This window comes from Vigna unguiculata, chromosome 4, assembly GCF_004118075.2.
Source record: "Vigna unguiculata cultivar IT97K-499-35 chromosome 4, ASM411807v1, whole genome shotgun sequence".
Classification (NCBI taxonomy): domain Eukaryota; kingdom Viridiplantae; phylum Streptophyta; class Magnoliopsida; order Fabales; family Fabaceae; genus Vigna; species Vigna unguiculata.
The window spans coordinates 36635902-36780080 of record NC_040282.1 but is presented as its reverse complement, the minus strand read 5'-3'; the positions used below and the strand labels follow the sequence as shown (position 1 = coordinate 36780080).

The 144179-nt window shown below is 29.2% G+C and overlaps 8 protein-coding genes, 1 long non-coding RNA gene and 1 pseudogene across 11 annotated transcripts in view; all 10 read right to left on the bottom strand.

Annotated features, from left to right (window-relative positions):
• The window catches only part of LOC114181266 (silicon efflux transporter LSI2-like), an 11165-nt gene extending 5617 nt beyond the window's left edge, over window positions 1-5548 (bottom strand). The window contains exons 1-2 of the mRNA XM_028067672.1: window positions 5363-5548; window positions 3218-3306 (exon numbers count right to left, since the gene is read on the bottom strand). The gene's annotated coding sequence lies outside the window, so the exon portion shown is untranslated. The remainder of the gene's footprint in view (window positions 1-3217; window positions 3307-5362) is intronic.
• LOC114180856 lies at window positions 3314-4920 on the bottom strand (annotated as a pseudogene).
• Window positions 5549-30397: 24849 nt separating the features above from the next.
• LOC114181942 lies at window positions 30398-35114 on the bottom strand. Of its 2 annotated transcripts, XM_028068627.1 has the most exons (3): window positions 34765-35114; window positions 34456-34648; window positions 30398-32209 (listed from the first exon to the last, which is right to left on the bottom strand). In XM_028068627.1, exon 3 carries the CDS (start codon window positions 32033-32035, stop codon window positions 30800-30802), a length of 1236 nt encoding a protein of 411 aa, XP_027924428.1. In that variant the 5' UTR covers window positions 32036-32209; window positions 34456-34648; window positions 34765-35114; the 3' UTR covers window positions 30398-30799. The 2 variants fall into 2 exon arrangements, with proteins under 2 accessions (XP_027924428.1, XP_027924427.1); XM_028068626.1 differs by lacking the exon at window positions 34456-34648.
• Window positions 35115-56829: 21715 nt separating this feature from the next.
• LOC114180415 (BAHD acyltransferase DCR) lies at window positions 56830-60125 on the bottom strand. The gene is made up of 2 exons (XM_028066734.1): window positions 59510-60125; window positions 56830-58047 (listed from the first exon to the last, which is right to left on the bottom strand). Exons 1-2 carry the CDS (start codon window positions 59957-59959, stop codon window positions 57160-57162), a joined length of 1338 nt encoding a protein of 445 aa, XP_027922535.1. The 5' UTR covers window positions 59960-60125; the 3' UTR covers window positions 56830-57159.
• An 8425-nt stretch (window positions 60126-68550) lies between these two features.
• LOC114181340 lies at window positions 68551-70280 on the bottom strand. The gene is made up of 3 exons (XR_003603796.1): window positions 70202-70280; window positions 70021-70088; window positions 68551-68794 (listed from the first exon to the last, which is right to left on the bottom strand). It is a non-coding gene; the product is annotated as an uncharacterized LOC114181340 (long non-coding RNA).
• A 13526-nt stretch (window positions 70281-83806) lies between these two features.
• LOC114180855 (uncharacterized protein K02A2.6-like) lies at window positions 83807-86682 on the bottom strand. The gene is made up of 7 exons (XM_028067148.1): window positions 86493-86682; window positions 86372-86400; window positions 86044-86280; window positions 85167-85851; window positions 85013-85048; window positions 84566-84894; window positions 83807-84466 (listed from the first exon to the last, which is right to left on the bottom strand). The coding sequence occupies exons 1-7, from the start codon at window positions 86680-86682 to the stop codon at window positions 83807-83809; spliced, it is 2166 nt and encodes a 721-aa protein (XP_027922949.1).
• Window positions 86683-91188: 4506 nt separating this feature from the next.
• Window positions 91189-92284, bottom strand: LOC114180324 (protein SRC2-like). Its single transcript, XM_028066619.1, has one exon. The coding sequence runs from the start codon at window positions 92238-92240 to the stop codon at window positions 91335-91337; it is 906 nt and encodes a 301-aa protein (XP_027922420.1). The 5' UTR covers window positions 92241-92284; the 3' UTR covers window positions 91189-91334.
• A 4817-nt stretch (window positions 92285-97101) lies between these two features.
• Window positions 97102-98167, bottom strand: LOC114181317. Its single transcript, XM_028067738.1, has one exon. The coding sequence runs from the start codon at window positions 98109-98111 to the stop codon at window positions 97341-97343; it is 771 nt and encodes a 256-aa protein (XP_027923539.1). The 5' UTR covers window positions 98112-98167; the 3' UTR covers window positions 97102-97340.
• A 25060-nt stretch (window positions 98168-123227) lies between these two features.
• LOC114181458 (protein DETOXIFICATION 34-like) lies at window positions 123228-126670 on the bottom strand. The gene is made up of 7 exons (XM_028067922.1): window positions 126221-126670; window positions 125436-126058; window positions 125259-125315; window positions 124431-124669; window positions 124199-124317; window positions 124038-124124; window positions 123228-123497 (listed from the first exon to the last, which is right to left on the bottom strand). Exons 1-7 carry the CDS (start codon window positions 126479-126481, stop codon window positions 123420-123422), a joined length of 1464 nt encoding a protein of 487 aa, XP_027923723.1. The 5' UTR covers window positions 126482-126670; the 3' UTR covers window positions 123228-123419.
• A 1895-nt stretch (window positions 126671-128565) lies between these two features.
• On the bottom strand, window positions 128566-132240 carry LOC114181463 (protein DETOXIFICATION 34-like). 2 transcript variants are annotated; one of them, XM_028067927.1, is made up of 7 exons: window positions 131933-132240; window positions 130799-131424; window positions 130437-130493; window positions 129992-130230; window positions 129178-129296; window positions 128965-129051; window positions 128566-128763 (listed from the first exon to the last, which is right to left on the bottom strand). In XM_028067927.1, exons 1-7 carry the CDS (start codon window positions 132191-132193, stop codon window positions 128695-128697), a joined length of 1458 nt encoding a protein of 485 aa, XP_027923728.1. In that variant the 5' UTR covers window positions 132194-132240; the 3' UTR covers window positions 128566-128694. The 2 variants fall into 2 exon arrangements, with proteins under 2 accessions (XP_027923728.1, XP_027923729.1); XM_028067928.1 differs by having other exon boundaries at window positions 128573-128763; window positions 132001-132131.
• Between the last annotated feature and the right edge of the window lie 11939 nt (window positions 132241-144179).

The window sequence follows — 144179 nt, the reverse complement described above, 5'->3', positions numbered from 1 at the left end:
TAAAAAACTACATCTAGCTTTGTAAATTAGATTTTATTTTATGATGGTTTTCAGTTTTAAATTTATAAAAAATTAATTTTAATTTGAAGGTATATGGATAGACTAACCTACATAATAATAATTTTGATATTATACTAACAAGATAGTGAGAATTTGACAAAATACAATAATAAAAGTAGTATATTATGACATTTGATTTGTAACGATGATGGAGATAAAAGAGGAAGTCATGGTAAAAAATAGTAAAAGTGTTTTAAAACTCAAAATCAAATTCATAATTTTTTGTGAATGTAAAAATTTATTTTAAATGAGTTAAAAACTATTTCAGATTCGTTATTACCAGATTTATTTTTGTTTAAGAAAAATAATTCACCACCATTTTGGAATGCATCTTATATATTTTAAGAAAGCTTTATAATATGACAATGCAATATGGGGGAACGCACAAATCGTTTAAATTTAGTGATGATAACTATATTTGAACTATGGGACGAAATGAGACGAAAATCAAAGCATCGTTATTTCTACGTAGCTTTCAAAATGACGTGGAAATTACAACCAGATAAAAGGTGCAATTTCGAGATCTTACAATTTATGAACGACATTTTTCAACTTTTGTTCGAAACAATTATATTCTCCACTTCAACAAAATTTGTTTTTAGAAACTAAATTATTGCTCTCTCAAATAATAAAATTACTCAGTGGCTCAATTAAAGGGTAATTTAAAATCTAATCTTAATAAATATAATTAAAACTTTGATAATTCATGCTACTAAAAAATTCAGATTTTGATATAAAAACTAATTTATTTATCATTATATAAATTTAATCTAGTGACCAACTATATCAAAATTAATTTTATTACTATATTATATAAGAATTAGTTCCGTAATCATGTTATATAAAAAGCAATGGTCATACTTTGTAAGAACTAATACATCTACCATAACATATAAAAATTATATATATATATATATATATATATATATATATATATATATAAAATAAAACTAATTCCCTAAATCATATCCCATAGAAACTCATGACCATATTGATCAGAATAGTAAATATTTATTATTCAATTTGATCTACTTTCTTATATGTTTATTTGATCTTTGAAATCTTTATCTCAATTTCTAAATAAAACATACTCGAAAATGTCAAACAAGATAATTTGACTTACTCGAAAAGAAAAGGGACATAAGGAAAACACAAGAAAACAGAACATGGGAGGCACAAGAAACCAACAACATCTTATGACATAAGGTGTTGTCAAAAAGTGACAGGGTTTTCCTCTGCCTCTTACTTATTCTTGGATCTGGTTAAGGTAACTGAGATAAACATAATAGAAACATTAGTGTAGCTGGATAAAAAACCATGAATTTTTTTATGAAGTCAGAAAGAATGTAATGTATTTTAAGTGAGCCTTGTGCTAGAGGACTTGAGGCTGTTATAGTCAAAGTAACATAAATAGGAAGAAAGCCTCACATCTGACGCAGAAGGGGGAGTAAGGGAAAATGTAGCAACTAAAAATGGTTCTAAGAACTAAACAAGATCGTATATGAAGGAGTTCGTATTCTAGGAGATGGTTTTAGGAGTAACAAGCGTTCAGGGTGCAGAATTGAATTCTGATCTGAGAAGGTAGAAATAGTGGGTTATTCTTGGCAAGTTTTGACCCAATGGTTTAGGAGGGGATAAAGAATTTATAAGCCATACAGAGATTTCAATATTCTTAAAGAGACCTATGTTAAATAGAAGCTCTATGGTCTGTATTTGAAGGAGTTGCTCAAATTATAACTAGAGTGTAAATGGCCCTCTAAGTGGTCTGTATTAAGGCACAATCGCTAAGTGGAACCTATAAGCTATGGTAAACAGTGTGACTGTTTAAGAGACAGCTATGTTTTTATCTGTTTACTACAAGCACTACAACTCTCTTCTTTTTTTTTGTTATCCCTGAAGTTCTCAAGCATGCCCTTTGACTGGCTGCCGGTGAAACTATGCAAAACAATATTCAGACTCTCTGGAGTCTAGAAAATGCTCTGTTGATGCTTGCAGATCAGACATGGCTTGGAAATGATACAGAAAAGCTTCTGCCTAGTGGTGGTATCAGAAGTTTTCAGTGGAGGCACTCTAAGATAGAGATAAGAATAACAAGATTGATAAAAGTTTGGGCGAGACTGGTTAACCAGAAAACTACCATACAAAGAGTCAGGACCACTTCCAATACTCTGCATGGAATTGCAGGAAGCAGTCAGGCAGTGTGCCAAAAGAAATAGTTGCAAGGGATTTAAACACATCTCTATGCTGACAATGATGCTACAAGACCTTGTTGGAGAAGTGATGGAATACCACTTGGGGATGGATTGTAAATGTTGTGAAAATAAGCAAATGTGAAAGGAAACGAACAGTTTGGGAGCTACAATCAAATGATTATCAACAAGACTGTGAATAAAATAATACAATCAATGGAACATGATGTGGGAACCTGTGATCTTTAAGCATGCTGTAGGAGAAAGGGTGGACCTTAATTCTTTTGTTTTGTGATTGATATGTGGGTTTGAAAGCCTAAGGTGTGCTTCAATAGTTTTAATGTACTAATAGGTATTTTGGATGGTTAATAATTATTTATACTTTTAATAATATAAATATATATATATATATATATATATATATATATATATATATATATATTAACCTTCTTTTACACATTTTTTTACAGATTTGATTGCTTTATATATGGATTCGAGCACACCTAGTATTCTTTATATATATATATATATATATATATATATATATATATATATATATATATATATATATATAGTTTTGTTGTCAGTAAAATAGAAAAGATCAAGCAACATTATATAAATTCTACTGCCACATTCTCACGCCTCACATCTCTCATACAGGATTATGCAGAAAAAGCAAAAGTGCAATAACAATAATAAAATTAGAAAAGTTGTTTAAGTTATATAAAACATTATTAAAGTATGTGACATTATTCAACCACTGAATAAGCTCACAAGAGTAGTTATTATTACATTGTATTTTTTTTAATAGACTACCAAGGACAATAGAGCACAATACTGCAAGTCCATATAATAAAATACCAATCACATAATTTTTCCAAGTCCATAAAACATGCACATAATACTTCAAACTCAAGTAACTGTAGTAACCACCACAGTAGAAAATAGACCAAGGAAAGCAACCTTACTTCCCTATTATGATTCCTCTCAAAACACCTCCAGTATTTGCTTCAAAACATTGCTTATTTGCATGATGAAGGGTGTGTTGCAGGATATGCTACACAAAGAAGATAGTAAAATTAATAAAATTGCTGCAGGGGGGTATAGTATGTATTTTAGACAGTAGATACATGGAAACACAATAGGATGACTTACAATAATTTTACACTGATCAAGGAGTCATCCCCCAGGAAATGTAAAAGAAGCCAGAAAGCAAACATAATTTTAATAAAACAAAGGAGGAATTATAATTGAAATGTTTGCTAATATTGGAAAGACTACCGTGTATATGCTTTTAAAATCAAATTTGGTTTGAACACAACTTTATATAAGCTTTTTTTTTTTAATAACTACATTATTAGTATTAACAGTTTTTAATTTAGAATTTTCACAACAATTATAGAACATAATAGGCTGGCATTGTGTTTTAATGTGCCTAAAGTTTATACGTACTTCTCTACTAGCTAAACCTGCATCAGTGCATTGCATTGTACTAGGTCTGCTAAGGATCTTTGCTATTCAAGGGTACAATAATAAAGGAGTGGAACCTATATAGCCTAATTTCTATACAAGTGGTAACAGATATTGTGTAGTTCAACGGCAACATCATCTCCGGTGCACGCACTCTTCAAAATCGGAAGTGATTCTTCTGTTAGAAAAAAATTTAAGGGAAACACTATGCCCTGTTCAATTTAATGAAATTTTCTGAATTTAAAGCACACTTGCCAATGACTAACATTTGCCTCACACGGATACAAGTATGGACAAGGACAAAAGATAATGGTCTTCCTGGACATTCCTTCTCATGGAAAGTTGTTTAAGGAATTCATAAATAGTGATCATGCTTGTCAAAAACATTGACATTGAAGCCCGCCTAGGTCCCAACCCTCTATAACATGCCATCCAAGCACCCTCCCTAACCAAATTCATCATTGTCTGCACAACATTAGGTCCATGGCGGCCATTCTCATCTCCATCCAACACTTGCATCCTTGTCTTCATGGTGTCCAGTGGCATAGTATTCAAAGCAGACATGCGCTAGCCACTGCTGCACTTACTCCCTGAACTGCCATCATTGTCTTAGAATCTGGCCCCAATTCACTCTCATTACCACCTTTCTCGCCTCAATTCACAGCATTGGAAGATGCATTTGTCAAAGTTGATATCCCAAAACTCCTATACAACTCCTACCACCATAATTCTTGATCATTTTGTGGACGGCATCAATCCCACATACATTTCGAGGTGATGAAATAACTTAAACACACCTTGAACCATCAAGCGCTGACTCACAACACCAACTGGGGTCCAAGCAAGTTGAGCTGCCAAGAATGCACTTAACTTAGCAGCAGCATTGGCAATAGTAGCAGCGGTAGGTTCAGCCACCCCAAACTTAAGGGCTGCAGTGCCAACCTATTGCACAATCAGAGAACCTAGAAACTAATTTGGGTTTTGTTTATAATATTTAGGAGTCTGAAGCTAGTTAAGTAGGAGATACTTAACTCATTCGTTGATATTCTATTTAAATTCAATTTCTCTTAAAGAATCTTGTTAAGAAGCCGTGGATTTGTGCTGTATTAAGATAATTTCATTAGCTACTTTCAGACAAATAAATAACCTACTCATTACTCATTAAATCACTCCAACGCAAAATTACGGTAGAAATACTCATTACTCATTTTCAAGAATCACTTCAACTCGATGAGCCTAACATTCTTATATTTCTTCATTCATCTATATTCTCAACTTCCCTACCAACTCAAGAAAGGTATCAGAAATGGATACTACTACGTCTAGACAAACAATGTTTCGGGCAAAAAATCGAAACAAGCATATTCGTAACAACCAAATCAGAATATATGTGCGTGTATGTGCGTGTAAACGCCAAACCAATGACGAAACCCGAAATGCAAAGCACAATCACTGTTCACAATCAAAATAATCAAATTGATTAAAACTGTAATATATGCTACTCACCGTAAAGATTAAAATCAAGAAATAGGAAGAGAAGTGGAAAATAAATTTTAACAAATATCTCAGTACAATTTCAAATCTCAGACATATATGAGAGGAAAAAAGGGAAGTAAACGATGGATATAAAGTGAGGAGAGAACCTTAGGGAGGACAGAACGACACCGTTAGGAGAGATTGCTCGGCAGAAATGACTGTGACTGGCCGGCGACTTCGCCGGAAAACGGTGCTAGAAGAGAAAAAAGAGAACGGAAAAATGAGCTGAACAATGAACCGTGGCCTCGCCGGGAAACAAGAAGAGAGAAAGAGAATCACGAAGAAGAGATGAAGAGAATGGCCTCTAAATATTAGAAGTAGTGGCTATATATAAAGAAGACATGTGTACTTCAATTGATCAATGAGTCATGCATAGTTACTAATGTTCAATTAAAACTTATGACGTGGTTAAAAATTGTTTAATACAATAAAATTTCTGTTTTATACCAATGATATTAAGTACACAACATATAACAACAATTTACATTATTTAATAGTAAATATCAGTATACGCAAATAATTTTATGAACATTTTTTTCATATGGTATATAAGTTTATTTTATTATCGAATCACTAAATAATTTATTTTTTAATATGATATTAAAATTTATATTAATTCTTTATTGTTATACTTTTGTTACAGTGTTACATTAAATATTCGTTTAAGTTCATATTTTAATTTTGAAAATTTGATACGAAACGTGGACTTATGAAATTTTAAAAATCATATTACAATATAAAATATTAAAAATCATATAATTACAGTATAAAATAATATGATTTTTCAGAATTATTAAAGATGTGTATGAAAAATATAAGATATATGATATATGATATAATAAAAGTAACATAATAGAAAGTCAAATAACTTTATATGTTTTTTTGTGAAAATAAAGTTATAAAATTATTGATCTGAGAATTTTCTCTTTCCAACTTAAATGAGTACAAATTTAAACAATTGTATATTTTATATGGATTCTTATTTTGTAGACAGCGGTGTTAACATGGGACTAAGATACAAGAATCAATGCAAACAATTCTAAATCATATTCTTTTAATAAGAATATTAATTTATACTGGAATACTTGCCTTGTATAGAAAACAATAAAGTATATAATATGAGTTCATGTCCCATAAAAATAGCAAATGAGTATATTATTCTGATCTGTTGGTTGGAATACGTCACTCCCATTCTTGAAAGGAACAAATTCTACATTTGTTGAGTATGATTGAAACAATTTTACTTTTTCATAATAAAAAACTCAATGATTCTGTTTCATTAAAATAAAAACTAAAAACTATGATCTTAAACATGGATATTTAGATAATATACGATGTTTGTGATAAAATAACATAAAAAAGTTGTGGATATGTTTATTTTTACAGAAAACAAATATACATAACAGTTGAAAATTTCATTGTCGTGATTTTGTTTCTGAGAAGTGAAGTGGATAGCTTAAAATAAACAAAGGTTTTGTTAGAAGAGTTTGTAAAACTTTAGAAACTTTTTTCTTCCAAAGAAATTGACTTCTTCCAACATTTTGTTCAGAAATATAATTGCTGTAAACAAAAGAAAATTTGAAAAAAAAGAAGAAGAAACTTTCAAAGTTCAAAGAGTAATTAATTAATTGGGTCTGAATGCTTCTTAGTTTAAAAGGTACAAGAAATCGCAATTGTTTTGCCATTAAAGTTCCTGTCATTAATATTAGTTGTAACGTACAAGGATTATTAATTCTAAAATATTTACTCTGAGATAAATTTGTATATATTTTTTAAAATTTTGGATAAAGAATTTAAAAAAAATATTGGAAATTTATAATTTCATAAAAGTAATTAAACTTATTAAAAATATTAAATTTTGAGTTTTAATTCAAAGAATAAGAATTTGAACTTGTCCGTAATTTTAATTTTATGTGTTTTCTCTTCATATTATCTCTATATGGTTGGAATGAATAATTTTATTGATGATTTTATTAATGATGATAAGAGTTATTTTTTTTTATTTAAATTGTTGTTCTTGGCTTTCTTCATCAATTTCAAGTAGACCACTTTTTTCCTTTTTTACTAATGTGAACTAAATTTTTAATTAAAATATATCTTGATTTTGTGTTGTTGTTGTTGTTTGTAATGATTTTTTTTTTGTCATTCATATTAATACTATTCTACGTCAATAAATTCTTAATGTTAACTAGAGAAATGATAAGTCATTGGTTAAGATTTTTTTTTTACCAAAGTCAATTCAAAAGCTTTTTAATTGAATTGATTGAAAAGTTGACAAAACAACATCGTAAAATTGATCATAATTGATGATAGTCTACTTAACAAGAACAACTTAAAAAGACAATCAATATAAATATTTTTGAATTATCACTAATTATTTGATATTAAACTAATTTATTTACATTTAGTGATAATTTAAATTTTTTATCCAAATAAAAAAATTAAAATTTTTAATAGATATAACATCCAATCAAAATATATAAAAAATTACACAATTCAAAATGAAATTAAATCAAATTTAAAATATTTAAAATTCTTATATATTATAAAATAAATTCACAATAATTAATGTCATGTTAAGCATCACGGTGAACTTTGACATTTCAACTATGACTTCAAAGTTCATTAATAATTTGTCATCACATAAAAATTTATTGAAAATAAAAAATAAATTAAAATAATACAAAGCATGAGAACTATACCAAACTCATGATAAAAGTTATATTTCATGAAGACAAACTATACCTATTATAAAATAAATCTAAATAAATACATGTAGATAAAACATTCAACCACTTGTATTGTTCTCTATTAATAAAACCTAAATTAACTAACTTATCAACATAATATTTCCTTCACGAAAAACATGAGAAACTTTGAAGTGAATATGGGTACACAAATGCAAACACCAACATCATCTCCCTTTAAGACAAGACTCTAAGAAATCACTCGCTGATCCAAAATATCGCGACAAACTAAAGAAGAGTCACTTTCTAACCAAAGCCTATAAGAGTCCTCATTTCAAGCATGCTCCAAAGCATAAATGACTTCATAAACTCAATATAAATAAGAATTTGTACTCCTAAAAAAGTTAAAAATTGTTCACATATATATATTCCGATATCCTCTAAAAATATTAACGCAAATCAGAACAATCTCTAACTGCACTATAAGTATTCATCTTAAGTCAGTTACCATATGAAACTTACTGTATTACGGTTTTTTTAATTAAAGGCTTCCAAAATCTTGGAAATTTATGCATTTATGCTTTATGATGAGATTCTATTAAGGGGAAAAAAATAGAAGTAAATCACTTTCACTAATAGCTTAGAAAGAACGTAGGTATAAGGTGGAGAAATTAAAACACAAACCAAAAATTAAATTTGATATCTTGTATTCCAAGTTTTTCCAACCCATTTGGCAAGGTTTTGTTGACAAAAACTTGAGTCTCTATACAACGTCAACCTATCTCAATCACAATTACATATAATGGTTGTCACATTATAGTTGGTTAAATCTATGTAATAGATTCGAAAGAAAACGTCAAATTCAGAAGCCAGTGAAAAAACTTATTAGTTTCTTTTAACCTCTTGTATTAATATCAACAAAATCTTAGAAATGTGACATCAACTTTGACCCTTCAATGTAAGAAAATAGTAAAAAAAAAAATTACGAAATTTAATATCTACTTTCGTGATGATACCATTTTTATTAGCATAGCCCAGTTAATTCTAGACTAAGTTGTCGTGCAGATTAAATATTTTCTCTTTATAGTAAAGTATGGTTGTATATAATGTGTTGTTAATTAATTAATTAATTACTAAAAGTGAGACATGAGATTTAGCTTTTAAGTATGTATCATAATTATGTTTTGTTTAGACTCTATTAATATCTTTTCAATAAATTATCCAATATTGAAATAGAAATATTTTGTTGATAAATTGTGCCTTAATTAAGTTTTAAGTTTCTAATAAACCGGATCTTTCATTAAGTCTTTATTAAACTTTTTTATATATTGAATATTTAAAAATTTTATATTTCATTTAATTTTTTTTATCAAACATGCAAAGTGATGTTATATTCAAATTTATACTCAAATTATTCAACATACTCAAATTCAAATTTATGAAGCAGTTGAAACTTAAAGTCATGGATGATTATCAATTATCATTTTTATTTATTTATTTTTAACTTTGGAAGATTAACTTAAATTAGCATTGATAGGGTGGCTCGTTGATCATTCCATAAGTTTTTTATATTTTACTTTGATAAGTTTCTTTCTTTGACAACAAAAGTATAAAGATTACACAGTGATGGGTGACATTTTGTCCCTACTATAATTTATTTAATAAAGAATTTAATATTAGTTTAAAAGAATTCTAATCCAGGTATACTTTACTTGTGAAAGTTATTGACAGAAAAAATATTATAAAAGATATATGTTAACTAGTAAAGTTAAGTGAAGAAAAACAAGTTAACCAATATTGGGTGAAGAAAACCGAGTTAAACAATAAGAAATTTGAGCACATGAATAACACCTTCAAATAAAATAAAGTGAGAAAGTTATACTAATTTTCCATTGAAAGGACAAACAAAAATGGGGAATAATAATTTTTTTACAGAAATTTATATTTCACTTTGCAATTTTCTTTACTTTACTTTGCTAATTTCTTGTCATTTAATTTTCTTACCATCTATCTTTTCGTCATTTATTTTCTTTACCCCTTAATTTTCTTGGTCCCTTAGCCCTTTATTTTACCCTACATCTTAATTGCAATTTCTTATTTAGAAAATCTTTCAAAAACTATTATTATAATCATATCTAAAATACTAGTTAAACTTATACAAGACCAAATTCATCTAACATCTTAAAGTGTTGTTGTGCATTGTTAACATTCTTAATTTAAAAATATAATAAATTTAAAGATGATAAAAATGAGTTCAGCACAAGTCCTATTAAAAATTCAACTCATCGACTTATCCTGACCTAACACACTTAACTTGTTAACCCATCAAATATAAAAAATATTTTTCTTGAAGGTTAAGGTTTAGGATTCTCACTATGTACTTATTTAAGTTTTTAGTATATTTTTCTTTTTAAGTTTAAATACATTGTTGTTATTGTTTTCATATAAATTATGTTTATGAAATAATATTAGACATATTTGTACTATTTTTTTTAACATATTATTTGTTAGGTGTATAAATTAAATTTGTCAATTTTTGCTTGATTTATAAAATAGGAAATTTGATCTTTTTATTTCTGGTTAAATACATGTTAGTTGGAAAAAATAAAGTGAGATCAAAGAAAATAAACTGAGTATTTCTTAATTACTACTTTCGGATATTTGCCACCAAGATCCTTATAAGTTTATTAAAACATTTTTGTCAATTGATGAAGGAGAATGATTAAATAACAAAATTAGAAAACTTTTTTTCAGAAGTGTTATACTTAATGGTACTAATAAATGCATTCTTCATTACTTTTAATAATTTTTTATTGATCGGTTTCTTAACTATTAAGAAAACTCCAGTTTTCTAACTGTGAATGTAGACTGATATGCACAGGTATTAAATATTAAATGTGTAAGTTGTGAAAATAATTAAGCATTAAACAAATTATGTTAATGACATAATAACTATTTTATTTTCTGGTAGGAAAATTCTGCAAATATTTTCCTCTTCCCAACTTGTGTCCATATAAAAATAGAAAAGTCCTTATTGTAATTTAATTACGTAATATTCCTAACAATTGAAACTTTAACATTATTTATATTTTAATGAAAGTTTAAGATTTCTCATGTATTTTATATCATACTTGTTAAAAAATAACACTACAAGAAAATTCTCAAACAATGACCAATTTTATAACACAAAAATATGTTTAGAAACTAAATTTTTTTAATAGTCAAAACTTAGGTACCTATTGTTAGTATTGAAAGTCTCACAACGAATAGAGATAACACTAATTCACAATATATAAGCGAGGTGCAAACTTCACCTTACAAGTGTCAATTATAATTTTTTTATCACTAAAATAAATCATTAATCAAGGATTTTCTTATAGATTCAAGATCAAGTTTATAAGCCTTTTTATTTATATGTTGTTCTACTTATTTATTTTTCACTAATATTGTGTAGAATTTTCAACAAATTCTTACATTTTACTTATAAAGAAAATTGAAGAGGAAAATTATTTCAAAGAACATTAATTTTTAGGTTGTACCTTTGTCTGCATTTGTATGAAAGTAATAGATGCATCCAAATTTTGACCACACACAATAAGTTCACACTTTGGTGAGAAGAAAAATTGTTTAAAAAGTGATGTCAAAGTTTGATAGTATAAATTTCAACTGCATACATTTTGAGCTTCCTACAGTATTCAATGAAATGGAACCCTAGTCAATTCAATTATGAGGTAGTCTTTGTCTAATTTTATGGAATTTTAATTATTGGTATTTGATTTATATATTTGTTTTGCTTGGTAAACTACAATTCCAATCAATCAACATCCTCATAAAAATGGAAAGAAAAATATGGAGACTTATTTAAAAAATTATGGAGAAGAAAAAAGGTTCAAATCTTAAATGAGAAACGGTAGATGTGTTTTTGGTACGTGAATTTTAAGTGTTGTTCAGAATAGTAAACATCAGAGAATATTATGTGTATTATTTTTTTAATTTTCGGTGCAGAATTTTGTTTATTGATAATTATAGTTTTTAGAATATCATAAATTAAATATGTATCATACATTTAAAAGTGTTTTCGAAATAAGAAACATAAATATTACAAAAACTTAGGTTCCCGATTCACTTTCATAAGAATTAATAAATACATTAATTAGTGAAAAGTAATAGAAAAGGTTACATTCCTAAAATTGATTTTTAAAACGTTCATTTCAAATACAAGAATTATGAATTTAAGCTTCCGATATTTATTTCATTACATTATTTTTTTTTTATATCTTGAAACTTTATTTTCTGTGTTAGTTTACATATAAATAGTTGTTACCTTCTAACAAAATTGCTAAACAAATTCTTTATATCAACTCTCGGTTAAATTTGTCAATTTGGTAAATTGTGGAATTAATTGTGTTTTTGTTATTCGTTATATATATAAAATTTAAACTTAAAATTTGCTTTTTAATATGTTAGAGTTTAATTCAAGGAAGTTTTTTTTTTCTCTCTTTATTCTTTACTCATCATCGTCGATTAATATTAGTTTCACGCTCGAGATTCTTTGAGGTAAGATAAATGTGTCGAAAATTCAACATAAAAAAAATAAAACCAATTTATTATATATAAATAAATATAAACCTTATAAAGTTTGCAAATTTGTTATGTAATTAAAATTAAATTTCATTTTTTAACAAGTGTATATATATTAACCCTTAATTTTATTTTTTTTATATACTTAAAACCAAATACTAGACGTAATACCAACAACATAATTAAAAACACAGTGCCAATACTTGAATTGGCATGGCGTCACACCATATCAATTATTACTTAAAATCAAATTATTCCATGATAAGAAAATGTCAGAAATCACGCGTTAAAAGGAAGACCATTGGTTCTATTTAAATTAGGTTTTAATTAATATCTTTAATATCTTATGTAGCTTATCGAAGCTCAAAAAATGATAATGAAATGCTAAGTGATAACTATGTTTGAACTGTATGACATAATGAGCAAGAGTGGGTTACGTGAATCCAAGACTTATGTACATTGGCTCGTGAAAAAGAGTGATTATAAAGAAGACATGCCCACTAAATGCAATTGTTAACTAAAATGGAGAATTACAAGGGGAGACTAATGAGTTTTTTTCCATCACAAATAGATGAAAATTACATAATATCAATCACCATTTATATAGAGGAGATGATGAGTCTTTTCAAGTCTTCTACACTTCATATTCTTATTCATATTGCCATGTCTACTAAAGAATGTTAATTAAATGGTTTTTATTTTAAGAGAAAAAGAAAAGTCACACAAGACAATAGAATGAAAATTGACATTAAAATTTTATCAATTACTAATTTCAAAAAATAAATTGAGGTTTAGTAATTAAATTTAAAATCTTATAAGTATAAGAATACGAGTGAATGTTCATCTCTATTCCTTCTTCCTTTCTTTTATGGTGCGTTTAAATGAGATAATTTAGAAGAATAATTTATTTATTTGAACTTTGAAAATTTTTCAAGAAAAATGACATGGTTGGATGAAGGAATTAAAAGGAAAATGAAATTGAAGAACTTTAAGAAGGTATCAAAGAATTCAAATAGTAAAATTTGAAATTCATTAAAGAAAGAATGAAATTTAAATTCTCTAAAGTTGTGGAATTGTTCATTAGTTAGAAAAAAAAGAGTCTACAGGTCTAAAAAGTCAAGTCATGTTGGGCCAAAGGTCAAGTCAAGCTGAGCCAGACCAAAGGTCAAGCTGGGAGGGCTGAAGGTCAAGCTGGACTGGACAGGACTGAAGGTAGTGCTAGGTCAGGAAGAAGGTCAAGCTAGACTAGGTCGGATCGAAAGTCGAGTTAGGTCGGTTCAGGTCAGGCCAAAGGTCGAGTGGACCGAGTCGAAGGTTGAATAGGGCCGAAGATTGAGTTGAGTCAAGCTGGGTCGAGCTGAGTCAAAGGCTGAACTAGGCCGAAGGTCAACTTGAACCAAAAGTCAAGATAGGTCGTATCGAATTGAAGATCGAGCTAAGTTAGTTAGACTCAAAAATAGAGTTGAGTTTGCCGTAAAATATAAATTAAATTGCTTTATCAAACACAAAATTGAAATTTAAAATATTTTAATTATTTTATTCAAACTAATAATTTAAGAAATGAAAAGAATTCAATTACAAGTAATTCAATTACTAATTATTTTAATTTTTTTTGAATCGTTGAAACACAAGGTTATTTTTCTTTCATCAAAAGTATTGTATGTATGCATGCTTTTCTTTAGAGTTTCTTTTCATGAATTTCTCCTTTCAATTTCTAAGTGTCTTTTTTTACAATCAAATCACATTATTTAGACAATGAAAGAATAGAGTGTATTTTTATTCTATTAGATTTTGATATAAAATAAGTTCATTTTTTTTTTATAATTTGACACTGCCCGTAATGAATTTAACTTTTGTTGGTTCTCTTAATATAGAATTTTTATTCTCTCAACCGATTTTCATTTTAATTTGTGTATTGATGTAGTTTTTTTTCATATAGAACTCATTGAGATCTAAACTATTATGAAGTTTTCCGCTAGTTTTTGGATATTGTTTAAACTCCAAGTAAATTTAAAATAAGGAAAATTATTTTAAAACATTGTTGAAATGACAAATCTGTTATGATTATGGATTATGTTAATGGAAGTATATTTTTGTACAGTTGAAATAAATGTTTAGATTTTTTTTTTAATCTTAATATTGATAAGTTCAATTATCAAAATGAGTATTGGGTGTTGAAATTTGATTTGAGTTTATATATATTCAAGTTAGTTTTGAAAGAAAATTTAAGGTGAGCTTAAAATTTTGGTAGAAGGTTTAAAAGGGGTTGCTTTTAAGAATTTGTGAGATTGATTTTGAACTATTAAGTTTACTATAGATTTAGATTTTGAATGTGCAAATTGAAAATTATCGTCATATGAAATTGTAAAAAAATTAATAAACAATGTAACTGAACTGTATTAATTATGAATTATATAAATATTTTATTAATTTTCTTAGAGAATATTAAAAAGGTTAAAATACCTTTTTGGTCCCAATTTTCGTCAAATTTTTTCAAATAAGTCTTAATTTTGGTTTTGTGTTCAAATAGGTCACAATTTTCGTCAATTTTGTTCAATTGGGTCCTTTTTTGCTAACACCGTTTAAATCATTAACGGCCATGAACAGTGACTGCCACGTGTCACTTCGTGGTTTTTTTGAATTTTTTTATTTTTATTTTTATTTTTTTTTTAATTTCTTTTTATTTTTTTTAAAAAAAATTGTTAATTTTTTTTAAATGTACACGTGTCAACCTAGGAGTGTTCCACGTGTCACTTTGTGGTTTTTTTGAATTTTTAAAAAAAAAAATTTTAATTTTTTTTAAATGTCCATGTGTCAACCCAGTAGCGTGTCACGTGTCAAAGTCAATGTTCTAAATTCAATTTGGTCCCTATATTTGTTATTTTTGTTCAATTAGGTCCCCATTTTTGTTAACATTAACCAATTTGGTCCCTCTCCAAATTAAAACCAAATTTAATTTTTATATTAAAATTCATATTTTTTATTAAATATCTTTATATAATATATTAAAATTCACATCATTATAACTTTGATATAAAAATTAAATTTGGTCACATCTTCTATAGGGACCAAATTGGTTAATCTTAACAAAAATTAGGACCTAATTGAACAAAAATAACAAATATAGGAACCAAATTGAATATAGAATATTGACTTTCACACGTGGCACACTACTAGATTGACACGTGGACATTTAAAAAATAATTCAAAAAAAATTCAAAAAAATAAAATAAAAAATTCAAAAAAAACACAAAGTGACACGTGGCACACTCCTGGGTTGACACATGTACATTTAAAAAAATTTAAAAATTTTAAAAAATAATTAAAAATTAAAAATAAAAATAAAAAAAATTTAAAAAAATCACGAAATGACACGTGGCAGTCACTGTTCATGGCCGTTAATGATTTAAACGGTGTTAGAAAGAAGGACCCAATTGAACATAATTGACGAAAATTGGAACCTATTTGAACACAAAACCAAAATTAGGACTTATTTGAAAAAACTTGACGAAAATTGAGACCAAAAAGGTATTTTAACCTATTAAAAAAAACTCCTATTTTCTGATGTGTTTATGTAAAACATGTGGGCGACAGTACACTAGAAAAATCCTAAATAACTTTAACTTAATTATGTAATTTTCTCAAGTTGAAACTTGAAATTATTCCACGATCATTGATGTTATTTTGATATATTTAATAAATCTTACATTGTTTAAGAGTTAAAACTAACTATAGTTTAAATACTCATTATTTCATCTAAGACGTCTATAAAATTATGATGGAGATTCGCGTTCTAAAACGGAGAACACTTTAAAAATACAGTCATTATTCTTAACGATACTATTGGACAAAATTAAATCGAGTTGGAAGATATGCATAGTTTAGTGATAAAGAAAGCTGAAGAGGAAAATTGTTGCAAAGAACATTAATTTTAGGTTGTACGTTGATGATGTTGTTGTTGTTGTGCATGTGTAAGAAAATGTAAAATAGATGCATCAAAATTTGACCATATTACAACAAGTTCACACTTTAGTGGGAAGAAAACTTGTTTAGAAAGTGATGCTAAAGTAAACGTTGTAGTATAAATTTCAACTGCGTACATTTTCAGCTTCCTACAGAGTATCCAATCAAATACTTCCCTCGTCAATTCAATTACGAAGGAGTCTTTGTCTAATTTTATGGAATTTTAATTATTGCTATTTCATTTATTTGTTTGTTTGGTAAACTACTTCTAAAATTCATCAACATCGTCAAAGAAAAAATGGAAAGAAAAAAAGGTTCAAATCTTAAATGAGGGATTGTTCGAATGTTTCAGTTGAAATTTTTGTTATGTGGATTTTAAATATTATAAGAAAATAAAAAATATAGTTTTTTCTTAAGAAAATTATATAAAGGCCCATGTTAACAAAGATTTTATTCTCAACCCCATTATGCTCTTTATTATAATTATTTTAAAGAATATTGCTAAAGAAACTAATAAGCATGTTTTTGGATACTTATTTCTTGAAACACAATTTCTAAAAAGTGTAATATATCATAATAGAACAGTCCTGAAATTCTTACAAAATGTGTGTGCGAAATTGCAAGCCATGGTCGAAAATAAAAGGGGGAGAATATTGATAATATATAGTCATTGAGAATTTCTAATAATAAAAATTATACATGTCAAGTTTTGAGCATTTGGCCACCATTCACCATCACACGTACCTTGATGATGGTAGTTCTTGGAAGTTGGAATAATTCAAAAACTTCTTCCGATATTAATATATTTTATCGCTAAAAAAAATCAATATTTTCTATTAATTTTATTTTGAATTTTTTATAGAAAATATATATAAATTTTATTATAAAAAATAATTTATATAAAAGTATTGTCAATTTTTTTCAATAATATTTTATATAAAACGCTTTTCACGATAAATTTTGTAGAAAATACTTATAAATTTTATAATTTTATAAAAAATAATTATTTATAAAAAAATTATTTTTAATTAATTATTTTCATAAAAATAGCAGAATTTTTTTTAGATCTTTTTAACAAATTTATAAAAAAAAATTCATGTAATATAAAAATTTTTAATAATATTTTATATATATATATATATATAATTCTATGATTTTTTTAAAACAGTTTTCATTAAAACATGTTTGCATAATATAAAATTTAGATAATGTTTAAATTATTTAAATTATCTTTTTTTTAATCTAGGATAAAATAAGGTTTGCATGTTATAAAATCGAAATGCTCTCAGTTTATAAACCGACGCTATCTAGGTTTCTTAATCAACAATAAATTAAGTAATACTAATGAAAACGTAACGTATACATTTTCTTTATGATAAAAAATAATGAAATTATTATTACTATATCATTATAAAAGTAGATGTAAATAATTTTTATAATTTGATTGTAGGTAGCTATTTTATTTTAAAAATGCTTAAATTTTAAAAATAGAAATTGTAACATCCCTTAAAACTAATAAAAACAGGGAGTTTCATCATAGTTCTAAAACAGATAATCCAGTACACACAATATATTAATATGGTCTTACAAAAGATATGACTATAAAAATATATCACTTATACACTTAAACTAAACTAATAAACTCTATACTTAAACTGACCACTGCTAAAGCTCGCACTGGAAACCTCCTCCTCAACACTAAAACGATGGCTCTTCATCCTCCAGAAGCGCCTTTGACACTACAACCACACCTGCTCCCATCGAATAGGTGATCATCACAAAAGAAAAACATACAACACGAGACAAATACACAGAAAGCAAGGGTAAGCTAATCTGATAAGAAATTCATGCAATTCAATTATAAACAAACCATGCAATCTTTCTCATTTCTACCAAAATCACATAGGCCACCACAAACACAATACATATATATTACTCTAGACTCGATATCCAGATTATGTAAGCGATATCGAATCCCTTGGTGGCTTGCACCTGTGAAGGTTCCTAAACTCTGCAGAGTTTGGACACAAGGGGTTATCACCCAACCACTCCCAGGGTAAGTCCCCTTCGCGTCTGAGACTTGATCAAGTCAAAAGACTAGGACCTCCTGCTAGTCCTCACGACATAATCCAGTCTGCTCTATCTGAGCGTGAATGATTATTGGAGTTTCAGAATACCAACCAATACGGAGTCCTTATGTCCTTACATACACTAAAACATTTCCTGTAGAATTTCCCTTGAAATCCTAGTTCAATCACTTCTTCTCATATTCCAACTTCATGCAATTTCACCACACATATTACCAGTCATAACAATTCATGCATATCATGACTAAGTTCACATTTTTAACATTTAAACATAGCTTCATCCATTAGAAACAGAGAAATAACACTCAACTGCAAAGGTTCTCGCCCAAACTAGAAGGTCTCGTCCAGGCGAAAGGGTTGTCTCGCTTAAGCGAGTCATTCTCGCCTGAGCGAGGCTCAAAATAGAGAACTACCCAAACTCTGGGTGAATTCTCACTTAGGCTAAGCTGTCTCGCCTATTCATAACACTTTGGGGATAAAAAGGTAAAGTTTTGTCATTAATATAAAATGATATTGCAGTTAATATAACACAACAAGTGGTTATAACACAACAAGTGATTAATGAAAACATGTTGGATGACAAGAATCATTCCATTAATGGTGATGATTGTGATAGTGTAACATCCAAAGATAAAATTTTATATATATATATATATATATATATATATATTATTTAAAAAATATATATTATTATTATTATAAATAACAATATATCTATAATAATAATTGATAAGTATATAAATAAGGCAATTATAAATATAGAAGATTAATTAACTAATAATATATATATTACACATTTGGTTATAATAGGCATCAATTATTTTAATTATAAAAGTAATTTAAAGGCTAACATCTTCAAAGTTTCCACTATTATAAAAGAATTCAGTAGCCTAAACTATAACATTGTATATATACTATAAATTTAATTTTAACATAATTATTAGTTTATACAATTAATAAAAAAAAAATGATAAGGTTGCACATGGTAAGTGCAATCCTTATCTATTCTGATGAGCATTAATGTAAATGAAAAAATATCAATAACCAAATGTTAAAAGCCAACCTAAGGGAATAGTGTTTACAGAATATAGTTAAAATTAAACTACATGTAATGATTACATTAATACATATAAATAGGGGTGAGAGATGAATGAGTGAAAGTGTGAAATTGGTAGAACGTGACAGAGGAAGAAAAAAAAAACAGAGAGAGTTTGGTGAGGTGAATCAAGTTCATTCAGAAATAGGTGGTGTGAGTGCAATAAAGAAAAAAAAAGGCTTAATTATCATTTTGGTCCCCTAATTTGTTGGTTTGGTTCATTTTGGTCCCCTTATTTTTTGTTGGTTCAATTTGGTCCTCTAATTCCTTAAAATGGTTCAATTTGGTCTCTGCCGTTAAGTTGACGTTAACACCGTTTTCGTACATGCACGTGTCATTTTGTGGAATTTTGTAATTTTTTAAATTTTTTTTTTAAAATTTTTTAAAATTTTTTAAAATTTTTTAAAATTTTTTAAAATTTTTTTAATTTTTTTTTAAATATTAAACTGCCATGTGTCACTTTATGGTTGTGACGCGTGTCAAATTGAGATTTTTTTATTTAAAAAATAATAATGCCACGTGGCAAGTCACGATTGTGCCACGTTTCAAGCTAACATTGATTGTTTTCAATTTAGTCCCTCTATTTGAATTTTTGATTCAATTTAGTTCCACAATTTTTTTAAATGATTCAATTTTGTCTTCTTCAATTTGATACCAAATTAATAATTAAGCTTAATTACAATTTATACATTCATATTAAAATAATTCTTTTATCATTTATATATCAAATCTCTCCCTATATACTCATTTTTTTTATATTTTTTACATTTTTTACTTGTAATTTTTCACACTTAAAAATTTGTACACATGTAAAAAAAAATAATTTGAATAGTTAGAAGGAGTAATTTGATCTATAAATATAATAAAAATTATTTTAACATGTATATATAAGTTGTAATTAAGCTTAATTACTAATTTGGTCTCAAATTAGAGAGGACAAAATTGAATCATTTTAAAAAATTGGAGGACTAAATTAAATCAAAATTGTAAATAAAGGGACTAAATTGAAAACAACCAATGATAGTTTGACACGTGGCACAATCGTGATGTGCCACATGGCATTTGTTTTTTTTTTTTAAATTAAAAAATTTAAATTAATAAAAAATTATCAAGTTGACACGTGTCACAATCATAAAGTGACACGTGGCAGTTTAATATTTTTTTAAAAAAAATTTAAAAAAATTTAAAAATAAAAATTTAAAAAAATTACAAAATTTCATAAAATGACACATGGCATGTACGAAAACAGGGTTAACGTGACCTTAACGGCAGGGACCAAATTGAACCATTTTAAAGAATTAGAGGACCAAATTGAACAATTTTAAAGAATTAGAGGACCAAATTGAACCAACAAAAAATAAGGGGACCAAAATGAACCAAACCAACAAATTAGGAGACCAAAATGATAATTAAGCCAAAAAAAATATATCATCAAAGTCCCGGTACAACCTTGGTATAATTTCCACAATAACTAAGGTAAGGGGAGGAGACATCTATCATTTATTTTTTTTTTTTACTTTGATTATTTTTATCTATTCATATCAAAGTCCCAGTACAACATTGGTATAATTTCCACAATAACTAAGGTAAGGGGAGGAGACATCTATCATTTATTTATTTTTTTTACTTTGATTATTTTTATCTCTATAAGTGAGGTGTCCCTAACCTCATTCTAATTTATATTTAGTTCTCGTTCCTATTTATTTATTTATATTTATCTCAACTGGTCCTATTTACTCAATTTATATTTACTCTCGTTTACTTATTTATATTTATCTCCAGTTACGTACTGGTCCTTTTTATTTATTTTAATTATTCATTGATCCTATCTATTTATTTATTTATATAATTATATGGTTTAATATTGAAATAAAATTTATGATAAATAAAGATTTGATTATTGTAGTTGGAGGTATGACCTTGGGGATTTAAATGAGTTAGTATTAATCAAGATGAGATGTTCTTGAGTTACTTTGTTGGCCATGAGTTCATTTATCCTGACTAGTCACTACAAAATTAATTAATATCTTTATAAAGTATAATAAAATCCAGTTTTATGGATTTGGGAGAATTTTCATTTCATTTTATCCTATTATGATATGTTGTATTTTTTTATGTGATATTTGTCTCACTTCCCTATTTTATGATTGTGTATGAAAAATAAAATTTTATAACCTTATTATAGATGACCACTCCAAACATGCATGATCCCTTCTTCGTTGACATTGTGACTGTTTTTCCGGGGAATGCATGGCTATAAGATGTATACAGTATTATATGTATATATATATATATATATATATATATGAATATTTTAAGTATAATTAGATATCATTGTATAATTTTGCCTCTAAATTTTATAAGTGTATTGTAAAAAATAATAAAAATAAATAAATAAATGGAATTTTTTTTTTTGTCGTCACAGATAGTCATTTGGTCGATGTAGGTGATGATATAAAAATTATTGAGAACTATGATGACTTGGTTATCCAACACTTTTTTAATGAGCATAATAAAGGTCATTTTTCATTTTAAATTATGATTTTTACATTAACTACAAAAATTTCACATTGATTAACATGTGGATTCAAGTAACAAGATGATAAAAAAAAAAGAAGATAATAGTCACATATTAAAGGTAACATAAACGGAAGACTCAATTAGAAAATGTAAAATTTTTTAATACTTGATAGACCTAAAAAAATTAATTGAGACTCAATTGAAAATATTCGGTTTATCAAGAATTAAAACTCGATTAAGTCTATATTAAATTAGGTTTAACAAAATATTTAATCCAAATAAAATTAGCATTGTGCGAGTTAACTGAGTTCATATAATTTGTTTTATAATTATCAAACTGGTTATTTATAACTAGTAGACCTTCTGGACATCTGTGAAGTAATACTAACTTTATAATTAAAAACAGAGTGAGAATACTTGAATTGGCATAGTGTCACACCATATTAATTTCTATTTAAATAGTTTTTAAGATGAAATTATTGCATACAAGAAGCTGTCTACAATTACGCATTAAAAATAAGACAAATCATTTATTTAAATTAGGTTTTAATTAATATCTTTCATTGCTTATTAGCTTATCAAAACTTTAAAATATGATAATGCAATACTTAGTGATAACAATGTTTTAACTATCTGACATGCCCATTAAATGCAATTGTTAATTAAAAGTAGGATTAAAATGGGAAGACTAATGATTTTTTTTTTATTACAAACACATGAAAATTTCAGAATATCAATCACCATTTATAATATAGAGAATCATGTTATATTCCTCAATCCATATGAGAACTCGACTTGTGTTAAATGCATATTATTCATTTTCAGTTCATGTGAAAATTTTGTTTTCGCTGATGGCTTCTTTTTTTTTCAACACTATTGAGTAACTTTTGATACAATTACAAAAATAAATAGATTCAAAAATGCACATAATTTAGATAAATTGTGTTTTAGAACACATTTTTTTAACAAAATTGTGTTTACAATATTTTATATATAAAAAAGTAGCTGAAGTGGTGTTTTAAAATCCAACTTTTAGTTCTTTTTCAAAGTTAAAACATGACTTATTTACGCATGTAATTTTAAAAGTGTTTTTTGTGAGGCTTGAAATATTAAGTTTTTTAATATATATATATATATATATATATATATATATATATATATATATATATAAATTGTTTACTTGAAGGACAATGATACTTTAACCTGCTTTATTTTACCACTTTTAATCCACTATTTCAATCATCATTAGATCATCACATCACATCACATCATTTGAAAGAATCAAAATAAATGATTTAATGGTGATTGAAGGAGTGAATTAAAAGTGGGTCAAAAAAGTGGATTAAACTATCTTTGTCCTTACTTGAAAGTACTTCGTTGTCCAAAAAAAAACAATTTCAATAACTGAGAAACAACTCCAACACATAAGGTTTTTCTAACTCAAGCATATAAATCTTGAAGTACTTCGAAACAATTTTCAAAACTTCAACCTATAAAATAAACACCTCCACTTATTTAAATTACTAAAATATTTATATTTATTAATAAATTCAGATATACAAAATATAAAACTCTTGCATATGATTATTATTTTATCTCAAGAATGGTGGACAAACTTAAGGGAAATCGAGAGAATTTCTGTGTTTAAGAGAAATAAAATGTACAAATTTATTATTTTAAACATATTTACAATTTTTTCAAAAAAAAAAAAAACATCTTCATTCTTCACTAATTTAAACTCTATTATCTAAACTTAAATAAATTAAGTCATTTTTTCTACTCAAAATTTAATGTTTTAAACGATTAACAACATGGCACTATAAGAAAAACATTAAATAAACTAATTTTAGAAAAAAAAAATTAAATACTATAATGACTGGTCTGGATATTAATTTATAAATTAAAATTTGTTGATATTTAAAATAGTCTTTATTATTAAGAAAAATTATAATTAATTTGTGAATTAAAGTTTAAATTAGTTTCTACCATTAACTACTAAGAAATTAATATCTAAACTTGTCTCTAATTTTAAGTAATTAGTCAATATAGAGATTAAATTAGATACTAATACACTGATAGTTAAAACCTAAATAAGTAAAGTTAAAGAGTTTCACAAATCAATTGTAATTTTGTATTTATAATATAGAAACTAGTTTAAATATTAATTTTTAATTTATAAATTGATATCTAAATTAGCAGTGATTAATTATTTTTTGTCTTTTAATTCTTATTTAATAATTTTTGTATAGTGGAACTTTAAAATTATTTTGTTTTTTACATAAAAACGCATTTTGTTTTCTAATTAAAATTTTCAAGGAGCATTTGTTGCAATATCTAAGACTTGAAATTTCCATGGTCATTAATGTTTTTTACTTATAAAGAAAATTGAAGAGGAAAATTGGTCCAAGGAACATTGATTTTAGGTTTGCACGTTGGTACTGCACGTGTATGAAACTGGTTAATGCATGCATCCAAATTTGACCATTCTATAAAAAGTGGTGTTATAGTAAACAATGATAGTATAAATTTCAAATTGCGTATACACTTTGTGCTTCTATAAAACACTTTGTGTTTGACCATTCGACATTTGTCTAATTTCATGAAATTTCAATTTCAAATGTTTGATTTATTTGTGTGTTTGGTAACCTACTACTCCAATTAATCAACATCCACAAAAAATTAAAAAAAAGAGGTGTGTTTACGTAACCGAGATAATTCAAAAACAATTATTTAAAAAACATGGATTTTAAAATAAATTATGAAAATGAATGCTTAAATACAAATCGTGAAGCTCGATTTGATGATTAATTTATTTTGTTATCGAAAAAGAAAATCGTGTTTTTAAACACAATGTTTATCATTTTTTGGTGTTGCTTTATAATTAAAGAAATTGTCTTTTTAAAGGAAAAAATTATGTTTATCAATACAGTTTACGTTTCGATTTTCATTTGTGTTAAAACACCACTTCCATAAAAGGGTATTAAAATTATGTTTTAACTCATGGTTTTAATTTAATGTCATGAATTGCAATTACTTCAGGAAAAATTAAAAATTAAATTGTAATTTAAAATAAAATTCTTATAGTTAAGCTTTTATATATATTAAGTTTATATAATATAAAATAAGTTATTTTAATTCTGGTTCTTATTAAAAAGGTAATTTAATCTTATAAAATTAAAAGTATTTGTAAAAAGAAATAAAATATACAATAAGATATGACCCAATTATGTGTTTAATTTTATTTTTTTTGTAACGATGAGAACAGACAGACGAAGTTTTGACTTGAAAGGTGTACTCTTTAGATGTTTACATAAATCTACGCAAGATAAAGTTAGATAAAGTCAGTTAGATGATGAAGTTTTGGCATGACATCAAACTCTCTCAGTATATTTTGTAAACCTTAGTTTAGAAAACTCCTCTTCTTTTGGTTAGTTGTAATTTAATAATGTCATTTTAAAGAGTTGAGAAGAATTTTTTTTTTCATATTAGTTCATTATAAACTTACATTAAATTCTTGATCACACAATCAAGTTTTACTAAACAAATTATTGCTGCAAAACATAGGTAAGTATCTTTTGGACTTTGATCGCTTTTGACTAAAACAAAATATTATTCGAAATGCACTTGGTTCTGACTAAGATTTGATATTATTTAAAGCACTCACTTCTAGTTAAATTAAGTATTATTTGAAACACACACTAGTGAAAAAAGAGGAATCTATGATGACTTATTATGACAGGTATAAACCACCTATCATAATAAGTTGACTGGTGGCATTTTTGTAATAAAAGTAACAATTATTATGACTGGTAAAAAGGGATCTGTCATAATAAGTGAAAAGGGAAAATTTATTATGACAGAGGTCGAGGACCTATTATAATAGATGGGCACGATGAAAAAATTGAAATTATGTTAAAAATATATTATGACAGGTTTAGAGAAACCTGTCATACTATCTTTAAAATCCTAATTTTTTTCTTTCCCTATTTTCTCTTTCTCGTCTCCGTTCTTTTTTCAAAATTATACTTTCTCGTCTCCATTTTCTTTCTTTAAAATCCTAACTTTGTTTCGCTTTGTCGTCATCGCTCGATTCACCACTTCGTTCGTCGCTCGATTCGCCATTTCGTTCGTCGCGCCATTCGCCGCACCGATTGTCACGTCGTTCGCGCACCATTCGTGCACTGTTCGCGCGCCGTTCACGCACCATTCATGCACGTAAACCCTAACTTTGTTTCAAGAAGAGTGTGATGTAAATGATTACAAGTTTACTAATTAAAAGAAGCTAATGTCCAAAGGTGATTGATATCCAAAAAACTATATATTTTAACTTGTTAAAGAACATAAACATTGTTTTTCTCACAACTAGGACTTGAGCTAGAGCATACATTCGTATGTTGGTTATTGTCAGTCCTTTATTCTTAAATAAATCTTTTATATATAGAAGTTAAGAAGAAAGAGACGTCATAAATCCCTTTTAGTCGTTGAGATCTTCAAATAAGGCTTTCTTCTACATGTAGCGTCTATCCACATTAGATATACATCGAATATTTTTCATGAAACATTAACTGCATATTTCTCATCCAAATGACATTTGTTGGAAATTCCACATCGACTAGAGATAAGGTCAATTCATAATATATAAGTGGGGTACAAACCTCGCCTTACAAGTCGGTTTTGTGGGATTGAGTTAGGCTTAAACTTCACTTCTAACATGATATCAGAGTTAGATTAGAGTCTATCTTCTTGGATATTCTATTCCACCCGCTATCGGGTCGCTAACGGACCATCCACTATTTTCTAATTCTACGCACGAGATAAATATACCTCAATTGTGCAAATTTCATCTTACAAGCCGATTTTGATTCATAGATTAATTGGTGAATGAAATATTTTAATGTAAACTAATGTAAAGTAAACAATTATTATAAATATACCATAAAATATTCAAAACTATTATCTTTATCGTCTATCTAGGTCTTAATATCATACAAGATACGTATACTTTTAATATTATATTATATCATTTTTTAGTAAATATTTTATGGCATAGTATGTGGATTATTTGTATGCTTTTAATATCATTAGTTGGAACCACCACTTTAATAACTAAGATTATAGAAGCTTGGAGTGGGAAGTTACAACAACATGTCTTCAATTGAAAATTTAGGGTTGTAGGAACTGCCATGTGAATGGGTAAACTGATAACGGTATGTCATTGTCGGAAAGAAGAAAAAGAGCTTCAACTCTTTATGTCATTCACAAAGGGAAAGCAAATATAATGGGAACAAGTCAAGCTTGGTAATGCCACAAATAATGATTCTAATTTTAGTTACAAATTTTATGTTTCTCACTAAATTTATATTTATTGGAAATGTTATATTATCCATGGATATTCAATAATATTTTCCATCCTTTATTATTACTATTTTAATGATATAAATAATTATATCTTTAATATTTTCTGTTAACAATCCTTTATTATTTGACTATAAATTTTTTGTGAATTAAATATTCTTTGTAAATTTCTTCTCTTATATTTTTTTTTAGAAATTGTGAGATTATAAATGTAAATATAACTTTTTATTAATATTTTTAAACCTATTAATGAAATTTAAATCATTTTAAAAGTTTATATAAAATTTTGTGCATATAAAATTATAACGAAAATTTTGTCCTCCTAACCTAACGATTTGATTCTATTTTTGCATTGTAGTTACACTTAAAAAAGTTATTAAAACTTTTAAAATAAATGTTAGTTATGTATCTTAAAATAAATATTAGAGAATAAAAGTAGTGATTCGAAATTTTGGAGGGATAAAATTTATAAAAGAACATTCAGACTAAAATCAAAATTAACGCAAATAAATAACAATGATTTCAAATTTTATAAAGATGAAAATTAATGAGAATTAAAAAATTAAAACTAGTTAATTTACATAAACTAAAAATATACTTAATTATTGAATTTAATATTGTGTTTGGAAACTTGTCTTTCTTTTTCAATTACGTGTTTTATATAAACGACTTATTTATTCATTCTATATTTTAAAATCTATCAATTTCGTAATATTTTTTTAAAATGTCCTCTTTACGTAAATTTCTCAAGAAAAGACAATAAGTAGGAATTATAAAATATCATTCATCCCCATTAGGGTTGGCTATTGTGCTACATGAGTGCTATACTTTGGTAGAAGAACAAAGTTATATTCTTAATGAGTAATTGTTGGTAATGTTTCATTACAATTTTTCTTACGTGAATTTCATTTTCTCAAACTTTTGATGCTTATAGTTCCTAAATCTCATTAAATTATTATTATATATTTCAAAAACTAGTTGTTAGAATGTTAAAAAACAGCAGAGTGTGAAAAAATGGTATAGAATTATAATTATTTTACTAATTTCATATACCCTGACCTGTTATTTTACCTGTTCTAAATGGACTGGCCCAATTCACAATCCTATCTTCGTTTTGCACTCCCATGGTCTTCTTCTGCACCCCATAGGGTATGTGAAAGACAAAAGTACCCCTACTGTCACCCCTTACTCACCGCCACTCTGTTGATGTGTTGTGTTGTGCACTCATGAAAGAATGTCCCAGGATTCTACATCATAAAAAAGTTTCTAACTTGTGAAATCTACGAAATCTTACAAAAAAAGGTAAGAATATGAAATCAGAAACTAATATGTACAGTCATTTTTCCATAAAAAAAATAGGATCATACTATTTAGAAATCTTTTTTTTATATATCTAAAAAGATAATTTTCAGATTGTATAATCCAAAAGATTCTTAAATTACACAGTCTAAAAGTTAAAATTGAATTTCGAATTATACAACTTAAAAATTAAAATTAACTTTTAAATTATTGTTCTGGATTACGTAATCTATTATATGTTTTAGGTTTAGATTGTGCAATATCAGAAATTTTCAAATTCACATTTCAAGAAAAAAAAAAAAGCTTTAAACCGAAAGGTAAAAATGAAGATTTTAATACTTATGGAGGCTGCAGAAGAAAAGTATGAGCTAAAAAGTTCCCTTCAAAAGAATTGTGATGTGAAGGATTGAAAATTTTAACGTAACAACAAATAGAGAAGGAAAGTATAGAAGAATGAGATAAAATAATGACAAGTCAATTAATAATTGTAATTCCAGATTCATGATCAATAATCGTGTTATACCCCATCGAAGAACAAGTCAAATCACAATTATAATTGTCAGTTGTAACACATAATATGTGAGATTGTTAAGAGTGAATTACAGTGCAAAAATCCATTACTTAAAAAATAATGTAAAATTGTTTCAGAAATTCCTTAACTCAAACAAAAAGTAATATAAGTGATAAAATGCATTACAAATTCAGAAAAACTTAGTTGTAGATAGAAGTGAATATAAGATTATTTTATATAGACAGTGATTCAGAAAGGTACAGACTTTGCAAGATATCAAATGGTACTATAACCTAGGTAAGGTTAAAAATAGGAAGGCAACACAGTTTTTCAGTTGAGCATAGTGCATTTGATCGTGCAAGTTTTTAACTAGCAGTGGAGGTTAACCAATGGTTGTGAATTGCAAGCTTTTCCCTTTTCAGACAAGGTCAAGAGAAAAGTTTGATCCCTACCTATGATTGAAGGGTTGGACCCGAAAGCGAAACATTTGTGGACTTGGCAAGACAAGAAGAAACAACTAAGACAAACAACACAACACAGTGCAATGCACCCTATAAGGGTCCCCGGATGACAAACATACACCCCTGCCATCTGATATTAAAATCACTTTCTAAAAATTTTCCATTTTTATAATTTTTTTTTCTTTGGATTGAAAAGTTGAAATGACGAATCAAAGTGAACCAACCAGCAAATGATGAGCCAGAAGGACTTGATTGCAGCCTTTGAACTGCACATTCATGGAAGGGGACCATGCCTCAGTTTGTGGCAGATGGGTACCAAGTTGTGTTTTTGCTAGGTGTGTGTAGCTCCCCCATTGCTGCACTGCATTAATTAAAAGGCACAAATACAGGTAAACATGTAGAAACAGAGAGCTGTATAGGGAACCCACCTATGAGCACCACATGTATTGGAAAACTACCCCACCTTTGAAACAATTGCAGAGGCATGTAAACGTATGACCCCATCAAAATATGCAGGTTTTCTATGAATCCAATTGCTCCCCCCTTTTTGTTAAAAAAGAATAGTGATAATTATGAAAAGGATAATATAATATTTTTTTTTTATTATTGGATAGGAAATAATACAATAATCCACAACACGGAATACATATACTTGGCTATTTCTGTATATTTGAAACGATGAAATGCAAGAAGCAATGTTTCACATAATTATATAAATATAACCCACTATCGGTACCCTACCTACTACCACTATGCTTCCCTTGCATTCTACCTTGGGTCCTAAAGGAATATAACAACTGTTGTTTCAACTGACTCTTGCTCAATCATTCTTTTACTGCAAATTCTTCTAAAGGCATATGATGAACAGAATTCAAGACAATTTCTTCAAATATACATTCAGTATACTAGAGGTTCTGCAGAGAAATGGAAAATCCTTTTTGCTTTATACCATACAGGTTAAGTCATTTTGTAGTAAACTAAACCTCAGTTCATTTCTGACTGTAACATTGGGAAGAAAGCCCAGCTGTTGGCTGATCTACCTTCCCTCCCGGCAACCCTCCTGTTAGTCCACCATTCAGAGCCACTGCCACCAGTACCAGAAACCACTCCTTTACTGCTGTCAAAATTGAATTCTTTAGAAGAATTTACAGAATTCTGCTTATGGAAGCATTGCTCTCCTTCTCCTGTACGATTGTATGGCTTGTCATCTGTTTTCTCTGTACACACATTACAGCTAGTATCGGTGTCTCTTTGCACCCTTTCTCTGTCAACAGGGTCTTTGGCCAGTATACCTTGTGAGGACCCTGACATATTTCTAAGCAATACCCCAGTTTTATTTGCAAGACACCGAGCAACATCTTCCCCAGTTAATTCAAATGAAACTCTGTGATCAACCAATGTTGCATTACTTGGATGTCCACTGTCCGAGTTAGCAAGAGTTGCTTCCCTAGAAATCTGGTTTTCCACAGAGATGTTTTGATTGGTGGGCCCAGCACCATCAGGTGTCAAGCAGCCAGAACCTATTCTGGATTCCTGCCCCAGACCATCAGGTGTCACACACCCAGAACCTATCCGCGAAGCAAGCCCAACACCGTCAGGAGTCACGGATCCTGAGCCAAGTCTTGAACCTTGCCCAGCACCATCTGGTGTCAATGATCCAGATCCTAGTCTTGAACTCCATCTTTGGGTGGAGAAGTGTTCAACACCCAAGATCTTTGGTGTTTCCCCTTTGCGGAATTCGAGAGTAGGGGGTCTATCAGGAAACGGGGTAGAAGTGCCAGAAGTTGAAAATGCTGATCCAGGTGATATCAGTTGGCCACCTGGGCTTCCAGGATATTGTTGGTAAGGCTGAAAATCATAATTGTATAATGCAAACTTTTGATTCCCATTACTTTTCCGAGCCCTGTCCAGTGAAGATGCCAACAATTGAGCAAATGGAACGTCAGGGGATGAAGGCGTTGTTTGATGCACAGATTCGGGTGGGGGAGTAAAAGGAGCAGTGGATGGTTCAGTTGTGAAGTTGGAAAATACGGGCGGAGAAACTAGTTGAGTCTCATAGGCATATGGACCAATGGTGAACATGGATGCTGGACCACCAGAAGAGTAAGCATTGGCCGCAAGAGAAGAGAGTGAAAGTAATCCAGGCGGTGATTGAATAGCAGATGGTGGATCAGATTGGATTAAAGATGCAGGAGAAGATGGAGGGGCAATGAATGGCATTACAATGGCAGTTGAAGGATTTGGTGGTGCAGTAGCAGCAGCAGCAGCAGCTGGACCAGTTGGTGCAACAGGTTCAGGAACAAGGACAGCATGGCCAATTCGTTTGCTGCTTTTACTGCTTTTACAAGATCCAAAGCACCAATATTGGCTCCAGCAGCCTCCCCAACGTTTTTTCTGCAGTTAGCGAAGAAAAAATTATACATCCAAAGTTGAACAGAATTAAAACATTACTCACACTCACCAACAATATCAAAGCATTTGCAGAGAAAGAAAAATTTTAGGATATACGGAAATAATACTGGATTTCTAAATTCAAATATGATCTATAACTATTATCATTTTTGCAATTTTGTTACACATTATCCAATTCACAAGTTTAAGTTACACATGGTTCAATATTGCAAGAGAGAGCTTTGGCCAAAATTTTGATGTTACACAGATTTGGACTATCCATTAATATTTTAGTTTCCATAGTAAGCACTTCTAATTTTCTGATACCTAATCAATATACAAACACATTTGAATTACTTCAAAATTCATTCACAGCCTTCTAATGCATAGATATGATTTGAATAACGATACTGGATGCAACTAATACATAGATTCATCAATCAGCAATGTGGCTTGCTGCAATTCATGTCATAATGTCTTCTTTATGGTGCATGGTTAATCGAGAAATAATCTCTTGGGAGAAAATTGAGTTAACTTGACATGGTGATGATTCCATAAACTTTCTTTCCTTGCCAATGATGAAATTTTTTTCAATTGAGAGCATTGTGCTCTGATATGTTGTTCTAATTCAAATGTGAATTAAAACTGGTGATTATATAGTCATGAGAGACTGACTTCAATGATTTCACCATGAAAACAACAATGCCACAAACTGCTACTTTTTATGTTGCAGACCTTTGATTGTGCTTTTCATAAGCCCTCCAGGTTTAATGTTTCAAAAACATTAAATTCATAAGCCTGGAAGTATTTGTCAAAGTCTGAAACTGACGGCACTAAAAAACAAACTTGTCTTGCAGAGTAGCAACAACAGAATTTACTTATTGAACACCATTTGTGAATAGGATAAGTTTGAAAATAGATAGTGGTGGCCATAAATACATGTCAACCAATGTCTGTTCATGTAATTCTTCCGTGTTCTAAAAAATAGCTATGCACACATTTGAATTTAAATGCATGTTGATTTGATTACTAGGTGTAGTTAGCTAATATATCAAACATTTGACAGACCTAGAAAACTTAGGTTTGTCTTCTTTACTTTACAATGGATAGGTTGATGAATCTATGCATTACTAACACCCTGTCCTCACTTTCAAACCACCAAAATCAGAATCACATTGACAAAATAATTATTGTCAATGGGGATCAGTGATAAGTAAATTTCACTGTCACTGCTTAGAAGAACAGCTTTGTTTCCTGGCGCTGCCAATTTCAGACTTTTAACCAAGTTCTATTCATTTGAATTGATATGGTTTTAAAACGTAAGTTTGAGAGACCAGCCAAAAGTACCTAGCCATAATAAAACTTGAAGTGCTTATTAAAAGCACTACCAAAAGTGTACAACATGAAAAATTAGTAATTTGTCGGATAGCAGACACATGTAACTAAAGTCAGTTACCCGTGATTATACAACACCAGTTTTAATTCACATAAGAAATAGAACCATATAACAAGTCAACTCAGAAAACAGTGCTCTCAATTTAATCCAAAATGTTCACAATTGACGAGGAAAGAAAGTTTATGGAATCATCTTGTCAAGTTGTTGACTCAAATTTTCCACCGAAAGATTGTTTCTCAATTAACCGAGCACAAAGTGAACATTATAACTTGAATTGAATAACGTCAAGCAGTAGATTAAAAACCTCGAGAGTCAAACTAACACGAATACTTTGAACTAACAATAAATATGAAACCTCTGATAGATAGGTATATCAATCAAAGCTACACAGAAGACAACAAAATTTATAAATATGGAAATTCAAGGCTGTACTGGTTCTTTACTTGCAAATCCCTGTCTCTGCTTAATTATTCAACACAAATTCACAAATAAAAAAGCTCAAGAGTTTACATTAACACAAATCCCATGAACCAACAATAAAAAAGAAACCTCCGAAAGATAGGTATATGAATCAAAGCACACACGGAAGGCAGAAAACACGACAATTTATAAAATCGAAAATGAAAATTCAAGGTTGCCTCTGTTTCTTCACTTGCAAATCCCTGTCTCAGATTAACTATTCAACACAAAATTCACAAACTAAAAAAAAAAAAAAAAGAAGAGGGATACACCCCAGGATTCACACTCCAAAGTTCTCTTCTTTTTACACCTTTTAAAGCCACAAACGAAACAGTTTCAGATGTTGAAAACGAAACGAAAAGAGAAAAAGAAAAAGTGATTCAATATTTCAAACCTTTCGACGCCACCACCATCCAGTCAAACAAGACTAGACCAGACCTTCACCATGAAAATAAAATAAAAAATAAAAAATAAAATACAGAAAACAGAGAAACATTAGACACAAAACTCGAAACAGCAAACACAGAACACGAGATCCCCATTTTCCCCCGTCCTTGGCACGTTGTTTTCTCGGTACACAACAAGGCCTCCAATTTCGAAAATCGAAAAAAGAAAAAAAAAAAAAAGCGAAAAATCAGGCGCACGTACATATACAAGCAAAACGAACATTCACAGAGAGAGAGGTGAGGAGAGAGAAACTCACCGGCGCGGCGGTCGGTTGAACTCTGGATTCGGCGGTGACGATGGCTGTGGCCGCAGCGCTCACCGTCTCCAGGGTGGTGTTGTTGCGGCTTCCCATAGCGGGACTCGAGCTGAACATAGAATCGGTTTCCGGTCACCGGAGATCGGGAGTCGTCGGCGGCGGCGCAAGCAGTTCGACGCCAGATGCAATCATGGATTTGGGAAACGGAGAATTGAAAAAACGAAAGAAAAAGAATAATAATAAAAAAAAACTCAGATAATGAAATAGAAAGTGTGTGTGAGAGAGAGAGAGAATGGAAAGTGCGTGAATGATTGATCACTCAACGGAACAGAGAACAGAAGTGAAGTGAAGATGGAAATGGAATTGACAATGAATAGAGAATTATTAAATTATTATCATTATATTATTATTATATTATTATGTAATATTATATTATTATATTATATGGTTGATAGTTATGTTATGTAGAAGAATAGAAACATTATTATCGTTGATTCTCTCTCTAACTTTGTGTCTTCGTTCACTTCCCCTGCAGTCTATATCCTCCAGTTACCTCCATTTTTGCGCCAAACTATTGCCACGTCACCTAAAACAATTTGGGCCCACTCTATTTATTATATTAATAATAATAATTTTACCTTCCTCCTATATTATTTACTTGTGAAATCAATTTTATTTACATTACATTTTTCCAACACTTATTAAATATTCAATAATATGTGGAGCCAAATATATCAATACTTTATGAGATTATTCTGGTTGCATTTAATATTTTTATTTCTTTAATTTTTATAGAAGTAAGGTAATACTTTCAAATGTTACTATAGTTGTAAAAGGTATGAATTCATAATTATTAAAACAATTAAATAAATTTCTATAATAGAAAAGATATTGGAAAAATTGAATGTTTGAATGTGAAAATTTATAATGACTCTTTTCCTTAAAAAAATAATAATTTAATAATTAATCCATTTCACTAAATACTTCTCATAACTTATTTATGAGTATTGTCTTTATTACTATATTATTTTCTTAAATATTTTTGTCGTTTTAGTAATTTCAATATCTTTTATTCCATGGTTTACATAATGCATGAAAACTTTTTACTAACGAGAGTTCCACGTGAGACAAATATCACTTTTATTTATTAAAGTAAAAAAAAACTGTAATATATATATATATATATATATATATATATAAAACTCAAGTTTTTTTTTATTTTTTGTAGGGAGCTTCTGAAAGATTGAGTGAAATATACCATCTTTTATCATTAAATTTAGTGATCTTGGAATAGAAGTATCGATGGTTTTAGAAAACATGATTAATATTATTTTTCTTCTCTTTTTATAGTTGCATCAATAGTCAATTTTTCACTTTTTTCTGCTTTTTTTTCTAAGGATGTAAAATACACATGGCTAGATATCATTTTCATGCACAAACTAAACTATAGGATGAATATAGCATTGTTAAGATGTTCATTGGTATGCATGACTAGTTATCATCTTGTCCTATGTTGGAAAAGATAGCATTAATTAAAAGCAATTACATAAAGGTAGATAACCATATATAGATAGAGGCTATTATTTATGTCTCAATAGAAAACAAATACACCAAAAATGACATCGTTATTCAAAAATTAGATTACAAAATATGAATAATATTATCAAAACTCATATCATAAATTTGAATATTTAAATATTTCAATTTATATATCTGTAAATTGGAATGGGTTGATAACTCAAACTTCAAAAAGAAAAGAAAATAAAAACTTTGTTTAAGGTGAAGCCACACTTGTAGTTGTACATCTTCACGTGGCTATAATAATATACTAATTAGATCTTAGTTAGCATGGAATAAAAAAGATTGGTCTAAATTGCTAGTGGAAGTTGAAAAGAGGTTTAAGAAAAAGCTAGGTTGTACTATATATTAATAATATTAATATTATTAATATTGACAACTAACTATATCACATAGTTTAGTTTCATGCAATGCAACTAAGATTTCTTAATAATTAAGATCTAGTAGTACAGAGTTAGGGATAAAATAGTAATAATGACAGCTCACAATGTGGGTGTGAAATTACGAAATTGCCCTTGTGTTTGACTTGAAATTACTGTTTTTTCACTGGGTGAAAAAAAGCGTGATATTAAGGGTGATGTGAGATACTCGTGATTCACTGCATCAGTTGTTCTTGTTGTTTTGCTGTTGCTTTTTTCTGAGCATTCACGTGACACTTGTGACTGCTACTCTGCTGTCAGGACCACGTGTGTTTCTCCTGAACTTCTCTCATCGGGCCAATCAGCAACGTTCGTTTTGAATACTTCATGATCTGATTAGCGGTTGACTGCATCACGTTCGTCATCAAATAACTGTCAAGGTTGAGATAAAGCGTTGCAAAATCCAGCCATTTTGCGAAGCATAGTTTTCTCATCTGATTTTTAACCTACCCATGTTTCATGTTATTTACTTTGTTATAATTAAACCTTAAATTAACGTGTTTATTTAAGGTATTATGAAAAATAATTAATCAATTTCTTCTGTAAGGATTAATCATAGTAAAAACTTTATCATACTTGTCATATAAGTAGTTAAAAATAATTGACATGCAATCACCCCAAAAATGTTCTATTTACGAAAAGTTTAGTTTAATAATTACAGATCAATGTTTACATTCCTATGTCTCTCTTATTCAATTTTTTTTATTATTTTATCCATAGGCACTGTGTATATTGTTATTATTGAAGACAAATGAAACAATCTAATATTAGAATTTATAGAAGATTTCTTTGTCTGAGTGTTTGTGAAAAGAAAACCTTCCAACACTTACATGTTTCATGTTTGTGAAATGACAATATATTTTTGTTTAACTTAAAATTGCCAAATTACTGTTTATGCAAGACATTCAAAGTCCTTTTAATTTGTCTAAATTTGTTGACCTATAACCTTATATGTTACTACTATGTCATGTGAACTTGTAAGCTTATTTATTAATAGACACATTTTAACATTGTCAACAAAAGACATGGTATTTATGTCTTCTTGCTAATAAGTGACAATTTACAAACAAAGGCACACAAATAAAGATTTCCAGAATAAAATAAAAAAGTAAATTATTTGCTGTGTCAACCTCAAAACAAACCATAAAAAAAGGAAAAAAAAACATATATATTACTTCATGCTTTTATATATATATATATATATATATATATACATATATATATATATATATATATATATATATATTTGACTTACAAATAAAAAATAATGTTTGAAATATAGAGAATTAAAAAGCTCTAACACTGTAGGTTGGTATGGAGGCTTTACGCACTCTATTTTTTCAATATTTAGCATGTGTGAGATAATTTATAAGTGAAATATAATTTGGCTCTAACGTTATAACAGAAAACGTTAATTAACGTTTATTGTGCCTGTAAGACGTAAGTTAACATCAGTAGCATTTATAACGGGTTAATTTATGTATGTTGTAGAGAAAATAGACGTTAATTTGTAGTTTTTTGTTTTTCAATTTTTTCGTCAAAATTTACTTTCACTAAAATCATTAGATATAATATACAATACAAGAATATTTCACAAAATTTCGAAAATTTTTTAAGTAGTCTTATTATCTCAATTAAAACTGTAAAGTATGAAAAAATGCGTGAAAAATAAAAAATAAAAATATGGTCGATTTTTTGAAATTTAGAGAGCATTTAGAGTTTAATTTACAATTAATTTAAGTTTTAATAAATAAAAGAGTATAATTTGTATTATCGATGTTTACTATTTTTATACACAAACATTCGATTGGAACAACTTCACCATTTCATTAGTATATTATTTTTATTATTGATAAAATAAAAGAAATTCAAACACACTTACAAATATAAATATATATATATATATATATATATATATATATATATATATATTTACCGAATATCACAATTTAGATCACAAACAAATCAGAATGGAAGCCAACAAAGAAAATTTCATCCTATATTTAGGATTTAAGAAAAGTAAAAAATAATGATTTACTATATATTAATTATAACTAAATTAGAAAATAGGCAACATAAAATTATTTGTTTTTATTTCTTTATCTTTCAATGAAAGTAGTTCATTAGGGAGAAATTATATAAATGTGACATGAGTCCAAAGCACATAAGAAATTTGCATTGCTTTTAAATAAAAACCTGAAGACATTCAATTTGGTCAAGTCCTTTCTCATATGGTATATTTATCCTCAATTGTACGATGACCTTTACTTATACTTCTTTTGTTGCGGTTATGGTGTTGTTGTTGTAGTCACAACGGTCTTAGTCGGTCACCAAGACAAATCATTGGCTCTGATATTACTAATGAGTTTTTCGAGTGAGATTATATAAATGCAGCCCAAGTCTAACGCACATAAAAAATTAACATCACTTTTAACCAAAAACCTCAAGGCATTGAATTTATGAATCTTTTTTCTTATGGTGTTTAACTTTATCATTTTTATCTAATGTGAGACTTAGACTCGCACTTAGATTATTCCTAACAGAAAAGAGATAAAATTAGAAAATAAAATAAAATTTAAAATTCTACTTTATATATATATATATGGTGACACTGATGTCTAACATGAGCTCATGGGGAAGCTATATATATTATTTGAGATAAGTTCGTATAGCTAAAATATTGAATTTGAAATGTTTAGTAAGTTGTGTAACATTTAAATATTTAAAATGCATAACATCTAAAAATTTAATATCATCATATGTTTTAATATCTTCACCCATGACTTTTCCTTTTACACCTCATTCTCTATCCACGCCATCTTGTTTTTTTTTTTTTCTATTGCATTAACAACCCAAGTTTATTTTAACAATCACACTTCTCTATATGTCTATTAACACTTCTACTTATCCCACTAATATTTTTTATTTTTTTCTACCCACTTTTTTCATTATCATTTTTAATTAATTTTCTTCATCCACTTCATCCATCTAATGTCTCCACCCATCATTTTTAATCATTATTTCCACTCACTTTCTCCGTCTAAAATGCATAACATCTAAAAATTTAATATCATCATATGTTTTAATTTCTTTATTCATCATTTTTAATTATTTTCTCCATCTAATTTCTCCATCCATCATTTTTAATTATTTTTTTTCACTCACTTTCTTCATATAATTTCTCCATCCATCATTTTAAATTATTTTTTCCAATCCACATTTTTCACTCATTATTTTTTATTATTTTTTTCCAGCTACCTTCTTTATCCATCATTCTATAAATATCCACATATCTTTCTCTTCAACGCATTATCATTGTATTCCAACACATACACACATCTTTTGCCTTACACTCACCATTCTATTATCCTCTAAACTCCACCACCTTCATCAAATTTTCACTACTCCATCTTTTATATCCAAACCCCTTCATCACAGGATCCAATTTTTGTTTTCATATTCATCTCTCCATCATCCATTTATTACATCTTCTATAATTTCTGAGGTAAGAAAAAATAGTAAAATTGCTTTATACATGTTTATGTTTGGTTAGTATGATCAATTGTGTTAGAGATTTCTAAATTGATATATTTTCATCTCTCTTCCTCTTACTAATATTGTGCGGACTACCGTCGTGTAAAGTTTGCCTTCTTTATATGTTTTTGATTTCATTTACTTACATTGCTCAAGTATTATTATAAATATGATTAAATGGTAATGAATTTTGAATGGTATAAAGATGTAGAACAACTTATATATGATCATTTCTAAGAAGGAATGACATATTAAATAGGGTATGTTTGCATTGAGTTTGAATCTAGAGAGTAAAGTTATCCTAACTCTATTTAACACACAAATTCATATAAGGATGGAATGTAGGAGTGAGAGTTGAAGGAGGTTCCTTGTCTGGGGACCGGTATGAAATAGTATTGTCGCCTAGATGATTGATAGGAGTTAACCCAGTCATGGTAAGTTAGGCTTAAGTAGAGTTTGTGTTGTGTTTTGCTGCAATTTACTAAATTAAGTGGAACTACGATCGTGTTTTTCTATATAATCCATTGAGATTACATGACAAGTGTATGACTTGCACGAGTATTCAACTTAGTGTATCAGTATTTTGGAAATTGAGTCTAGGTCATATAAATGTCTTAACAATTGATTTGAATATCTTATGCAGTGAATTGTTTTGTTGATATTAGGTGTGTTGTTTGAGTTTTAACTTTTTAAATATCACTAGTTTACCCTTGCATTTATTTTGTTTGTTGTTTATCCACCTGTGATGATCGTTTAGGTCATAGGAACAGGGTGTAAAAGACAGTGATGCACAATAGTAGAGTTTTTAAGGAGAAGAGATGAAACTAGTATTTTGGATTATTATATATATATATATAAATCCTCCACTAATGGAACATTTGAATTTTCTTGTCTTTTTGAAAAATTTATTTATATGGAGTAATATTATATATGTACAATGTATGCATACATTCTCGTGTGATGTTTTAAACTGCTTTATATTATCTACACAATGATTTGATCAACTCTAGTGATCCCACTAGGAAGATAGAAGAAGATATGCGATAATTGTATTCTAATCTTTTTCTTGATTAATCAATTTTCGAGAACGAAAAAATTGTTGTTAAAAAGAATTGTAACATCTAAATATCTAAATATTTACAATGTGTAACATCTAAAAGTTTCATATTATCCTATATTTTCATACCTTAACCCACTACTTTTGTTACACTTCATTTGTTATTCACAACATTCTCTCTTTTTTTCTATAGGGATAAAAACTCAAGTCCATTTTTAACAACCAAACTTCCAAGATATTTCTATTAACACCCCTACCCACCATTTTTGTTTACTATTTTTCTCTATCAAATTTTTCCACCCATCATTTTTAATTATTTTTCTTCACCCACTTTCTCCATCTAATTTCTTCATCCATCGTATTTAATTATTTTTCTCCACCCACTTCCTTCATCTATTTTTTCCACCCATAATTTTTAATTATTTTTCTTCTCCCACTTCCAACATCAAATTTCTGCACCCATCGCTTTAATTATTTTTCTCGATCCATTTTCTCCATCTAAATTCTCCATCCATTTTTTTAATTATTTTTCTCCACCCACCTTCTCTATCTAATTTCTCCATCCATCATTTCTAATTATTTTTCTCCACCCACTTTCTTTACACATCACTCTGTAGATACTCATATATCTTTCTCTTCAACACGATATCATTTCATTCCATCACACACACACAAGTCTTCTCCCTCACACTCACCCTTCTATCATCCTTTTAACTCCACCACCTTCATCAAATATTCACCATTCCATCTTCTATATCCAAACCCCTTCATCACAAGATCCAATTTCTATTTTCATATTCATCTTTTTCATCGTCCATTTCTTGCATCCTCTATAATAGATGGAGAAATTATAGAACATGCAAGAAATGGATGATGAAGAAAACAAATATGAAAATAGAAATTGTGCTTTGTGACGAAGGGGTTTGGTATAGAAGATGGAAGGTGAAGATTTGATGCAAGTGATAGAGTTAGGAGAATGATAGAAGGGTGAGTGTGAGGTAGAAGATGTGTTGTGTTGGAATACAATGATAGTCTGTTGAGGATAAAGATATGTAGGTATTTATAGAGTGATGGGTAGAGAAGGTGGGTTGAGAAAAATAATAAAAAATGATGGATCGAGAAATTAAAGGGAGATAGTGGGTGAAGAAAAATAATTGAAAATGCTAGATAGAGATATTATATATGAAGAAAGTGGGTGAAGAAAAATAATTAAAAATGACAAGTAAAGAAATTAGATGTAGAAATTTGATGGAGAAAAATAATTAAAAATGATGGGTGGAGAAATTAGATGGAGAAATTGGGAGGAGAAAAATACTTAAAAATGGCGGATAGAGAAATTAAATATATAATGTGGGTGGATAAAAATAATTAGAGATGACTAGTGAAGAAATTAGACGTAATAAGTTGGGGAGAAAAATAATAATAAAAAAAATAGGTAACATAAGTAGGGGTGTAAATAGAAATATAGGAGAAGTGTGGTTGTTAAAAATGGACTTAGGTTGTTAGCCCAATAGAAGAAATAAAAGGATGGTGTAGACAAAGTGTAAAAGGAAAAGTACCGGGTAAATATATTAAAACATAGGATAATATTAAACTTTTAGTTGTTACACATTGTAAATATTTAATGTTACAATTCTCCTTGACAACAAAATTTTAATTCTCGAAAATTGGCTAATCAAGAAAAAGATTAAATATAATTATCGCATCTCTTCTTCCATCTCCAAAGTGGAATCACCAAAGTTGATCAAAATCATTACGAAGATAATATAAAGGAATTTAAAATATCATGCGACAATGTATGTATATATAATACATATATAGTCCTCCTCTACATAAATCAAATTTTCAAAGGCAAGGAAGTTCAAATGTTCCATCAGTGGAGGATTTATACATTACTAAATACATATAATAATCCAAAATACAAGCTTCATATCTCCTCCTTAAAAAAAAATTAATGTTGAGCCTCATTGTCTTCTGCATTATCCTCTGCTTTCATGTACAACACAATCATCGAAGATGCACAAACCACAAACAAAAGAAATCAAAGGTAAACTAGTGATATTTAACAAGTTAAAACTCAAACAGAACACTCAATATCAACCAATCAATGCACCACAAAAGATCATTCATACAAACCTAATCATTTATTTAGACATTAACACGACCTAGACTCAATTTCCATAATACTTATGCATTGAGTTTAATACGCATGCAAGTCTTGAACTTGTCATGTGATCTCACCATGGATTATAGCAAAACACAGCTCTGACTCCACTTAGCCTAATAGATTGCGACAAAACACGACCTTTGCTCTACTTAAGCCTAACTTACCATGACAGGGTTAACTCCTATCAATCCTCTAAGTCACATTATTATTTCATAGTGATCCCCCTAACAAGGAACCTCTTTCAACTCTCACCCTTAAACTCCATCATCTATATGAAATCGTGAGTTTGGTAGAGTTAGGATGACTTCACTATTTGGATTCAAACTCAATGCAAATACCCTATTTAATATGTCATTCCTCTTTAGAAATGGCCATATATACATCATTCACACTTGATTATACCATTCAAGTCATTGTCTCAGTATATCTCAACATTCATAACTTAACCATTCAACCATATTTATGAGCAATGTAAGTAAATGAAGCCAAAGCATATAAAAAGAAGACCAGATTTACATGACAACAGTCCATACAATACTGGTCAGAGGGAGAGAGATGGAAACATATCAATTTAGAAATCTCCAACACAACAGATCATACCAACCAAGCATAAATATGTATAAAATAATTTTACTAGCTTCCTTATAGACAATGTGAGAAATGGATAATGGACAAGATGAATATGAAAATATAAGTTGGGTCCTATGATAAAAGGGTTTGGTAGTCAAAGGATAGTGTAAAATATAGTGGCACTCAAAAATAGAGTTTTTAAGCAAGAGATATAAATCTAGTATTATAGATTATAATATGTATTTAGTAATGTATAAAATTTCCTTATTTTTTGAAAAAAAAAATATTTCTATAGAGGAGATCGAATGTATGCATAAATTCTTGTGCGATATTTTAAATTAATTTATATATCGGTAATGGTTTGATTAATATAATATAAAGATTAATTGGGATGGTATAAGTTGTGGGTAATATGTAGGTTATCATTAAGATTAAATGAGAGTTACTTATAAATTCTTCATCAACTAAAATAATATTTTAATTAATATTTAAAAACATTATTTTTTTAATAGGAGAAAATTCTTAAATAAAGATTTTTTAATGTTAAAAACTTATATTTATAAATTCGTGTTAGAATAATATTTTTTTTATCAGTAAAGAATGTCGTGAACCATTTCCGTAAGCACTTTAAGAAAGACAATTAGAAAAGTCTATTAAAATAAGACGGAGATGATATTTATTTATAAACTCATCCTGAATTAATGTAAGTAAGTGTTATTTTAATGATAAAAGATGGTATATTAGTTCAGCGTTTTAGTGTTAAAAATGTGAATGCCAAAAGACATCAATTACTATATTTAAATGCAAAAACATGTAAATAAATATAAAAGCATCGTATGTGTTTATTAAACATATTGTTAGTTAAGTTAACACGTGAGATTTTGGGCGAGGTTTGAAAGAAATGTTATGTTATTATAAGAGTAAAAGAAAATAACATATAAAATAAAATATTTTTCATTTTATTTTTCTTATTCTTACACATGTAACATATACTTGCATGATGATGTGTCTCAATTTGAAAAAAAAAAATGCTAATTTTAGAATTCATAGCAAATTGATTTGTAAGCCTCGAAAAAACTTTCTTTTACAAAATATAGATATTTTTTTATTCCAAAACAATTGATTTATAAAGATCAAACCTATTTTTTTAAAAATATAAAGAGTTAAATATGTTTTTGTTCCCTTAATTTTCAGTAAATTTTAGAAATAGTTCATTTTGAAACTTTGTATCAACTTAGTCATTCATTTTTTTGAAATACGTGAATTTAGTCATTTTAATCAAATTTTGTTAAGTTTATTTAACATTTCAAACATATTTCATGACAGTATTTGACTTAACATTAAACAAAAAGATGTGTCAAACAGTATAAACAACTCAGATATAATCATGAAATATATACGAAACATCAAATAAATCTAATAAAATTTGATTAAAAGGACTAAATCCACATATTTCAAAAGATAAAAAATTAAATTGGTCCAAAGTTTCGAAATGGACTAATTTCAAAATTTACTTAAAGTTAAGAACCAAAAACATATTTAACCCAAATATAAACTTTAATTTAATTATTCAATTTATAATACAATAAACAAGTCAAATATATAAAGCATATTAAACTGAAACAAAAAAAAATTCCAATAAAAGTAAACCTAAAAAGGAGCTTTATTGCTATGATGTAAAAAGACCCTAATTTTTTTTAAAAAGGAAGGAAGAAATTAGAGAAAGTTGTTTGCATATTTTATTGTTTGTATGGTTGAGAGGATAGTGTTGGTGTGCACGTGTGGTGATCCACTTGCGTTTTGGTGACATATGTGAATGGGTTTTCGTGCATTGCCCTCGTGTGTCTGTGTGTGAATGTGACATTCCAAAAGGCCAAAGCATCTCACTTTTTTATACTCTTTCTTTAAAACCTTGCACACCTTTCACTCCATTCATATTTCAAAATACCTTTTTTTTATTAATCTTTTTAAAATTAAATATATTTCTCATCTTCGTATTATCATAAAAAAATTGTTTGATTCCAAATTCATAGTAAGAAAAACTCTTAAATGATCATCAATTTTAATGATTAAAAATATATATTTGGAAATTAATATTTTAATTAAAGATAAATTTAAGCACTAATTTATTTGACAGTCAAAAATTTAATAAATAATATTAATGACTAATTTAAAAATTAATTCATAATAAAAATTATTTTAATTATTAATTTAAAGATTAATTATAAACTTTTAAAATTATTTTAGTTTTTAATATTTTTTAATATTTAAACTAATTAGTATAGTAATTAATTATTTATTATTACTAAAATTGATGGTTATTCAATAAATATAAATACATGAAAAATTATGAAATAATACAACATTCACCGAGTATAAAAATATGTTCTACATAACTTCCATAATATATAAAGATGAAATATTTAATAATTTATTCAAAGAATAAACACGACTTTTATAATAATTTTAAGAGAAAAAGCGATATTTAAACCTTTTTTAATATTTTAAAGTACTAAAATTAGTGTAGTTTAAATGAAGAGAAACAAAATTCATCATAAAAGTTGGACTCTTTTTTCTGATTTTTACATCATTTATTTTCATATAAAAAAAGTACAACATGAGAGCACGCTCTAATATTGAGACTTTGAAAAGAAACTTGATTAAGACATGTTTGGAAAAGAAAAATAAATTAACAAGAGGGTAATTCAAATTCACTCTTAAAAAAATGTGAATTGTTCAGCACTTGTGTCAACTGGCACAGGATCTTTCTTTTAAAAGATTAGAAAAAAGCAACTTTTACTAACTTGACACCACTTTTTAACCTTGTCTATATATGACATCAAAAGCTTTAATACTTCATAATTGAACCTATAATTATGCATAGATGTGGATGATTAGCTCAAACATACTCAGTTAACCAATAAACCAACAAAAATATTTAAAAAAAAAAAAACCCAAAAGATTGTTCTTTTAAGGTCAATGTCAGAGTGATTCATCTACTTTACATATGAATGGCTCACACAAGGGTTTTTCTCCTTTTTCACATCACTTTCCATAGCTAAGTGGATAAAAGAATTCAAGTTTTTATTTTCTTTATACTATTTCATATACTTGGTCTATATAATTTGCAAGTTTTGATTCTTTCTTTGATTACTGATTTGGACACCCTCTTGAATGTAGATAACTTATTATGAATTACTTTTTATTAATTATTTTAAAGTCGTATCCTTTATAATTTCAAATTAGTAAATGACATAAAAATGTTTTAAATTAATTCTTTGACCTTTCTTATTTCCTTAATGATATATGAATTCTTTTTTCAATGAAACTTTTTTTATGGAAATAATAAACTGTAAAAAAAGCCACTTTCCATAGCTAAGTGGATAAAAGAATTCAAGTTTTTATTTTTTATTTTTTTTATACTATTTCATATACTCGGTCTATATAGTTTGCAAGTTTTTTATTCTTTCTTTGATTACTGATTTGGACACCCTTTTGAATGTAGGTAATTTATCGTGTATTACTTTTTATTAATTCTTTTAAAGTCACGTCCTTTATAATTTCAAATTAGTAAACGATATAAAAATGTTTGAAATTAATTCTTTGACCTTTCTGATTTTTCTTCCATGCAAATTTTTGCAATGAAACTTCTTTTTTTTATGGAAAGAATAAACCGTAAAAAAAGCAACTTTAATGTTTATCACTGTTCTATTTCTTACTCAACTTTTTTCTGAAAAGATGATAATCATATGAGAAAAAAGGACCCCATTATGTTTTTTCATATCTTTTAGGGGAAATGCTAATAGTGAAGGATAAAAAGCATCATTCCAAAGTAGTTTCTTTTTTTTTTGTTAATAGCATTATTCTTCTTCTTTATCTATGATAACCCAATGAGGTTCAATAACATTCCTCACAATGTTACTTTCAAAATCTTTTAAGCATATTTCCATTATTCTCTTTACAAGGGGGTGAAGATGGGGTTGTGGTATATGAAAGTTTTGAAAAATTTGTTTGACTTTATAGATTGAGTTTCAATGATATGAATGGAAGTGAAGAAAGAGAGGGGAAAAAGACACTAACTTTATTCACATAGCTAATTCATAGATTGGTGGGTCCATTGGGAGGTGGAACTACCTGATATTTGACAAGATGCCCCTCTTATGGGGTGGCTTTGTGTGTCCATGGCCCTACCAGTCAAAACCTTAGCCAGCACACCACATGTTGCAATTTATCAAGTAGGTGGTGTGCATCTACACATTTTAATATTTTAAAAAAAAATTGAACATATAGAAGAGGTTTATGTGAACAAGGTTCCTAAAGACTCTCTAGGGTTACCACACATTAAATCATCTTCATCAATGTCTTCTGAACTTATTATATATGAGTTTGCTTCTGATGAGAAACTTCGATTAAAATTTATTCAAAAGAAAAATGAAAATGAAACATTTGGTGTGTGGAGAATTGTTTAAGGGACAATGAGTTTTTTTAAGATTTTTTCATTCAAATAACATATTTGCACTTAAAAATTATCTTGATAGTATATTGTGTATAATATTGATTTTAAGTTTTTTTTTCAAGATAAAATTCGGCTAAATTGTATTATTTTTTATAATTTTTTTAAAATAAAGAGAAAGAAAAATAAAAATTGAGGTTCTCGAAAAGTTAAATTCTGATATGTTTTTTAATCGATTTTTTTTCTCAATCGTACTTGTAATTTGATTTGTTGAAAATCAATTTTTATTTAAAAGATGTTAATTTTTTTTTTCTCAAAACTGATATAAGATGTTTTTACAAGATTGAATATATTTTGCGATGACTTTTACTGTTCATCTTCAACCTCTATATCAAAATGTTTTAGGTTCAAATCCCATACAAAAAGAGATTTTATGTCTGCAAAAATTGAAAGTTCATAATGATAGATGATAATAAATGTTGCAATAATAAACATAATTAGTTTTCTTTATGGTCTTTGCTTTTTACATTGTGTTATGGACTTTCATCTTGATGGACTTGATCTATGTAATTAATCTCTTTGATTAGTTTGTCTAATACTTTGTTAATGTATTTTAACCATTACCTTAATTTAATCACAACTACCACTGTTATTATGTTATGATCGATATGATATCATGTTGTCCGAGTAGATACATATCAAAATAATATCAAATTTGGTAACTAAGATTATCTCGAGTATGTATAGTACATCTGACATATTATTTCTGGTGTAAATTAGATATAAAGTATTTAATCTCTTCACTTTATGAAAATTATATAAAATATCTCTTTGACAAAATAATATTATATTATAATTTATTCTGAGATTTTGTTTATCTCATGAAAAACACTCCATAAATCTTTTGTTGTAGATAATATTTTACATAAATTTCACAAAGTACATAAACTAAATTATAAAATATTTCATTCCTACAATTTATATGGTAAATATTTTTACATGAATTTCATAAATTATAAGGACTAAAAATTTCATAATTTGGTTCACGAACAAAATAATTTTTTCTATAATAATTTGAAAACAAAAAACATATATTTAATTATATAAATATTTGGTAAAACTAAAGATGAATGTGCATTATTTGAGTGAAAAAAATCTCCTTTTGGTGTCCTTTTAAAGGATAAAATGCAGCACTCATGATGGTTGTTTGAAAACAAGTTGTTTTGAAAGCTGGATATGAACTGGGTAGCCTTTTTAATGAAGCCTCCAAAACTATTTAATTAGCACAATCTGACAACTCTGCCATTAATAAAGTTTTTCTTTCTTTTCAAATTTATCTTATGCCCTTAGATCCAACACATTCAATTTATAGATACAATAAAGATGCAAGTACACACAGGTACATCAAATTCAATTTATATATTTATATATAATTACATTTTTGGAATCTTAATTTTGTAAGAAAATGTTGTATGTTACTAAATAAGGAAGACCCCATTGTCCAAAATCATGTTTTTTCATTTTAAATTATAGTATTGATAGAAATAATTTTTTAATTATAGTTCATACTCTCATAGTAAAAGTGAACAAAATTTAATAATGCAGATGATATGAGTATGAAAAAATATATATAAATATTTGTTTTAAAACATATTTATTTATATTATTTTTGCTTTCTATTTTTCATTTATCTTTTGGCCACAAAAGGTTAAAAAAAGGTACAGCTCTTTCAGTTGACTTTAGCTTCCTACAAGAAACCTGTACCATATTTTATAAAATAAAAATAATAAGAAGCCAAATATTTATTGTAAAGTGGTGCCTATGTTACATAACTTGATAAGATAATAAATACAACATTTATTACATCAACTACTAAATTATATTCTCCCTGTTAGAAGTGATTTAGGATTTTTTTTTTTACTCAAACTAAGAAAATTGTTTTTTTTTTTAATTTTAAGACGATTAAATAGTATTATTTGGAAATAAGATAATTTAGTCCTAAGAATCATTGGTGGTCACAGCTTTATTGTGGTGTCTTTGACCTTAGAATAAAATGGAATCCAAAGAGTTTCTAATAATCAATAGCTGTATTCAGATAAGGTTTTGATTTGTTCATATTAGAATGGATGAATGAATGATTGCACAATCATGCAATGTGATCAAATTGAAATATCAGCTTCAAAAGGACCAAATAATTAAATAATAATAATAATTAAGTTGGTTTTCATTTTCAACTCACAATTGAAAATATATGACACAGATTAGTATTGTCTATAAATGTGAGAACTCAGTAAAATTAACAATTTTTAAATGGTAAAAACATGTAAGAGTTTAAATAAATTTAAATTTGATATATTTCTCAAATTTTTACTTTTTATGTTTTGTTTATCTTCCATAAAAAAATTACCTTTATTAAAGGATTGACGCGGTTCTAAGAAAAAAACAATATTTTTTTTTCATGATTTGGACTAATTTTCACATGTTTATTTTCAGCCCAAACTGTGATGTGTGTTGTTGCAAACTTAGGAGTAAAAGAAATGGCCTTTCAAGACCAATCCACAACAAAGTAAAAAAAAAAAACTTAAGGCTATTGCTTCCTGCACCCAAATAACTACTAACTGCACCCTTACAATAAGAGGAAAAGATTAAAAATGTAATCACACTTGCAGAAAGTAAAATGGTTATTTTGAAGGACTGCAGAAAGAAATTAAGGGAGTGCAAGAAGTAAAACCCAAAAATTAAAAAGTGGAAACAATTAAGTTATTTCTTCTTGGAACCAACAATTTGAGATTATTATTTCTAATGAAAAAGCCCAACTATTAAGTAATTTAAAATAAAAGTTATAGTTTTCAGATTAACCATACCATGATAAAAGAGGGTGTTGATGGATATTGTTATGGTGCAAAAGGAAAATACCTTCCAATACTTAAGAATTCTATTTATAGGAAAAAAAATATAAAAAAAAATCTACATAAAATAAAATTAATTTTTGATTAAGTAATTTTTCAATTATATTTATCTAAAAAGTTGTTTTTTTAAACCATATATAAATTTTTTTATGAATTTTTTTATTTTTCATATGAATATATACATATATCTAATATCTCTTAGCAAAATTGCTTATTCTTTTCACCAAAACAAAAGTTTCAGACAGAAACAAGCAAACATGATAGTAAATCAGTAATTAATATTGTAGTTATTACTGTATTATTGGTCTGTTTATTTATTCTATATTTATACCTTTTTATTTTACCCTTGATCCACTATTGTACATGGCATCCAAGTATTGAATTTTTTTTTACTAAAGATATTTCTAATAAATGAGTTATAGATACATTCTTAAGCTTAAAAGATCTAGACATTACAAGAAATTTCCATTATAATGTGATATGAAATATCTTAAATTTAAAAAATTAGGCAATAAAGTAGAAAGTGAACCATAATAATAAAAATTACTCATAATGTTACAAAATTTATCCTTACATTGAATTGTAAATAAAAAGATATAAACATTTTATATAGAACTTGCAAAAATATAATGTGATATAGTGAAATGTATATAAAATAAAACCTTATATTACTATCACAAAAGTAATGGATCCAAGCCTGAAACAAAGTACTTATAAAAATAAAAATGGGAGATTTGAAGTGAAGAAATAAAGTGTGAATAGAGTGGGCCAACACATGTGCCCTAAACTGAACTCTCAAGCCCAAGTGAACCCAGACTTCACTTATTGACCCAGACTTCCCACAGATGTTTAATAATATATGGCTAGAGATTGACAATTACTTTTTGCAGCTTATAGTTTCTTCCTGCAGTTCCATGAAAGCATAGGAAAAGTATTATTAATTTAGATTTTTCATTTACGAAATTTGTAACGTCCCAGTGAAAAGCTATTAAAACAAAACATTCCATAGTTGGAAATCTAAAACAAATAATCTACAGTATAAAATATATTAGCCCAGTCCTCCAAAAGATAAAACCATGATAATTTTATATATCTCAAAATACTATATCTCGATTCTAAGATAAAACTTCTCACCACATTAGAACCTAATCAATTCTAACATCTTTTTTAGCTGCCTCATCATCTCTCAAAGGAAATTCTAAACTTGTACCATCTTCTTACACTCAATAAGGTGATCGTTACAAAAGAAATAAGACAAGCAACATAAAACAACAAGATACACACGAGAGTAAGTTAATTTATAAAAGAAATAATCATATAACAGTTAAATTAATTACATTAGCAAAATAGCATATTTCAAACATTTATAAAATACCAACATACAATTACAGACTCTCTAGACTCAATTATCCGTATCTAGACATTGATGTATGATTCTTGATGTGTTTTTCACTTGTGGTAATAAAGAATACTGTTCAACTAAAGAAAAGTTAAATACAAAGCTAAAAAAGATTGGACATCAAAGGAGACCGAAATTTTGACTTATTTGAAAGAAGAATCTATTGGATTAAACTCAGAGTTATTCGAGGTGAACACAACATCACTCCCTCTAATCGTGAAGAATAAATAATTTGAGTGAGAAACTAAAGGAAAAAGACAAAGATAGAGAGAATAATGTGTTTTCAGGAAAAAGGTTTTTTGTGCCTTTAAATACAAAATTGTTGTTTTTGGTTCATTTAAATAAATGTTTTATATTCTAAAAAGGAATTTTTCATAAACACATTATATAATTTAAAATATATTTTAGTCTTGAAATATATTTAAAATTATACAATTTAAAAATATATTGTAAATGACTTAATTTCTAATATATGTTGAAATCCATAATATATTATGTAACATCTCATTTAATAGCTTTTAAACTACTAAATAAAGCATTATATAGTGATAACCCAAAGTAGATAGCATGAAAGTTAAGTATAACCTTATACAGTCATCCAAAACTCAAAAATGACAATACTATATGTACAAGACATTTAGAAGAAAGGGAAGGTAAATTCTAGCCACTTACTACAAAACACACCTATCTACAATACCTCTGGATACTACTGCTCAGTCCTACTATCAACACCACGCGAAAACTCTCCACCTGCAGCCTCCTATGCTCACACATTTAAGTGATCATTGTAAAGAATAAAACAAAGGGTAGACAAACATAAAACGCGTAGGGTAAGCTAATAATGATTTAAAGAAGGTTACATTAGAGTGAGAGCATAATAACAATCAATTATCACAATTCACACAGGAACATTCCAATACTCTCACGTCATTCAACTCTAGACTCAATTATCCGGATATTAACATAGGACCTCTTGGTGGCTTACATCGATGTACGATTTCCAAACTCTATAGAGTTTGGCCTCAAGGAGTTATCACCCAATCATCATACCAGGTAAGTCTCCTTCGCGTCGCGCCAAAGACTTGATCGAGTCCGCTAAGACCTCCTGCTACTCCTCACGACATAACTCATTATATTCTATATGAGCCTTAATGGTTATCGGAGCGTCAGGATACCAACCAAAATTGAGTCCTTATGTCTTTGCATACCCTACCTCATCCACACTTAGAATTTCTCCACGAAATTCCTTCATAATTCACATACAACAGGTCCATATTCACCTAATCTCAGTCAAAGCATACCAAGACAGTCAAAATAATTCATTTCAGATCAATTAATGCAACGAAACACATCAAAACAGCAAACACATGAAATCTGGCAGCTTAGCGTTCAACCTCACATCCAACGCTCAGCCTCAACATTAAAGTTTTGTTCCAAACTTGCAGGGTCCCAACGCTGGGGCACTGCTCGGCTGGCGCTCAGCCTCATTCTTCTCGCATTTTTCAACGCTAGGCATCGCTGGGCTAGCGCTCAACGTCGATCCTCTCGCATTTTTCAATGCTCAGCCTCACACCAGAAAACAACACAGATTCTGGTTTTCGTTGGGAGATGTTTCACTTGATTTCATGACCCAAATTGGCACCTCCATGGTAGTGTTGTCTAGTTTACAAAATGGTTTTCAAGCAAAGTGAGATGATACCAATTAGAGCCATGATTCAAGTGTTCATTTTCCAATTCAACCTCAATTCACACAATGCAATCACAATTTCACTTATACCAAACATCAAACAATTCACATTGCATCACACTTCAAACAATCAATTCTGATTACACACAATTATATTCATTGTATCCTCTAATTAAATTCAATTATCAGCTTCCCTTACCTGATTGATTTGTGCAACTACAGCAAAAACCTAAAACCCCCTTCTCATTGCCGATGCTCACAAATCAACCTAAAATTATCAGAAACACGATCAAAAAACATCATTAGAGCCACTGATCGATATGCGATACATATTACATCACATGCAAGGTTTTCAAGAAAAGACCAAGAGCAAAATTATAACTTACTCAATTCAAGGTTCTGATTGGACAGACTTGAAGATCTCGTCGTAGTGATCACTCTGTCGGTCTCTGATTTCAAAAAGGATGAGAGAAAAATGAGATATTTTAAAAAGAAGTCAGAGAGAATTTAGAGAACGGAGTTTTAGAGAGTTAGTGTTTTCTAAATAATAAAATCCTTTTATGAAATTTTTATTTATATATAAGCAATTTATTATTAAAATAATAATAATAATAATAGGATCTCATTATTTTAAATAGAGTCATTGTTTTAATGTGATTTTCTAGGTTCTCATATATTATATATTTTTTATTTATTCAACTTAGGATGTATATTTATATAAAATATATTTTAGATTATATAAGTTTTAAATAAATTGTAAATTTAAAATATTTTTAAATTATACAATAAAAGAATTAGATTACAAAATTTTGAATTGTATAATTCATAAACATATTTTGAATTATATAATTCAAAAATATATTTTCATATTCGAAATATACTTTCAAATATACAATCATATCATAAATATATTTTTGAATTATGTCATTCATAACATAATTTTAAATTATAAACTTTCAAATCAGTAATAAATTTTAAAATTATATAGTACAATTAAAAAAACAACGTGTGTCAACTACCAAGACAAGGACATGTTTGACACATCCAAGGTCACTGAACTACACATTCCGTGATGAAAATATGACATAACATCTTCTTAGACGATAAACCCTTCACTTGGCTCCACCACTTTAAAAGCACAAATATTTTATTGATAAATCCCTGAGAAAAGAATATTCTCCTTTTCTTTTTCTAATTAATATTTAATTATTTTTCACTCTTTTTTTTTCTATCTTATCTCTTTCTTTTTCTTTTCATGGACAAACACATGAATACCGATATTTTTACCCCACACATTTTTTTATTATTATTTAATACTATTCCTTATTTTATTCACTTTTTCTTTCTTTTAAAAATACAAAAATTTAATTTTTTTTTCAAGATTATTTTACCAAAATTGTGAAAGAAATTTTTTTCACAATAAATTTATTTTCTTTATTTACATTATATTAAACTTATTTGTTATTCAATCTCACACTACTTCTTATTCATTACAGTTGTCACTCCAACACTCCAAATCTTTGCCACATCACAACCATCACTCCACCATGGTCAACCCATCCCCACCAAATGTGATCCATGCAACTCACTACAAACCATTGTTCCTTCAATAAATGAGTATAGGGATTTTTTTTTTTTTTTTGCCTATTTTAGGTTTTCAAAATTCATATACTAAGTTTTACATGAATGAGGCAAAACTATCCTTCAAATCGATTAAAGACAGTGAATGTAGTAATATCCATCTTATATATAATTTTATAAAGTTAAATTAGACATTAACATAGTAACAAAGTTTTTTATTAAATTCATGTTAAATCACCTCCAAATATCAAATATCTAATATGTTTAGGATGATCAATCCACAATTTGAAAGTCCAAATATCCCTATTAAAGAAAAATACGTTTGAAATCGTAATTACAACTAATTAATCTTCATTTTGGATAAAATGACACCAAGTTTTGTTTGCCCTAAAACAGAGAACTAGAGTACTAGACCCTATACACGTGCCTATATTAATAACTATAATTGCTTTGAACTTTCAATCTATCTAAATGTGTGGCTAATTATTGCTTACCTACTAGGTTTTAATTCACAATTCCCTCTATACTTTCTCAATATTTTAATCCCCTTTTTTTTTATTTACATTTTTATACCTTATATTCACATGTTCCTTACAGTTGCCATGAAAACACACCTATATTTGCTTTCCTTTTGTTTGTTGCTTTTATAGCATTAAAATTTCTAAATAAATAAATAAAAAATATTAAAACACGATCTTCTGTAGCTTTTGGTTTATCAAAATCTAAAACATCATTTCATTTTATATTGCTAAAATTAAAAAAACTCCCACAATAATTCCTTTCACTTGTCATGTGACTACACAACATACATAGTTGAAAAGAAACATTAGTAGGTTCAAAATAAATGAAGAGCATAAAACCACAAACTAAAAATACATAAAACCTAGTACAACAACAACCACAACCTTAAATTAAACAGCATTCATGAATATCATCACATCAGAATGCATAATTGGACATTTAAGTCGCCCCTTCAATAATCTCTGAGTAGAAGAACTACTTCAAAAGTTGTTCATTCTATCCATTTTCTCTTGCAATTTTTTATGCTTCCAAAAGAAAACCCTTATCTTTCTCCAACCTCGCCATAGCCTCAGGCTCCAAGGTTAGTTCCACATCAATGCTCCTTCCTCCATTCTTCCCCGGATACAAATAAATCATCCCATCAAACTTGTTATTAGTTCCACTCCTCACATTTTCTGCCTTACCCCACCCAAAATCAATGTCATAAACCTTAAACCTAGGTGAGCTTCCAACAGCCACACAATTCACCCCAGCATCTTTGAATTGGAAAATTTTGGGTGCACTCTCCCACTCCTTGTTACGACCATCGATCGCTTTCGCGTTGTGGTCTTCAATGGCCTTTTGAACCAGTGAAGCACCGAATTGCGGCGGATGGGCCGATAAAAGTCCAGCCGCCGTAACGGTGAATATAGCCTGAATTAGGTTTCCGAAATAATTATCCGGCATTGGCGGGTCGACCCGCTTCCGGCAGTCCGCAAAAACAGTGAACACGGTGTAGTCCTCCGGCTTCAGGTTACGTGCATGGCTTACATGGCGCCAGATATGGGAGGAAAGAGCCTGAAATGTTGAGAACGGTTTTGAGCCGTCCGATGGAGGGTTCTCGTTGACCGTTGACTTGATCTTGTCGATCTTTGACTCGGAGAATTTGAATATCCTTTCCCTGAGAGTTGGAGTGGGCTTTGCATCGCCGTTGGAAGTTGGATGGCCGTTGGGCTCCGGCAGGGAGAGGTCCAGCTTCACTTTCGTGTTCCGGGCCTTGGTCCGGTCCAGGAACGGTGGTGCTGACGTGGAAGGTGACCCGTTGCAAATCTCGGCCCAGGATGTCATGAATTGCCACGTGGCAGTCCCATCCAACACAGCGTGGTTAAATGCTAGGCCCATTGCAAGCCCATCTTTCAGCTTCGTTAACTATGGATAAAAATAAAACCCGAAATGAAAATAAAAGTCGGAAAATATTTTATATATATATATATATATATTATATTGCATTGAGAGTAAATGTGATAGGTGATGAGTGGGTTGCACTATGATGGCAATTTAACACACACCATTGTCAAATAAATTGTTCACCTACACTTATGGATAATGATGAAACTTATTATTTATCAAAAGATATTTAATTTCAACTGTTATATTGATTTTAGTTTAATTATGTAGTTAGTCATATTAATTAGAATGTACAATGGATGGTTTTATAAGACTCTAAGGTTTAATTCTACTTTTAAGTAGGGTCTACAATGTCACATGGCACTTTCAAGAGACATTATTGTAGGTCTCACAAGTTTTTTTTTTTTTTTTTCAAAAATGAAACTGTGTAAGATCCATATATTTTTTAATCTTTTTATTTTCAGTATTTTGTATATAGAAGACTCAAATTTAAAACTTCAATCATGTTTCATGAGAATGTTCCAATAATTTTCTTTGATTAGACTTAAAAAACTCCAAAGCATATATTTATTAAAACAGTATAGTGTGTATATATATATATATATATATATATATATATATATATATATATATATATATATATATATATCACATGCCAATTCCGCATAAACTCTATCTTCATTTTAGCAACACCCAAGCGAAGTTTTGAGTTAAATCAATTCATTATTATAGTAAAGATATGAATTGAAATGTGATGTTTTTTCAAAAAATTATTACTAGAATATGAACTCATATCAGAAATTTAGCAATTAAATGATGCATTTTTCTGGTGGACAGAAATTTAGTGCTCAACCGTTAATAGTTATTGTCATTGACAAAATGAGACACGAAAAATGGTTGTAGTGGTTTGATGTTTTTCATCAATATTCTTTGGTCAAAAGCAGAAAGTAATGTTTAATTCACGCAACTTCTAACCTCTTATAAAAGAACTAATTCAAAGTGTGGATCTGATCAAATATAGCAGAAAACAAAATCCATCAATTCACCCAATGCCATTCTTCTAATTTCAAAACTTCTATATATACCTACATGCTTTGATTCAAATTGAAGCTACAAAATGTTCCACTTAATAATTATAACCTTCTCTTGAAAAATTAGGAGAAAATAAACAAAGAAAAAGGGTAAGAAAAACATAGCGAAAAACCTATCTTAAATTAGATCCGATAATAAACAAGTCTATGACCATTTGACAACTCCTTTAAAGATAAAATAATCTTAATAAAAATTAATTTTTATATTTAAAAAAAAGAAAAAGTAAATAATAATAAAAGATAATGTCAAATAATAGTAAAAGAAAAAATATGTTCTCAAAATATCGATGTCCTTTATAGAAAAGTATAAGTCTATGACTCTAGGTATTCGGATACATGTTACTCTAACAAGATCAAAATGATTAGGAAACGAAGAAAGTGAATGAAATTACCTGAACTGCTAGCAAGGGTCGATGCATGCCTTCCAAGTTCAGGATACCTGTGTAAGGTATGAGTTCTTTGAGATTGCTGGAACTTTCAGCCACAGTTAGTTGATCCACAGCGATCTCATCAGCAACAGCTTCAACAACCTCAACACCAAGCATGTCATCATCATACTCAACCCTGAACACACCCTCTTCATCTTTCCCTAACTTTCCAGCCAGTTGGTGGAACTCTTTGAGAACCACACCAAGGCCAAGCTTGAGCTTCTGCACCATGCCATCAAAGTCTTCTCCTTTGTAGAAGAGAAGCTTCTGGTTGTAGTAGAAGGCCAGGTAGGGAAGATCAAAAGTCACCAATTGGTACTCTTTTCTCCCAATCTTCTCCTCAGGTTGCACATGGCTCTTGTTGGTGATTTTCAGGTTCAGAGACTCCTCCTTCTTCACCACCTCACCTGCCATTTTTTTCTTTTTCCTTTTTCTGAAGAAAAACTATTTGGTGGAAGAAAGTGTGAATTGATGTGTGAGAGCAGTGTTGTGAGTTCAGATGATTATTAATACAGAGAGCAGTGTTGTTGGGAAGCATTTATGGAATTCATGAGAGCGGTTGTGACCAATTAATGATGCTTATTGGGTTAGAAGATTGGTAGCATGTAATTATAGATGCAGAAATGTTTGGTAACATACTTAAAACATTTCTATTTTCTTACCTTTTGCTTAATATTATTCTAAATAATTCACAACACTTAATTAAGAGTTCCTTAATTTATATATATGCTTATGTTGGATCAAGATATACAAATTTTCATTTTATGTTATTTATCATTCAATGCTGTGCTTATTGAAAATTTATTAATGAGAGTTTAGTTTCTTAAATTAAGCACTTAGGTTTCTTTTCGAAAGAAACTTTACCATTTAGTTTAAGATTCTGATAAATAAAGATACTGCTAAAAATATTTAATGCTTTTTATATTTAAAAATGAAAAGTTAGTGAATTTTGTTTTGATCGGCGTGGAGAAAATATTGAACTTGCATTGTCAATAAAGATATATATGTTAATATTTCTATCTAAATATTTTAACGTGCATTGTGATTAATATTTGAAATGAATTTTTCTTGAAGTATTTACATTTTGTTTTATTATGAATAATTTAAATGATAATATATGGTTATTTTTAAATGTGGTTATTTTCTTAAGAAGTTATTGAAATACAATTTATAGATAAAGAAGACGCCGAAATGTGTGGTTAAGGACCGTAGCATATTTATTTTTTGAATTGAGAAATAAATTGTATTTTAAATAAATTTCTATGAAAAATTAAAGTAAATAGCATGCATATATATTTACATTAAAATAAAATATATAAAATAAAATTTTATTTAAAATAATGATGATTTTTGTCATAAATAAATATTTCTTTATTTAAAAAATAATTTAATTAATAATTTGATTTCTAAATTTAGGTTTTTTATTTATTTTGATCTATATTTATTTTTTAGAGTTCCCTTGTTAAATAAAGTTTATGTCGTTTTGATGTTAAATTGAAGTTAGACTACTTCTTCCTACACTACCCTTTTTATTCCTGCACCCAATAAATTCTATTATCCCCATTTTATCCTTGCTAAATTGATAATAAAAACAAAATTTTTAATTGCACGTCTCCTATCTCTATCCTCTCTTCCTTCACCCTTCACGTTCATCTTCGTTCTTTGTTTTGATTCTTCACTCTTCCTTAATTTCCTTTGAAGGCAACAACTTCTAGATCGATCAAATAAGTATGTGTATTTGTTTTTTCATTTATAGGTCGGGACGGTGATGTTTGGGTTGGAATGATATCTATTTATTGATTTTTTGAATGTATTCCACGTTATGCAATTCAAAATATATTTCTGGATCTGAAAATATATTCTTGATTGTACAATCATACATTAAAAAAAATTATGTATTTCAAACAATCCAGAACGTTCTTCTAGATCTAAAACTACAATTTGAATTGCACAATCAAGAACACAAATATGTATTTCACATTATACAATCTTGAATGATCTTTCAGGTTCAAAAATACATTCCAAATTGCACAATCCAAAACATAAACATATATTCTAGATTGTACAATGCGGAATGGATTTTCGGATTCAAAATCACATTTAGGATTGTCAAATTCGAAATACATTCAAATATATGTATTATATGGATTGTGTAATTCATAATGTACTTTCGAATTTGAAACCAGTGTCAAGCTAAATTTGGCCACATCCTCTCCTCCAACACATTTGTCCCCCTGCCTTCATCATCGACTTCATCACCATCTACACCACTCCCTTCTTCGTTGATCACGCACCCTTCGTTAAGGATGTTCTCTTCTACCTCACTGCTTTAATGTTCCTTTTCTACTTTTCTATGTCTATCTCAGAACCAGTCACACGTATTTCAAAAGATTCCTTATGCCTCTACCACCTCTTTTCAAACCAATATTCTGTTTTGCAATATTGTTAGTGCAAATCTCGTCATCAACTTCCATTATTAATGGGGTTTCCATTGGTTTTGGATTGAAGCATTTAGGGTTTGGGGTGCGAGAGGGAATGGCTTTGGAAGGCTGACAAGGACCTTGGTAACGACAAGCCTAATGGTGATGTGGTGGTGACGAAGGAGCGAGGTAAGAGGCGTGTCAAGAAATGAAGGAGATGAAATGAGTGTATTCACCATGAATGATAAACTTTTCAAGGAAGTGCAAAAGATGATTCTAGATACATTTTCATATTATAATTGTGTATTCATTTAGATTTATTAATTTTATAACATGGCGTGGGAAAAAAACTCAAAACATCCATCCGGAATCCCTGACTCTATTCAATCACACCCACCCATTTTATTTAAAAACAAAACTCAAAACATTGATTTTTCATGTTCAAAGTCTTCCGGTCTCAATCAGGAAGCATAAAAGTTCACCCAACAAGACAAGGCTAAAAATTTTCAAAATCTTAGATTCGCACAATAAGCATTCTCATTCAGTGAGTAAGATACACATAGAAGTATCATCACTCAGCGAGTCTTGACTCGCCTGATGACTAGTCCATTTTGATCTCACTTGATTTTTATCAATTTATTTTCTCTCACCTTCAATGACCAGGTAATGAAAAACATATAATAAATAAAATTTATTTTCGATTTAAGAAGAATATTTTTATTTTTAACTATTTTTGTAAAGTACTTACCATTTTTCTTATCAATAATGAAATATACTTAAACTAAAAGATATTGCTAATATATATTTGTACTTTTTAAATATTATTTGTTATTAAAAAGTATGATAAAAATTATTTAAAATTTTATATAACTATAAAAATTATCTTCTGCCTATAACGTTTCAGTGAAGAGATGCTTAAGAACCAATTTTATTTCATGCAATATAGTTTATCAAGAAAATTTTAATATATTTTTGAAAATAAAATATTCAGTTTTGACTGGTCATATTTGTTGTTAGTTTTTTTATTATTTTATGTCTGGGGATTTATTACTAGACTGAATGCTAAAATAAATCACCTTGAAACTTGTGTGGCTCTGCCGGTAAACTTAGGAAGAATGGATATGTATGTCCTTACTTATCATAAATTCTTAATTTCGTTTGTTAGTAAAAGATAAATAATATTTTATTATAAATTGTTAAATTATATAAATAAATAAATTCTATATAACAAAAATAATTTAAAATTAATATATATATATATATATATATATATATATTTACTCAACTTTATTTTCAGTAAACTTAGAAAGGATAAAAAAAAAAATTCACGCACTCGTATATTATTTAACTCAAAGACAAGGACTATGATATCTTCTTAAAGACATATGCAAAACAAGTATCATCAAAAGTTAACATTTAACTTATATCAAAGCTTAGTACCACATTCTACTAATTTAATTCAATCTGAACTTTTTTTAAGGAAATCTCATTTAACTTTTTAAGCCTTTATATCTAATTTATATGATTTAAACGGTCAATAATATATATATATATATATATATATATATATATATATATTACTAGAATTTTTTTTTTGTAAATTTATTAAAAAAAATTGTAAGAAAAAATTTTTACTACCATTTTTTTTAAGAATCTTAATTGATAAGTAATTCCTTCGTAGATAATTATTTTTTATAAAATTATAAAATTTGTAAGTATTCTCTATTGTTATGAAAAAAGTTTTATACAAAATATTTTGCAAAAAAAATGGTAGTAATTTCTTGTAATTTTTTTTTCACAATAAAATTTGTAAATATTTTCTACGAAAAAATTTTTAAAACAAAACTGACAGAAAATATGAGTTTTTTAATAGTGATATATATATAATATTTTTTTATAAAATATTTAAATTATTTATAAAAATAAATACTTTTTTAAAATTTATCTATCCAAATACCAAATAAGTTAAAAAAAAACATAAAAAATATTTTTTAATTTATTTCAAGATATATCGTTCATTCTATTCAAGTTTAGTAAACTCTAAATTGAAGTATTCTGTAAGTTTGTTTTGCAATATAAAAGAGGCAAGGGTTGAATGCTTTATTTTTAAATAATATATCTATACCATATTTTTTAATTTAATAATTTTTAAAATAAAGGAAATACAATATTATCATATTACTATAAAATTAACGTGTTACTCTCTTTAAAATAATACAATTCTTTAGTATCTTCCTCCCTTTTGCTTTAAATAATAGAGATTATAGGAATATGCTATAATTTACTAAGTAGGTATCAATTTCACTAATACGTTGGAACAGTAATAATTAATGCGAGCTTAATCAAACTTATGAAATGTTAATTATAATTTTATTATTGCTTGCACTCAACTATAAAAGGGTCAGTTTGCCTTAATAAAAAAGAAACTTGAACTTCATTTATATTTCGTTTTCAATTTCAAGAATTTAAATCCCATAAAACATGAATATGTGTTTGTATAGGATTTTACTAAAATAATACCTTCAATATTCACGAGACTAAACTTATATTTAATTAGGATTTAGAGAAAATAAAAGTAGCCTAATTTATATCTTCCAAAATTCATTTTCAAAGTGAAAAAATAAGATGAAATGTGAACGGCTTAACAAATTAAAGTTTAAATTTGTAATAAAACTTAATTATATGTTTTATCTTACTAACCAGTATGAAGAGATTTTCAAAATCATTAAATAGCAGCATAAAAGGGTCATTTTATACATTTCAATAAAACACACTTTTCGTTTACGAAACTTAAATGTGTTCCTACTAATCTAGCCTTTTGAGATTGAGAAACCCCTCTGCTACTAATCTAGCCTTGTGTTTTGAGATTGAGCCATCAGGATTCAGCTTCTTCTTGAATGCCCACTTTACTCCAATTTTCTGTTTTCCTTCTGGAAGTTCAACCAATTCCCACATTTGGTTCCTTTCAATTGACTTAATCTCTTAACCATTGCATCCCGCCGAACTTGTTGTTTCAAATCTTCAATTTCATCCACAAGTTTCGTTCCAACCATCAATGCCAAGTGAATTAAATCATCCTCATCAGTCACTTGGTCATCACTGTGTATCTCAAAATCACTGAATCTAGTTGGTATATTTCTCTCCCTATGTGATCTTTGAGGTGCAGAATCTACAATAATGGGTTTTGTTTCAGTTTCAAACATGGGGTTGGCACATGTCTATTTAGAGTGGTTTTCATTTGATTCCAGTCCCAATTTTCTTGTTCCAAAACAAGAACATCTCTACTTAGCAACACATTATCTTTAATTGGATCATAAAGCTTGTACGCACCTGTAGGATGATGGCCAATGAAGATTGTTGCTTCACTTTTATTCTGAAGCTTAGTTCTCTTTTGATCTGGTACATGTCGAAAAGCTAAAGATCCAAACACCTTAAAATGTCTAATTGTTGGTTTCTTCCCTGTCCAGACTTCAAGAGGCATTTTCCCTTCAATTTTCTTGGTGGGACATCTATTCAAGATGTAGACCGAGGTTCATACTGCTTCTCCCCATAATTTTTGTGGCAATCCCTTCTCCTTGATCAAACTTTTGGCCATGTTCAATATAGTTCTGATACCACTGTTAGAACCTATGAGAAAGAACGTGATATCAAGAATAATGTGTTGTGTAAAAGTCTCTGTTGTATTCATTAAAGAGTAAGAGTATTTATACAAAGTGCATACATGATTCTGTTACATAAACATAACAGAAGAAAATTTGTCAAAGAATTTTAAACTTGACTTAACCAACTAATAATATTGCATACAAGAAATCAACTTTCATTAAAATTCACTTGAGTTGTCAATTTAATCTATTTTCCATGGATTAATTCTAACTTATTTTTAAAACAAATTTTTTCGTTAATAAGTGATTTGATGAGTTAAAAAAGTTTAGACTTTCAAAGTTTTTAAAAAAATAGATCAGGTAATGATAAAATTATATTTGTTTTGCAAGAAGACTTTAACTAACTTTTAATTATTTTTTAGAATTGTACTAGTTCTTAAATTTTTCTGTTATAAATTATTGTTACATTAATTATAAATTTGTTCTTAATTATTTTTTGTTATTTACAACTTAATTGAAAAGTTAGAGCTCAACCCAACTTGTTTGGTTGGACCAATCTATCCTATCATGGGTTTGATCTGACTCAACATTTTTAGATGTGGGTTCGACTTTGTCTAACCATTCCAAGCATGAAATAACATGGTTTGATTTAAATTAGGCCTAATATGAACCCAAGTCAACTCTGCTCAAAGTGCACCTAACTCGACTTGGCTTGATGTTGCCCAACTCACCCTGATGTGACTTGACTCGACTCAACTCAATGTGGAACCAAGTTCACTTAATGTAGACCTAACACAACTCAGTCTAACATGGTTATGACTCTATTCAACTTGACATGGGTTTAGCTCGACCTCGCCCAAAGTAAATTTTACTCGACTCAACCAAGACCCACCTTGATCCAACTCAATGTGATAGGCTTGACTTGACATGACCTAAGGTGGGTCCAACTAGGCTTGGCCCGAGGTGGACTCAACTCGACTTAGCTAGATGTTGCCCAATTAAACTCAACCCAATGTGGTTTTGACTTTACTGGCTTTGACTCTACTCGGCCTAACATGGACAAAACTTTACTTAGCTTAATATGGGCCCAACTCTACTTGACCCTATGTGAGTTCGACCTCACTCAACCTGACACGACTTGACCAATGTGGATTTGACTTGACTCGGTCGACCTAGGCCTTACTTGACTTGGCTCTACCCAAGCTCGGCCTAACTAGGCTTGACCTTGACCCAACATCACTCATCCCGACTGAGGCTTGAATCTACTCGAACTAACTTTATTTGATTCGACTTGGCCTAACATAAACCCAACTTGACTTAACTTGAGATGGGTCTGACTCAATTTAGCATGAGTGGGTTTAACTGGATTGAGTCTGAAGTGGGCACAAATCAACTTAGCCGGAGTGGGCATGACTTTACTCAGACGAGGGCTTAACTTGAGTCAACTCGATTGGGCTCGACTTGAATCGGCTCAAGATGGGCCTGAGTTTACTTAGCCCCATTTGGGCCCTACTCGACTTAGCCTGAGGTGCGCTCAAATCTATTCGACTTGTGGTGCACTTGATTTGACTCGTCCTTAGGCTGAAGTGGACTTAACTCAACTCGGGATGACATGGACTTAATTTAACTTAACACAACATGAACCTTATCAATCTTGATTGACTCTGATGCTACCTAGTGTAAGTGGTAATTGCGTTTAGGTATTTATATAATCTAAAATATATTATCCATACCAATAATTTCTATTACACCTTTTCCTTACCATTCTTAAATATATGTCTTTATATATGTAGGTGTTATCTAGATTTATACTTGATTTTGAAGTAATTTTCTAAATTAAGTAATCCAAGTGAAATAATGAGATAAAATGGAATTACTTAGGATGTGTTCTTTCGGAGTTTTACTATTTGTGATTTGTGATTTGTGATAGAGTAAGTGAGAAATACATACTTATTCCTTTTAAATGATTTATTGATAAATGAAGGAGAGTATTTGAGAGAGACGTGAGATTCTATCTATCCTAAAATGAGGTGATTTGACAGGATGAAAAGTATAATTACCAAATGATCTTTGATTTTTTTTTTTAAATTTACAACCTTTAGATAACTAATAATCATAATAATAATAATAATATAAAGTATTTAAAAATAATATTAATGAAAAATAATCTAACCAATCACATTTTATTTTAAATTAATTACACCTATTAATTTTTTTATATAAAAAAATCTTTCAAGTTTTATATTAAATTAACTTTAATTAATTACATTTCATGTTCTGTTAACGAGAAATATGTAATCTTACTATTTAATCTCTTAAAACATTTTCTTTTATCTCTCACAATTAAATTATTCACGAACTCTTATAATTTTATATTTAAAACTCTATTTTCACCTCAAATAATTAAAGAAAAAACAATACTGCATTTATTAAATACAAGAAATGCGCTCATGAAGAAGGTACATTTTCTAAGCTGTTTTCTTCTTTTTCTTTGCTTTTTTATTAAGTATTGAAGAACATTGACAAGACACTTTGCTACCAAACCTAATAAAAAGTGCACGAAAAGAAGACCATGTTGATGGAAAGTAAAATCATTATTGGATCCCAAAAATGCTGGTCACAGTTATAAACTATGAACACATTAAATTTGTTTCGCCGTTTCATTTAAGTCATCAAAAAATTAATTTGTTAAGATCAAGTTACAAATCTGATTTCAAACATTTAGAGTTTACAAATTTGCTTAATTAACTCTTTATTCTCAAATACCATAAAAGGTGAGAGTTTTTGTTTAGGTTTATATTTTATTTTATTTTTTTCATCTCTTTTAAATTGTTTTTATTTATACTAGAAATTCTAATGACGATGTCACCACATCTTAGGTCAACAAATTGTCACTTAATACAGTTAACTGTGACATCCCATTTAAATAGAATAAATTACTAAATAAAATATCGCATAGTTATAATAATAAGAAGCACACGAGATGAACAGTGGATCCACTATTACAGTCATTCATCAAATGTATTTAGAAAGGAACTTAGGCATACCACCATGCCATAAGCAAACATAAACTAGGGAATTTAACAGTTTTGCAAAAGAGTTGCTCCTAGAGTAAGGAATTACAAAAAGGCACTAGGCCATAAACTATTCCTGAGAGCCACATATAACAGGTTCAAATTACACAGCACCGTTGCCACCACCAGGTCTACCTTCAACATTTCCCCCATCTGCTCCCACCAATAAGGTGATCATTGCAAAAGAGAAGACAAGACAAGAACATACACAAAAATGAAAGGATAAGCTAGTGAAAAATAAATTTAACATATTATAGCAAACAGATACTTAAAACCGTTCTCAAGCATGCAGCAAAGTAGGCACCAATTCATGTTATAACAACCAAACAAGACACTATGACTCAATTATCCGGATAAATATAATAAGATCGGATTCACTGGACGCTTACACTTGTGGTGACCTCTACTGCTATGCAGAGCCATTGCCAATGGGTTTTACCCTACCACACACAAGGTTAGCCTTCAAGCATCTAAGGTCATTATCCTGCCAAAGATTAGGGCCTCCCGCTACTCTCACCACTTAGAATCAGTTTGCTTTACATGAGACTAACTGTTCCTTTAGAGTCTCGAGATGCGATCCTTACTTGAATCCTTATCTTAATTATATACACTACACACCACCATGAGATCTCCCCACAAGACTCATGGAATTACGCCTATCTCACACCAATTTCATGTTCCTCATACCATAACCACCAGTTTCATTTCAAACATTAAATTCCCATGCCAACACCACCAACTAACAGTTTCATGCCATAATCACTTCCAGCATACCAATTCCAGTTCACATAACTCATACAACTCATGCAAATCCACATAAATCATGTATGTTCGAGATAAGTATCCACGCACAATGTAAACAGCAACATAAATCCTGAACCTGCACTGTTCTCGCTTAAGCGACGACAATTGTCTCGCTTAAGCTAGGCATTCTCGCCTAGGCGAGACCTGTAACAGTGGCACTCTACGAGCCCTCGCTTGGGCGAGACCAGCTCGCCTGGGCGAGATCACCACTCGCCCAAAACTAAAATCCTTCGCCTGGACAAGGATGCGAGCAGAGCACACTGGCTTTCCTTGAGCGCTCGCTTGGGCGAGCCATTCTCGCCTGAGCGAGGCAATGCGTCGCTCAAAACAAGAGTTGGTCGCCTGAGCGAGATGCTCGAGCAGCACCAGGGCGAGCTTCTGCTATTCTCGCCTAGGCGAGAATATCAGCTCTCTCCCACTGTTTGACGCATGCAGCACCCAACACAGCCAAGTACAATCCATACAATTCACTCAAAATAGATACAAGCATTTTTAAATCACTTTATGCATATAATAGAAGCAGAAACAAACCACATACTTCAAGACACAAGAAAAAGAGGCCTAGCTTCCCTTACCTTGAGTAAAACTAAGCTTAAGGGAAATGAAGCACACAGTGAGAGGATAGGAGCAACTTTTTTAGGAGCTGCAAACATAGCGGATAAAACATAGGACGAGATTAGGAGTGGAACCAACTTAAGACCAGCTTAGTACAAGAAAAGGAACCATGAAGGAGCTTAAGTTTCGATTTTTACTTACTAGGAAGTGGTTCGATTCACTTTGAGGGAAACCTGGTCTTGCCCTAGCAGAGCTTCTGCTTCAGCAAAGTATGAGAGGGAAGAAGGAAAGTTTTTGGAAAAGAGACAAAGTGAGAATAAGAAAGTTGAACAAGGTATTGGGGTCCTACAGTTGGGCTGGCCTTGGGCCTACGAAAAGGCCAGACCCCAAACACATAAGACTGAAAATAGGATTAACCTTATTAAAAATGTCATATCAATAAATAATTCTTCATGAATTAAAAAAACAAGTATTTTATTTCTTGAGATTAAAATAGAAAGACAACATTTTAGGTGACTAAAATTAAAAAAAAAATGGAGACTAAAATAAAGTGTAACACGTTTATAAAGAATTAAAACTGAAAACAATTTATAAACATGTGAAATAAAAAGTTATATGTATACAAAATATATTTTTAAGTATTATACTAAATGTTTTTATAATTATTGGATGTCTTAAGTAGGTTTGTGCATCTTCCAATAGTTCGTTCTACAAATTGTTATATCAATCCTTTTAACATGAAGATAGTATAACTTTTTTTTCGCATTTTATTCAACGGTGATAATTATTATTATTATTATTATTATTATAAAAAATTACAATGTTTGATTAAATGTGTTTTTGCTTTTACTTAAAAAATTGTTTGCAATTAATAATATTTATTATTATTTATTTTTAATTGTTGGAAGTAGAAATATCAAAATATGCGGACAAAAAAAGCTTGTAAAGCACCTAAAAGTAGAAAAAAAAAATGGCCTACAATGAACTGTACTTATTTTTATTTGTTAAAGTAATAACCTTTGAAAATATAAAAACTCTCTTTTCATGAAGACATAAGGTATAAAATATCACAATGAAGTTTCTCCACTTTCCTATTGAAAACATATATTGAATAAGAAAACAGCATAGAAAGATTGATTAATTATTGACAATCATTCTAATACACAATTTATCAAAACAACCATACATTTAAACGACATAAAATTAAATATTTTTTATTTTAATTTCTAATAGTTTATTTTATTTTAATCTCTAACGATGATAGAAGTTTTAAATTAAATAGAGATAAGGTCAATTCATAATATATAAGTAATTGCAAATCTCATTTTACAAGCCGGTTGGTAGAAGTTGAATTAGACTTAAATTTCACTTCTTAACATGATATGAGAGTCATGTATTAGATCATATCCTGACAAACAGCGGCAGATCATCATGGGTCCAGGGAGGGGCCTTGGCCCCCAAAAATTTTGAAATTTTTTTTACAATAGATATTTTGATTTTTTTTATTATAAATATTAGGTATTTTGATTTTATTTTGTTATAAATATTAAATTAAATATTTTATTTCTTTTATAAACATAATAATTAATACTAATAAATAATAAAATATAAAATCAAATATAATAAAGAATAAAGATTAAAAACATTTATCAAGATATTTTTTATTATTTGTTTTCATTATAAATTGTGTTTTTCATAAATTGTTTTCATATTTCATTCTCATATGTTTTCTTTTGTTTCTGAAAAGAAAAAGATCTATTATTTTTTCTCTTATTTCTCCTTTATTCTCTTCCATCCTCGAGGAAGAAAAGAAAAAGGTAATTCTTGTTGCTAATTAAGTGTATTTGAAATGTTTTTGATGATGTCCATAATAGCATGACAATGGTTAACATGACATGTATGTGATAATCTGAAAATGTTAATCTGCTGCCATGTGATAATCTGAAAATGTTAATCTGCTGCCATGTGATAATCTGAAAATGTTAATCTCCTATCCCGATAGTCGACTAGCCAACTAATGTAGTCGACTAGGTTCGTGCTTGATAGCAGTTATTATATAAAAACAGTTTCTGCACTTCCCGATAGTCGACTAGCCAACTAATGTAGTCGACTAGGTTCGTGCCTGATTGCAGTTGTTATATAAAAATAGATTCTGCACTTTCTGAAGCTGAACCTGTTGAATCAAAAGAAAGAAAGAGAAGTGTGAAACAGGTTCTTGGAGCTATCTTGGAAGGTCTTCTTGAAGAATTCTATCAAGACACATTCAATTTTGACTTGGCAAGAAGAAGAAATTTCAGTCTTGGAAAAGGTGTACTCAATCCATTTTGTAGGCTTTGTTCTTGTGTTTTGATACAGTTTGAAACTGTTTATTTCTGTTGTTTTCTGTCTAAAGCAAGTGTGTGTGATAGCCTTGCTGTTGTGTGGTTGTGCAAGTGTGTGGATGCCTTGTGTGTGTGTTCCTTTATCTTAGAATTTAGATTTATCAAGTGTATTTGTAAATCTTGAAATTCTTGTGATATAGTGAATATCTCTAACTGTGGTTTGCTAGATGAACTGGATGTAGATTCTTAAGAATCGAACCAGTATAAAAATTTTGTGTGCTTTATCTCTTTCTCTCTATATTTTGTTATAGTATAAATGCTCCATACATTAAGCATCAAACCATACTATTTCAATTGATTCAAAAGAAAAGGTTTTTATCAAAACAATTTCAGAAGTGCTAAAACTGGGCAAAATTTGTTAATACCAATTCACCCCCCCTCTTGGTTGTGAAATATTGGTGCATCAATTCTAACAATTCTTTCGTCTCACTTGATAGTGAAATATTAATTCAATAATTTATTTAATGAGTCTCTTTTATATGTCTATGTCTTGAATTTCTTATAAATTGTTCTCATCTTCCATTCTTACCTATTTTCTTTTCTTTCGGAAGAGAAAAATATCAATTATTTTTGCTTTCATCTCTCAACTGTTCTCTTCCATTCGAAGAAATAAAGAAGAAGGTAATTCTCTTTTGTCTCACTTGATAGTGAAATATTAGTTTAATAATTTATTTAATGAGCCTCTTTTATATTAATTTTTTATTTTATCAACATAGAAGAAAAAATGATTGTACTGTGTGTTTTTTATAATTGAATTTTAAGTGTGGTTTGATTATCATCGACTTTTCTTTTGGTATTTATGTCTCTCAATTTTTTATTAGATTATGATAAATCATTTTTTAGTATTATTTTTTTAAAATAGGTATATTAATGAAGAATAAAGGAATAGATTATTTAAATAGGTATATTGATAAATCATTTTTGGTATTTATGTCTCTCAATTTTCTTCGTATACTTCATTTTTGATTGTGTTGGTGACAATAATGAAATGTATAAATTTTGGATGTATTATTTGGGCACCCCCAATAATGCTGGTCAAGATCCGCCACTACTGACAAAATTTGATTTTGTTAAATTTATTGTTTCACACACCATCGGTCGTTATTGGACCGTCCACTAATATATAGTCTTACACACAAAAATATGTATATAACTTGACATGAAAGAAGTGTTAAAAGTTTCATATTAATTAAAAATAAAATCCTAAACCCTAAACTTTACCTTATAAATCAATTTTTTAAGATTAAGTTAGATTTAAATCCATTTCACTTAATATTTTTTAACACAAATTATAATTCATTAATATGTCCTATAATAATATCATACCGTCATTATATTTGAAAGAGAAAATTGTACCTCACTTCTATAGAATAATTTGATATTATCCCTAATCAACATGAAATATTTTATATTATAAATCTTATAATTTTCTTAATCATTACATGAAAAATTAATTCTTTCACGTTATAAAATATTAAATACATTTACTTTTTTTCAGATATTTTTATAATTAAAATTATTAAAACACAATGTATACAAATAATAATATTATGTACCAACCGTTTGACTAACTGATCCTTGACTAACTAACTTTTTGATTGATTGATAGGTACCATAGAATGAGTTTATACAACTAGATTGGCGACGATGTGACCCACAACAACATTGTCTACTAAGTAATTATTATATTGTTAAGTACCATTTCACTAAAACCAAACCATATAAAAATTTTAATTGTAAAATATATCATATTTTAGTACAATATATTAAATATTTAAAAATTGCCAAAAATTGTTTAAATATTATTTTCATTTATTTTATTAAATTTTCAAAATTTTAAAAACTAATTATTAGTCTCTTTTAACAATTTTATAATTAATAATCAAACCACCTATTTTATTTAAAAATTCAAACATGGATTAAGTTGTTAAGTATGTGACTTTTCATAATCATGTTTTGGAACTTTTAATTTAAACTTTTGAGCAGTACATTTATCTTTGATTTTTTTTTTTATCTAATGATTAGATAATCTATAATGGACTAAGAAATAAGAATATTTGTAGGAACATCAATATCTGACATGTTATTTATAATGACAATATTAATTAGAGTGATAAAATAATATGTCAATCTTAATCCACTGATTTTATATGTAAATAATCGTATGATAAGAACTCTTATTATTAAACTAAATTAAATATGCTACGGATTATATTAGACATTTATGTACTAAAAATATATGATATGTGTAGTAATCAAAAGCTATTTTGATATTTCATTATTAGAATAAATGTTTGAATAATTCAATTATAGTTAATCAACTTAATCTAATCCTTATAAATCTCTTTAAGTATACAGTAGTAAAAAAACACATGGATCAGTTAATAAAAACTAATAATAATAATAATATTATTATTATTATTATTATTATTATAAAATTAAATATAAATAATTATTATAATTTTATTATAAATAATTTTTATTTACTTTGTAGAAAACTTTTTAACTGAAAATAATTAAATTTAAAAAATAATCAAATCCTAAAAAATGACTTAATTTAAAAGAACAGTCACTTAAGTTATGTAATTTATAAAATATTTATTTAATTTAAAATAACTTTAATTAAAGGATAAAATTAAAAAATAACTGTAAACACAACAAGCGAATCCTTTTTAGAGTGTAATATTTTTTCGAATATTAATCAATTATAAATTGTCATATAAGTTATTACACTGACTATCTTAAATTTTATTTTAATAATTATTTTTTAATTAATCATGTGTAATAAAACTTCCCTGTTAGAGACTATGGGCATAATTTTTTTACTGGAATTTCTTTTGGGTTGTGTAGACTTTTATAGATAACTCTGGCCCAATCATTGCTCCAATCCTGTTATGCATATTCCTTTAGTGATCTCTTTTTTCACCCCCATATTTTACTTTCTTCTGCATAATTAATAACAAAAGAAATTATTCGACTTATGAATTAATTCATAATTCAACATTTAGTTTTAAACTGTGGAATTCAAATAGTTTTTTTAATTTTCAAATAACGTAATCATAAGCTATTCTTTGTATAAAAAACAATTGAATTATATAAACCAGACGTATTTTTTCATAGAAAAAAACATTCAAATTATGTAATTCAGAAGTATATTCTGATTGACATAATATAATTTTTTTTACTTTTATATAGTTTAAAATTATATAATTTAAAAATATTTTTATAAAATGATAACTTTTAAATTGTACAAAGATATTGTTTTTAGTCCATACACAATAAAACACATACACAATGATAGTGGTAAGGGATGACGGTAACAGGGTCAATTTGGTTATTTAACCACCCCATGGTAGTGCACATAAAACTTATGGCGTGACAGAAAGAAATGGGCTTCTGATTAGTGACAACATGGCCTAATTTATTAGTTGGTCCTTCTTTTCTCTATTGCTATTTACACTTTCTTTATATAAGTTTTGCATTCCCCCCTACAAAAATCCTCTTCCCAAATAGCATGTTCTGAAAGTTAATTTTGTAACTATTAAATGTAAAATTCATTCTAAAAAGTGTTATTTTATGAAATCTTAATAATACTTCCGAAACTGATTATAGGTATCAAATTGTGAACATGGTTAGTATTAATGTTTTATTTTAGGGTTAAATATGTTTTGGTCCCTTAAGTTTTATTTAACAAAATTCGGTTAGAAAAATTAAATTCACGCATATATAGAGATGAATCACTAAATTATCTAAATTTTTTAATAACTAATTTTAAATTTTACTAAAAGGAAAAAAAAATATAAATCTTTATTTTATAATGAGAAGAGTCTTTGAAAAGAAAATATCTGAATATTCAGATTGAAGTCATGAAGAGCAGAGGCATATGCAGAGAACCCAATTCTGTTCTTCTTTACTCTTTAGAAAGCACATCGTACATCATTTTGCCTCTAATTATTACTTTCCGTTTTTTAGGGTAGTATAAAAATAAAAATTATTACCATAGTATGAAGATAAGAATATAACTAATGTTAAAATAATGCAATCTTTCATTACATCGTGTATATGTAAAAATGCAAAATGTCTATGTTTCAATATCAAAATACTCTTTGCATTTGGATTAAAGAATTAACTAATATTTACATAACCAGCCAATGTTGGTTTTTTTTTTTTAATATTGGTTAAATTTATTTAATTCTACTAACTATATTTTCAATTTTTTTTTTCTTCAAAAGATACTCTTCCTTATAATTCGAAAATAAGAGTCAAATAATGTTACTGAAATATATTCTCAATTAATTGGACAGTATTTATTTTTCATAATTATAATCAACTCAAATATTTTTCAGTACTATTTTTCCTTAGATTCTATTTTTTTCAAGGGAAATGTCAAGTCCCCTTATTAAAAAAAAAAAAAAACTCTTTTTTATCAGAATACAAACGAATACACTTTTTTATTAACCTGTTAAATGTATACTTTAATATTTTTCAAACTAGAAAATAGAAAAGTAAAATGGACGAATATAAAATAACTGTAAGGCCCACTATTTTCTCTAATTTTTATTCTACCCTAATTTAAAGGGTTGTACAAATTAGTTGGGCCTAGGGTTGGCCCAAAAGGGAAACCTAACCCTAATCTGCCCTAACATTTCCATTCCCATTCATTTTCAAAAAACAAATTTCCCCTATTCCTTCCTAAAGCTGATGTCGTCCCTCTGCTAGGGTTTTGTACTACCTTGGTCAAGCAAGCTCGATCTCCTTTTCCTACTCCGCGTAAGTTATGCTCCGGCTCATGCTTGTCCCCTCTAGGAACATTTTCGTATTTACAATAGGGTTTTGTAGTAAACTCATTTTCTAAATCTATTTCGCTGTCTTGTTTAGTTCGCAAGTCCATTCTTAGAGTTGTCGTGCTCTGCTAGTTAGAGTCGAGGCATTTTCTAACTATTTCCAGGTAAGGGAAGCTAGGGATTTCTTATTTAATTCGATTCTTGCTTATTTCGCCATTATTTTCATGCTTGTATGGTTGATGTACTACTGTAAATGTTTGGATGGAATTGTATTGTTGTTTGCGTATGAGTGTATGGCTGTTACATGGAGAATAGTGATGAGACCTGGCGTTTTCGCCTAAGCGACCTTGTCTCTTATAACGTTGTTTTCTACCTTTTATTGATGTTAAGTTTCGTGAATAAAATCAACTTTTACATAACTTTTATCTTGTTTAATCCTCTAGTTTATGTTATTTTTTGCATTGTTTCGTATTTTAGTTATTTTGTACTTTTTTTTACTTCTAATCTCTATTATGAGTGTGTGAAATAAAACAATAGGAAGCAATTCTGGTGGAGGAAAACAAGCTGAAACTCAAGGAAGCATGATTGGACATGAAAGATTGACTTTTACACAAATACCCATGTCGAGGGGCACCGAGATAAATTCCAGCACTGCATACATCGAGAAAGGACTCACCTATATGTATATACTGCCTTGGACCAACCTTGGAAGGCCAAAAAAATGACCATTGGGCGCCAGGGTCACTCGCTAGGCGAGCTGGTGGCTCGCTAGGCGAAACTGACAGACCAGAACTGCAGTACTCTAGTCGCTGGGCGAAAATGTGGTTCGCCCAGCGAGTTACATGTCAAAGAACGTCGATTTTAGGCCTTGCTGGGCGAGAATGAAGCCGTTGGGCGAAAATATCGATCCCAATACGCGAATATGGTTATTTAATCATGTTTCTATGAGAGTATTAGGGATTCTTCATTTTTCACGAATAGAAACACCTTGGGTGCTTGGGAGAGACTCTTGGAGGCTATTAGGGGTGTTGGAAAACTCTCCCTTCTCCTTCTTGTGTTTCCTTCTTCATCCATGGAGGTTTTACCCCTTTTAGGTTGGAGAGGATGATGGGCTATGAAATTGAAGGCAGAGATGCGAATGGGAGGCGCAATTGAACCATGAGCAGTATTCAAGAACCTTGGGAGAGAGATTGTTTCTACTTTATGGTTCCAATTTCTTCCTTATTCTTCAATTTGTAAAATCCTAGGTTCTCCACCATGGAGAGCAATTTCTATTTGTTGAGATTAGATGTAAAACATTGAATTCTTGTGTAAAATTGTATTGTTAATTTATATGTTTTTTCAATTCATGTTAGTATTTGATTTCCATGCTTAATGCTTGATGTGGATTGTTCCCATGCTTGATTTGTGATTCTTGAGGTGTTGGGAAACATCTTTAGAATCTAGATTTGAAATTAAATACCTAATGGATGCTTGTATCTAGGAATAGAACTTGGTTCATTAGTAATCTTAGATTCTTGAAACTAATGCATGATTTCACTTGTCGAGGATTCAAGGAATTGAAACTTGATGAGTAATCATAGGCTCAAAGGCTCTAGGAATAGGATTTGAGTATTCTTGTGAATTGATTTTAACATTAATATGGAATTGGGATAATTTAGAATGCATGAGAATGAAATGGTTGAAGTCTAATCTTGACAAATTGTAAATACACTATGTTAATTTTTTGTTGCACACCAACTGTTTCATAAAATACAAAAAGATTTTTCATTGTGTTTGTGTGAACTTTGTGTCTAATTAAGTCATGAATTGCGAGAGTTGTCATGCGTTGCACAAGTCCCTTGGGAGAGAATGATAAAATACTTATTACTTGCTATGTGCGACCGATGCACTTGTCGTGTTGGTTTTTCACTAACAGTCTCGCCTAGGCGAGACTTGCAGAAATAAGCCCAAGCTCGCACTCGAGCTCTCGCTCAGGAGGAGAGATTTTGTTTTGAGCGAGGTACTATCTCGCTCAGGTGAGAGAGGCCCGCCTAAGCGAGAACGCGTGGGAGCTCGAGGTACGTCGTTGCAGTTGTAGCCCAGGCGAGGAACCTCACCTTTGGGCGAGGAGTGGCCTCATTTAGGCGAGGAGGGCTCGCCTAAGCGAGTGTGCGAAAAACCTCCCAAGGCCTCTATCGCGATCTCGCCTAAGCGAGGGAACTCCTCTCGCCTAAGCAAGGGCTTCTGGCTTGAGCGAGATCCGCTGCAGGCCACGATGTTTTCTTTACTTGGTTGTTATGGATTGTTTGATTGATTGATTTACTCTATTTAAAGTGTTAGGCTTGTAAAATGCATGGAAAAATCTGTGGGTATGAATTGGATTGATGTGTTAGTGTGATCTTGGTATGTAAAACAAATGAGATGGTTAGTAATTAAAGTGGCATGGTGTTGGTATGAAATACACTTCTATATTCATGAATTTGGAAGGATGAGTTGGTATGAATTCAACAAGGAATATGAATGAGGATTGGTTATAAAGGTTGGCATGAGATTTATATGCATGATAAATATTACTCGGTTGGTTGAATATGATTGGTATGTGGTCGGGACGTAATTCCATGAGCCTTTAGGTGAGACCTCATGGTAGTGCCTCAATGGTCGGGACGTAATTCCATGACCACTGTTAGTGGGAGTTCATGGTGGTGCCCCATCTATATAATTTGGTAAGGATTCAAGGTAAGGTTGCATCCTGACGCTCTAAGGAGTCAGTTAGTCTCACATAGAGCGGACTGATTCTTGTGATGAGAGTAGCAGGAGGCCTGAAACTCATTAAGGGCTAACCTTGTGTGTAGGGATTGAGACATTGTAACACTTAGCTTGGGGGTGAGCAGCTCGGTAGAGTAGGGATATCCACCACAAGTGCAAGCATCCGCTGAATCCGACTAAATTATACATATCCGGATAAGTCGTGTCGAGTCTTAGTGTATTGTTTGGAAGGTCATAATATGCTTGGGTGATGTATGTATAATTGACTGTGAAAGTGTATATGGTTGCATGATAAAACTATTTTTCGGCTCTAGCTTACCCTTTTGTTGTTTGTTGTATGTCTTGTATGTGTGGTTTTCTCTCTTTTCAATGATCATCAATTTATTGGTGTGAGCAGATGCGAGAAACACTCGTGGTCAACAGGGAGGTGATGGTTCCGCTGCGTAGCCCACCTGGGCTGGATTCTACTGTGTTGGGCTTTATTATAGGGCTATGACCCATGTATTGGCTTGTCCTTTAAATTTCAATTGATTTACTGTTGAACCTTGTATCCTATTTTGTTTTGGCATCGTTGTGTGCCTCGAATATTGTAAGGAGGAGTAGTGTTTATGCTCTAAAACCGTACTACTATGTTATCATGTGTGACGTTTCCTTTCATTAAGATTTTTGATTAAATGGGGCGTTACAATAAATATACAAAATTTAAGTAAAAATGAAAGCTTAAAATAAGTGGAAGAAAAATGTCATTTGAAATTAATTTTTAGAAAAGTGATTTAATGAGTCTTAGAGTATATTTGGTAAAATCGACTGATAAATTGTAGCTATTACCGGATAAGTATGTAGGTGATTAAAAAGCTTATTAAACTAGAAGTATTTAATAAATTAATTGATTAAATAGTTGTTAAATATAAAATGACGTTAAAAAATACAATTAAATGAAGTTTGTTATATTAATAAAATTTGTCTATTTTATAAAAAATATCATGTAATTATAATTTTATAATTTAAGATGATTAATTTCTTTTCAAATTTTTATCACCTTTATTTATTTTCAAAAATCGCATAATATATTTTTATTTAGACAACTTATTTCATTTAATTAATATGATATAACGAGTATTAATCAAATTTAACTTTTATTTAGTTTTGAAATTTAAAATATTTTATTTCTTAATTTAAGTTGTTTTCATATTAAATTTATTTTTTATAATACCATGTAATAAAAAATTAGTTGCTTGGATTTATCGTAAAATATTGTTATGTCAATTTATAATGTTAAATACTTTTTAATATAAAGTATATAAAAGTTGAAAATAATCCAACAAATATCACAAATAATATAATAATTGTAACATTCTGTTTAACAGTCTAAACCATCAAATAAAACATTGCATATCTGATAGTTCAAAGCATAGAACCCAAAATATAAACAGTATGTTACAGTCATCCCACAAAAACTAGATAAACTGCTATACAATTTATATACACAACTTGCACTAGAGTTTTCAAAAGAGAAAACACAAGTCTAAGCTAAAAACACTAGAATTTCCATAGAACTCTATTGTGCAGCATTTCCTCCTCTTCCCTGCACGGGGCTAGCTGCATGCTCTTCAACTGCTCACACCAATCAGGTGATCATGGAGAGAAATAACAGACACCAAAAAGAAAAGAGACAAAAGAAGGGTAAGCTAATGATTTAAAAAGAGAACTTAAATCAATTTTATAGTTAATAACATACAAAAAGCACAAATAATCAATTAGTTTCACACAAATTAATAATCTAAGACCCAATTAATCCGGATTCATGCATTGAAGTTGGATTCAGGCAGTTGTGCACTTGTAGTGGCATCTCATGCTCTGTAGAGCGACAAATACAGAGTAAAACTCTACCACATACAAGGTTAGTCCATTAACACCTATGATCAAGGAAAAACCCCTAGGCTAGGACCTCCTGCTCCTCTCACCACATACTACATTCCTCTCTACTTGAGAATTTGAATGGTTATTAGAACGTCAGGATAACTGCCAAGACAATCCCTACCTCAATGCATACACTACCACAAACATTGCTAATCCTCCTTGGGTTAGCATCAACCAATCTCAACTCAGTATCATATAGACAATCTCATATCATATACTCATCATTCATAATAATTAAAAAGCTTCCATAACTACAAAAATATCATTCAAATCACTCAAGAATGCAAGTTCCAATTTCGTACTTACTCGCCCAGCTAGTATCACTCGCCCAGCCACTGGTTGATGCTCGCCCAGCTAGTAACACTAGCCCATCCATTGGTACAGGTATGGAATTTCCTCCTAGAAATTCGCCCAGCTAGTACCACTCGCCCAACCATTGGCCTATGTTCGCACAGCTAGTACACTCGTCCAGCCACTGGTCCAGGACTAGAATTTCCTAACTTGGAAATTCGCCCAGCGAGTATTACTTGCTCAGCGAGTCTGCAAATTTGCATAATTCTGCAGATCAGTGTTCTGCATAATTATGCAGATCAACTTATTCGCCCAGCGAGTAAGCAAATCTACACAATTCTACAGAAGTTGATTTAAGCAAAATTATACCTATTCAACCAATCCATACAACCCCAAAACCTCTACAGAGACCATTCGAGTATCACACATTAATTCTATCAACATAATCACACAAATTGCATCCAATTGCATCTATAACATATAGTTATTCTCAAACATCAGATAAAACCTAAGTATTTATCATTTTCAAACATCACAACCCAGTCCATATATCAAACACATCAGTCAATTATAGAATAATCATGTAATAACATTTCTAATAGATTTGTGAGACATGATAAATATTAGCTTCCCTTACCTGAGATACTATACAGACAGTTCACAGAGAGTCCAAATACACCTCACAACCCGACAGAGTCCCCAATTCTCCCTAAGAACAACAAGAACATGATCAGAGTGCATCAATAGAACCACTGATCAGTGGAAAAACATAAGGAGAACTCAGAAAGTACATGCGGTCTAGAATGATCCGCATGCAATGAGATTTAGACAAAAACAGAGAAAAGAGCAGAAAATCAACTTACTCTGTTTGAGAAATTGATCGGACAGAAATGTAGGGCGTGTTACAGGGATCCCCCTAGCGGTCTCTGATCGTTGAACAAATGATTACAGGAGTCAGAAACTTAGAGAGAAGGTAGAAAGGATTTTAGAAACAGTTCTTAGAGAGATAAGGTGTTTATAACTAATGAAACTCGTTTATTAGATTTCTATTTATATTTAAGATTTTTAATAATAAAATAATCGAGTTCCATTATTTTAAACACTTACTCATTCTAAACTACTATTTTCTCTGTCCTCACATTCTCCCCGACAACAAAATTTTCGACCTCGAAAATTAGACTTACCAGGAAATAGATAAGGATATGACTTCATCATATCCTCCTCCAACTCCCAAGTGGAATCACCTGTCCTACGATCCTAGACAACCTTGACTAAGTTGATGGTCTTTCCTCTGTGATGTTTCGTCTGACTGCCATCTAAGCTAATTGATTGCACTTCCACTAAAAGGTCTTCTTTAACTTGTACATCATCCACCTCTAGAACATGTGAACCATCAGGTGCATACTTCCTCAATTGAGATACATGGAATACCGGATGTAAATTAACCAACTGAGGGGGCATTGCAATCTCATAAGCTATTGGCCCCACTCGATTTAGAATCTGATAAGGACCAATATACTTAGGAGAGAGTTTCCTTGAAAAAATCGCTCTCCCCACTCCAGTGGTTGGGGTCTCCTTCAGGAAAACATGATCCCCTGTTGAAAACTCTAACGGTCTCCTCCTTTGGTCGGCATAAGACTTCTGCCTACTTTGTGAAGTCTTCATCCTTTCTTGAATTAATTTTACTTTTTCTGTGGTCTGCTGTAGTAACTCAGGTCCCACCAAAACTCCTCTCCATCTTGATACCAACATAGAGGAGTTCTGCATCGTCTACCATATAAAGCTTCATACGGTGCCATTCTGATACTGGCTTGATAATTGTTGTTGTAGATGAATTCAACCAAAGGTAACACTTCATCCCATCCACCTAGATGATCTAATACACAGGTTCTCAACAAATCTTCTAGAGACTGAATTGTCCTCTCCGTTTGTCCGTCTGTTTGAGGATGATAAGCAGAACTCATCCTCAAGCTGCTACCCATAGCTCCTTGCAACGATTGCCAAAATCTAGAAGTAAATCGAGGATCTCTATCTGACACAATACTTGAAGGCACACCATGTAACCTAACAATTTCTTTTAGATACAGTTGTGCCAAATTGGCCATAGACATTCTCAATTTAATTGCCAGAAAATGAGCACTTTTAGTTAAATGTTCGACTATCACCCAAATAGCATCATGACCTCTCACTGTTCTTGGAAAATGAGTAACAAAATCCATTGAGATGCTATCCCATTTCCAAACAGGTATCTCCAGCTGTTGTAATAATCCTCTAGGTCGTTGATGTTCTACTTTTGCCTTCTGACAAGTCAAACAAGATGCAACAAATTGTGCCACGTCCCTCTTCATACCAGACCATCAAAAAGATTCCTTGAGATCTTGATACATTTTAGTCATGCCTAGATGCATACTAAAACGACTCTTATGCCCTTCCTCTAAGACCATCTTCTTTAACTTAACATCATCAAGTATACACACTCTGCCTTTGAAGCGTAAAATTCCATCAAAGCCCCTCTGAAAGTCCTTATCCTGCTTTGTACCCAACAAACTCATTGTTTTTTGCAAACTTACATCATTGGCTTGTTTAACTTTCATCAGACTCAAGAAATCACTAGATATAGTTAGGCTACTACATCTAATGAAATCAATCTCAAACTCTGTTTGTAGTTTTAAGTCTCTGAATTCTTCCACTAATTCAAGCTCATTTATCATCATGTGAGATATATGCGTTGTCTTCCTACTAAGAGCGTCTGCCACAACGTTGGCTTTACCTGGATGATATAGTAACTCAAAATCATAGTCCTTCAGAAATTCTATCCACCTCCTTTCCCTCATATTTAACTCTTTCTGATCGAACAAATATTTTAAACTTTTATGATCACTGAATACCTGAAACTGTGCCCCATAAAGGCAGTGTCTCCAAATCTTCAAGGCAAAAACTACCGCTACTAACTCCAAATCATGAGTAGGGTAATTCTTCTGTGCACCTTGAGTTGTCTTGAAGCATAAGCTACCACTTTCTTTTCTTGCATCAACACACTACCTAACCCTTGATAGGATGCGTCACAATAAACCTCAAAGGATTTACTTGTGTCAGGGATTACAAGCACTGGGGCACTGGTAAACCTTTTCTTAAGTTCTTGAAAACTCTCCTCACATTTATATGTCCAAGCAAAAGGCTGATCCTTGCGAGTAAGGTGTGTTAGAGGTGCTACTATTTTAGAAAATCCCTCAATGAATCTTTTATAGTAACCAGCTAATCCCACAAAACTTGTAATTTTTTTTACCGACTTTGGTCGTTCCCACTGTAGCACGACATCCACTTTAGTTGGGTCCACTAATATTCCTAGAGAAGATATCACATGGCCCAAAAACTGAACCTCTCGCATCCAAAACTCACACTTTGATAGTTTAGCATACAACTTTTCCTCCATCAAAATCCCAAGTACTGTTCTTAAGTATTGAACATGATCTTCATGAGTTTTGGAGTAGATAAGGATGTCATCTATAAAAACAACGACAAACTTATCAAGAAACGGTCTGAAAATTTTGTTCATATAGTCCATGAATAAGGCAGGAGCATTAGTCACACCAAAAGGCATAACTACGTACTCATAATGCCCATATCTAGACCTAAAGGCTGTCTTCTGTACATCCTCAGCCTTGACCAGAATCTGATGATATCCTGACCGCAAATCAATTTTTGAAAACACCACAACTCCGTTCAACTGATCCATAAGGTCATCAATTCTGGGCAGATGGTATTTATTCTTGATGGTCAACTTGTTTAGTTGTCTGTAGTCTACACATAATCTGGAGCTTCCGTCCTTCTTCTTTACAAGCAACACCGGTGCTCCCCAAGGTGACACACTAGGTCGGATAAATTACTTTTCTAACAATTCCTTTATTTGTTTCTTAACCTCTACTAATTCAGCTGGAGCCATTCTGTATGGAGCTATTGATACTGGTCCTGCTCCAGGCACTAGATCAATTGAGAACTCCACTTCTCTTTGAGGAGGTAGTCCTGGCACTTCATCAGGAAATACGTCCTCAAACTCTCTCACCACAAAGATGTCAATGCTTTTATCATCTTTCTCAACATTTACATGAGTCAAGATAACAAAGCATCGAGAACCCTCTCTGATTTCCTTTAACACCTACTGAGAAGACAACAACTCTGACTCTTCAGAGTTAGGAAACAATAGCTTTTTCTTACTGCAATCAATAAGAATGTGATTGGCAGCCAACCAATCCATCCTTAAGATCACATCCAAACTCTGTAGCGGCAAACAAATGAGATTGACTTTGAACTGACGCCCCTCTACATTCACTAGGCATCTGGCGCACAACATTGACGTCTTTACTAAACCTGAAGCTGGAGTTGACACTATAAGATCATACTGTAACTCTTTCACAGGCAGACATAACTCTTTAACACAACCCTCAGACACAAAAGAATGTGTTGCTCCCAAGTCAAATAGAACACTCAAGCTTTTACCAGCTATCAAACAACTACCGATAATAAGATTACCTGAAGCAGATGCTTTTGTTCCAGACATTGCATAAACCCTCCCTACAGCTTGGGGTCTGTCATCTCTATTCCTCTATTGTGCAGGCTGTTGGGATTGACTCACTACCCTTCTAGCGGAAGGGCAATCTTTGGCAAAGTGCCCCTCTACTATACATGAATGGCATTTTCCACCCTTTCCCAGCCTTGGATAGTTACTCTTTAAATGAGGTCCTCCACATGCAAAACAATACACTCAACCTTGTTGAAACTGTTGTTGAGAAGAACCCCCTCTAAACCCTTGAGGTTGAGGTCTAGAGTAAGGTTTTCTCCTTTCCTCAAGTCTAACTCTGAACCTAGATGGTCCTCCTACTCTATGTGGTTGTTGTCTTTGTTGGACTTCTACTTCTGCTTTGAGCGTCTCCATAACTCTTGTTTTCTCTACTAAGGTACGGAAATCCTTAATAGATAGGGGTGCCACCATTAACTTAATGTCACCTCTAAGGCCATTTTCAAACTTCCGGCATCTCCATTCTTCGTCAACAGTTATGATATGGAAACGTCCCAGATGTTTAAATTTTTCTGTATATTTTGCCACGGACATGTTTCCCTGTACCAATTGGAGAAATTCAACTTCCTTAGCATACTGGATACTATCTGGGAAATATTCTGTCAGGAAACACTTTTTGAACACATCCCAAGACACTTCCTCTCTTTTCTCTTCCAACATCATCTTCATACTCGCCCACCAATGCTCGGCTTCACCGGTGAGCATATAAACAATATAAGCCAACCTGTTTTCTGCAGGGCATCTCTTAGCTTCAAACACCCTTTCCATATCCTTCATCCATTGATCAGCTTCGTCAGGACTGACTTTTCCATTAAACTTGGTGGGATGGTGTTGCAGAAAATCCTCCAAACTCCATTCTCTGATCTGAGGAGGTAGGAATTGTGAAGGGCCAGCTGACGTTCTGTTTGCTTCAAGCTGGGAGAGAGCATCAAGATGTCTTTGCTGAGTTGCCTCTGCGGCTGCCCGAGCTGTTTCCATTTGCCGCAAGGACAGATTGTGTTGCTCCACCATTGAGGCATGTTGTTGTTGCATAGCTGCTGCCATAGCTTCTATTGCCCGCACAAGATCGGGCAAATCCGAAGTTGGTGGGGCTGGAGGTGGCCTATTTGCCATAACTTTTCTGTTTACATAAAGAACAACCATCAGCTTAACCTGCAAACACTACTATATCTAAAAAAAACAACGCTTAGAGGAAGCTAAGCATACCCAACCTACAGATCCTAAAGGAACTACAACTCTGATACCAAAAATGTAACATCCCGTTTAACAGTCTAAACCATCAAACAAAACATTGCATATCTGATAGTTCAAAGCATAGAACCCAAAATATAAACAGTATGTTACAGTTATCCCACAAAAACTAGATAAACTGCTATACAATTTATATACACAACTTGCACTAGAGTTTTCAAAAGAGAAAACACAAGTCTAAGCCAAAAACACTAGAATTTCCATAGAACTCTACTGTGCAGCATCTCCTCCTCTTCCCTGCACGGGGCTAGTTGCATGCTCTTCAACTGCTCACACCAATCAGGCGATCATGGCAAGAAATAACAGACACCAGAAAGAAAAGATACAAAAGAAGGGTAAGCTAATGATTTAAAAAGAGAACTTAAATCAATTTTGTAGTTAATAACATACAAAAAGCACAAATAATCAATTAGTTTCACACAAATTAATAATCTAAGACCCAATTAATCCGGATTCATGCATTGAAGTTGGATTCAGGCAGTTGTGCACTTGTAGTGGCATCTCATGCTCTGTAGAGCGACAAATACAGAGTAAAACTCTACCACATACAAGGTTAGTCCGTTAACACCTATGATCAAGGAAAAACCCTTAGGCTAGGACCTCCTGCTCCTCTCACCACATACCCCATTCCTCTCTACTTGAGAATTTGAATGGTTATTAGAGCGTCAGGATAACTGCCAAGACAATCCCTACCTCAATGCATACACTACCACAAACATTGCTAATCCTCCTTGGGTTAGCATCAACCAATCTCAACTCAGTATCATATAGACAATCTCATATCATATACTCATCATTCATAATAATTAAAAAGCTTCCATAACTACAAAAATATCATTCAAATCACTCAAGAATGCAAGTTCCAATTTCGTACTTACTCGCCCAGCTAGTATCACTCGCCCAGCTAGTATCACTCGTCCAGCCACTGGCTGATGCTCGCCCAGCTAGTAACACTAGCCCAGCCATTGGTACAGGTATGGAATTTCCTCCTAGAAATTCGCCCAGCTAGTACCACTCGTCCAGCCATTGGCCTATGCTCGCACAGCTAGTACACTCGTCCAACCACTGGTCCAGGACTGAAATTTCCTAACTTGGAAATTCGCCCAACGAGTATTACTCGCCCAGCGAGTCTGCAAATCTGCATAATTCTACAGATCAGTGTTCTGCATAATTATGCAGATCAACTTATTCGCCCAGCGAGTAAGCAAATCTACACAATTCTACAGAAGTTGATTTAAGCAAAATTATACCTATTCAACCAATCCATACAACCCCAAAACCTCTACAGAGACCATTCGAGTATCACACATTAATTCTATCAACATAATCACACAAATTGCATCCAATTGCACCTATAGCATATAGTTATTCTCAAACATCAGATAAAACCTAAGTATTTATCATTTTCAAACATCACAACCCAGTCCATATATTAAACACATCAGTCAATTATAGAATAATCATGTAATAACATTTCTAATAGATTTGTGAGACATGATAAATATTAGCTTCCCTTACCTGAGATACTATATAGACAGTTCACAGAGAGTCCAAATACACCTCACAACCCCGACAGAGTCCCCAATTCTCCCTAAGAACAACAAGAACATGATCAGAGTGCATCAATAAAACCATTGATCAGTGGAAAAACATAAGGAGAACTCAGAAGGCACATGCGGTCTAGAATGATCCGCATGCAATGAGATTTAGACAAAAACAGAGAAAAGAGCAGAAAATCAACTTACTCTGTTTGAGAAATTGATCGGACAGAAACGTAGGACGTGTTGCAGGGATCCCCCTAGCGGTCTCTGATCGTTAAACAAATGATTACAGGAGTCAGAAACTTAGAGAGAAGGCATAGAGAATTTTAGAAACAGTTCTTAGAGAAATAAAATGTTTATAACTAATGAAACTCATTTATTAGATTTCTATTTATATTTAAGATTTTTAATAATAAAATAATCGAATTCCATTATTTTAAACACTTACTCATTCTAAACTACTATTTTCTATGTCCTCACAATAATTAATCATTATCATAAAACTAAAGTAAGTAAATAGTATAAGGTAAAAGAATTATGATAATAAAAAAATATTAAATTGTAAAATAATAATATAATAAAATTATAAAAAATTATAAATTAAAGATTAGAAAATAGCTTTTAAGCTTATTAATTGAACTTTTTTTTGACATAAAGTTTTTTAATATACTTGTTAAATTTACTTTTATAAGTCAAATTATCCTTTAATCTAATGAAATAAACTTAAAATGAACCAACAAAATATTCATACCTTTGTTTAATTGTTTTTCTTTCTTTATCCCTCTTAAACAACCTATATTAATGTAAATATTAAATTAATTTGAAAGGAGAGGCACTTTGGTCAAAGTATTTTAAAGTAATACAATTTTCCGCTTTTGTCACAAATACTCACTCTCCCACATAACACCTTCTGTGATGTTCTATATAGTCGTCACTCACCTCCATTTCCTTTCCAAAAACAAATTCCATATTAATTTAAATTAGAATCCTTATATATTTTATCACACTTCCATAGTCAACACGCTTTTTTAATGCTAGTGACTCAAAGTTCTTATAAGAAAATTCATTTCTTTATCTGTTGTTTTTAAAATTGTAAAAAACATTTTTTTTTCAATTATATTTTATTTTTACTGCTAAGGTGACTTAAAAATCTAAATCTTACATAGAGAGAAAATTAAAAAGAATACAATAGACAATTTTATATTAAAAATAATAATATCACCGAGGAGAAACATCCCAATAAATGGTTTAATAAGGAAGCACGAAGATTTTGCTTACCCCACACGCTTTCTCTCCCACAAAATTCATCTTCCCGATCGTAACCCTCGAATACTACAATCCTATCATTGACCATGCAAACAAAAACAGCATATTCACAGAACAAAAACTCACAACAAGACAATGTTAAACAGTTGTTCATCCTAATGTTTTAATTCCTTAAATTAATACTTACGTTTAATTTCCTTCAATTAGTTTCGACAATATCAGTGCTATCCAATTCATTCCAGAACCCTCTTCAGAAATCCCCAAATGACGGTTACTGCTGAGGCGTATTATAATAAATAACCATTTATGAATAAATTATTATTTAATATAAATAGTAAAATATGTTTTTAATTTTTAAAATTTTATGTTATAACAGTTGAACTATCTTAGATTAAGAAAAGAAACTGAAGCATCTTAATAAGAGCATTAATGATGTCATAAATGAAAGACTTTCTAATTCCAAACACCAAAACTAAGCAACTGATAGAAAAGAAAATAAGAAAAAAACATAAAACATAAAATTATTTTGTTTTCTCAGTTCTTTTGGCATAAAATTAAACAAGAGACTATGATCCTCTAGAAGTCATCACCATCGTAACCAAGATCTTCCTCAACCTTCTCCGCCGCATCATCAGCAATCTTATTTTCCAGATACTCAGCACCCTCCACTAGCGCGACTCCACCTAGAACCCCAGCGACCGCACCCACAGCCAATCCCGCTCCCATTCCACCAAACTTACTCTTCTTTTTCTCCTCTTTAGGCGCGTACCCGTACGCGCTGCTCCCCTGCCCATACGATGCCGTTTGCGGAGGCGCATTATAACCATACCCACTCTGAGGTGGCGCACCATAACCCTGCTGTGGCACACCGTAGCCCTGCTGCGGTGCTGCACCGTAACCCTGTGTAGGCGCATTGTAAGGATACCCACTTGGCGGCGCCGCTGAATAATAGGCATCCTGTGGCGGAGGAGCACCGTAGGGAGGGTACCCATAGCCTTGCGGAGCAGGAGAATAATCCCTAACGCCGTAAGCCGGCGCTTGGTAACCACCGGGAGGAGGATAGTGCGGCTGCGGCTGTCTGATGGTCACGGTGACCTCGATCTTCCCTTGTGGTCTGCCGGATGGACGCTTCAGCATGAGACTGCGGCTCACGCGCTCACCCATTCCGGCGTCGCTGAGAATCTCGGAGAGCTTGAGCTTAGCCGAGCCGATGAGCGGCTTGGTGTCTTCTTCCTCTTTGACGGCGTGAACAACGTCGATGTAGAGCGTTTGATCTTCGAGGGGCTTTGGCGGTACCGGAATTACTAGAGTCTGATCCCAATTGGCCTCGGTGTCACCGTTCTCGTCCACATGCGTGGAGAGCTTGTTGCCGGGTTCCACCCAAACGACGACGTACGGACGGTTTTCACCGTTGCGCCAGTTCACGTTCTTCAACCCACGCGCCGATGAGATTTTCACTTCCACCTCGTAGCGAGAACCCATTTCTGACGTTGCAACTGTGAGTAATTTTGTTGACTCGTAGGTTTTGGTTCAGAAATACAAGAGACTAGTACGATTTTATAGGAGAGTTTGTTTGGGTTCTTTCGTTTTGCCACTGCTTTCCCATTTAATTACGACTTTGCCATCATGGGGGAAATTGACAAATGGAAAGGTTCTCTGTTTCGGGCATGGTTGGTGGGCGTATGTGCCAGAAAAAGGTATCTTGGATATGGAAAGAAACAAAGAAAAATACAAGTTTACTTTTAAATTAAGTTTCTGGAAATATATATAATTACAGTATTAGTTAATTTCTCTACTTTGTTTACTTTTTTTATTGGGATAAAGAATTTTGATGTAACATCTCGTGTTATAATTGTTTTATTAGTTAAAGAGTTTATAATTGAAACTATACAAAAATAACTATATAAATATAATTTATGTATTTTAGTAAAATATAAGTCTTATTTAAAAGAACATGGAATATTCTATAATGAAAAAAATCATACATAAATAATTTTCACTAGAACTAATTTATTACTGCAATCTTTCACTTATAACGTAAGAAAATGCACGATCATAATAAAGACAAAATTCTAAATCAAAATAAGTTAGTATATTTAAAAATAAATAAATTTATAACATGATAAAATTCTAAATCAAAGTTAGTATATTCAAAAAATAAATTAATTTATACATAGGACAAATAATTAATATAAACAATCAGTTTCAAACAATTAATTCACTACACACCATTCTCTATATTATAAAATTTCTATCTCTGAGAAGATTTATGTAGTGAATTTGATCAAGATTATTTTTAGTCTGAATAAATTGTAAACCTAATCAGGACTTAAAAGTTAAGTCATTCATAATATCAATAATATTATACAAATAAATATAAATAAATATAAGATTTAAAGAATAATATTATCAAGGATTAACCCTAACACTTAAAAGATTAGGAGATGCAATTCAAATTTGTAGAACTCTTAATAGACGAGAAAAGACATAAAAATAAATGCCACAACAAATGAGTTTTGATAAACCTTTTGATAAACCTTGAAAATTATCACAATTAAGAAATACAAATTCTTGACAAAATAAAAATGATTCAAGAAAGAATCCTGACAAAGAATTTCTTTCACTTCAAATAATAAATTTTTAGATCTTTTATTTAAACTCAAACAATTAGACATTGTGTTTTCATTTCAAGCAAATAATAGTAACACCTAAGCCTCACATGTAATTACATCTTCATTAAATGAATCACCATCTTTTGCAAAGTTCTTTAGCCAATTTAGTTCTTGCTTTTGTCCTAGACCTTCATAAACCTTGTATTGGATATTGGTTTTTCCTTTGATCTTGAATATGGACTTCATGATTATAAAGAGTTTCAGCATTGTTAATGATTATATCTTCCTTTATTAGTTTAGTAAAGTCTATATAATCTCTTAGTTGAATCCTCATTTAATACACACTAATACAAAAGATTAAAAGACTTTCTTCCTTGAAAGTAATTCCACTTTTTAAATTGTAGAACATTTCCACTCATCAATATTTCCCAAAACCAACATAATCATTTCATTTTAAAAAAAAAAACACCTTTCTCGCTGAGCGACACTGTGGTTCGCCCAACAAGTGGATATTGGTAGAAAAATCTCTATAAATTCACCTAGAGAGGATTGTGTTTGCTCAACGAATAAAATCTCTAGGAATAATTTTCACAAAAAATTTCCATTGAGTTTTATCAAGCCCAGTAAGTGAAATGTCTTTGTTTTTTTGACTTTCATTCAAATATTCTCCCTTAACAAGAGGATCACTCGTCCAACAAGTGAGTCCTCCCTTCCCTCACTGAATTCACGAATTATGCGTTTGTTCAATGAGCGAGACACTAGCCTAGTAAATCTGCATAATTCATAATTCATAATTCATAATTCATATCAGATATATGAAGTTGTTCCATTGGCCTTAACAAGTATTTTTCTTCCTTCTCACGAGTCAAATAAGGTTATACAAGTTCAAACCAATTAAACCATATTCACATGTCCTTAAAACAAACTTCTCTTCAAACCCCAAAAACATATAATTTTTTCCTCAATCACCAATTTAACCATTTCACCAATTCACATCTATTAAATAAGCAAAATCATATCATATATAAAATTCAGTCACTCTAAATAAAAAAATTCACCAACAATTTCATTCAACAATGCATTCTAATTAAATATCTTACTTCTCTTAACTAAGTATGATCACAAAATCTCTTCTACACTTGTGTATCCCTAATCACATATGAAACAATATTTGCATAAGAAAAGCTTAAATTAATGATATAATCATACCCTAATAAACCTAATCGTACAAAGATTCATTTATAATTTTGAGTGGCACATGCAACCTCAAACTTCAAACTTCACACACGTAAGACCGAAACCAAAAAGCTCTAAAAAGAATAAAAAAAGAATGTACATTGTTCAACAAATTAATGAGATAGACACCTAAACCTTGTCGTAAGAATCTTATATTTTAATCTTCAAACAAGTGAATAAAACAACTTAAATTGTTTTTAAGAAATGAATTCGGTTTAACTGTTTTTTTATACTAAAATTTTGTAATTAATAAAATAATCAACAATTTATTATAAAAACTATTTCTCATCTATAGCATTTTTTACCGTCTTATATTTCACAAATTCAAAATTTTAATTACATATTATTTAATTGGTTTTAATTAATTTTTCATTTTTAAATGTATTTGAATAAAATAAAATAAAATATTATACATTTAAATTTCTTACATAACTTTATTTTTAAAAAAATATCAAATAAATAAATTATTTTCTTAACTTATCCATCTAAACACACTATTAATGTATTTTATAAATATTATTCAACAGCTCAAAAATAATTCATTCACGTAAGATTTATTGACTAATGTATTTGGTATATAATGCTATCAGACTCATACAAATTAAAAAGTTTAAAAATAATGAATAAATAATTAATAAATTTTAATCTTAAATTTAAGCATGTCATTATAGTTCTCAATATAAATTATTAATAAAATAATAAATACAAATATTTAATTATATTCCGTCTATAAACAATTCAATGCAATAATAAAAGAAAGAAAATTGGAATAGACCAAATTATATTAAAAGCTTAATTTTTCATAGGTTCGTTTTGTCACCCCACACTAAAATAATGTTAATTTTAATGTAACTTTCTTAATGAAAGTTATAAAAACCTCCGGTAATGAATACACCTATTAGAGGTCTTCTAAACTCCCGGTAAATTTTAGAGATTTAAAAAAAAAAAAAAAAAACTCCTGTAAAATTAAGGAGGTTTTTTTGGAAACCCCAAAATTTTATTTCCTACCCATTATTTCAAATTTCTTTTATTGTCATGCTATCTCTTCATCTCATTTTTTCTTTTTTCTCCCACCAAACACGTGAAGTAGCAGCTTCAATTTCTCAATCATGATTTTTATTTATTGCACCATCCTTTTGAATTTGTTGCATGATTTCTAATACATTTTCGCTCAAAGGTGAAATTCTTACTCGGTGATCGGAAATGTCGATTATTCTTGGTCGATCACTTTTTGAGTTGATCATCTTTGAATGAATGACATGATCGACCGATTACAAAATAAGAGTTACAGTAACATTTATCTAATGATAATCACAAATCAACTTATTAATATTGATTAAAGTATGATTGGACTGTGATTAGGTCAACAAAAAGGTAAAAAATCCATTACAACTATTATAAATAAAAGTCTAAAGTATGGTTGGTCACACACATGCATTACAACACTTAATACCTTCTTGATCAGTCACTTGTTAACTTTAGCATAGGAGTACCTTTACATGTATTCTCCGAAGAACGTGAACGATCGACAAGGCATACAACTTGAAGATTAGTCGGAGGAGAAGACGTCCAACAAATCTTAAAATACTAGCATCTTAGAAGACTAGCAAAGTAAATACTCGCTCTTTCTACCCAAAATAGATCTAATGAATCAATTCACACAATTCTATAGACTTTGAATATAATGATAATAACCGGGGAATTAAACTTGCATTCAATGGCAAAACAAATTCCAGAAAAAGAAAGTATTCAACCAATGACCAAGACCTTTTCTTGGTTCCCCAATGAAAAGAATGGTAACATCACGTCCAAACAATGCCTTGGGTGCTTCTTGTAGCAGCCATAATGGGCACAACTGATGTTTTTAAGTAAAAATAAACAAAACAATACAACATTTTTCTTTTTTTTTTTCTTTTTTAATCTAACGTCAACTAAACATATTCATAGAAATAATATTATTTAAACTATGGTCGTTAGTTGTTAGAGATATCGCAAGTAGAATATATAAATTTTATTTAAATCAAACATATAATCATTTATTAAAATTTGCGATGCATCAATACTCTAATTTAGGTCATGTATCTGTGTCCGACACATGACACATATCTGTATCAAATATTTTTTTATATTTATTAAAAAATATTTAATCTACAAGACAATAATAGTATCTTTTATGATGACAATAATTTATAATCTTTTATTTTAATAACATTTAATATATATAATTTTAACTTGAATTCACACAATATCAATCACATATTTATGATATTTAAAAAAGAAATATATACTTTTATATGCATATATCAAATTATATTATTTTCAAAGTAAACATTTTAACATCTCAAATACATATAATATCGTATCATATCATATCCTATGTAAATTTCGTAATTGTGTTTCATAACCTAAAACTAAAACTAACATCGTCATGAAATAATTATAAATAACATGATCACAAACATATCTATAGTAAAAGAAAAAAATGTTTGTTTCTGTTTCGAACAATACTTTAAACCATTATTCTTTGTATAATAATCGTGACAAACACGACAACTGAGGGAATACAAAAAGAGAGAAATATGCAAAGTGTACACGCATCAACCACGGTAAAACAAAAAAAGAAAGAAAAAAAAAGGTTTAGAACAAACAACCATTAATGAAAAAGAAGAAACATTTCCTCTACTTCTTTTTCTTTTCTTTTTTTCATATCCGTTAGGCGAAAAGTTATTATTCTCTAGAAATCATCTTCATCATATCCAAGATCATCCTCAACATTATCTGCCACGTCATCAGCAATCTTCTCCTCTAGAAAATCAACACCCTCCACCAGCGCGACTCCACCTAGAACCCCAGCCACCGCGCCCACAGCCAATCCTGTCCCCATCCCCCCAAACTTACTCTTCTCTTCCCGCGGCGCGTACTCACTCCCATGTCCATACGACGCCGTTTGAGGCTGTGCATACGACGTCGTTTGAATCGCAGAATGGTAATAACTATTATTATCCTGATGAGGGTACCCATAGCCCTGCGACACAGGGGAATAGTCCCTTACACCTAAAGGAGGCGCGTAATACGCATCCTGCGTACGATAGCCACCACTCGCCCTTATAACGACATTAACGTCCACATTCCCCTGGGGTCTTCCCGAAGGGCGCTTCAGTGAGAGAGTGCGGGGCACGCGCGCTCCAACTCCAACTTCTTCAAGAACTTCAACTAATTTGAGCCGAGCCGAGCCGATGATCGGCTCGATGTCCTCCTCGGAGCCGGCGTGAACCACGTCGACATGGAGCGTCAGATTCTCAAGAGGCTCAGGAGGAAGAGGAAAAACTAGGGTTTGGTCCCAAGTGGCTTCGGTGTCGCCGTCTTCGTCGACGCTGGTGGAGCACTTGTTCTTAGCGTCCACCCAAACGACGGCGTAAGGGCGGTTCGCGCCGTGGCGCCAGTTCACGTTTTTTAATCCACGCGCTGACTCGAGCTTCACTTGGAGTTCGTAGTGGGAAGCCATGAGAGTGGGTGAGTGAGTGGAATTGGAAAGTGGGAACGAGAGTTTGTGTATGTGTTGTGTGGGTTTTATAGGTAAGTGTTGGACGGAAAGTGTTTAGTGTTAACCCTTAAGTTTTAAGGCTAATAACACAATTGCCATTAAGTAAAGTTACCAAGGTTGATTCTTAAATTTAATTATATGTGTTAAATTAATTTATTTGCTCGTTTAAAATTTAAATAATTTTACTTTTGGTCATAGAATTTTAATATTAACGTTTTATGGTCGTGTAGTTTTAAAAGATTTGAATTGGATTTATGTCATAGCACCGTTAAAAATTTTGTTTGCAAGTTTTTTATATTTGTAAAATTGATCTAAAGCAAAATAAGTAATTCGGTGTTTTTTTTTTTTTTAGTTTTTCTAAATGCCCAAATTGCTTTAATAAAAAAAATAGTTTGTGTTTTATAATATTTTTACCATTTTATAATTTACTGTATTGACGTGTAATAATAGTAGTTAGATATTTATCACTATCATTACAAATAACAAAAGTAGCATGTCAACACTGAAAGCAACAAAATAACTGTTACACACAGAATGCATATATTTATCAAATGTTAACTGTCAAAACCATTAAAAGTAATCTTTCTGGTTGAGTCACCAAAAACTTATTTAAACTTTTAATATTTCTAACTAGAAAAATATATACTTTTAGTCTTTATATTTTTATTAAATATGGTTAATTTTTTCTTCACTTTTCCCTTTGATAAATTTGTTTGTCAAACTTTAGGAGATTTTGTGAAAGTTTTATGAAAGCAAAATGTTTAAAAACTCAGCAATTCAATTCATGCCGTACCACTATGTATAAAACTTAAATTAAATATTTGTATTGATTGAAATATTATACATATAATAATAATAATAATAATAACTAGGTATTAAAACAACATCCTAGAATCATATTCAGACACAATCTAAACGTAAAAAAAAAAAGAAATTGAAATTAGCATAAAAGAATTCTATTGTATACGTGTAACAATAACTTAAAAACATTAAATCATATGAACCTCTTGCTCAAAGATCTAAATAGTTAACTAACTGATCAATTGTTACAGGCGAATCAGGACATTCAGTTATTCAAAGAATTTTTATCGATATGACATGTTTAACCATTTTATTAGTGAAAATAGATTTTGAATCAATTAAATAACATTATTGAGGTATGATTAAACCGTGATTAGACTAGTGATAAGTAAAAGTTCATAGTAAGTACTATAAATAAAATGATAAAATGTCATGGTAAGGTAGTTGAGTTACATTACTATAACATTTGATATAGCTTATACTTAGACCAATATTGATTTAAGCTTCGAAATGCCCTCCACATATACATCCCAAGCATTTTGGACGAATAAAATGATACCTGATTGAGGAATGGAAGACTGAACACCCCGAATTGGAAGTGTCTGATCGGATCTACAGAAACATTTTGGCTTCCACCGTGAGACTCAAACTCACAACCACAAGTTTATGAGTGAAAGGTCGCACAATTTGTTATCATCAAGGAAGATTTATACAAAAGAGGGTTTTCGGTCCCTCTCTTGAAATGTATTTCCAAAGATGAGGTTGAATATGTTAGAATGAGTGTATATGCAGCCCTCACTCTGAATGGTGATCAATGTGGGCGTGTATTTTGAAAGCCGAGTACTTATGGCCGATGATGAGGGTCAATTGCTTTGAATTTATTAACAAATGCATCAAAGGCCAAGAATATGACAATGACTTACCTACAATACAAATTATAAAAAAGAGGTATAATTACTGATTGAGTTCCCTAATCGTTTGATTTAGTTTAATTTGGTCCCCTTATTATTGGTTGGTTCAATTTAGTACCCCCAATTGCTTAAAAGGGTTCAATTTGATCATCTCCGTTAAGTTGAAGTTAACACCATGTATGTACAGAGCACGTGTCGAGCCGTGAAATTTTTTATTTTTTTTCTAAAATTTTATAATCTGCCATGTGTCAAGTTACTGTTGCGTCATGTGACAATTTACAATCATGACACGTGACAGTGGTAATAATTGTTTTCAATTTAGTCATCTATTTGACTTTTTGGTTCAATTTAGTATCTTATTTTTTAAAAGGATCTAATTTTGTCCTCTTCAAATTGAGATCAAATTAGTAAATAAGCTTAATTACAACTTATATATACATGTTAAAATAATTGTTTTTAATATATACATCCAATCACTTCACCTAAATACTCAAATTATTTTATTTTTTACATTTTTACCTTTGTAATTTTTTACACTTAAAAGTTTTTTACACGTAAAAAATAATTTGAATATTTAGGTGTAGTAATTTGATGTATAAATTTAAAACAATTATTTTAACATGCATATATAAATTATAATTAAACTTATTTACTAATTTAGTCTCAAATTAGAAACATTTTAGAGAATTGGAATATTAAATTAAACCACAAATTTAAATAGAGGACTAAATTGAAAACAACTATTATCATTAACATGTGTCATGACGATAAGCTGACACGTGACATAACGGTAACCTGACACGTGACAGTTTATAAATTTTTAGAAAAAAAGTTAAAAAATTAAAATTTCACGACTTGACATGTTACACGATGTTAACTTCAACCTAGCAAAGAAGACCAAATTGGACCCTTCTAAATAATTGAGGTACTAAATTGAACCAATCAACGATAAGAGATCAAATTGAACTAAACCAAAAAATTAGGAGACCAAATCAATAATTATACCTAAAAAAATAATGTAACTATAAAAAATAAAAATTTAAATTCTTTAAAGAATAAAATGAATTTTTATTAATTTTAATTAGATAATGCAGTTAAATAAATGATTCGTTCAAATAAAAAAAATATACAACCTTAAAAAATACATAAAAATATTAAAAATTTAATAAAAAGTACATTTTAGATTGAAAATTGTAATAAGTTAGGACATATGGTTATTGGGATTACTGAATTTATATAACTTAGGTTTATCTTGAAAAAAGAAAATGTTGGTGGATACTATTAACATATGGTTGAACTAAAAAGTTGATGAGATATAGCTGGGGACGAATGTAACGTGGGAAAGAACATCTTGGGTGGGGAATATATAAAACAAGGACAAAAATTACGAATGTAACTGTGTTTGGTGCCTTCAACCTCACTTTTCACTTCATTATTAGTTACACCATTATTCTTCAACGCGTCAAGATATTTTTCCATTCTCATACTTTTTAATTTAAAATGGATAATTTTCTTCAATTAGAAAACTCGCATTATTATCCATTTAAAAATTCGATGAAGAAAACATGTAACCAACTCTTTTTCACTAGGTTTTGTCATCGTATTAGTATAATTTTAAACCAAAATTATTAAAATAAATAAATTTTAAAAACTAGATCATTCTTGTATAACTTTAATTCAAATTAATACTAAAATTATGTTAATCTTTATACTGCTTGAATTCAAATTAGAAAAGAGAAACAGAACGAGAAAAATTGTATAAGGACAATACAATTCTCTTTGAAAAAGTTTGAAATTGTATTATGTAACATATTTTTTTTACAATAAAGTCATCTCATACAAGTACGACTTACTTGTATACACAAAATATTTAAATCAAACTATATTTCCATAATTTTTGTTTAAAACTACACTAATATGATTAGAAAAAAAAAATCCTAGCGTTTAATTTAATTGTATTGGAACATGATATTTTTGTCATGGATGATGACATTAATATGCATGGTTTGCATCGAGATAAGGAATAATATAATAACTTTCAATAACCACACGGGAAAAACACGGTATTATGTTGTTTTCTGGGGAAGGGAATCACTTGTCAGGTCAATAGTTAAGGACGCAGTGTGCTTCTATTTATTTGTTTCTTTTTATCTTTGCTTACTCAATTTCATTCATATTTTATTTAATGCCAATAAATATATTGATGTTTTCTTCTTATATGCTTTCTCTAGAATTTCAACCAAATTGACCGATATAAAAAAAACAAAAAAAGATACAGTGATATTTTTTCATTATTAAATTTTAATAACTTTCTTTTATAATATGATGTGTCATCTTTTAAATAGTTTTAAAATATTAAAAATAAAAAAATAAAAAATTATTTAAAAATATTATCTAAAAGTTGATCAAAATTTAGTAATAAAAATTATTTTTCTAAAAGAATAGGAAAGAAAAAAATGAAGATTAACTTTGGTTGAATGACAAAGCACCTTTTTGAGGACGAGTGAGGGTAAAGAAGGTGACATGCATGATTTGTCTTGAAGTTGGAGATTGGATTAGAAGTCAAACTCAGTCATTTATTGAGATTCAGATTTCGTGAGTGCGATGCAATGCAACCATAGAAGAGAGAGAAAGTTTGTGATTGAGTTTTGGTGGTTCAGAATGCTTTTAAAGTTTCTTCAGAAATGGTAAGAATCTTTCAAATTCAAATCTTTAACATATATTTTACTTATAATTATTATTGGACAATTATTATTAAACATAACTATCCAATAAATAAATAAATAGTAACATATTACAATAAAATTATTAAATATTAATCAAGTTAAAAATTATATTATATTTTAAAAGTTATTGATATTTCAAATAATTTTTATTATAAAATAGTTATAACTAATTTGTGTGAATTGATTTTTAGCAATTAAATTTTTGACTACCTATTAATATTGATTTTACATTAGTATGTGATTTTAAATTAGACACTAATATAAACCAATAATATATTACTTAATACTAATAGCGAAAATTTTGATAATCCATATTAAAAACCAATTTATATCTTATTTCATAAATTAATTATAATTTTTTATTGATAACGAAATTATTTTAAATATAAATAATTTTTATTTTATTAAATGTAATTTAAATTAATGATATAGTGATTAATTCTTTTTTATCTTTAAAATTAATTGATATTTAATAATTTTTTTATTGATAGAATGACTAAAATTATTTAATTGTCTAAAATTAAATGTAAAGTTAAATTTGTAAAAAATTAAAGTGTACATGAACTAAATTATATAGAATAAAAAAATTAAAACCTCTACTTTTGCAAAATATTTTGTACAAAATATTTTTTATAAAAATATTTGTAAATTTTATAGTTTTACAAAAAACAATTATTTAGAAACAAAATATTTATTAATTAAAAATCTTAAAAAATTTAATAAAAAATATTTCCTTATAAATTTTTATAATAAATTTACAAAAATATTATATAAAAAATAAAAAATTCATATATATATATATATATATATATATAAATATTTTATTAAAAAATTATTAAGAAAACCTAAATCCATAATATCTCTTGGATATAATTAAACTAAATTCTCCTGAAAAAATTTTAGAAATTAAATAACATTTTAATAATTAAATTAAAATTTGATTATTTTAATGTTAAATAATAATAATTTTTATTACATAATCTTATTTCAATTACTAATTAAAATAAATATGAAATAACAAATCATTACGTATTTTTATTATTAATACTAGAATATATATATATATATATATATATATATATATATATATATATATATATATATATATATGTATGTGAGAGAGATATCCCATTTAAATAGATTAATTTACTAAATAAAACATCGCATAGTTATAATAATAGAGAACAAAGCTCATATTTGAAAACCATAATCAAGGAATGCACTTTTACAGTCATCCATAGAAGTACTTGAAAGGAAACCTAGGCATACAATCATGCCGTAACCAAAACAAAATCTAAAAGTTCAACAATTATGCAAAAGAAAGGCTCTTAGAGTAAGGAATTACAAAGGCACTAAGGCCATAGAACTGCTCCTGAGGGCCACAACAACAGACCCACTAAGCTGCACCGCTACCACCATCAGGCCTACCTCCAGAAAGGTTTCCATCTGCTCCCACCATAAGGTGATCATCGCAAAAGAGAAATCAAGACAAAGACATACGCAAAAATGAAAGGGTAAGCTAGTGTGAAATCATTTAAACATATTATAGCACTCAGGCACTTAAAGCAATTCCAAGTATACAATACATTAGGCACAATAAATCATGTTATAGCAAGCAAGCATGACACTATGACTCAATTATCCGGATACATATACTAAGATCGGATTCACTGGACGCTTGCACTTGTGGTGGCCTCTACTGCTCTGTAGAGCCATTGTCAATGTGTTTCACCCTACCACACACAAGGTTAGCCTTTAGGCGTCTAAGGCCATTATCTTGCCAGAGACTAGGGCCTCCCGCTACTCTCACCACTTGGGTCAGTTTGCTCTATATGAGACTCACTGACCCTTTAGAGTTTCGGGATGCGATCCTTACTTGAATCCTTATCTTAATATATACACTACACACCACCATGAGGTCTCCTCACGAGACTCATGGAATTACGCCTATCTCCCAAACAGAATCATGCTTCTCATACCATTCTCACTACTTGTTATCTCAACATCCAATTCTCATGCATGTTCTCAACCAACCAAGTAAAAATCCATGTGTTACTCATGCTAACATACCCATCACAGTTCACAGGACCAAGTAATTCATGTTTTGTCATACTTTAAGCTTTAAAGGGAATAGTTCAAACAATAATCACCCAAACCAAAACTGGACAGAGAACCAAGCACCCATGCGCCCATTCTCGCTCAAGCAAGGAATCCTCGCCTAGACGAGAGAAGTTGTCTCGCTCAGGCGACGGATTCTCGCTTAGGCGAGCCTGCAACAGAGGGTCCTGGAAGATTTCGCGAGCTCTCGCTTAGGCGAGGCTGTCTCGCCTGAGCGAGCTGGCTTGTCGCTCAAAGACGCAGCTCCTCGCTTGGGCGAGTGCTCGAGGCAGAACCCTAGGCGAGACTCTGGTATTCTCGCCTAGGCGAGACGAGCTCGCTTGGGCGAGAATATCAGTTCTTCCCCACTGTTCCGCGCATGCAACATCATAAACACTCCAACAATTAACACAGTTCAGTCCCATACACGCACAAACAGTCTTCCAATCATTTTTATGCGTAAAACAGCAGCGGAACAAGCAACATACTCAAAAGAAGCAAAAAGAAGAAAAAGCCTAGCTTCCCTTACCTTGCTTAGGTGTTATTAAATGCAACAGACCCGCAACTAAAAGTACCACAGCTCCAAGAACTACAATAGAGAGCTGAAACATGAAGACCCGGACAAAACAAGGTTAGGAGATTGAACCCTAACTTGACCAACGTGCTCAAACAGTGAAAAAGGGGAAGAAATAGACCAGAAAGCTCTAAGGTTCAACTTACCGGGACGTACATGATGGGTTTTGTTAGCTTGGAGATGGACGAACTTCGTGCCCTAGCAGAACACCTAGCAGTAGACAAGAGAGAGGGGAAGAGAGTTGTTTCTGAAAAGGTAACAAGTGAATACTGAGTCAGCTGGAAGGGGTATTGGGTCCTCTGGAGGGCTAATCCTGGGCCTACGAAAAGGTCAAGCCCAAACAAATAATAAAATTGTTATTATTATTATTATTATTATTATTTTAAAAATAAATATAAATAATTTTTATAGTTTTATTGTAAATATTTTTTATTTATTTTATTTGTAGTTTTATATCTATAATAGATGGTTAAATTTAAAATCCGGACAATTGAAATTTAAAAAAAATGGTAAAACTGATAACAGTTATATATATATATATATATATATATATATATATATATATATATATATATATATATATATATATAAAGTCAATAGTAGAATGTATAAAAAAAATAGTTAGATAGCAGTTATCAAATATTATTTTCCTTATATATAATTAGCGAATACACAAGTATTTTCGCACATGTGTGTACACATTTTTTAAATATACATGATATTATATTAGTAGGTGATGATAATATAATGTTTTTAAGTTAATATATAAAATAAAATTATATTTATTAAAAATAAAGTAATATCCGTGATATTATATTAGTAGGTGATGATAATATAATGTTTTTAAGTTAATATATAAAATAAAATTATATTTATTGAAAATAAAGTGAAATATATAAGAAAAGATGAGAGAATAACTGTTGATAAATATAGAAAAAGAGAAGAAACAAAGATAGACAATTTTTTTAAAAAAAAAACTTGTAAAAGTAACAATTAATTTTCAAAAATTTAATAAATAATTATATTTTAAAGAGTAAAATTGATATTTACAAATGTGGACACAAAAGAGGAAATCCTCTTTATTTGTTGTTATAGATTATAAATATTATTTTGACCTAAATTAAAAAAAAATTAAACAATTAAAAGAAAAATCCAAAATAAAAATAGCCAATATATTCATGCATTTTCTATTGATATAAAACAAAATTGTGAATAACTTAAAATAAAAGTACACTTAAAATATGTATTTATCAAAAAAATTGTAATATTATTTATACTACATTTTTTAAATTATAATATAATTTATATTACTTTCCTTACTATTTATAATATAAAATGATTGAAGAAAAGCCTTTTGGCTGATGTTTTACAACTTTTTGTGAATGAACTCAATGTGTTTTTAGTAGTGTATGTGTGTATAAAATAAATTTGATTAAGAGATTATTCAAAATAAAATATTAAGAAAAACAATAGGTTAATATTACATGATAGTGAATATTAACCATTTTACATCACGAGAAAAATGTAATTTAGTTATCTAGCAACCGAAAAGTATTCATCGTTAATCAATTAACAGTGATTAAAATAACAATTGAATTATAGTCGTCCCAAATGAGGACTAAAATGACTAAAATAGCGATCATATTAGTGTAAAGTAGCATTTATATGTATAACGACCCTAATAGTCACCTAAAATTTTGAGTCTCTATATCTAATGTTTTAGTCATCTAACAATCAAATTAATATTGTATTAGCTATCGAAAGTTTGTTAATCGCTAAAGTATGTTTAATATAGTAATTTGTGACCTAAATTATGTGATCGTCAAATATAATGTTTTAACAACTCAATTAGTGACCAAATTAAATATTGTATTAATCATCATAAATTTATTGGTTACTAATATATTTTTAATATGATTATCAGTGACAAAAAAATTGGTTAAAAGTTTTAGTAAATAACAAAGAAAAATATTTGGTCACTAAATATAAGTTATAATTAACTAAAATATCCACTCTCATAATTGGTAGATATGTTTTCGTTTAAAAGTGAAAAATAATATTTAATTAGATTAAATTAGGTTTAATTACTCGGAATATATTTAGTTTGTTTTCAAAATTTCAAAATGATACCCATTTTTAAGTTTATTTCAATTTAGTATCCAAATTCGAAATTGTGTAATAATATAGTACACTCCGTTAATTTTTCGTAAACACGTTAACGGTGTGTCACGTGTCAGTCTTTGGTTTTTAAATTTTTTTTTTAAATTGCCATGTGTCAAATTCTTTGTGTGACACGTGGCAATACCAGCCAAGTATCATTGTCTTGATTTGGACTCAGTCTCCATATATGTCTATTTGTTTCAATTTAGTACCCATATATGTTTATTTGTTTTAATTTAGTCCCCGCTCTACTTGTTTGAATCTTGTTCAAATTTTTTTTTTCAAAATAGAGAAATATTGTCTCTCTTTTAAGACAAAATTTATTATTGGTATAATTACTGATTTGGTACCCTAACTTTTTCGTTAAGTTTAATTTGGTACCCAAACTTTTGATATGTTCAATTTAGTACCCAATTTTCTAAAGAGATTCAATTTGGTCCTCTCTGTTAAGTTGGAGTTAACACCGTGTCCGTACAGGACATGTGTCAAGCCATGAAATTTTTATTTTTTTTTTTAATTTTTTTTTAATTTTTTTTTAAATTTTTTTTTTTTCAAAAAATTTAAAAACTGCCACGTGTCAGTTTATCATCGTGCCACGTGGCAGCTTACAATCATGACATGTGGCAGTGTAATAGTTGTTTTCAATTTAGTACCCTAATTTAAATTTTTGGTTTAATTTAGTACCCAAATTTTTTAAAATGATCTAATTTCGTCCTCTCCCATTTGAGACCAAATTAGTAAATAAGCTTAATTATAACTTATATAAACATGTTAAAATAATTGTTTTGAATTTATACATCAAATCACTACACATAAATATTCAAATTATTTTATTTTTTACAAGTGTAAAAAATTTCATGTATAAAAAATTACAAAGGTTAAAATGTAAAAAATAAAATAATTTAAGTATTTAGGTGAAATGATTTGATGTATATATTAGAAAAAGTGATTGTAACATGTATATATAGGTTGTAATTAAGCTTATTTACTAATTTGGTCTCAAATGGAAGAGGACGAAATTGGATCATTTTAAAAAATTGGGGTACTAAATTGAACCAAAAATTTAAATTGGGTACTAAATTGAAAACAACTATTACACTGTCACGTGTCATGATTGTAAGCTGCCACGTGGCACAATGATAAACTGACACGTGACAGTTTTTAAATTTTTTGAAAAAAAATAATTTTTTTTTGAAAAAAAATTAAAAATTTTATGGCTTGACACGTGTCCTGTACGGACACGGTGTTAACTCCAACTTAACGGAGAGGACCAAATTGAATCTCTTTAAAAAATTGGGTACTAAATTGAATAAACCAAAAGTTTGGGTATCAAATTGAACTTAACGAAAAAGTTGGGGTATCAAATAAGTAATTATACCTTTATTATTTATATAAATGTTATATTGATATTTGTTACTAAAAATGACTTATAAAATTAACTATTGAAATTTATATTAAAGTTAACAGTAAAAGTCATGAATAACATATTTATGTTTTGTTACATTGATATTTGTTATACTCATGAATAACAAAGTTTTGGTAAATTTGTTATTCATGACCTTTATCACTAAACTTTAATATAAATTTCAATACTTAATTTTATAAGTCATTTTAATAACAAATATAAATATAAATAATAAAATTTGTCTTAAGGAGACACAATATTTTTCTATTTTGTAAAAAGATATTCGAAAAAAATTGAAACAAATAAAGCGTTAACTAAATTGAAACAAATAAACAAATATGGGTACTAAGTTGAAACAAATAGACATATATGGGGACTAAGTTGAGATCAAGACAATGACACTTGACATGTATCTTGCCACGTGGTGATACCTTGTCACGTGTCACTAACAATGCCACATGTCACACCAAGGATTTAACATATGACAATTTTTTTTTTAAATTAAAAAAATTAAGAAAACCAAAGGCCGAAATATGGTACGTTGTTAACAGTGTTTGCGAAAAATTAACAGAATTGATGCACAATTTCGAATTTGGATACTAAATTGAAACAAACTTAAAAGTGAGTACATTTTAAAATTTTGGAACCAACTGTATAAATTCTGAGCAATTAAGCCATTAAATTAATATGATACATTCATATTTTTTATCGATATAAAACAAAATTATGAATAGTTTAAAATAAAAGTATATAGCAATCCAAAATATATTATATACATTTAAAATATTTATTTGTAAAAATTAAAATTATAATAATATTTGTATTACATTTTTTAGTCATCAAACCCATGATGTGGTGCGTATAAAAGAAATTTCATTAAAAGATTATTTAAAATAAAATTTCAAGAAAAATAATAGATCGAATAACATGATAATGAATATATTTATCTTTTTATTCATAATACCAATACTTACAATGACGAATTCCAATATATTCCTATAATCCTACGTATTAACTCTAAATTGAAAAACTAAATCCTATATTTCAGTTTATCACTGACGCATAAGGGATTTTGTTGAATCAAAACTTCACGACCAATCTTTTTCAAATCTATTTCACATGCATGCATCTCTGGATATCGGTGTATTCCACAAAAAACATCTCCACAACGACATTGAAACCCTAATAACCCCATCTTCTTTCTGCAACTCTTGCATCTCTTTCTCTCATTCTTCTCACTTGTTGTCTTAGAATTTGTGACAGAACGAGAAATCATGTTATCAATGGTGGAGCTTTCACTTTCAGAAATGCACGATGATGATGATGATAAGTTCTCCAAATGAAAACTCTTGCTTTTCGTTTCACATTCTACACTCTTGCAACACTTTACTTTGGTAAGATAATCTTTATAGCACTTTGAACAAAGGTTCTCTGTTGCAGCAGAACCATAGAAACCACAATCATTAGCACAAAGTGATTTAACCATGCTGTTTGCCTTAAGAAATTTGAAGCCAAGAAAATGAGAGAAGTGTGCAACTGTGAAGAAACTTGAATTGTATTTATAACTCAAGAATGATAAGAAATTTCTAAATAAATCTTATCTTAATCAACATATTTTAATCAAATATAAATTTTATCAAATAAGATATTTTATCAACTTAATATATATATATATATATATATATATATATATATATATAAAATAATCATTATACTGCAACATATTAATCGTTTGGATAAATAGTAAATATTTTTTTTTTAAGTTATAGCGACGAAGAATACAAATTGTGCATATGTATATATGTATGTTGGATATTAAAAGAAATATTATTTGTTGGATGGATTGAAAATGATAATATATTTGAATTACTAATATGTTGAGATTAAATTAATATAAAGAAAATATTTCAAATCACTTAAAAACATGAATTTCTAAATTAAAAATTATAATTTATATTTTTAAATAAAAAACTAAATGAAAACATTATATTTATTTGTTTTGATTTATTGCGGAAACAATTTTATTTTGCGTTGATTTTTTTATGTTATAGTAAATAAAACTGTCTAAAACGGTAAGATGAGTTATTATAAAATTAAATTATCAATTCCTGTCTTTTCAACACTTAATTAAACCAATTATCTAATCAAACAGGGATAAAAAAAATTTTAAGCTGAAATTTTTGTTTTCGTTGTTTACAGTTATTTTCTTTGGTATACATGCACCACCATTTTTATCTTATCCATCTTTATTTTCAGTTATCTTTTTTTTTTATATATTTAGCAGATAACAATTATTTTTTCTTCTTTTAATGTTTCTGAATTGGACATTTTAGCTACTATAATTTGAGCTAAACTTAAAATCTCTAATTTTAATTTAATGTTAGTAGAAGAAATTAAAATGTCCTTTAAATTAATTTCAACAATATATTTTCTTCATTTATTTTCTATTCGTGCTTCACTTATATATTTTTACACTACAATTTTTTTTAAATAATAACTATTTTTAATTAAAAATAATTAATTATATAATAACTAATTTAGATACAAATTTATAAACTAAAAAATTATTAATAATTAAAATAATTTTTATTATAAATAAAAAATGATAATTAATTTTTAAATAATAATTAAAATAATTTTTATTATAAATTAGTATTTAAATTGATAATTAATATTAATTACCAAGATTTTAACACAAATTTTCTCAATTTAAAAATTGGTCTTTAAATATATTTTTTATCTCCAAAATTAATTATTAAAGATTTTCTTATATTAATATAAACTGAAAACTCAATAATTGATTTCTTTTTCTTCTCTCTTATAAAATCCTCTTTTTTTTTCTTCAAAAGTGTAACTGATTTTGCGATTGTCGTTACGTATTCGATCTTTATTCATATTATTTCTTTTGTATAATATTTTTTATTTACGAAGAAAATACGAAATTATTCATCTATAAGTTTTATATGATTGTTATCCTTTGCAGTAATTTTTTTAGTAAAATAAGTTAAAAGACATGTGTATCTGGGTTATTTTTTTAATAAAAATAAAAAATTATTATTATTATAATTACAAAAGCAAATTTAATTAATTTTTATAGCTTTATTGTGAGTTATGTTTTTTTTATAGATATTTTTTTATTACAATAGTTATTTTATTTTAATCTATAAGTTTTTTATAACTGTTATCTTACATAACTTTTTTCAGTGAAACAAATGAAAAGACATGTGTATCTCGGTTCATTTTTTTAATAACAATAAAACAAAATAATAAAATAATTATTATTATAATTACAAAAATAAATTTAAATAATATTTACAATTTTATTGTAGATAATGTTTATTTTTTTATAGATAATCTTTTTAATTAAAAAAAAACTTAAATGATAAAATTGGGAACTAAATGTGTATGTCAAAAAGGAAATTCTCTTTGTATAATAATATAAATAGTATAGATATATTTTTCTAATTTTATTTTATTCAAGCAATAATACTAGTATATACTTAACTATAATTTTAATGTATTTATAGTTGAAACTATTTTAACAGTTGAATTGAAAATTCAACATTTAATCTATCTTTTATATATGTTAATGAAACTTGAAATTGCACTAATCATTATTTTAACATATCCTACATTGTTTTAAATCATTAATTTTTATTAAACTTAGTGGTTTGGCATAATTAATAAATTTATGAGTTTTTTTTTTCTTTACACCGTGTTCAATGAAACTTTGATTCAGACTAATATATTTTAGGTTTAATTACTAGTATAATACGCAATTTGGGGTTAGTATGTCAAATAGGTACTCGGTTTTAAAAAAGTGTCAATTGTATCTCAACTTTTGAAAATTGCTTCAATTAGGTCCCTTTTAAACAGAGTTGACTAACACTGTTAGTCAACGTGCCACGTTTCAATCTGTGTTTTTTTTTTTTTTTAATTTTTTAATTTTTTTTGAATTTTTGAATTTTTTGTTTAAATTTTTTTAAAAAAATTTAAAAATGCCACGTGTCAAGTCCCTGTGTGTGACATGTGGCATTGTCAGTGTCACGTGGCATTGTAATGCCACGTGTCAGTATCACTATCAGATGTCATTGTGTTGATTTCAATTTAGTCCCCATTTATGTTTTTTTGTTTCAATTTAGTACCTACTTATGTGTATTTGATTCAATTTTGACCTAATATTTTTTAATAATTAAAATATTTTTTTTATAAAATTAAAAGTAATTAAGTATAAAAGTTTTACAAAAATTAAATATTTGATATTTATATTAAAATTTAGTGGTAAAAGTCATTTTATTAAGTCATTTTTAATAAAAAAATTAGTATAACATTCATACCAATAGAAATTTTGATTTAAAATTACTAAGAGACAATATTGTTCTATTTTGAAAAAAAAAATTAACAAAACATGAGTACTTAATAAAAAAGTAATTAATAAAGTAATATGTTAAAAAGTCATTTTTAATAAAAAATATTAGTATAACATTTATACAAATAATAAATTTGGTCTGAAATTGAGAGAAATGTTATAAATATTAGTACTTAATTTTGTAAAAATATTTATACTTAATTATTTTTAATCTTATAAAAAATGGATTACAAAAATATTTTAATTATTAAAAAAAAATTGGAACAAAATTGAATCAGATACACATACTTAAGTACTAAATTGAAACAAAAAGACATATATGGGGACTAAATCGAAATCAACACAATGACATCTACGTGGCATTACAATGCCACGTGACACTGACAATGCCACGTGTCACACACAGGGACTTGACACGTGGCATTTTTATTTTTTTTTTATTTAAAAAAAATAGAATTAAAAAAAATTAAAATTTTTAAAACAAAATCAAAAAAATCCCAGATTGACACGTGGCACGTTGACTAACAGTGTTAGTCAACTCTGTCTAAAAGGAACCTAATTGAAGCAATTTTCAAAAGTTGGGATGCAATTGACATTTTTTTAAAATCGGATACCTATTTGACACGCTATCCCCAAACTAGATACTATACGAGTAATTATACCTATATTTTAAGAAGAAGGTTAAAAAACATAAACAATGATACATGTATCTTCGCAAGCTTAACTGCAAAAACGAAAAATCTTCAATAAATTACGAAAAAAAAAATCCAGATCCGACTGATATGGTTTGCAGACTAATTGATCAATATGAGATTAAAAAAGAATAACCAATTCAACGTTATTGAGGCCATAAGAACTCACCAAAACAGATATCAAGCCCCTCCCATTGTTCCAACTTTTCAATTGTTCCCAAAAGCTTACAATTTCCCCTATATGAACCCGTGACCAATGACTACTTTAGAATCTTTTCAGGTTGACCATTATTTTGTCCTATTACACCACACATGATAATGCATTTAAACTGAAACCAACAAACGTACCTAACTTATATTCAAGTTTCATAACAACACCACCAAAATTCATTTCTGCACCACTACGATAAAATTTATTATATTCAGCTCTTTTTCCAATTCCAATTTTTATTAACAGCCATACATGTTCCAGTATGTTTTGTTTGACGATCCATTGGGAGTACGTCAACTTAGAACCCAATCCAAATTTTCACTAACCACACCACCACAAGCCTTAGGTACAAATATATCATTACCCATGACTATAATATCGGTACACAACAGGATCATCGCAATTAATTATTTGATTAACATTAAGATTAAACAATTTTCGTTATTAATCAATGATTGAAGTTAAATATTTTGATCAAATTCCTACAAAGCTTTGGTTTATTAATTAATTTTTGGGATTAATTCTCTATTGATAAATTTTATATAACATCCATAATTTTTCGAAAATACACATTACTTTAATTAGTACACCTGAAGTTATTATTTAAAATGTTACATTCATGTAATTTGGTGCCCACGTTAATATACGAACAAAAATTACTACATTAAAACCACGTCAACCATTTTAAGTAATGAAATATTTTTACGTATAATCTCAATCAATGTCTAAAACATTTTAACGATATTTAATATCAACTTGGACAACTTGGTCAGATATCAACGTTGACTACTAGGTCAAATATCATCATTCAACAAAATAACAATACAAAGTTAAACACGAGTTCACAAAATAGACATTGTCCTTGCAAAAGATTAAATTAAGCAACATACCTAGACCTTTACAACATGGATGATATTTTTCTTATCATTGTCTATTACAAACTTTATGCCATCACCAGCAGCTAAGGCATTGTCCTTGCAGAACGTCTTCCATCCACACGTCAGATAACATTCAAAATTGCTCCTTCCAGTCCAACGAATTGAACAAGGCCAATATATACCAGTTTCATTTGTTAGCAAATAGTTCTTGTGGCTTTTATCCAAAAACTGTCCAGCAAAATTGGAATTCAGATACTGCAAACAAAATTACTCTGTTACACACCAATTCCATAATAATAAAACTATGAGAAATATACAGCCATAAACATAAAGTATACCAAACATGAACTTCGAAGATCATAACGAGTTAAGTACTTCACCACTCCATCACTAATAGGTGACGCATTATCAGCAATAGGGCTAACACCAACATTATCAGGAATGTAACTACCATCAGGTTCATTAACAGCAACATGTTGTATATCATTTCCACTAACCGAATCCCTACAGTACACAATTTCTACTCCTTCAGTGGAGAAAATCTTATGGATAAATTGATTTTTCCCTACATAACTCAAATGTAAGAAAAAACATTTCTTGAACCCATAATACTTCAGAAATTCCGCCAAACCAAACAATACAATAGTGCTTACATCTGTTGTATCCACAGACAGCTCAAACTTTTTCCTAAGAGGATCATAAAGTTCAACTTTACGATCAAGTTTTAGATCATCCTGAGAAAACATCTAAAATTCGTCTGGAAGAAGAATGTATGGTTGTTAACAAGCAATACAAATTAACCAACAATTAATAAATATAGATAAACGTGCCCAAAATTAATCAAACTATATATGTAAGGATTACAAGATTTTACCGTCGATCGCAGCAACTTCACTCTAAAACATTGAAAAAATCTTGGGGAACCCAAAGGGTCATACGTCATCCAAGTCCTTGATTCCCCTACCACGGGATACTCAACTTCCTTCCAATATGAGTCGAAGACTCTTAACCGAAAGTACCTATCTCCACAAAACAGAGTGCACATGTAACACATAAATCGCAGATTATAGAACCCTAATATCTGAAAAACACCACGAAATTTCCTCTCCGCCACCAGATTTTCATCAAACTTAATGTTAAGCACATTTCCGACAGGATCACAAAAATAGTTCGTCCCTATTACTAATGATTTACCCCATTCCAAGAAGAAGCTTTCATCAAACACTAAAAAATCCTGGCAAAAACAGAAACGAAAAGGAATGCATTCAATAATTTTTGTTTTTAAGAAATTTCCTACTCTGAAACGAAATCACATTAAAAATGACTGCTTTCAAATCAAAAGACATTAAAAAGCAAAAAAAAAAACATAAAATAGACAACTGCATTAACACTAACCTCAGAAGGATCCAAGAACATGACGGAGTTCTGGTAAAAAATTTTGAAACTCAGACGTTTGGAAGCTGACATTTTCCCTTCTGCCAAACGAAACCCAAACCTATGGACTCTGAACGGTTTTCTTTAGTTCTGCTTTCCAGAAACCCAACAATAAACATAATAAAGCGTTTCTCTCCTCTTTTACTCCAACGTTTCCTTTCTTCCTTTAATCAAATCGAGACGCCACATATAACAAAACGCCACATATTTCGGAAACATAAATAATAAACATAATAACTTACCGCCAAAATCAGATTCTCCAAATTGAATCTTAAACACAATCATCATACTACTTCTGCTGTGAATAAAATATTATATTATAATAATATTTTGCCTTTTCAATTAAATTTATTACCTAAAAACCAATATCTATAATTAAAATTTCTATTAATCAAATAATCCCATATATACTTATGTAAAACATAAATAAATAAATGTTAAATCCAAAACCAAAAACACAAACAAAAAAACGAGCACGGGTCTCAACCTAGTTATACCTATATTTTAAGAAGAAGGTTAAAAAACATAAACAATCGATTTAGATGTTCATACACTTCTGCACTCTTCTATATACTCTACTGATATCTTCTTACATATGAAATAAAACATGTCTACAGAAGCATAAAAAACATTAATATGGAACACTAAGTACAAATAGAAAAATATAGAATTAGTTTATAACAGTTAATGAACATCATTTAAAACCTGGGTGAATTTGATGAGTTGGATAGTGTTGGAAAGCTTTCGAATGATCTACAATTAGTTGTGTTTATATAGCTTGTATTTAGTGGAAGATTTGGAAGTTCCTTGAGCTGAAAGCAATCACTGAGACCAATTGCAGTAAGGTGTTGCAAATTATGAAGGGTACTAGTGATGACAGGTAACAATCCACACAAAGATAGTTAGGTACATGATGAATGAATCTTTCAAGCTGCATAATTGCATAAATATGTTCAAGGAAAAGAGTATACCATATTTTGGTTCAATACATGAAGAACATCCTCATGAAACCAGAGTCTGCTACGTTTACCAGGCTCTTTGGGATATTCACAACGAACAAGTTCCTTAGCCATTTCCTGCAGCAACTCATGCATCCAAAGCTTGTTCACATTAACCACTATGAGAACCTTTTTACAATAAAGTTTAGTTTTTATCAGATTAATTCCTCTATCCTTGTTTCCCACTTTAAAATCTCCATATTTGAAAACCTCTGAAAGAAGTGCTTCTTGTAGTTGAACCATGCCAAGTCTTTGACTCGAAACTTCTCTAACATTTGCAATGAAAGCACTACCTTCATACTCATTAGCAATGTGGTTATAAACAGCTTTTGCAGCAGCAGTAGTTTTCCCTATTCCCCCAATGCCTTAGAGATGGCTTGTGAAACTCATTCGGGTATCATCCCCTCTAAAGCTCAAGAACACATCATACTTCCACTCGTACGACTCAGAACTCGAAGCCATTTTCCCAGTTTTAGAACTTTTGTTCATTATCAGCACAATCACAGCAGAGCTATATAATGTGTGTTTGTAAGTTGGAGATCCCATGTTTTATTATGTTAGGAATACAAATATGACTCTAAGTCTCACATCGACTACAGATGAGAAAATAGAGCCTATATAAGAATAAAGACCCATAAATCCATTGTCTTAAAGTTTTGGGTCGAGAGTGATGTAAATACCTTATGTAATTATGTGATGTGAGAGTCCAGATTCTTTACTAGCTTTTTTGGTGTTGTTCTCTACTGAGCATCAAAAATACACTGTGTTGGTATTTTAAATATCTTTTTAATATATTTTAAAACGTCAAAATGAGTGATAATCCGTGTATTATGAAGATACAGTAGAGGAACAACACAAAAAATCCAACAGAGTTTTGCACTCAATAGTATCACATGATCACAAACACTCATAAGACATGAATATTTGATAATAATAAAATATAATATATATGATATCTTTATCGATAGACAGAATTAAAATCAGATGACATATAATTTGTCTAACAATAACATTTAAATAGTTATGCAATAGATAATTGATTTTAAGGGTTACTTTCAAGAAAACATAAATACTGAATAATGAGGGAAAATGAACTTAATTATTCCATAACTAATATTAACTTGTACATTAGTTGGATTTTGGATATGATTAATAACTTTTACAAAGAAGCTTGTAATTAACAAATTAATTTTAATTTATAAAAATGTTACTTCATTTTATCTTTTTTTTATATACGTTTAGAAGTTTTTTTTTTCTTTTACCTCATGATAATAGTAAAGCATAAGGAAATAAGTGTTACCAAAATTTAAGCAAGACCTTCTTCTCCACTCTAGCTGATTGGAAAATCTTGTAGTAAGATATAGTTTGTCCTCACTTAGTATATTGTTGGCTCTAATGGAAATAACTTAGAAAACTCACTCTATTGTGTTTATATCTACATCCCAAAAAGTTATATTTTAGTGCAAGAAACTATTATTTCAAGTGGCTTATTTGATTTATTGGATATGAATTTAAAATTATGATACTTAAAGGTTAAAAAAGGAGTAATCTTAAGTTAAAAAATGAAAACCAAGCTTTAAAATTGAAATTCAAGGAAAATAAAGTTAAACAAGGAGTAAATAACTATTACAAGAGAATAAAATGAATCAATCCATTAAATGAAAGGAAGAATAAAATGAGATTTAAAAAAATAGAGATTAGATTGTTCATATAGTCCTAAGAACAAAGGATATTTATTCTCTCTTTCTTTTACTTATTGTATTAGATTGTTATCATCGTCATGACACACGCATTATAGATAGTGATACAACAATAAAATTTGAATTCAATATGTAAATTACATGATTGAAGCGATATTAGTACATATAGTTCAAAGATTACAGAACTGTTAATAAATTAAATTAAATTTCAATAGTCATTTTGTTGGTCACTTTTTTTGTTAATTTACACTATCATATCTTTACATTTCAATTTTGATTTAATTACTCGTAAGATACCCAGTTTGGGTTAAGGGTGTTAAATTGGTACCCCATGAAAAAAAAAAGGTGTCAATTTGGTACCCAAATAATTTTAAGTGCATCAATCAGGTCCATTTTCATTGATACCGTTAAAGTCATTAACGTTGACGAATGAAAAGAGTCAGTTTACACAAATATTTGACATGTGGTATAACAATAATTTCTGACGTGGTATTTGAAATAAAAAATAGAAAATTTGTAAATGAATTAAAAAAAAATTAATTTTGAAAGTGCCCTTATTTGAAGAAAGGAGAAAAGCTGAGTGAGAAGTTAGAAGTTGACGAGTTCAGACGATTAGGGTTTCTGCAATTCGATGGGAAAATCAATATCTTCCCATTTCTTTTAGGCTTTCTGGCAGAGGAACTGTCGAGTTCACCATTAAGAAAGGAAATGGTTCAACATTTTCCCCAGTTGTTGGAGAGCATAAAAATAGAGCCACTATTTAGGTATAATTAACCCCGTAAGTTTTCCTTTGTAATTTGCCACTGGTTATTCATTTGGTGGATTCATGTCTCTTAAAGGATCCATAAGAAGTAAGAACAGGTTCATTTTGAAGACTAAATCAAAATTGCAGTTTGAAATATGGAGCATGAATAATAGAAAATAACTATTAATATTTATGCAGTATAATTCCTATTTTTAAGTGTTGATGTTTTACACGTCAAAGATTTTTAGATTGTTGATCTAGTGGAAACAATACTCACACACTCCCATTCTCCAGGTGATGGATGGAGCCTATAATGGCTCAAAACTCAACTCTATCAACCAAGCTATTCTCTCAGATAATGGAGGTGATAAGAACAGTGGTTACAGTGTTCCCTTGGAAATAATGCCCTTTGGACAATTTGAGCCCCTTTACAAAACAACATTAAGGGTTTGGTATGTTCATAAAAAATCCATTTCAAACACACTATATTGCATCCACACCCACTGTACTGCATCCAGTTTACACCAAATCAAAAAATTTTGTTCAACTTACAAACCAATATTACATTCACCAAATCCAGAAAACATATAACCCCTGTTAAAAACTTAATCTTTTTTTCAAACACCATAACTGATTTTTTAAGAGCATAGATTTTTCTCCTTTGTCTTCCTATGGTTGCATCTCTTTCATCTTCATTGTCTTCGTTGAATCACTTGAAATAATTGCATTCTTTAGATTCTTCATTGTCACCACTTTGCTGGTTACAGAAAATGAAACCCACAAATAGCAGATTGGAAAATGCACAACCCTCACCGCGAGACATTGAAAAATTGATTGAAAAGCACCTCTTAAGCTATGAACCACACACCACGAAACCACCTTTTCAGGTCTGAACCAGCAACCAAATGGAGAGGAAGAAGATGATGATAAGGAACTATTAGAGAGTTAGGGCAAATTTACACTTCACCATTCATTAAATAACCCATGTACACGTAACACTGCACAATTATTTTTTTGTACATATCTTCTTCTTTCAATGACACGATCCGTTATGCAGTGCCACATCACTATAATTTTAACGCCGTTTATGACAATCTAACGGGATGCACCTGATTGATGCACTTAAAATTATTTGGGTACTAAATTGACACATTTTTTTTCACGGGATACCAATTTGACACCCTTAACCCAAATTGGGTACCTTACGAGTAATTAAACCTTCAATTTTCATCCACTTATGTTAATCATTGTATAGTCGTATATAATATCTAAAGAACTTTAGGATAAGATAGTGAAATGTCTATAAAATTTTTAATTCTTAAAGAATACGACCTTTTATTTATCATTAAAGTTGTTTTAGATTGATGAGTAAAATTAAGAAAATGAAAAAAGAGAGAAAGAAAGGGACATTACATGCAAAATACACATGGAAACAAACAGATTGTAAAAGTATACATTTGACATCAATGAAAACAATTAGATTATCACGCCTAACTACTTTTATGTTTATTAAATTATTTAACAACATTACATTTGAAGAATGAGTTCAAGATTTTCTCAAATAACAACAATCACACAACAACAAAAAATCATTAAAAACTCAACACTTTAAATAATATTGAAATGCGAAAAAAAAATGAAAAAAAAAACACAGGACAAAAGAATAATGTTGATCAATATGCAAAACTTGAAGTTGAGGGTGTAATGGAAATTATTACACTACTAAAATTTAAATAGTTATTTTTTTCTTTAAATTGCTTTAAATATATTTTTTTTCACATATAATGACCATTCACTAAAATTTGGAAGGTCAAAAACGAGTGGGGCTGAACTGTTGGCCTACATTTCCCTTTCAACTAAAAATTAAAATAAAAAATAATTTAATTTTTTATATTATATTATGATAAAAATATATAATAATATTAGAAATTAATTATAAACACTTTTAAATTATGGTCTAATTATTAATTATAATAAATTCATTTAATATATAAATGTAATAATGATTTTTATTTATTTAATTAGAATAATTAATTAATTAAAATCTTTAAAAATATTTATATATAATATACTTATAAAATGTTTATAGTCAATATTACTTTTAATATTCATATACATAAACAATTTCAAAAATTAAAAAATTAAAAAAAATTCGCAGCCAGTTCGTCCATGTATTAATAAAAATAGAAATTTATAAAATCTATGTAGAGTAGTTAATTTACAAAAAAACATAAACATTCAAGAACTAGTTTCTTTCATAAAAAAAAAAAAAAAAAAAAAGGAGAGAGAGAAATAGATCTGCGGCTATGCTGCAGCGAGTGTTTTGATGATATTGGTTAAGAAATTAAAGAACTTTTATTGAAATAAATTAATTTTTAATACAATTTATGTTTTTTTTTTAATATTTAACAAGATATTGGTAAGATCCATCCTTTTAGTGGGCTTGTACATCACGAGGTGGTGGAAGCAGCTTTATAAAAATTGAATCATGAGTAATCATGAAAGTTGAGAATTCTTTTCGGAATTATTTTTAAAATAAAATATAATATTTATTTTAAAAGATTTAACTCAAATAGGAAATAATAAACTATGAAATTGAAAAATAAATAATTACATAAGTGTAATTGTTAAAAAAAAAGTTAAATGTGTTTTTTTTTCTCGGTGAAAATTGGAATTAGTATTTTTTCAAAATTTTGAATTAATTTAGTCCATCATTTTTAAAATTGCGTGAATTTAGTTCTTTTAATTAAATTTTGTTAAGTTTATTTGCACACTTTTTAACTAACAATGAACTGAAAATGTGATGAAAATAATTTTAATTTTTAAAGTTAAGAGACCAAAACTATATTTAATCTAATCTTATCTTAGCAATTAAATGGTGTCAAGACTAAAAGTAACCAATTTATTTATATGGGTGGTAAAGTGGATTGGGCCTAACGGGTCAATCCACTAGGATGGACTATGTTGAAATTTTTAACTCATCAGTCTCTTTTGGTTTGATTTGCCTAACTTGTCAAATTGACAGACCAACTCATCCTTATTAGCTAACCCATTTTTTTTTTTATTTTTTAAGTTAAATATAATTTAAAAAATTAAATTTTTTATATTATATTTTTTTAAACACGTGTATATATATAATACTATTATAATTTAAATTATTAATTATTCTGGTCAAGAAAAGTACCAGATAATTCTTATTTCTGGACGGATACCTTAATATTTACAAATTAAATTTCAATTGATAATTATAATAGAATAATTTATTACGTAGATATAATAATTATTTTAATTTATCTATTTTGTTATTCCTATTTTAATCGAAAAAAACATTTAATGGTTTATATGATGCTATATGTTAACATTTTATTTTCACTCACTCATTCTTTACTTTTTCATAAACACATGCTTCAACAGTGCATTTCATAGGAAAAACTACTTCACATATTTTCAACAATATATATATATATATATATATATAAATCATCCTCTAACATAAAATCATATATAAACATTGTTCCACCTACACTCATTGAAATATTTTTAGAAAAATGAAACGTTGTTTTTCTTTTCATGTAACATTTCTCATGTCATCTGAGTGGAGGTTGTTGATTCTCCATATTCTCATGCGATGAGCTGTTTGCTCCACCTGCAATCATATTTCTCATAAATTACACAAAAAAGATAAAATTTGTATTTCGATACTTAAATACGTCTATTTTAAAAATAATAAAATAAAATATGTGATGCATGTATACCAAAAATATGTACAATCTTTTTTAATTTGATAAATATAACTGTTTATTTAATAAATACAAATTAAAATAATGTGTATTAAACATTCTTAAAATAAATAAAAAATTAAATTATTATCTAAAATAACGTAATAGTATTTTATAGATTAGATAGATTATGAATAAGTACGTAAAATGTATCCTAAAACATTAAATACCAAACTTTGGAAAATTATCTGGTTTTTGAAGAATTGCTAGTGGGTTACGAGTTCAGATTCTCTATTTTTTGTTTTGTCATCTGTTGAGTATTATAAATACACTGTATTAATATTTTAAATATTTTTTAAATATATTTTAAAATGTCAAAATTAGTGGTAATCAATGTATTATAATAAAAATACAATGGAAAAACAACATAAAAAATATCCAACAGAGAATCCAAATTTATGGGTTACCTCCTTAGACCAGTTGGTCTTCCAAATAATCACAAAGAGGACTAATATCTGAAGAACTCTGCCACACATTGTGCCTCCCCAAAGACCCTAAGGAACAATATCATTTAGGTGTATAAAATTTAAGGAAATTAAAGAAACTATGACAAGAACATTATTCTTACCTTGACACCAAAATGTTGATTTAATCCGAGGAAAAATCCAATGGGTAGTCCTACAATGTAATAGCATGCTAGGTTTATGTAACCAATCATAACTTGCCATCCACTCCCAACGGCCACACCTTTGTGGAGATGTCAGAGAAGCATTGGAGTTAATTGCAATAATAGAAGAAGAATGACGAGAAAGGGAGATGTTACAGAATAAAGTTTTGATGGTGGAAAAGCAAAGAATCACCTAACATCACTTGTGAAACACTATTGAGAAGCATTGATACACCAAGAAGGTATGCTAAATCTGCAGCAGCTCCTATCATTTCCTCACTGTTGGTAAAGATTTTGGCAAACTCTTCTTTACTCAAGAAAGTAACAGTCATGAACAAAATTCCAAGGAGGAGAGACTGCAATATTGCCACACAGAAAGAGTATTTGGCTGCTCTTGGATGAGACATTCCTAGTGTGTTAGAGACCCGAATGCTTGAAGACCACACAACAAATCATCAATATAAGATCAATTCAAAGAATCACATGAAAAATATAAGGCTAAATATGTATGTAGTCGCTTAAATTTAATGTTAAATTGAAATTTATCAGGTTAAGAAGTGAATTTTAAATTTAACAAAACTTCACAAAACTTGTCTGTAATGTGAGATATGCACGTACTTAAATATTATAGATTGGTATTATTTTCAGTCAACGCAAGACTTCCATTATATCTTTGTTTTAAACTTTGATTCAATCCGGCCTCAAACTTTAAAAATAATTGCATGAAACTTTTTTGACATTGTAAATTGCATTTAAGTTTACATTTATTTGAATTGTTTACATCATTTTAACACGATTCAGCTCAAATGATAGCCTAGAATATCATTTAACACAAACCTTAACATTGTTAGACTAAAAAGATTATATTCATTTATTTTTTGAGTTGGGAGACAAAAACAAATTCTAATTTCATATCCACACATTGAGAGATTAAAATCATATTTAACCCAAAAATATATAATCAACCTCTTACACCAGTAACATAGTATTACATCCATGTTTCTATCTTAAGGTTACTCACCTTGTGGCAGCCCTTATTGCAAGGACCAGCATTAAGTGCAAACCCAGAACATTGAAGCTGCAAAACCAGTAACAAAAAGGAGTTAAATTGAAATCAGAGAAAGATCAAAATCAAAGAAAAAGTGTGTATCATGACCAATTTAAACAGCAGAAAATCAGTTAAAGTTGATAGTTTTACCAAATTGAGTAGGAACCAACAGCAATCACAGGATTGTCCAGTTGCCCAGCAAGAAGAACAATGCATGTACCATACCATTGCTCCAAGCAACTCATCACAGAAGCTGCAAAACTAAACTTAGCAAATGCCCACAAATCCCTGAACGCCATCCAAGAAAATTCACTCCATTCTTTGCACCAAAAAATGGTATACACAAACAAAGCCAAAGCATAAACCCATGCAACAACATCAGTGACAATGGCTATCTCTGTTGTTCCCCCACCAAACACAGTTATGAAGATGTACAGCAGCACATTTTGCAAGAGCAAACCCACAAATTCAAAGCACATAATAACTTTAACTTTGCTCTGAGACTGAAGAAAAGCTTGCAAGGGAAAAGTTATGGAACAGGAAAACATGTAGGGAATTACTTGTACAGAATACCTTCCAGCAAGTTCTGCAATTTCTTTTTCTTGGCCAAGCAACCTTAAGATTGGTGTAGAATACACATAAATGGGTAAGAGGATTATGCAAGTGGAACTAAGTACAATCCATGATCTTTGAACATATATGCAAGTAGATTGAATTTGCCCAGCTCCAAAAGCTTGGCCACACAGTGTTGTTAATGCAGAAGACATACCCAACTGCAGTTTTGTCCATAAAAAATTATAAAAGATTAAAAAGATATCAACACCAATGATTAAGAATAGATTTTACTACTCATCAATGGTTTTGTAACTTCATTTTCCTGTGTTTGGGAATGTAAGAAGAGGAAAAAGAAGGTTTTGATGAAGAGAGGTGCTGACCAACAAGTAAACATAGATGGAACCAAGAACACCATGGTAAACAGAGAGAGAAGAGAGTTGAAGGTCTCCAAGATGACCAGCATAGACTGAATTTGAGAGCACTGTCAAAAACTGAAAGATTGCAGACAGTGCCATTGGAAATGCTATTCTCCATATCTTCACTGTCTCTGTCCAAAAGACAAATTTAACATCCTTCAACCCTTTCACTGCCAAGTAATCAGCTTCTGCACTGAACTTTTCGGGTACTAATGGTGTCTCCATTTCAAGAGTTCTTCCCTTAACACTCAGCTTCTGAGACAGAGTTTTGTTATGTAAGTTACTGATAACCTCACAGTTACACTGTATGAACCTAAAAATCTTTGTGACAGAAGTGGGGTTTGAAACATTGTGAGTCCACGTAGAAGTTGGATTCACATAATATTTGCATTTATCTTGTCTGGTTTTTTAGTACCTTGTCTGAAAATTTATCAAGTGAAATTGATTTTGTATCACATCATTTTCTAGTTTGGGATGATATACGGAGGGAAAGTCCCACCTAAAGATAAAACAATTTTATAATATATAAATGAGATGTAAATCTTATTTTATAAATTAATTTTATAAAATTGAGATAGATTTAAATTTCATTTCTAATAAAATTCAAGAATTTTTTATTACTGCAGACTACTTTTTTATTTTATTGACTTGAATAGCTTCTCTCTAATAAAAATATATGTATATTTACTCCTCTCTAATAAAAATATGTATACTTACTCCTCTCTAACAATATCAGCACTATATAGCATTTTATCAAATATTAACACATTTTTCACGAGAACTTCTGAAAATCATAACACAAAAGTGGGGCATGAAAAGATAAGCCATGATAATGACAATGGAATTAATTGATCATAGCATGAGTAGTGGAGAATGTTGACGTCCATTAATGTCCACAAAATGTTTTATTAAAAGTAGAAGATTTTCACAATATATGATAAACAAAGAAATAAAGTGAGATGATTGACACTTTTGTTTCATTCATATTAAAGCTGTATTGAAACCTTTATTTACAATGGATTCGTTTATAATTAAATAGCATAATTTAGTAAATTATATTTATTAATTTCATTTTTTACAATAATTAAGAATTATCACTTGATAATTCTTTATTATATATATATATACTATTAAAATAAATAACGTCAATATAAAATTATTATTATTATTATATTGTATTTTATAAATATTATCCATCATTAAGTAAAAAAAATATTGTCGGTCAATATATATTTAGAAACACTTAACTTTTGAAAAGAATATAAAATGCTATTAGACCCGTTTAGGACAAGCGTCGACATAAACTATCTAATTTTAAATTATGAGAATCTATCATGCAAAAGTACTATTATATCAAATGTTATTTTTTTTCTCACATAATCAATCACTAACCATTAATGTCGGAACTTTAGAAAATGTATGATTAGTAAGCTTTAAGAATCCTAATATATTATTTGAAATATATTTTCCTTTGAGTTGTTTTTAAAATTAAAATCGTGATAAAATACTGAATTTTAAAAGAAAAAATAGTTTAAATATATTAATTGATTTTAATAATACTATCTTAATATATTTAAGGTCGAAAAAGATTAAGGACAATCTAGTTACCTTTTCTTCTTTTAATTTTTGAGACATTTATTAAATATAAAATTATGATGAAATTTTGAGTTTCAAAATAATAATACTTTATATATAGTCTTTTTTTATCAGTTAAAATTTTGGATGCAAATTATTAATCCTGATGTTATTTTAGGAAACTTAAGGTTGATACATTTACATAATTTGTGAGAACTTGGAGAAAGGTTTCGAAGAGAACACTCATTTTGTCGGCCTTCAACCAGGAAAATAGAAAAATGATCCCAAAGATAAATATTTGTTCCTTTTATATTAGACCTAACCTACACTTAATGTTTGGCTTAATTACTATTTTGATCTTCTAATTTGTTAGTTTAGTTTATTTTGGTCACATTATTTTTTAGTTCAATTTAGTTTTTTAATTCTTTAAAATAGTTCAATTTGATTCTTGTCGTTAAGTATTAAATTAACGTTAACATTGTCTCTGTATATGTCATGTGTTATTTTGTGAAATTTTCATTTTTTTTTTAATTTTTTACTTAGAGGATGATGTCAATGACAATTTAAATATATTTTTCTTTCTTAAACCTCTCATGCACTTTTAAGAATAAAATTGTAACAAAATTTTCTAAGCTATAAAAACAATAATTGATTTTAATATTATTATTTGAATAAACTTTAAGTTTAAATAGTGTCCATTGAAGTAGTATCAATGAATTTTTCTCATAAACACATATAAAAGTTTACATTATTATTATTATTATGTAAAATTTGTAATAAAATACAAAGTTATATGTGTTTCATTTTCCACATGATTTTTGTGAAATTGGGTTGAAAATGTGCCATATTAATAATTGTCTTTCTCATATAACATTCTCTGAGTAGTGGTTGTCAATGTTCCATGTTCGCATGCGATGAGCTGTTTGCTCCACCTGTAGTCATAATAAAAACCATCAAGCATATATTCCATGGTAAAGAAAATAGATTAAACAATATATATGAATAATTGTATACATGAAATTTTTTTAAACAAATCAAACATTAATTAGCATGAAAAATGCAAATTTTTGAATTGGTTACAAAAAAAATAGTTGCTTAATTACTCAAAAAGTCTTAGTATATATATAGGTTACCTCTTTGGTCCAATTAGTCTTCCAAGTAATCAACAAGAGGACTAAAATCTGTAGAATATTGCCACACATTGTGCCTCCCCAGACACCCTAAAAATTCACTCATTGTAATATTGTAAATATTCAATGAAGACAAATTGCATTGTAAATATTCCACACACACATATATCTTAGACATTGAAGTGAAAGAAAGTGTCATAAAAAGAAAATTCTTACCTTGACCCCTAAATGTTGCTTAAAACCAAGGAAAATTCCAATTGGGAGTCCAACAATGTAATAACATGCCATGTTTATGTAAGCAACCATCACTTGCCATCCACTTCCAATGGCCACACCTATGTAAATTTAAAAATGAAATGTTGTCATGTATATTAGAAAATGAGTTCACGTTGTGAACTAAATATAATAAACTTAACAAGTTTTCATAGAATGAATAGACTTTAATATCATATTATAAGATGAATTTAAGTATAAATCATCTTCACAAAACTAGGTCGTATATTATTTCCAATTATATATGTTACCTATGTGAACTTTTTAAAGTTACCATTAATTAATAATTTGACTTTCATTTGACATTTGATTTGTTTCATTTTTATTTTTTATTCAATGAGTCTCTATTTTTTAAAAACTATTCAATGAGTACCTAATTTTGTAACAAAAAAAAGATTTAAAATGTGATTCCTTTGTTAAATTAGCATTAACTTTATCTAGAAATAGTGTCATATGTGTCAAAATTTGAGTTATTGCCTACTTTAAAGGTACCATGTTTCAAAATCAAAGAGATTTTAAAACAGAAAATATAATCTAAATTTTGATACACGTGATCACTTAAATTTTGACACATGTAGCACTTTCAAATAGTGTTAATGTCAATTTAATAGAAAGAACCATATTAAATCTTTTTACAAAAATAAAAACTCAATTTACTCAAACACAAATATAAGAATAGAAAATGAATCAAAAGCCTAAATATAAAGATGAAATTATTTATTAAACATAGGAGTCGTTAGTCGGAGTAAATATTCACCTGAAATGACCTGCGATATGCTATTGAGAACCATTGTTATACCAAGGAGGTATGCTAAATCAATGACAGCTAGAATGATATCTTCATTGTTGGTAAAAATGGTGGCAAAATGTTCTTTTGTGAGGAAAATAACTGTCATGAAAAAAATTCCAAGGAGGAGAGATTGGAACATTGTCACGTAGAAAGAGTATTTGGCCGCTCTTGGATGTGCCATGCCAAGTGTGTTGGAGACACGAACACTTGCAGACAAAGAATCAGAAATCAAATCAGTGTAAGAATTAAAAGATTTGCATTGAATCATAATTATTAGTTTATGCATTATGCCATTTGAAACGTAAATTACTAAAATGGATCAAATTTAAAAGAATTTACAGTCTTCTGAGAAATTAAATTCAGAAAAATTTCATTTGACAAACCTGTCATGTTACAATTTGTAGGGACTCACCTTGTGGCTGTGTTTATTCCTACGAGCAGTGTGGAGTGCCAACCCTGAACATTGAAGCTAAAAACACAAAAAGTTAGACAAAGAGTTCAATTCATCATCTATTTTTTTGGTTAAATATATTTTTGGTCTTTCAACTTTCAGTAAAATTTGAAGTTAGTCCTTCTTCAAAATTTTTTACCAATTTAGTCCTTCATCTTTAAAGATGTGTGAATTTAATCCTTCTAACTAAATTTGTTAAATTTATCTTATATTTTAAGCACATTTCATGATAATATTTGAATTGCTTACACCGTCTGACACATTTTCCCTTCAATATTAACTCAAATATCGAATGAACCTCAAGTGAAAGTAGAATATCTTACCAAACAGAATAGGAAGAAACAGAAACGAGAGGATTCTCTAGAAGACCAACAAGGAGCATAATGCATGTAAGATACCATTGCTGTAAGCAAATCATGAAAGATGAAGAAAGGCATAACTTAGCAAATGCCCATAAATCCCTGAATGCCATCCAAGAAAATCCACTCCATTCATCCTTGTTCCATGCAATGGTATACACAACCAAAGCCACAGCATAGAGCCACCCTATGATGTCACTCACCATGGCTAAACCAGTTACACCCCAACCAAACACATGTATGAACAAGTAAAGCAAGCCATTTTGAATGAGCAGAACCACAAATGCTATCACCATGATCACTTTAACCTTGCTCTGGGCCTGAAGAAATGTCAGGGTGGGAAAAACTATAGCAAAGGAAAACATTTGGGGAATCAATTGTATAGAATATGTGCCCGTAAGATCAGCAATTTCTTCATCTTGCCCCAGCAACTTCAAAATTGGTGTGGCATATACATAAACAGGTAAGAGGATTGTGCAGGTGATGGTGAGTATAATCCATGACCTTTGCACATAAATGCAAGTAGAAACAATTTGCCCTGCTCCAAAAGCTTGGCCGCAAAGTGTTGCAAGTGCAGATGACATACCAAACTGCAATTTAGATAAGAGCAAGAAAAAATCAGCAAAAAGAGTTATAAGATGGGTTGACTATTGTTTTGATTCCGAAGTATTGTCCGCTTTGGAAAGTCCAAGCTCCATCACAGTTTTGTTTTTAAAAAAATCGAGCGTTTGAACTTCGTCATAATTTTGTCCTTAAAAAGCGTCTTAGACAATGGAAGGAGATAGGAGTATTTAAATTTCGTTTGACCTCGACTCCTAAGTGATGTCAAACTTATCGAATATACTGGAATAATGATGAAATTAGAAGAGAAAATGAAAGAGGTACTCGGTTCAACTCCATTTACTAACATTTATAAAATTAGTTTAAGAAAGGATGGAGAAGGACGCGATTCAATTCCCCAATAACAAAATACTAATAATTGAAGGGTAGTCCTTATTCCTTTTCGACATTAATTTTACGATAACAACTAACCATTACCGATGAAAGTAAAATAAAATAAAATCAGCATAATATGAGTTTGGGCATGTGCTAACTAACCAGCAAGTAAAAATAGATGGAACTGACAACACCTTGGCTAACAGAGATGGAAGAGAGTTGAATGTCACCTAAATGACCAGCATAGATGGAAGTTGAGGAGTTTGTGAGGAACTGAAACAGATGGGTCAATGCCACTGGTAATGCTATCTTCCATATCTTCACTGTCTCTTTCCACACAACAAATTTAACATCCTTCAACCCTTTCACTGCAGAATAGTCAGATTCTGAAGTAAACTTCTGGGTCAGTAATGGTGTCTCCATTTGAGGAGTTTCTCTGAGAATGGAATTTGTTATAAATATATCAGCATATGGTTACATTATATTAATATTTTGTGTGAGGTTGAAAATATGGGCATGATTGAGATTTGAATTGTATTGGAGTAGTGAGACATCAAGCATCTCACAAGTAAAGTGTCACAGCTGGACCATGTTTCATAATTTTGTGGACAAAATTTGGACCAGCAGTAATTATGATGTCTAAACACTAATGTTTTGCTTTATCTGTCTTATTAACCTATCATAGTTTGGACATGAGGAAAAAAAATCTTAGAAAAGTGACAAAAAAAAATAGACGAATCTTACTATTTACTTTAATTTTTTTTTCCTTGAAGTGGGAAAATATCTAAAAGTTGAAAAACTCTAAAAATTATAATAATTATGGTGATATATGAAAGTTGCATACGGTGAAGGTTATATGTAAACTAATATAGCAATAATTTAAATTGATAAATAAGAAATCATTTTAAAAATAAACAAATTTGACTAATAATTAAGAGATTAACTAGTTTACATATTAATAAAAGGGATTTAATATCATATAAATATCGCATACCTTACAAATGCTAACATCTCGTTATCATCATCATTAAAAAGAAATACATATTTTTCATTACACATGTATCATCATTCATATATTAGATAATGTACTTCATTAAAAAGAAATACATTATTTAAGATATTATTAAAATCAATTGAAAACTGTAAAACGTAAATGACAGTTGCCAAACAAAATGTATAAAATTTTATGATTTATATTTTTAATTATTTAATCAAAAAATAATGTATTATTGGAAATAATATATTTCTACATATATACATGTCTACACATAAAAGTTGTTATTAAAATATTTCAAGCCATCAATCCTACCTTGCACGGTCCTTTGTCCAAACCTTATTGGATATTATAAATGGGCTGGTTCTTGCTGCACCCATCAGATTTCTTCTTGCACCCATTAAATATGTGAATTTCCATTTTTACTTTCCAAAACACACTAGACCAATTCCGGAAATATTTCTCCGAAAACATGCATCCAGATATCGAATTCCCACTACCCATCCCTATTTCTAATCAAAATTTTCAGAAGCTTATATTTCCGTTGTGGGATATAGGAAGAAATTTGGTGGGTGGACGAAGAAACAGACTTATAAATGTAAGCTCTGGATTTTTCTGGCCCATTCAGTTATTTTTATATTTGGTCTGTTAAGCGATCCAGCCTTGAATCAACTTTGACTTTTCGAATGATGAATACCATAAGGGGGGCTTCTCGTTGCACCCTCCAAACCTTCTCATGTACCCTCAATAATTAATCTTTTGACCCTAATCAATTTTTATCTATCAAAGTGGGTGAAAACAATGTAAATGAAATTTACTGCGACCACCAGTGCTTTCTTTTTATTTCTGCAAAAACTGCACCCCCCAAATATTTCCACACATTATGTTTCTTCTTTCCATTCTTCCACAATTTTTTGTGCTTTTTGAACTCTGGTCTCTCTGGTATGTGGTCCTTGCTTGTCTGTGCTTCAAGCTCGTAGTGGTCCCTATCTCTGGTTCAAGTTCCCAACAATTGTCCTTGTTTTGTTATTTTTTTTCTTTTTTTAGTGAAACGGATGTCAAAATCCGCTTCAGAAATTTGTGAAACGGATGTCGACATTCGTTTCATTCTTCTTTTTTCTTTTTTTTTGTGAAACAAATGTTGAAATCCGCTTCAAGAATTTGTGAAACGGATGTCGACATCCGTTTCACAATCCGTTTTGTTGTTTTTTTTTGTTTTGTTTTGAAATGGATGTCGAAATCTGTTTCAAGAATTTTTGAAACGGATGTCGACATCTGTTTTGTTATTTTTTTTTTGTTTTTTGTGTACTATCACGGATGTCGACATCTGTTTCTTTTGTTTTTTATTTGGTGTACCACGGATCTCAAAATCGGTTTCTTCTGTTGACATCGTACAGAAGTGTGATTCTGCAGGTAAGCATCAAAAAGCAAAAAAAAAAAACGATCCGTTGTTCAATTTCTAGAATTAGATGTCGACATTCGTGGTATACTAAAACCAGATAGAACAGCCAGAATAGACAGAACACTCATGCGCGTTATTAACTGAAAATATCAATGATTAAGGTGAAAAATAATGGGTGCTTCGATGGTTGGAGGCAGGCTTTTGGACTTGCAGATCTGGAACACAATTAGAGAAAATTTACTGATTGATATTTACTTTTTATTGTGAGGATAAATATGGAATTAAAAAGATTTTTGGAGGTAGAGGAGAAATGGTTGGAGGTGCAGGGAGAAGCCCCCTACCATAAGGCTATGAAATTGGGCTTAGTTTTTGGGCTTACAACATGGTTTGTCATTCAATGAAATGTGATTTTTTGTTCATAATATAAAAAGGTTGACATTTTTCTAGTAACAATGTAATTGTTAATCAATTGCATTCATTTTTAATATTGAAAAGAAAAAAAAATACAACTTAAATATAATTTTACTGTTAAAAACAATAATTAGAAAACATAATGGAAATTAATGTTTTACTAAGAACATGTAGAGAATGACTGTATGACTGTTTTTCTAACTCTCAAAACAGTTTAAGTAGTGCATTGAATTATTTTGTCAGTAATTCAATTTTTAACAATTTCACTAAAACTCGCTTAGTTTATGATAAAAATAATTTGGTGTTTCCTATAATTTACTTTTTTTCATCTAAAGTTAAATAAGTATGTAATTTATAAACTTATTCTTATTCCAAAATTTCATAATTTTTTGATTTATTTTATTTATTAATTAACTTATTTATTTTATTTAATGTATATTAAAAATAACACTATTTTTTTCTTTTATAATCTTGTATTAGATAAGATAAAAAAACACACTTCAAACTCTTTAATATAATGTAGTTAAAGCAAAAGTTGATCCTATAATAACAAATAAGAAACATGTTTTAGAAATATCTTTTTATTCGATTTTCTCATAATTTCTTAACCACACAAAGAATAACCATATTGAGTTTGATTAGTGCCATCCTTTTTAATATCATGTAGACCCATAAGATATTCTATATATTGAAGTATAATGTAAAATAGAAGGATTCGAAAAGGAATAAACAAGAAAATAATCGAAAAGGTGCAAAACCTTTTTCCTATACTTTTTATGATGCGATGATGCTTATTAAATTCTAAAGTATATTATATATGAAATAATATATCACTAGACCATAGTCCAAGGCATACCAATGGATTGCAAACAACAATATAAAGAAATTCTCCAAAGTCTATATCTTACCATGCATAAAAAGTGAATATATTCTACTTGTGATTTAAGAACCAACATAAAAAAAAATAAAAAAAATATCAAGTTGCACAAATTGAGAATCCTTAAAAAGATAATGGTCATTATTGCACTTATTATTAAAAGATAGTGTTTTTTACGAGTATCACTTAATATAATTAAAGGAGAGATAAATGATATTTTTTCTTGCTTAAATTAAATAGATGGTATTTTCACGTTGGGTAAATGATTATGTGGTGAAGAATCCCTTTGATGCTCATTATATATAAATTTTCATTTAATTAACAATATTACTAGTAAAATTAATTTCTAGTCCAACAACTTGAAAGATTCTTTTAGAAGGCCAAAACATTGATGACATAATTTTGTAGTGGTTTGTATATTATTGTTATTAGATAATATTTTGAATTAAGTGTTAGAAACATTTAATATAATTAAAAAAAAAAATCCTATAGTTACTGATGTTTTTATGGATTATTATTTTTAGAGGTTAATGTTTTCATGGGTTAACAGTTTTAATTTTATTACAAATTACTCATTTATTTAATTGTATTTAATATAATTTACTTTCATTTTACTATTTTTGACCTTTAAATACTATATATATTTATATTGAAAGGACACGCTAAAATAGTTTATATAAAAGTATTTTCAGTCTTATATTTTATATTGCCTTTTTAAAATATGGGTTAAATATGTTTTTAGTCCCTTAACTTTTAGTGAATTTTAGAATTAGTCCATTTTGAAACTTTGAACCAATTTAGTCCTTCATCTTCTGAAATACGTGGATTTAGTCCTTTTAATCAAATTTTGTTAAGTTTATTTGACATTTCAAGCGTATTTCACAATAGTATTTGACTTAAAATTAGAGCAAAAATGTGTCAAACAGTATAAACAACTCAAATACAATCTTAAAATGCGTACGAAACATCAAATAAACCTAACAAAATTTGATTAAAAGGACTAAATCCACGTATTCCGAAAGATGAAGGACTAAATTGGTCCAAAGTTTCAAAATGGACTAATTCCAAAATTCACTGAAAGTTAAGGGACCAAAAACATATTTAACCCTTAAAATATTGGTGTTCCTCATATTTAAAAATTATTTTTGCTGCATCCGATTGGATTAATGTATCTTGAAAGATAAATTGATAATATTTTATCTTAAGATGTACAGTTTTAAATTTTATCTCATATTTTTTTTATAAGAATTATTTAATTTTATCAATTTTCATTTTTAACTTATTAATATTATTATTTATTTTTTTATTATTTTTCTGTCATAAATCATTGAAATCATGTTTTAAGATTGAAATGTTTAAAAAGTGTATATAAATAATTCAAATCACTAATTTATTATTTTGATTACTTTTAGTATCTTATCTATAGAATCAATTTGGACCATTAAAATGATGTTTTCTTGAATATTTTTACTCACACAACAAAACTTTGTTTTTCGTTGGTTTAGCTTTTTCTTAGAAGTTTGACACAATTTTGCGTAAGTGTCCATAGTGTGGGAGAAAATAAATTATCCATTTTAGATTTAAACTATATAAAACATATTTTACGACATTTTAAATGTATACTTGTTTACCAAACACTTGAAAGTATAAGAAAAAAATCATTTTATAGTGCGACAATTCTGACTTTTCATCTATTTACATCAACATTTGTATTGTCAAAATTTATAATGTACAGATAGAAATTAACTTTTGATATATAATGTAAAGATAGGAATTAAATTTTTGTCATAATGAGTGAAATAAGAATAGGGAAATTGTTGGACTAATTTAGTATTTATTGTGATAAAAAAAAAGAAAAAAACAATATTTATAATGTAAAAATATAATACCACTGATTTTAAAAACACATAATAAACCAGCTTTCTTCGTAATTAAAGATCTTAATATATTAGAAACTAAGTGAATTGAAATTTAATTCATTCTTATAAAACTTGGTTGTGAGAGTATAGCTTGTCTCCATTCATAATTTAACGTTTTCTTTAATTATTGTAACTTTTTTTTTTCATTTTTTACTTTTATATTATCTATATTTTCAGTACTAAAAATAGTATAACAATTTTGTTATTTGAAATTAATTAATTATTTAATTACATCAGTTTTCTAATTTAATCATCAAATATTTAAACTAATTGTTTTTAAAAGAATATTAAAATACTTATTTATATATTACTCCCTATATTTAAATTTATTACTAAATCAGTAACATTAATTAAATTAATAAATTGAATAAGTTAGACATTTAATAATAACTAACATTGAGAATACATGAAATAATTTTACTTTCAAAAACTATTAAAAAATAATATTTTCCTGATCTTTCAAAAATATTTCAATTAACTTGAGAGTATAATATAAATGTCAAGATCTGATTAGTTAATTTCTTACTGATAAATGATCACTATATCATTTATATATAAAAAAAAAACAAACTTATAATAAACAAATTCTCCAAAAGTAACTACTATATTAATAAAATCTTGATTACACATGTTTATTCCGAATCATTTGTTATATTATTCTTAAAAAATCATTTACACACAAAAAACGTGAATCGTCGTCAACCAATACAAAACATGATTCGAAGTTTTCTTTCAAATGCCATAAACATATATTTGTTGCATAACAAGGAACATGTGTTCACACAAGAGTTTTTTTTTTCAAAAACTCATACGAAAAAAAAAAGACTTTTAGATGTATCTTTAACTTTCAAATTACAATATTTTTCAAAATAACTTTTTAATCTAAAAGTTAAAAAAACTTTTGAATTACATAATTCGAAAGTCATATTTTTCTCAACCTTCTCAAACTTTTAGATGTATATTTAACTTTCAAATTACAACATTTAGAAGTTATTTTTATGGTTAAACAATTAAAAAAATTCTTGGATTATATAATTCAAAAGTCTTTCTTTAAATGAAAAAATGATTTTTAGATTATATAATTTGAAAAAAAAAGTAAAAAAAAATTAACTTGTAGATTGCATAATAATAATAAAAAAAGACTTTCTTTATTTATTTATGGAATGCATAGCAAAACATAAAGTGATAAGATGAATTTGACATAAATTTATAGGGATAAGTTTGTAGTCCAACAAAGTATTCCTTAGTGGGATTGAACTTTATGTTGATATTAACCATTAAAACCTTATTATATACAAAAAGAAAAAAACATTTATCTAAGTCGACAACAATGACTAATGGATACACAACATAACATTTTGTTTGACACAGATTTATTTATTTATTAAATTAATTAGGAAGATGGTAGCTTGTGAAATGAGACTAGAAATGTGAAGCGTGGCCTTTACACCATGCATAAGGCCAAACACAAATCTTCTGAAAATCCCACTAACTTTTCTCTTCTTCACAAAGTCAAATGAAATTAACAAAACCCACAACCTTTTACAACCACACTCCTTTCCAATTTTTCCAAACTTTTTTCTTCAAACAGAAATTTTCTTTCCTCACAAGTTTTCTCCCTTTTCTCTTACCTACACAATTACAACACTCTTCTAACAAACAACCTTTTCCTTTTTACTTCTCTTACTTTCGCACACTTGTATAACATTTTCTCAAAATACCTTTCTCTAAGAACCACTTCAATTACAAACCACAAAGGTTAGGGATAACCATCACCTTCAACTCTATCCTCGATATGGAATCTTCAAATTTGTTCGTAAGATTATGAAAAAAAAATGACAACTCTATTTACTATTAAGAATAAATAGAATTTACCATTGACTTAGACGTGTAAATACCCACCTACCCATGGTTCATTGTATCAGACTTGACGAAGACATACTAATCTTGAAGATAAAGTATATCCCAACAAACAATCAAAGAATAATACCATACATTATCGGACAAATCAATTACATACAAGATATACATACATACATACATATATATATATATATATATATATATATAAACCTTGTACAAATTATTGTTTCAAAAGTTAAAATTCACAAAAAAAAACTAGAATGTTAATAAATTTCAACTTTTAAACTCATAATATTATGAAATTAACTAAAAGGAATAACTATTTACACCCTTTAAGTTTAGTTCTTCAAAGGTTCTTAATCATATAATAAAGAATAAAATTAGTCTAGTTTATATTTTTTAAATAAGTTGCTTAAAATATTGTTTAACTGAAAAATTGAACTTATACTTTTAAGTTGGCTTAAATATGTTTTTGGTCTCTAAAGTTTAAGTGAAATTTAGAATTAGTCTATCTTCGAAACTTTTGACCAATTTAGTACTTTATCTTTAGAAATGCATGAATTTAGTTTTTTTAACCAAATTTTGTTAAGTTTATCTGACATTCCAAGCACATATCATGATACTATTTGAATTATTTACACTGATTGACACATCTTCGCTTCAATTTTAACTCAACTCAAATATTATGTTGATCATAGCAAAGAAAGAAGGCAAAGAAAAATACAAAGACACAAGGAAAGAGGTAAGCTAGTGGAATGTACATGATAGTGGTCTTATATAAAATAATCAAATAATAATCAAGTCATTTTAACACAAGTAACATGTACTATCTAAGCGTAATTTACACTATAACTCAATTATTTGGATACATGTAATGTAATCGGACTCAATGTAAACTTATATTTGTGATGGCCTCTACTACTTTGCAGAGCCATTGCCATAACTTTCACTTTACCACTCACAAGATTAATCCATAATTATATATAAGACCACTATCATGCCTTAAACTAGGACATCGTTCTACTCTCACCTCATGAACCATTTTACTCTATATAAGTTTGAATGATCATTAGAGTGTTAGGATGTAACCTTACTTTAATCCATAGATCAATACATACACTATATTACAACCAAATGAATTTCTCTATGAAATTCTCTTATCTTCCACATGTTATCTTAGAATAAATCACATATTATACAAAAACATATCAAGTCAAGTCTTAGTATACTAGCATCAATCATACATAACTCATCAATCATATTCTCGTATAAGCTTAATTCATCAATTCAATTACAATATTTTCATTATGTACATCAACATTGTGAAAAGAATTATTCCAACCACAAACCTCTAATCAAGGATTCCACTTATCAAAATTAAGATTCATGTATCGAGGACCAGATATCAAAATTTCAGCTCAATAAGCGTGAATCCTAATTTTCCCAAGATGACACAAACCAGAAAAATAGGGTGACACCCAACGCTAGAGAAGTGGCATTCAGTGCTACGACCCCTGGAACCAACTGATTTAGGTGCGTCAAACGATCCAAAATTGGCGCCCATCGACCCCAAGTTAGTGGCAATGGTCATAATGGCGCCCGACAGCATTGCAACGATGCCCAGTGGTGTGTCAGAAACTAGAATTTGAGAAAAATTGAACCTGAGCAATTGACTTATTGGGTACCTTTCCTTTAGTGTTTTTGATTCCAAATAATTTGGAGAGTTCAAGAGGATACCCAATGTGTAAAAATGCAGATTTAAGTTTTTCTCCAAATCAAAACCAAGAACAAATCAAATCACAAGCAACTTAACATAAATTTTATCAAATTCAACATGCAACATCACATTCACTGCCAAGATGATAAGTTCAAACTAAAATTCAACAGGAAATCTAGCTTCCCTTACTTCGAGTGTAGCACAATGTTGAAACAAAGAAAATCCCAAAATGTTTTGAGCACCAAAACCCCAATTCAACCTAAAGAAACCAAAACAAAGGAACATATAGATGGATGAGGCTCTAGTCATGATAAAGTAGAATCAAATCCCCCAGAACCACATGCATTCGAGAAAGATTGCATGCAACAACCCCTAAACTGAAAAAGAAGGAAGAGGTTGGATTTTCAACTTACGTGGATGAAGATATTGTTCAATTGGTTTTCAAAGGACTCTGCTACGATCTCAATGCTAGCCTCTGATTTACAAGCATATGAAAATCAAATGATAAAGGTGAAAGGACAAGATTGAGTGGAAGGGGAGAGTGAACTGGTGTTGGAAAAAAAAAGAGATTTTGTAATTTTAAATGTTGAGGCAGTTGGGTTTGCTTTCAAAAAGAAATGGGTTTTACGATTAACTTGGGATTATAGCTTAGGAACTTTTTAGTTTGTAATTTTGTGTTTGGGCTTTATCGGATTTTTAGTCGTGTTGGGTTGTTTGTGTTTAGGTCCATAGTATATAAGCCTTTGTGAGACACATTTGTAGAGAGATTTGAGTAAATGAAAAACTGAGTTTTTCTCCCAAGTCTCAAGGTTCTTCTTCGAACCACTGATCTTTATCTTTGAATATCCAATTCAAAGTGACGAATCTTCCTCGCTTATCTTGGAATCTCCTATAAGCGGCGTGACTTTCCCTCATTTCGCAAATCCTCAAATCGATGTCTTTCATTTTACCCATCTCGTTATAGGGTTCAAACCAGTTTATGTCTAAGACCCAGATTCATCCCTAAATCCGAAACAATCCTTTATCACATACGAAATAAATGAAGAAAAAAATATAATAGTAGTTTTCACATCTAATTCAAAATTTTGATTACATGTAATTTAGCTTGTAAAATGATTATTAACATTAGCAAAAGTTTAGGTGCAAATAAAAACTTTAATCATTATGACACTAAAAAATTTACGAGATCAAGTACATGACCTCTCGTATTAAGAGATGACTTAGATAAAATAGTGGATATAGGAATGACCAATATATCTCTAGTCATGAAATAAAGAACATGATAATAAGTTGTTTTCATCCTTTATCAAGTCTAAAAAAATCAAATTTTGGAGGTGTAATAAGTAATTTGGTTTTTATAATTAAGCAATTGATTCATTTTGATTTTGATTTTTTTTTTTACTCTATTGGGTTCCAATTTTTTTTTTAAAGACTAAAAACTATAGAGTTGTCTAATAATTAGATGAATCTTAATAGTCTTAGTACATATAACACAATTCAAGAGCAGACACTTCTATAGAAAAAATGTCGGAGATTTCACATGAACCAGAGATCAGGGATTTCACAGTGTATATGTAAGTACAAATCTCACCTTATAAACCGACTTTGTAAGATTGAATTAGGTTTAAAATTTTCTTCTTAAGATGGTATCAAAGTCATTTGAAGTCTATTCTAGAGATATTTATCATTTGTTGAGTCTATTGTGTCATCCTTTATCGGGACCAATATCAAAATATCCATTAATGTATAATTAATTGTTCGATATGTATTTATCTTAGTGTGAGGGAAGTGTTGGAAATTCCACATTAACTATATATAAGGTGATTTTATAATACATAAGTGTGTAATACATAAGTGTGTGTAGACCAAGAGAAAATAAAGTAGCATTTTTATTATAAAAGTGACAAATTGACCTAGTTATTTCATTGTTTGAAAAAATGTAAAAGTAAAAGATTGAGTCCTAATATAAACCAACACCTGACATTAGAATTCGTTCATATATCAAAATTTGATATATTTTAGTCCTAAACTTAAAAAATAAATAAATATAATCGTTTTAATCCAATAACTTTAATTTTGTTAGTTGGTTAACTTAATGCAATTGAATTAAAAAAATTATATATATTTATTTTAAAGTTTAAAAACTAAAATATATAAGTTCGAGATAAAGACGATTTTTAATTTTGCATCCAAATTTAGATACTAAAAATATATTTAGCAAAAAAATAACTCATTCTTTTTAAATTTTGAAGAAATAATTAATAAATGTTTAATGTCTTAATATTTTTAATTTCTTTATATTTAATACAAAACAATTAATTATCACATCATACTTTATAAAAAATTATTAATAAACTTATTAAATATGCATCACGAATCTTTAGGCATGCCCTTATGTAATAGTTCTTTAATGACATTTCATTTATTAAGAAAACAAAAGTACACATATACAAGTATTAAAATTATGACAATATATACAAATAGAAATTCAGATATTTTTCTAAATTATGAATATCATATACGATGATTAATTTTATTCAAACCATGCACCATTTTTCAGCTCCGATTCATAAACCACCATGTATAGTTCCTAGTTACTTCCTATAAATTAATTATTTATTGTATGGAATAACATAATTTCATCCATCTCTATGAAACATGTAATTAATTTTGAATTATAGATTAAAAATTTAGTTACATCTATGCTATTCCAAGTAGAACTTGTACAATTTTTTTTTTTAGTTGAAGAGTTTTTTAGGACTCAACATCTTCTGACTCCACACTCAGTTGACCTTTTGCATGCTTTGCAAGTGTTCACACCCTTCTTCCACTAAATTCAATTCCTACCGAGTGCTACTTTCCAGAAACATTAAAAAACAATTCAACAACTTGTTAAGAATCCCAAGAAATTTTTATCTAACCAACGAAAATAAAAATACTAAATTAAAAAAATGTATTTAATGTGTACTTGTTTGAACACATCGGATAAAAATAAGATAAGATAAGAAAAAAAAAGTATCTCTAATAGTATTTATTTCAAAAATTTTATTTAGTCTTACAATTATTTAAAAATAATTAATTTTTGAACAAAACAATAACTTCATTATTCCAAACCCACATTTAATTTAATTTAATTATTGAACGGGAAGCAGATATTTGACACAGGTCATGTTGAAGCATTTGAAAAGCTCAAGTTGGACATAGGTAATGTACCACATATTTCCCT

What these genes read in the sequence shown, in the direction of transcription:
- LOC114181317 (XM_028067738.1), bottom strand. Translation starts at nt 98,111, where the DNA reads ATGGCTTCCCACTACGAACTCCAAGTGAAGCTCGAGTCAGCGCGTGGA.
- LOC114181463 (XM_028067927.1), bottom strand. Translation starts at nt 132,193, where the DNA reads ATGGAGACACCATTACTGACCCAGAAGTTTACTTCAGAATCTGACTAT. An exon ending in GGAATAAACACAGCCACAAG is followed by an intron (nt 130,231 to 130,436) that starts GTGAGTCCCTAC and finishes TTTGTCTGCAAG; the next exon opens with TGTTCGTGTCTCCAACACAC. An exon ending in CATATCGCAGGTCATTTCAG is followed by an intron (nt 129,297 to 129,991) that starts GTGAATATTTAC and finishes AAATTTACATAG; the next exon opens with GTGTGGCCATTGGAAGTGGA.
- LOC114181942 (XM_028068626.1), bottom strand. Translation starts at nt 34,881, where the DNA reads ATGTTCAGCTCGAGTCCCGCTATGGGAAGCCGCAACAACACCACCCTG. An exon ending in TTCAACCGACCGCCGCGCCG is followed by an intron (nt 32,210 to 34,764) that starts GTGAGTTTCTCT and finishes CGCTAACTGCAG; the next exon opens with AAAAAACGTTGGGGAGGCTG.
- LOC114180415 (XM_028066734.1), bottom strand. Translation starts at nt 59,959, where the DNA reads ATGGCAGGTGAGGTGGTGAAGAAGGAGGAGTCTCTGAACCTGAAAATC. An exon ending in GACCCTTGCTAGCAGTTCAG is followed by an intron (nt 58,048 to 59,509) that starts GTAATTTCATTC and finishes TTTTATCCATAG; the next exon opens with TTAACGAAGCTGAAAGATGG.
- LOC114181458 (XM_028067922.1), bottom strand. Translation starts at nt 126,481, where the DNA reads ATGGAGACACCATTAGTACCCGAAAAGTTCAGTGCAGAAGCTGATTAC. An exon ending in GCAATAAGGGCTGCCACAAG is followed by an intron (nt 124,670 to 125,258) that starts GTGAGTAACCTT and finishes GTGGTCTTCAAG; the next exon opens with CATTCGGGTCTCTAACACAC. An exon ending in ATCAACATTTTGGTGTCAAG is followed by an intron (nt 124,125 to 124,198) that starts GTAAGAATAATG and finishes ATTGTTCCTTAG; the next exon opens with GGTCTTTGGGGAGGCACAAT.
- LOC114180324 (XM_028066619.1), bottom strand. Translation starts at nt 92,240, where the DNA reads ATGGGTTCTCGCTACGAGGTGGAAGTGAAAATCTCATCGGCGCGTGGG.
- LOC114180855 (XM_028067148.1), bottom strand. Translation starts at nt 86,682, where the DNA reads ATGTCTGGAACAAAAGCATCTGCTTCAGGTAATCTTATTATCGGTAGT. An exon ending in CTCCAGCTGAATTAGTAGAG is followed by an intron (nt 85,852 to 86,043) that starts GTTAAGAAACAA and finishes CTTATGGATCAG; the next exon opens with TTGAACGGAGTTGTGGTGTT. An exon ending in ATGTTAAGTTAAAGAAGATG is followed by an intron (nt 84,467 to 84,565) that starts GTCTTAGAGGAA and finishes TCTGGTATGAAG; the next exon opens with AGGGACGTGGCACAATTTGT.